At 45.7% G+C, this 144,179-nt stretch overlaps 1 long non-coding RNA gene across 1 annotated transcript; it reads left to right on the top strand.

The window, feature by feature from the left end:
* Positions 1–34,530: 34,530 nt before the first annotated feature.
* Positions 34,531–139,858, top strand: LOC142006877 (uncharacterized). The gene is made up of 3 exons (XR_012643840.1): positions 34,531–34,678; positions 135,641–135,831; positions 139,338–139,858. It is a non-coding gene; the product is annotated as an uncharacterized LOC142006877 (long non-coding RNA).
* Positions 139,859–144,179: the final 4,321 nt, after the last annotated feature.

The raw sequence follows: 144,179 nt of genomic DNA, 5'->3' as shown, positions 1-144,179 counted from the left end.
GTCAAGGCTTTTGTGGTGACAAGCTCTTGATGCATGTTTAAATGGGTAACCCTCCACAATGTTTAGTCAGCAGGTACATGCAGGCTAATTTTCTGCCTTTGTAAGAGAAGCATTAGCCATGACAAGCTGAAAACCCACCTTGACATTATTTCACTTAGGCAAAATTTAGAAATAATGCTTCCCTTGCAATCTGCTAGTGCTGACTGCCTGAGAAAATCCACAGAGAAGCCAGGGACTCTCTTAAACAGAATGGGTAAAGGGATAATAGGGTAAATGAGTCTCAGTCCCAAAATCTTTCCCTTCCTTCAGGGAGTCAGTCGGAAAAGAATCTCAGTCTGATTTCTGCTTACCTGATGGGAACACGGGTACTGCTTTTGCTCCCAACAAGGGACAGCTGTCCTATAAATCAGTCTCTCGTGTGATGTGCCATCATTTGGAATCCTGTTTTTAATCTGGCATCCATGTTAGGCTGCAATCCTCTGTGAAGCAGGCTCTGTGCTTCTCTGCCTTGAGTAATGGTTGTGAGAGAAGTCATGGACTGAGCCTGTAAAAGGACCAGAACTGCTGCTCTCTGTGTAATCTTTTTTAGTATCTGTATCAAACCAATGGTAATCCCCCTTGGAGTAGTGCTAATTTTCTTTCATTGCTTTTGGAGAAAACGCTGCTTAAACAGTTTGATGATTTCAGGGTTAAATGTAACCGTAGGCAACACTAAAAATTTTTTCATTGTTCTGTAACAGAAGGGCAATGCCTAATGTATCATGAACATGATCACAATAGATCATATTCTACAAGAAATTGCAATCTGCTTTTTGAACTGCTTAAGGGAACTACCAAATGTTAACCTTGGCTTTCTGTAATTTCTCTCAGTTTGTATGTTTTGTGCAGTGACCTTTTAAATATGTAGTTTTTTGGTCTGAGAAGCTTGCAGAAAGGACTAGGACACCCTACCACATCCAACAACTCAGTGATTGTTTTCTGTTGTGCTTTTGCTCAACTGCTCTCCATAACTATTTAATTGTTATCATTATAGATGTGGTCGTTTGGATGCAGAGCAAAGTAGGATAAATCTAGTGAGTAATGAATCTGACCCAGTGAATATTTTGTGTGTGTTTGCCTTAGGAAGGTATAAAACTGCAAGTTTCACTTCACCTATACTCCTTTGCTAGAGGGAAAGGCTTTAGGAATATGCAACAGGAGAGGCATGGTCTGAGGAGTGCAGAGTTTGCAAGAACTGCTTTCCCCTCTGTGGATCCTTGGACTTCAGCTTCTCCAGCTCCAGTGTCCACATGACTTCAGTGTGGTAGCAGTGCTCCTTCAGAAGCATTGGCTGCTATGTAGCTATGGAGGTGACTCAGTGGAGGCAAATGCTTCAGTCTTGAATCATCATTACTGATACCTATCTGAAGTATCCCTGTGATCTGTGGAGAGCACTCCAGGGTAAGTAGCTATGGCACACACCAGCTGAAAAAATCCTGTGGAGACTAAACACAATGGGACTCATACTAAGGTGTTTGATATGGATTTAGCACTACGACACTTCCATAGCTCCTGGCCTCTTTTGCCATATCCCCTCAATCAGTGGAGGTGTTGTGGAGCATAGGGACCTACCTAAGCATGAAAACCACATGTGAAACACATTCACATGTGTAGGATGGAAACTGGCAGCCATCAGATTTTGGCAGAGCATCTGGTAAGTGAGATGTATTTTGTTGCACACCATTGTATAATGGATCTTGTGGTGGTCCATGACACATAGCAGGGCAGGATAGGGAGAACAACAGCTGGTCAGGAATGAGGACCTGATAAACACCACTGACCTGTAGTATGCCCTCTGGTTGGCTACACCACCTGATTGCGTAGGACCATCAGGCTGGCTCATTAGCCAGAAGCAGCTGCTCGCTGGGGTACTCTGTGGTCAGAATTCACCCAGTGGCTACTCTTGTTGCCATCTGCCTCTGCTTTGCAGTAGTCATACCTCAGCTGGGTGCCTGACTGACATCTCAGCTGTTACCCTGATGCTCCAGGTGATCCCTGCACTGACCTTTGGCTCTGGTACCCAGTTTCTGACCTCCAGCTTGACCCTTGACTCTGCTTTCTGACAACTGCCTCCTGCTCTGACCCTAGTTCCTGGTTTCTGACACTGAATTTCCAACAGCTACATGACCACAAGACCATATCCCAGTCACCTGACAGCTGTGAGGCTGTATATCTTAGTTCATAATATCGTAATGAACATCGCAGTTTGTGGAGCAATGGTCACCTGGAGAAATGTGGGCGTGAGAACAAGGCCAGTGGGTCCCACCTGCTTTAGTCCTCAACTTGGACAGGGATTCAGGAACTAGAAGTGCTGAGGATGTGGCAGCACTCCCTGGCTTGAAGTGGTTTCCTTTATAGACATAATTTAGTTTTGTTCAAGGACTTTTAGAACCCCCTGTACAAATTTTTCCAATGACTCTGACTTGGGGTTAGAACTACAGTACGCTATGGTGCCATGGCCTAGGCAGGTGATTTCTTTCCCTTTCTTAACTGGGCTCGTTTTGTGCATATTACAGCCTACATGGAAATCTCCCAACTTGGGATGAATGAAGGGTCACAAGATTCATAGATTCCACTGCCAGAAAGAATCCTTGTGATCATGAAGTGAGACCTCCTGTGTAACGCAGACCATAGACCTTCCCTAAAATACTTCCCAGAGCACATTGTTTAGAAAAACATCTAACCTGGATTTTGAAAATTGTTACAGATGGAGAACCACAACACTGGGTAGATTGTACCAATGGTTAATTACCTTCAATGTTGAAAATGTGTGCCTTTTTTTCCATCAGATTTTGTCTAGCTTCAACTTACAGGGCCATGCATCAAGTTACATCCTTCTCTGCTAGCCTAAAGAGCTTATTAAGGGGGGGAAGTGTGGGGAGCAGTAGGCCAGGAGCTTTTGGTGACCAGTAGGGGTGAGTGTGGGGAGTGGGCTGGGCTGGACTGGGCTGGGCTGGGCTGGAGGGTACATGCAGCTGCAGACCACGGCTGGAGGTGCTTGACCGCATGGCTGCAGGTGCCCTGCTGCGTGGCTGCAGCTGCCCTGCTAAAACAGCAGTAGCCACTTTGCTGTGCACAGCTAGAGGTACTGGCGGCTTTGGTGGAGGGGGTGGTGGTTCTTCCAGGTTTCACCAGCGGTGAGTCCTTAACTTACCTGGGATGGGTTTAGGGGACTGGACCGTGGGGTGTTGAGAGTGGGCTGGGGCATGGGGTGTAGGGGTGGCTGCGGACACGGGGGTGTTGGGAGATGTGTGGGCTGAGCCAGGGGGTGAGGGGTGGGGCTGAAACTGGGGGGAGATGGGAGCAAGCCAGGCTGGACTGGTCCAGAAGGTGTGTGGGGGGAGGGGCTGCAGGCAGGGGGGAAAGCTCAGGGACAGGAGAGCAGGTGTTGGTGTCTGCCATTTGCCATGTGTTATTTCTTCTTGGTTACATGGTCCTCCGTGAGCCCCTAGCAGCAGCAGCAGCAGCAGCAGCAGTCCATCGGCACTGGGCGGGCAGTTCAGACCCCTGAGTGTGACAGCGGGTGGAGGGCGGAGTGGCTTCTGTCACCTCATTCTGCATGAAATGAGGGTCTGGGATACTTGGGTCCCTGGATTATTTTGGATAATCCAAATGGAGTATGAACCATGGTTTGGCACTGGCATCCAAGGGAACATGACTCCTTACGTCACCCCAGGGAAGAAAACCCTGTCAGAAAATTCCCCAGTGCCTTGTGGGGAGGTTCGGGAGATCCAAAGGCTATGGGAGTAAACCCAGACAGAAAATCTGGAGTGGAGACTCTGAGGCAGTAGCAGGGAGGATTTGTTAAGCTTGCCTTCTGGCATCTCCTTGCAGTCACCTCAATTCCAAATGTACTGACTTATGTCTTTCCTTTGGATTCAAGTGGGGTGACCGAGAGGAGGACAGTGCTGCTTGGGCAACGCACTTGCTCCAAACACTAGCACAGACAATGCAGCATGTAAGAGGGTGCCAAATGGAGAGGACACTCCATCCTTGCTGATAGCATGGAAACAACATGGGAAGTGGCTGTTATGGGTTATAAGCCCTCCTCAACTGGCAAAGAGGAGGACGCCGTGGGTTACTTTCATCCGTGACAGGAGTGATCGTGCTCCACTGGTCAGCTACCTCACACCTCAAGCTGGGCAGCCCCTGGTCAATAAGGTGCTGACCCACCACATCTGTCTTCCTCATTAGGTTCCTAGGGATAAACCAAAACCCAAAAAGCACGTGTAAATGAGAGACTCACCAAAAAACAAAATAATAGAGCAGCTTGCTTCCGGCCCAGCAATGTGTGAACCATGTGTCCGGGACTTGAATCTGCCCATGACCTTATGAACATGGACTCAATACGCAAAACATCATAGATCAACAGCTACACAAATGGAATGTTGACATCACTGCTCTCCAGGAAACCAGGCTGGCAGACACTGAGTCAGTGAAAGAAACCAACTATACTTTTTTTCTGGAAGGGCTTGAGTTCAGAGGTGCACCTCCTCTATGGAGTTCGATTTGCTGTCCAGAACAATCTGCTGAAATCTATCAATATGCCCACAGCTGAATCAGAACACATTATATCCCTGAGGCTCTGCACCAGGTCAGGATACGTCAATATGATCAGTGCTCATGCACCCACGTTGGCGTCATGTACCAAAGACATGGATCACTTTTATTATAATCTTCAGAAAGTTATCAACTCCTTTTCAACTGGCAAACAACTGTGCATCCTGGGCCACTTCAATGCTAGCGTTGGACACGACCATCAGTCCTGGCCCATCTGCCTCGGTCATCACAGTATTGGGAAAATGAACAAAAATGGTCAAAAACTTATCAAATTCAGCTCTCAGAATCAGCTCTGCACCACTAATACTTTTTTTTAACTTGAAAGAGTGTCACAAGTTTTCATGGCGCCACCCCAGATCCAGTCACTGGTATCAACTTGACCTTGTACTGGTATGCAGGAAACATCTCAGTGCTGTCAAAATTACATGCACATATCACAGCGCAGATTATGACACTGATCACTCCTTGATCATCAGCAGAGTGAAAATTGTCCCAAAGAAACTCTATGGCCATGTCTACACTAGCCCCAAACTTCGAAATGGCCATGCAAATGGCCATTTCGAAGTTTACTAATGAAGCGCTGAAGTACATATTCAGCACCTCATTAGCATGCGGGCAGCCACGGCACTTCGAAATTGATGCAGCTCGCTGCCGAGCGGCTCGTCCTGATGGGGCTCCTTTTCAAAAGGACCCCGCCTACTTCGAAGTCCCCTTATTCCCATCTGCTCATATGAATAAGGGGACTTCGAAGTAGGCGGGGTCCTTTCGAAAAGGAGCCCCGTCTGAAGGAGCCGTGCGGCGGCGAGCCGTGTCAATTTTGAAGTGCCACGGCCACCCGCATGCTAATGAGGCACTGAATATGTATTTCAGCGCTTCATTAGTAAACTTCAAAATGTTTATTTGCATGGCCATTTCGAAGTTTTTGGCTAGTGTAGACATAGCCTATATGACAAAGGAAGGAACTAAGCCAAAAATCAATGCCCTCAATACCAGAGATGCACTGAAATGCTCTGTCTTCGCAGATGATCTCACTCGCAAAATGGAACACAAACCTGACCAACAAACTGGTCCATGCTGAGACATGCAATATATGAATGTTCCAGATCTGCCTTTGGAACATGTAAATTCTCTAGCAGACTGGATCGATGAAAATGCTAACAATCTTAGGCCCCTTCTTGAAGAAAAACACAAGGCACATCTGAATTACGTACAGAACCCATCTCAAAGTACAAGAGATCAACTTCCACACACGAGATCTGTTCTTCAGAGAGAATCCAGGTAGTATGCAAACAAGTATCGGGCTGACCTATGTTCTAATATTCAAAAGGCATCTGATTTGGGTTACCTGAAAACTGTGTATGATGGATTGAAGAAAGCACTTGGACCAAACATTACCAAAGTCACCCCACTGAAGCATTTAAATGGACGGGTGATCACAGACAAAAAGCTGCAGATGTCCAGATGGGTGGAACACTGTTCAAGTCTTTATTCCCATAAGTGTACAATACAACCTGAACTTGACAACCTCATCCCAACTCTTCCAGAAATGTCTGAGCTAGATTCAGAGCCTATGAAGGAGGAACTTTCTCAAGCTCTTGGTGCTCTTTCTCCAATGGAAAAGCACCAGGAAATGACAGAATTCCAGCTGAAGTCCTGGAGGAAAGCAAGGCTGTGCTCTTCTCCTTCCTCTATGATTTACTCCTAAAATGTTGGAGAGCAGGTGATGTCCCACATGACATGAGGGATGCAAACATCATCATTCTCTATAAAAACAAAGGTGACATGGGTGACTGCAAGAACTACAGAGGCATCTTGTCACTGAGCATCAAAGGAAAGCATTTGCCCATGTCATTCTCAAATGCCTGCGAAAACTCGCAGGTTGAGTCTGTCCAGAACCACAATGTGGCTTCAGAGCTGGCAGGTCAACAATGGACATGATTTTCTCACTTCGACAACTACACTCATCCCTCACTATACAAGCACAATTGGTTTCCAACTTTCTGCTCATAGGCAAAAACTCATAAGAGGAACACTAAATTACCATTAAAATACATGTAAAAGTCTCTGATTGCTTCCTAGTGCTCCTAACTTGGGGAAGGAGTGGCAGCAGGTGGTGCTGCTTTTGAAAGGTAAGTGAACCTTGGGTTGGGGGCGGGTTGTGGAGGATTAAAGGCTGGGGATAGTTTGGGGCCATGAATGGGAGGGAGTGTTAAAATCTGGTGGCGGGTTGGGCCTGGGGTGGGGTGTTCAGGCTCTTGTGGTTTGGGGCCACGGGGCCAGTGGGAGAGTCAAGCTGCAGGGCCACGGGGTGTTTAGGCTGCCCCAGTTTGGAGCCATGGGGCTGGCAAGGGGGTCTGACTGCAGCAGGTTGGGGCTGTGGGGCTGGCAGAGGGGGTGAGGCTGCATCAGGTTGGGGCTGCGGGGCTGGCAGTGGGGGATCAGGCTACAGTTGTTTGGAGTGTGCGGGGTCAACAGGGAGGGATCAGACCACAGGGGTTGGAGCTGCAGGGAGGGGGTTAGGCTCGTATTAGTGGGGGGGGGGAGTTCACTCGTTGAGTGAACTAAGGGAGGTATATGTGTCCTTCATTTAAGTGAGTACTCATAAATAAAGTACTCATTTAACAAGGGATGAGTGTACAAGAAAAATGCAGACAACAGGGAAAGCCGTTATTCATAGCATTTGTGGATTTAACAAAGGTGTTTGACACAGCTGGTAGATCAGGACTAGACAGAGTATTAACCAAGATAGGAGCTTGAGTAGGGTCAGTGAGCAGCCAAACATCCTTTCAAGAAAACAAGAAAGCAACAGTGCAATACAATGGATCCACATTGGAACCATTTGCGATGAACGGTGGAGACAAACAAAGGTGTGTTCTTTGGCATATTCTTCTCAGTTCTACTAAATTGCACATTTCAAAACTCATGGGCTACGTCTACACGTGCACCCAACTTCGAAATAGCTTATTTCGATGTTGCGATATCGAAATAGTCTATTTCGATGAATAACGTCTACACGTCCTCCAGGGCTGGCAACGTCGATGTTCAACTTCGACGTTGCTCAGCCCAACATCGAAATAGGCACAGCGAGGGAACGTCTACACGCCAAAGTAGCACACATCGAAATAAGGGAGCCAGGCACAGCTGCAGACAGGGTCACGGGGCGGACTCAACAGCAAGTCGCTCCCTTAAAGGGCCCCTCCCAGACACACTTTCATTAAACAGTGCAAGATACACAGAGCCAACAACTAGTTGCAGACCCTGTATATGCAGCACGGACCCCCAGCTGCAGCAGCAGCAGCCAGAAGCCCTGGGCTAAGGGCTGCTGCCCACGGTGACCACAGAGCCCCGCAAGGGCTGGAGAGAGAGTATCTCTCAACCCCCCAGCTGATGGCCGCCATGGAGGACCCCGCTATTTTGATGTTGCGGGACGCGGATCGTCTACACGTCCCTACTTCGATGTTGAACGTCGAAGTAGGGCGCTATTCCCATCCCCTCATGGGGTTAGCGACTTCGACGTCTCGCCGCCTAACGTCGATTTCAACTTCGAAATAGCGCCCGACGCGTGTAGACGTGACGGGTGCTATTTCGAAGTTAGTGCCGCTACTTCGAAGTAGCGTGCACGTGTAGACGCAGCTATGGAGTGATATATTTCTCCACACAAGATGAGATGGCTGTCTCTACAACCTGGTGAGACTCAAGGCCAAAACTAACGTCAAGGAAGTCCTCATCATGGAACCCCTCCTGGCAGATGATGCAGCTCTTGTCACTCATAATGAAGACACTCTACAGTCACTGATGGACTCTCTATCCAAAGCCTGCAAGTTGTTTTCCCTTGACATAAGCATGAAGAAAACTGTTTTACTCACTCCAGGTTATATCTCAGCAACACAATGTCATTCTAGATAATAGCCCATTAGATGTGGTTCAGCAATTCTGTTACCTTGGATCCACAGTCACCACAAACCTATCCATGGACAAAGAACTGAACATCGGAACTGGGAAGGCAGCTACTATTTTTGGCAGACTTACAAAACAAGCATAGAACAATCCTCAGATGACAGTGAAAAAAAAGATATTAATCTACCAGGCATGTGTATTGAGTATCCTGCTATATGGTTCTGATGCAGGGACCACCTACTCAAACCAGGATAAAAAAATTGAACAGCTTCCATCTTTGCTGCCTCCGCAGAATTATGAATATCAATTGGCAAGATAAAGTTTCAAATGCAGATGTCCTGTCAAGTTCTGGCATACCCAGCCTCATAGTGATCCTCAACAGCTGAAGGTTTGGTCATGTAAGAAGAATGGGTGAAGAACATCTTCCCAAAGCAATTCTCTTTGGTGAATTGTCATGTGGGTTGAGAACAAGAGGAAGACCAAAGCTAAGATTCAAGGATATGTGCAAAAACACCATGAAAAAATTCAGCATTGATCCAAAATTCTGAGAATCTACATAATCAGATTGAAATACGTGGTGACAATTGCTACAATAGGGCACATCATCCTTCAATAGTATACATGCAAGCCATGCAAAAGGACTTTGTCTTAGAAGGAAAAACTCTCAGACCCAAGAATTTGGAAATAGACTGACATGTGGTTACTGCAATTGACCATGAAAATGCAATATTGGATGGATAAGCCACGAGAGCAGCTGCAGACTCAAACACTGCCCATACAGCCTCATCACCGCTGCTAACCACTGTCTCTTGAAATGCAAAGGGGCCATATAATAACCATATAGATACTTTATGGAGTACAACCAAGTCACGGCTTAACCATATCTTTATTAATATAAATAGACTGAGCACTTTGAGTCTAGCACTTTAAGACATGTTTTCTAGTCTTTTAATCATTCTTGTGGCTTTCCTCTGACCCCTCACCAATTTTTCATATTCCTTCTTGAATGGTGGGTGCAAGAACTGACCTTGTTTCTGCATCTCAGGATTGCATTAAAATGTTTGTACACACCACCACAACTTGAAAATCTTTTTCAGAATCAAAATAATCACATCCTCACTGGGTATGTTTAAATGTGTGGTTCCAAGAAGTCTAGGCATGGCAAAACTGAAACCAAGAGCCATATGCTGTAGCTGTTTTTCCTGACCAGTCAATAAATGTGACAGTCACTTGCAGCTGTGGCACCAGAAGAGTCTTCCTTGGTGACAGGGGGGTGCTTTGAAATGCAGGCTAGGAGAGATCAGACTGTAAACAAGATGATATCCTGTGATGCTCAGAAGAAGCTAACATGCTGTTATAATAACACAGGGGCTGGGTCTACACGTGCCCCTTCCTTTCAAAAGGGGCATGTTAATGAGCAGGTTTGAAAGGTGCTAATGAGGCGCCGCAATGAATATGCAGTGCCTTATTAGCATAATGGCGGCTGTGGCGATTTGAAAGTGCGGCTTTTCAAACTGCGCGCTGCCCATGGAGACGAGACCTTCCAACAGGATCCCCCCCAGTTTTTGAAAGCCCTTCTTCTGATCACAGATAGAAAGAAGGGCTTTCAAAAACTGGGGGGTCCTTTCGGAAGGTCCCGTCTCCACGGGCAGCACGCGATTCAAAAAGCTGCTCTTTCGAATCACTGCGGCCACCATTCAGCTAACAAGGCACTGCATATTCATTGCAATGCCTCATTAGCATCTTTCAAACCTGCTCATTAACATGCCCCTTTTGAAAGGAAGGGGCACGTGTAGACCCAGCCAGGGACAATTGTGGGAAGGGAAGGTAGCTGCTTGGCCAATGTGTAATGAAGCCTTATTCATAAGCAGAAACATGAAAAAATATCATATAGGTGATTAATTGAGTAGCTTGGTGCTCGTGCTGACACAAACTTATGATGCTTGTAGCCTGTGTATTACTATCTTTTGAGAGTCCATGAAACAACACAGAACTTGTCTGCCAAGGAAGCAGCACATTTATTTCTCCCAGTTTCATTTTCTCCAGAAAGAAAGGTATTCAGGAGAGAAAGGTATGCTTATTAATAGTACAATAGAGAAAGCCAGTGGAAATTGCATTGAATGTCAACATTTTATGTCTTCAGTAGCAGCAGAAGCTCTCTAGGCCATGTGATAATTCCCAACCATGCAATTTAGGCTTCTTGCTGGGATTATGGGTGAAGTGTTCTTGAACTCATTATTTTCACAGAGATGCTGCTTCCCGAATGGGTCTTTAAAACTATATTTTCTCTACTTTTTGCCACCCCCACTTGTTACAGTTATATGTACAAAATGCAATTACTCATCAGCCAGCAAGCGTAGTTGAAGGCATTTGAATTCACACAGTTTCTTTCATGGCTCCTGTGAAGTTGGCTGCTCTTGCTGCCGAGTCTATATCTAAACATACATTATAATTCAATTTTGCTCCAATTTAATCAACATTTTTCATAAAGATTCTCCCTTTGTACAAGAACCTACATAGACCCTCCAGCCATTTGCTCACTGTAACTAAATAGATTAAATATATTAGTCATGGGATTTTGATTCTGGTGATAAATAGAAAAAAAATCATATCTACCAGCAGCAACAAGCTGTCCTGTTTGAGATTGTGATTTGAAGAAATTACCTTTTTTGTTTTGTTCTTTCACACCGATTATAATGTGTCTGCTTGTGTTTCCATGTCTTCCTATAGATCCTTTCTACTAGTCCCTATTCTCTTATTAATTTTCTGGAAATAATTTTATTTGGCCTCTCTCTAAAACACGAAGGTGACTGAATGAGGAGTTCTCCCTGTGGACATATCCCCTAAATACCATAAATACTTGCCATTGCTTTTCACCTTTTCCTGCCTGTGCCAGGATGGGTGTGAGGTCTCAGATAAGTCAAGTACCTCATATTTTAAAAATCCATTTTAAACCAATTACTAGTTCCATGAAGTTGCCTGGCTTCTTTTTTCCTCACAATATATTGCTACATTATTCATTCAGTTTGTTCGTAGAAGACAACATACTTTCTCAATTTTATTCAGGCTATTTACTTTTCTAGCTGTGTTGAGGGAAAAGTATCTAATTAATATGGATTCTTTTTATTTTAATATGGTGTAAATGCCTCTCACAATGGAAATAGTGACTCTGTATGCTTGCTTTTTCAGTATAGAACACCCTGATTTGAAAGGAACTCTGGGGATGCACACAATTTGAATATGAAAGCAGGCTGGTGTTTATACCCAGTTTCAGTAGGTACAGGAGTGAAAACTTTTTACATCAAGCCCCACTTTTTGTCTCTGAAATCAGCAGGACCCCTGCACCCCCAACCTGTCTAATGTCATCCAAACTGACAAATTTCAGTTATGTTCATATGAAAAAAAATCCCTTTTGGCACTATAAGACAATAAGTCTGTAGAATGGAAGAACTTGATTAATCAGTATGTAAATGTGAATACACAGACATAAAAAGTAACATATTCCAACGTTTTCAATGAGATTGGTAAGCTTGAGACCCAGCAGTTGATTGTGCTGTGCCCCCACTTTGCACCCCCACCCCCACAATCTATGCTTTCCATTATAGTAAAGGTACCCTGTATATACAATACGTTAATGTTTCATTCCTGTTTAGGTTGAAAATTAACACTTATTATCTTCTCTTTTAGTATGAAGCTGAGTGAAAATTAGACTTTGTCCCAATGCGGTTTGCTTGCCACAACTAAATAAAAGCAAATGTAAAATGTAATTGTCTCCACTCTTTCATCAACTTAACTGGAAGTACTTATATAGTTATTTTTAATTTAATTAGGTTTTAAAATATTTATGTAAAATATTCACTGTGAAGCAACACTTCATTCAAAGGGTAGTAGGCAGCGAGGGCTAAGTTACACATTAAAAATGCATTAGAATACAGAACTCATTATACACATGCTAAAAAAATGAAATACCTGGTCACCTCCTACTTAGCACATCATTTTCCAAAAAAGCACATCTGCAACAAGTTCTAGTGGCACATACAGGGAAAATTTGTTATTTTTGTACTACTATTTTTCTGTGACATGCCATGCCATTTCCCATGGGTAGGAGCAGTAAGATGCTAATTCCCATGTATCTTCATTGACAATCATAACCTTCCATGTATGGTTTCCTTTCATTTTATTGTACCCCTCCAGTTGGAGCTGGTCTTTTTGCGTGACTCATACCATTATTTATTTATTTATATCAGCATGTAGCCAGAAAACCTTAAAGATTGGAATCCCTTGTGTGGAGCACTGTACAGACGAGTATTAAAAACACAGTCCCTGACTCAGAGTTTACAGTTACACAGTTCTTATCCAGCAAAGATTTACTCACATGCTTAACTTCATAGTTTGTGAGTCATCCTTGATCCTGCAAAAATTTAGGTACAAGCTTGACTTTCCGTATGTGAGTACTCCCACAGTTGGTGCACAGAGGTGCTTAAAAGTAAACAGGGGCCTGTATACTGGGATGTGACAGTTAGACAAAGCAGATAAAAGGGGTATGAAAAGCAGATACCATAGCTTGCTGCTTAGCTAGGCTGATCATCCTTGCCCTCCAAGGGATGCCTCTTTGATACTGGGTCTAACTCAACAGCCTGTTCATAATGTGAAGGCTTTTAATAGATTAGGTAACAGCCTTGGGTAACCAGATTCCAGAGCACTAAGTCAGCTATGTTATTCCCAAAACCTAATATACATGATTTGTGGAGCTGGAGATTCAGGATTTAGCTGTCAGAGAATTCTGAGGCATGGACAACCCTGAGAGAAGAGCTTAAGATGAGTCCTAACCACACTTATTTTCAGAACATGATGAGGACCTTGGAGAATTGGTCTGAAATCAGGAAGATAAAATTCACTAAAGTGAAGTATAAAATACTATAGTTTTGCCAATTGTAAAGTAAGAAATAGCTGAATAGATGGAGGTATTGCTGAGGAAGATCGGGTGGTTTTAGCAGATCACATGTTTGGATCACATGTTAAACACTTGCAAAAAGAAAAGCTAATATTGCCCTGTGGAGTATTAACACAAATGTCTCATCTAAGACAAGGTAGGTAACTGTCCCATTCTGCTCGACAAAGCCTCCACTGGAGTACTATGTCAAATTTTGGGCACCACTTTAAGAAAGATGTGAAGAATTGGAAAAAGTGTGGAGGAGAACAACAGAAATGATAGGATTTTGAAACCCAAAACTATGAAGAATAGTTTAAAAAACTGATGAGAAAAGAAGACTGATGAGGGATTCTATAACAGTCTTCAACAACAGTAAAGTGTGTTATAAAATGGATGGTGCTTGATTATGCTCCATATCTGCACAAGGTAGGACAAGAAGTAATGAGCTTAATCTGCAGCAAGGGAGATTAGGTTAGGTATTAGCACAATAGTAGCAGCAGAATCAGGGGCTGTGAGCATCTCCTTTCATGCTCTTTCTGTTTTCCCTGGGTTCTAACGACCTAGGATTTTGCTGCTTTCTCAGATGTCTGGGTATAGCCCACTTGCTGGGCTCTGGGGACCCACTGCGAGTGATCAACACTCATTTTACTATACTATTACCTTCTATACCATTGAACTGCATGCGTAGAGAGGCTTGGCCGTAGCTCCTGCCATGATGCATCCCATAATTCATCTTCGCATTTTTGGACTATTTAGTTTTCTTTTGCGATTGATTTTGTGTCCCAGGATGTGTCATAGCGGTTCCGGGTGGGATGGGAGAGGACAGGTATATGTGCAAGTGTGTGGGTGACTATTCTAATCCAAACAGGCTCTTTACATCCAAAATTGAGCATAAGACTGTGCATTTTTGATGTTAGATTGACGAGATAAGGCTTTCCATAACAAAAGGCAGACTATTTCAGACATGTTTGATACCTGGGGCTTATTAGAGGCCTAGAATAATAATCATGCTTTTTCATATCCTTTGTCCTGTATTAAATTTTTTATACTTTTCCAAAAGCTTATTGCTTAAGGGAAATTGGAAAACAGATAAGGTAGACGGTGATGTTCCACATTATTGTTAAGGTGGAAGTTATTTATTTACCAAACAAAGGGGTGGTTTGGGTATTGTGAGGCCTTGCCTTATTTGCATTCAGTCCTGTATGCACTGCTGTTTTTAGTCTGTATCCTGAGCCAACGCTAGTCATTTTAGTCATAGTTTGCTTTCCTGTACCATAGAACTGTATCAGGAAAATGAAACACTTAGTACCATCATCACTTTGGGCCACTTCTTGCCCTCTCTCCTGTGGTCAAGTTAGATGCAATAAAGGGAGAACAGGCTTTGGGTAGTGCATGAAGAGCACAGAGTGAGTTCTGGAACACTAAACCCCACGCATTCCCTCAAAATGAAGTAAGAAAGAGCCTGTGGAAACCAGAAGATCTTCTGCTATGTGGGTGGTTAGTCATTCCCTGTGCTCTGCATGATGCAGTCTCAAAGCTGCAGTAGAAGCTATGAAGCTCTGAGTAGGGCAAACTATTCCTACTTGCACACACAGACTTGGGACATTCAGAGGAAAATTTCTTATTTGAAAAATAAAACAAAAACCAAAACAATAGAGGTGGTTTGTGGTAACAAGTTCAATCTGAATTTCATTGCATGTGTTTGTTTATGAAACCTTACAGGTCATTGTGAAAGATCGTGAACGCAGTTGGGTTCAAGTACTGGAATAAAAAAAAATAAATAAATAAAAATACTCCTCTCTGTTGTGCACCAGCAACACGACTATCATCTGATGATCAAGCTCCATCTCCAGTGATTGATTCTGTCCTTCTTCCGCTAAAACTCTTGTTCTAAAATGCTAGAATGCTAAAAGTTGATCTTGCCTAGTAACATTGCTATACTAGGCTTTTACTCATTGATTAAGTCCAGGTCTACACTAGAAACTGACACTGGTATAATGAAAATGCTCAGAGGTGTGAAAAACCCACAACCCTGAGCTACAAAGATACACGAAATTAACCTCTGGTGTTGATAATCCTATGTCAGTTGGAAACCTTTCTCCTGCCAATACAGCTATGTGTCTCATGGAAGTAGGCTGAGTATGCTGATGGAAGAAGCTCTCCTATTGGTGTGGCAGTGTCCTCATTGAAGGGCTACAATGGTGCAGCTTCACCGTACATGTAGACAAGCCCTAGAACATATTGCAATGTGGAGGAACCAGCCACATAGTCCATGTCTACACTTACGAAAAACTTCAAAATGGCCATGCTAATGGCCAAATCGAAGAATACTAATGAGGCGCTAAAATGAATACGCAGCACCTCATTAGCATGCCATCGGCCACGGCACTTCAAAAGTGCCATGTTTCGCTCGCACACAGTTCGTCTACATGGGGATTCTTTATGAAAGGACCCTGCAAACATTGAAGCCACAATAGGAATAAGGGGATTTCGATGTTTGCAGGGCCCTTTTGAAAAGGACCCTGGTGTAGACGAACCGTGGGTGAGCAAAATACTGCATTTTCAAAGTGCCACAACTGGCAGCATGCTAATGAGGCGCTGAGTATTCATTTAAGTGCCTCATTAGTATTCTTCAATTTGGCCATTAGCATGACCATTTCAAAGTTTTTTGTAAGTGTAGATGTAGCCATGATGTGGAAGCCATTTGAAAATGCAGCTTAAGAAAGCAGAATTTAGATTTGCATCCAGTTTGCTACTAAAGCACAGGGGAAGAAGGACTTGGGTTGGGCCTGTCTCTAGTATGTAAATAATGAAGCATTAATAACTATTTATAAATGTACTGTGCTTAATATAAAACTGCTCCCCTTGTCTTGAGGAATGAGGTATCTCCATTGTGGTTTCAACAGACATTCCCGCTTTGACAGATGAGCTTTCTGTTGCTAAACAAAATCTAAAAATGTAGCTCCTATCCTCAGCCTACAGCAGTACATTGGAAATTGAACGCCTGACTAACAAGCTTGGTAGCTGAACTTGGGGTTATCAATCTCTAAATATTCGTAACTCAGGCTCATTCCTATTTGTAATCTGTTTATTTGGAAAAGCCTTTTAACATAAATAACATCATCTCATGTCACTCTGTTATCTTCTTTCAGAATTATATTCTAAAATATTGTTTGTCTGAAAAGGGGATCTAGGTCCTGCAAGTAGATCTACATTGGAAGATCCCTATGCCCGGGAGATTGACATTAAAATCAATGGGGCTGCATGCAGAGAGGGGCTCCACATCAGTGCTGCTGAGCCACGGAGCACTTTGTGGCCATGACTAATATTAAGCCCAGCTCAGATGTTTGTGGAAAAGACATGGATGAGGAAGCTTGGTGGTGGGAGGGGAGATAAGAAAACCCTAGACCTGCAAAAGGCAGACAGGTCAGGGCATCTCGACCGTACCCATTTGCTGTGCAAATTTTACCCCATCTCAAGAGAACAATGGATTATGTATTTGTTTTATTTTGTTTTTTCTAGAGAGAAGATTCCATTTGGCATCTGGTGACATATTCCTCTTATAGCTATTCAAAGGGAAGAGGCTGGAGGTGGGTGGAAGGGGGAAGTGGGGGAGAGAGACACTGTCACATCAGAAAAAGTTTGCCTACAGTATCCAATAAATTAAACAAGAAAACAGAGGCCAAAATTTTGAATGCATCTACCCTTTCAAAGCTACCATTGTTGTCTCTGGTGTAAGATCTGGCGTACCAAGTGACAGAGGTAAGTGACTGGGTTCTTGGAATGGGGAATAACCTGATATAGTGTGATTTTTGGGTTTAAATGACTATTATTATGAAGTCCACTCTTTCTGGGTGGCCCGATAAGTTGGAGAGCCTAAGGGAGCTGTCTGCAAGTTCATGGTAAGAAAGATACAATGATCAGGAGTTCGCATTAGCTACTGGCTTGGTGCAAATCTATTTATGGAACATACCACTAGTGTGGGGCATGTGGCCCATTTCTGACAGTCTGCACTGAGGAAGGCACTTGCAGCCATGAGCCACTCCAGCCAGTGTGACAATCTCCAACAAAGCTGAATTCTTGGAAGAGTTCTCTATTGTCCACAGCTGCCCCACCTGTAGGACAGGGATGGGTTGCCATCCCAGGCCCTACACTTATGAAGGCCCTGTAGCACTCCCCCAACCATTCTGTGGATGGGAGGTGGGAGGATTGTGTGGGGGTGGGGCTGAGTCATGTGGGCGGAGGAAGCTGCAGTCTGCTGCCCATGTGATGAGTGTGGCAGGGGAAAGTAACCCCTGTTGCTACTACTGCCACTGCACACCTGGGCCTCAGGTAATCCCCTGGCTCCACTGATGAGGGAGGGTGCAGTGGAGAAAGGCAGGGCAGGTGCGGGGCCTGGAGCTGTTGAGGGTGACCCTGCTGTTGTCATACCTGATGGTCTAACAATACTGGAAAGTTAGCTTACAAGAAGCTTTGCTATAGAGTGGCTCTTCAAACTGGCCTGTGCAATTCTTGCTGAAGATGGGTGTTAAAAAATGGGTTTTACTCTATTTACCTATTCAGCAAGGCATGAAGATGGGCACAAAGCAGCTCTGATCACCAGATCAGCACAAACATCATCAATGCAAGCCGTGTCTCTCAAGTGTGACCAAGTGAGACTACATCCTCCTCATCTTTTTATTGTTGAGCAGAATAAAAGGCTGCGCTGCCTCTGCTCCTATCCTTCTGACAAAGAAGACGAAGAGGAATCTGCTGTATTTGCTGGTGTGCCTGCACTACAGAGGCCTACGCCCTGGCTGTGTTTGAAGTGTTGCCTGCTCTCCCACCCTCCTGGGGGGCTCTACTATCATTACATTTACACCATCAAATCCTACCGCTGCTGCTAGGGCTGGTGCTACCACTGTCAGATCATTCCACCATCTTATTTTTCTTATTACTTTCTCCTCACATGTCCTTCTAACCTTGCGGCCTCAGCAACACATGCTGAAGCAGCCAGGAGTGGTGTATTTCCCATCTCATACTTTCCCTCTAAGGCTCTCCCCACCTTGCCTTTTTTTCCCTATTTTCCACTCTGTCATTGTTTTCAAATTCATACAGCCCCTAGGCTCCCTCCCACTGCTTCCTTTGGCTCACCACGAGAAGAATGAAACCAAAGGCAGATATTCATGTTTATCAAATATGCTTTTATCTCACCAGAACTTTTGAAAAGACAAAGCCCTTTTCATATAAATCCGGTGACACTTAGAATTTAGGTTGAATATTCTCTCTTGGGATCAGCAAAAGTGAGTGTGCTACAATAGAGGGAAAGAGATGATGTAATTCAGAAACCACAGTACTGCAGAGGAGGAAACAATCTTCAAGGGCAGCATTTCAGTGAGTGGGGCAACTGCCTTCTCTGTGGTTCTATAAATAGTGGATTTTTTTCTCAGTTCAGATTAATCTTTTTCTCATTGAGACATATATTATTGAGGACAGTTCATTTCAGCTCTAACTACTCCCAATACGTGGCGCTGTTGTCCTCTAGCTATATGAACATCCTCATTCAGGGGTCTGTCTTCAAGGCTTCCATTAACTCCCATTAGCTCAATGACAGGCCCATAGATTTCAGAGCACAATTTGTTTTGTTTCTTATGCTTTTTTCTGAACACATTTTCAACAGTGTTAACAAGGGAGAGACAAATTGGCTTGGACAAAATGGAAATCCAGACAAACCTTGAACTGAACCTAAACTTAAACTGAACTTTGAACTGTGTGTGTGAGTTTTGAATAATGCTGGGAAACTGTAATATATGCATTTCATCTGATGTGTGGAAGATACCTGTATGACAGCCCTTAAAGGTGACATCCTCTATCGACTTCCAGAATAGGTCAGACAAGATTGAAACAGCAGTGGTGTGCTCTCATACAAATGTGCTGTAAGTTTAATATAGAGAGAGACAGACAGAGAGAGAGCATTAATGGGAGTAATAGGCTTAAGTTTGTTACGCTAAGGCTTAAAGACCAATAGAGAATTTGCTAAGTGCTGTACAGACACTGCATTATAGGTAGTCCCCTCCCAAAAAGCATACATTCTAAATAAAGACTATTGAAACTGACTGCTATAGAATGCTGTGGTGCTTTTAGTGCATGGTGAGTATTGCATAAGGGTCAGGAGCTTAGGTCCTGTGATCTGCGCAGCGGGTTTTGGCAAGGAGACTGAGCCTTCTGCTCCACCAGGCTCCAGCCCAAGGCCCGTGACAGGGAAAAACGTGTCTGGCACCCAGAAGTGCTTTAAGGCTTCCCTCTCTTGGCCACTTTCTTCTACCTCTCCACAGTCTTCAGTCTGTACAGGAAAGCATGAAGGGGCTCAGCTTCTTTGTGTCCAGGTGTGGCACAATAACTCTGCCTGTCGGACTGCAACTGCTTCCTCTCATGCCTTCCAAACCCATTAGTTCCAGGTGTCTCTCCAAGGATGACCAAGTGATGGAAAGTTTTTTTTATGCTATTACCCACCCCCATAGTTACAACTATAACTCCAATGGAGATCCTAATGTTCCAAAAGTTAACAATCCAACAGAAGAAACAAACTTTTCCAACTACGGGAGGAAGTTGAAGCAGCCATTAAATCACTAAAGACAGGCAAATCACCTGGCATAGATCACATCCCATCTGAGCTTGTAAAAAACGGAGGCAGCGGTATGGTTGACATACTCATGATGATTTGCAACAAAATATGGCAGAGTGGAGAATGGCCAACAACTTGGAGTAAATCACTATGTATAATGCTTCCTAAAAAAGGAAACCTATAGTTATGTGAAAATCACAGGGCCATCAGCTTAATTAGCCACCCTAGTAAGTTGATGCTGAAAATCATAGTGAACAGACTAACACCCCAGGCCGAGAAGATTATTTCTGAAGAACAAACTGGTTTTCGATCAGGCAGGAGTACCACTGAACAGATTTTCAACCTATCTGTACTCCGTCAGAAGTACAATTCACATCAGCAAGACCTGTACCTTGTTTTTATTGATTTTAAAAAGGCCTTCGACGGAGTTTGGCACGCAGCACTGTGAGCAACAATGAAGCAATTTAACATCAACAGTAAACTCGTTGACATAATTAAAAATTTATATGAAAAGGCCAGTAATACAGTATTATTGAATAGTGCCATTGGTGCCTGGTTCCGTACCACTGTAGGAGTACGACAGGGCTGCATACTCTCTCCTACACTTTTTAACATCTTTCTGGAACGTATCATGATAGATGCTCTAGATAACCACTGTGAACCGTAAGTATTGGCGGTCAATCTATAATTAAATTACGTTTCGCAGATGACATTGTTGGACTGGCAGGGAGTGGAAAAGAACTAGATAACCTTGTTAAATGCCTAGATAAAACTTCAACAAAATATGGCATCGAAATAAATGCAGAAAAGACAAAACTCATGACCAACAATCCTACAGGTATATCCACACAAATATCCATAAAACAACAGAAATTGGAAAAAGTAAAACAATTTAAATACTTAGGGTCGATCATCTCTGATGCCAGTACAAAACCAGAACTACTCGCCAGAACAGCAATAACAACCGTAGCAATGGCAAAATTAAAACCAATCTGGAAAGACAAAAACATATCCCTAAAGTCAAAAGTAAGGCTCATGCAAGCTCTTGTACACTCCATCTTTTTATATGCTTGTGAGACCTGGACTCTGACAGCAGAACTAGAGCGCAAGATCAAGGTACTCAAAATGAGGCTATACCGCAAGCTTCTTAACTTCCCCTACATGGCACGTATAAGTAATGAAGAGGTCAGAAACATCATCAACTCAGCAATAGGACCTCATCACGACCTACTATCCAGAGTGAAAAAGAGCAAACTAAGATGGTATGGACACACAATGAGATCATCAGGCCTGTCCAAGACCATACTGCAAGGCACAGTCAATGGTAAAAGGAGATGTGGCAGACAGAAAAAGCAATGGATAGACAACATTAAAGAATGGACAGGGATGAGCTTTGCCGCAACTCAAGAAATGGCATGACTGCCAAAAATGGAGAGACACTATAAAGAACGTTGTCGTGAAGGCGCCCCAGTGACCTTGGTCAAGGGACTGATGATGACCCACCCCCATGAGCATGTGGTAGGTGATGTCTACACTACATGATAATGTCGATTTTAGAATTTAAAAGGTTGGATTAATGCTAGTGTGGAAATAGCATTTATTTAAACCAACTTTATTGGCCTCCAGTGGTGTCCTGTATGTGTTTCACCATGCCCCACACTTGTCTGCTCTGGCCACTTCCATTTCCACTGCTGTCCAGGGAGACAGGAAGTAGGTAACAGGAAGCCCATGAATTTGAATTGGGCACCAGGACGCCTAGGAGATTGAAGTGGGCACCTGGGCCCATTTTCAATTTATTTTGTTATGATCAGTGCTGAAATTGCATCTAGCCAGGAAAAAATAGCCCCAGAGTAGGGTGGTGGCTTCTTTCCTCCACAGGATATAGCAGGAGAGCTGAGATTTTTTTTTCAGTGCTAGCGCCAGACCTCACCCTACCACACCACGTGGTGGCTAGGCTGAGGGGTTCATGCTTGTATGAGAGGTTGAGAAATTTCTTTTCTGTGGTTCACATTTGTACAGGGCACCACTCCACTCCTCCACAGGCGCCACGCAGTCGGGGTCTATTCCCTGGCCAAACACATCACACGGCTAGTCCCTGACCCAATGAAAGCATGTACCTGCAATGCAGTGCAGACCCTGCTGCCGGACAGCACCATGTCCTGGCTTGTGCACAGTGAAGGCTCCAAAGGTGGGAAGGATTTTTGGGGGTTGGCTGTGGCTGGGAGAGGGAGTCTCTCTCCCCCACAGTAAAGATTATTGGGGGTTGGCTGTTGCTGGGAGTAAGTCTTCCCCTCCCCCCCACAGCAAAGTTTTATTTTCAGGGGCTGACTGCACTGGTGGAAGTCTCCCCCCAGCAGCAAAGAATTTCAGGAGCTGGCTGTCACCAGGGAGAAATCTCCCCCATCCTCCCTGTTGCAAAGATGTGATTTTCAGAGGCTGGCTGTCACTGGGGGGAAGGCAGGCAGGCTGGATGGCCCCTCATAGGCAACATGAGCCAGGTAGCTTGGTCTTTGCAATGTTTTCAGTGGGGCAGCACGCACCGGTGGGCTGGCAGAAAGCCCCTGAAGGGACCATCTCAACTGGCCTTTCATCTACTTCCCCTACCTCTCAACGTATGTGAGGGGCGGGGCTGGCCCCGACAGTCATTGATATTTGGAGCTGGCCCCTCTGCTGAAGAAATTCCCTAAAGAGACCATCTCAACTGGCCCTTCATCTACATCCCCCAACCCCTCAACGTATGTCAGGGGTGTGTTGGTATCACGAGCTGTAATCTGTTCCCAGAATATTAACAGAGATAATGTTTCAGCTGCTTTTTGTAAAATCTTCGATAATTTAGATATAAAATCGAGATATTTCAGTTAATTTGGCAATCTGTGGTTTCATGGCAGGGGGAGGGGAAGTAGCTGAAGGACCACTTGAGATGACACAATCACCTGGGTGCTTTGAAGATTCCCCTGCCTGGCATGCTAGTTGGCTTATTAGGTATAAGTTGTACCACTCTGGTCATGTAGGTGTGATTTGAAGGAGAGGGGTGGGAAGTAGCTGAGGTATCTGGGTGATCCCAGGGCACAGAATCATTCTGGCATGTCGGTATGACAGTCTCCTGCCTGGTGCAGTAGTTGGCTGATCAGGCAAAAGTCATTTCTAAAGTGAATAACACGAAGGTGTTCTTTTAACAGGGGAACAACCAGTTTACATGGTTCAGTCACCTTCTGAAGCCAGCCTATTTGGTTTTCTTTCGCTTGGATTTCCTACTTTTCCTTCTGAGAAAACATCTATTTGCTTTGCACCGGCGGGGAGGTGTAATGAGGGCAATACAATGTGGGAATATGTCATCACATAGCCACAACTACTTCCGGGGCATTTTTTTTTCCCATACGGCACAAGCAAAAAAACCTGAGGGAACAGTGTGATAGGTTCCCACAATGCACTGCTGCAACAGCTGATGTTTGCTGATTTAGCGTGACAGCACTAATTTAACTTTGTGGGAAATTTGTGGAGAGGTGAGGATACTGAAATTTGAATTCATAAAACCCAGAGATGCAAAATTGAACTTAATAAAATCGAATTTATATCATAGTGTATACATAGCCATACACAGGCAATCTCATGTTAAGTAAGTCTGGTTAATTATCTAAACAAGGCAATCAAAGGCCAGGGAAAGAAGCATGATAATCTAAGGTCAATTGAATGGAATCTAGTAGATAGTATTGAAGTAAATCTAAACACAATTCTATTATACAAACTATTTTCTTATTAAGGGTCTCTCTCATCCAGAACAAGAAGCTGCTTCTGATATTGTGTGATGTCTGTGTGCTTGTTGAACTGCCTGTAGCTATAAAGTCTAGCAATGACAAAATGTAGAGTGAGATAGGTTTCTGGGAGGATGAACCAGGATAGAGAAAAAGATCACAGCACAGCTGAATTTTTTCCCCCACTGCATTTCTTTTATCTTTTCTCCTCCTGTTTGTGTTTCATTTTTCTTCTCTATGCTGTCAGTGGCAATAGCAATGAATGCTGATGAGACTGTACTAGATACAACTGAAAACTTTCATACTTTGGTGAATTTCTGGGATTGTACTAAGCATCAGAGCCACAGAGATTAGCACTGGGCTTTCCAGCTGTGAGTAGTAGTTGGTAGGCTGCTCCGCTGTTCTTACTTCAGGTGGTTTTGGTATCCAGCAGCCCCTGCTTGTACTCCTCTCTCACCTATCCTCCCCGAACAGACAGTCTGACTTGGGAGCTGTTCATTTTGTGGCTATGATGAATGATGGCCCAAAATAAAGGACGGGGAAGGAGGGGGACACTGTCTCAATTGTCAGATATGCATGATGTCCTCTTCTCTGCTCTTTCAGGTACCCAACTATGTCTCTGCATTGTGGTGCCAGTCCTATCAAAAGCTAAGTAACTCTGATGGAGCTGGTGGCTGCCTTATAGGAATCCAGGTCTTCTCCAGTATCTCAGAGTAGGAGTTTGATTGCAGGTAGTTGAGCAAGACTGGAGTTGGTGTTGCTTCTGCTATCCTTGCTGTTGCAGTGGCTACATTTCAAGTTCTTCAGAAAAACAACATGGATGGCATTTCTTTGAAAAGGAATAATACTGCAAGAGGAATAAACCAGCATTTGACTGCTATAGATCTTTGTGTACCTAAGTTCCCCATTACCAACACTCTCTAGGTTAATGACAAGCTGACCAGCTCTCCTTGGCTATGGCTGCCTTGATTTTTCAGAGATATTTAAGGAATGTGGCTGTCTTTGGATACTTGTGAAAAAAAGCATAGCTCATTCTTAGGCAAGTATTATCCCATGGAGGACATTTGCCAGTTACTGAAGCTACATCTACACTGCCACTGGGGTGAATGCTCTGAGATTAATCCACCAGTGATCGATTTAGCAGGTCTAGTAAAGACCTGCCAAATCGAGGTCAGATTGCTCCCAAGTCGATCATGTTACATTACCCCAGATGTAGGGTGACTGTATCTCCCTGTCCCAAATACGGGACAGGGTGTTATCGGGGGAAGGGCAGCTCCTCCAAGCCCTGGGGAGCCAGGAAGGAGGTGGCAGCTGACGGCACTCCCAGGAGCTCCGGGGAAGCCAACCAGCACTCCCTGGGTGCCCTGGGGAAGCCGCAGCTACCGGTGATCCCCAGGAGTCTGGGAAAGCCACAGACACCAGCCTCCCTGGGAGCCCTTCAGAAGCCACAGCTCTCCACGCTCCCTCTGCTTCCCCGACGCTGGCGGGAGAGGGGCAAGTACAGGATGAGTCCCTTTTTAAAAAAAAGTTGTGATGCCTTTTTGGCTTCCCAAGTACAGGAGCATCCCACCCAATATGGGATGGATGGTCACCCTACCCAGACGAGCCGAATAAGGGAAGTTGACAGGAGAGGTTCTTACATTGACAATCTGTGGTGTAGACACGGCACTAATTTGACCTAAGAAATGTTGACTCAAGCTATGCTATTTATTACATAGTTGGAGTTGCAGCCCTTAGGCTGACTTTCTGCAGTAGTATAGATGTAGCTTTAGAGAAGACATTTGCTTGTTGAAATGTTATTAGAGCACTCCTTCTTCTCAGCTTTTCCCTGCACTCACATCATACTTTTGACCTCCACTTTTCCTTTTTCCTAGGTTCCTATCATTCACGCTGTCAACTCGCACTGACATTTTTTGCAGTTTTTTAAAGATCAAAATATTTTTATATCATTGTCCACATTTTGTGTTTGCTCAAACAATGTTGTCTGTTGAAAATCAGGTTTTCAGTAAATGAAACATGTTCACTAATGCTTTTGACAGGCATTCTAATAAGTGCCTAGTAAAAGTGTCACATACTTTTGTGAAAACACCCCCACCCCCCCAAAAAAAATAAATTAGATAAAGTCCATAATTTTCTTGAAAAGGTCCATTTAAAAGAGAGAGATCTGTTTGGATGAAAAATTTGACCTATTTTAGTAATGAAGCAGCTCCACTAATTGATGCCCACCCTTGTGCCTTAATTACATAGCTGTAACCTAATGCCATGTCAATATACTTTTGTGTTGAGAATAGAACCTTATTATGTCAGGAGCCTTATGTCACCAGTATTGTGGAGATGTATTGCTTTAAAGGCTCTGGTGTGCTCTCTGGGTCCAGAATCTGGTCTGAAGGAGTTCCTGAGCTGTAAAATAGGAGAGACCTTTTATTTCTTGAATCTGATATTAAAATTTATGTAAGATTCAGCTCTGGCTCTTCTCTCCCCTCTCTTCTCTTCTTCACGCTGTGATGAATGTAGGCATTTTTGTCATATTCGTATGGCTCCTGTGCTTTAGCGCCTCTCTGTGCTTTGTACTGTTTTGCTCTGAATGTAAAAAGAAGGGACAAGGTATCAGACTCAAGTAGGAGCCACGTTGGTGGAGACCAGGGTCATTAACTAAACAGAAGTTACACATGTGAATGTAGGAACTGGAGGAGAAAGCAGAGATTCTCAATGCCTGGAAAATTCACACTTTGATGATCACCCAAGAGTAGCGTTTTCCCCACCCTCTCTACAGGGAAGAGGAACAAAGACTCAGCAGACAAAAGGGGAAAGATGATACGTGGCTGGGTTTCCAAACTGGGCCCAGAGAGGTCTCACCTGGGTCTAATACAACGGAACAGGCACAAATTAAAAGGAAGTGCGCATGGTTCCTACATGATGGGTTAAGATGAGCATTAGCCAGCATGGACTAGCTGTGGCCACACTGGAGAGTGATTTTGAAGTGGCTTATCCCAGTCTGTTATTTTGCAATAAGCCTTTTTGAAATAAGTGGCATGGAAGTGACTACACATGAAATGCAGATCATTGTTGTGATCTGCAACATCGAAATGAATCATTTCGAAATGGAGCGGCTACACTGCCATAGCTTCATTTCAAAATAACAAGGCAGGAAATGGTGAGGGCAGGGTCAAATGGCCAACAAGCCCTTCCTGGAGCACGGGCAAGCCAACCCCTTAAAGGGCTCCTCCCAAACACATCCTCCGTGCACACGCTGAGGACCCTGGATGCTTGCAGCACGTGACCTCCAGCACAGCACTCGGCAGAGCCTTGTTTAGCCACCACACCACTGCCTGCCATGGACCCGCAGCATTTCACTGACGGGGACACCTTGGACATCGTGGCCAGCCTGATGGCCATCCTGACAGGATGCCATGTGAGGCTACGTGCTGCCCAACACATGGCCAACTTCCTGCAGGCTCACCCCACGCTGCAGCCAGAGCACCCCCTGTTCCAGCCCCGCTGTCGCCTCTGGCGGTACCCCACCAGTGGGGAATGGTGGGATGACATCGTCCTATGAGAGTGGGATGACGACCAGTGGGTCCGCAACTTCCAGATGACTCGGGCCACCTTCATGGAGCTGTGCCATTGGCTGGCACCAGCACTTCGCCACCAGGACACCCGCATGCGCCCTGTGCTCCCCCTGGAGAAACGAGTGGCCATAGCTCTGTGGAAGCTGGTCACCCTGGACAGCAACCGCTCCGTCGGCCACCAATTCGGGGTGGGGAAGGCCACTGTCAGGGTCGTCCTCCTTGAGGTAAGGCACCTGGAGCCACCCACTCATGGTGGGTTCCTGGGGAGGGGCGTCCCCAGGTGTGGGGCCCCTGGGAGTGGGCTCCCTGGGAGGGGAGTCCCACAGAGGGGGCTGCCAGGGAGCGGGGTCCCAGGGACTGGGGCCCCCATATGCTACAACACACTCACAGGTGCCTGTGCCCTCTACCCCTACAACTTGTTGCCGCCATCAACAGGATCCACCTGCACTGCCTGATCTGCCTTGGGGACGTGGACGCTGCCATGGCCGGCTTCCAACAGCTGGGATTCCCCAGCTGCATCGGTGCATTGGACAGCACCCACATCTCCATATGGGCCCCACCAGACAGCCAGGGATGGTACATCAACCGAAAGGGCTACCACTCCATCATCCTCCAGGCCCTTATGGATGCCTGAGGACGTTTCACTGACGTCTGTGTGGGCTGGCTGGGCAGGGCCCCTGATGCCCGCATCCTGTGGAACTCATTGCTCGGCCGCAGGATGGCAGAGGGCTCCTACATCCCCCACGGGAGCTGCCGGTGGGGGACATGACCATGCCCCTGTGCATTGTCACCAATGCTGCCTACCCACTCCAGGCCTGGCTAATGCGCCCCTACACAGGACACACCAATGAGAGCCAGGACCTCTTCAGTGCCCACCTCAGCCAGGCCAGGAACACCATGGAGCAGCCATTCGGCCATCTGAAGGTGTGTTTCAGGTGCCTCCTGATGCGCCTGGAGGTAGGCCTGCCCAGCGTGCCCGCGGTCGTGGGCACCTGCTGTGCACTGCACAACCTTGTGGAAAGCAAGCAGGAGCTCTTCGTGGCACACAGGGCAGCCAAGGCCGTGCTGCACTATAAGCAGCCAGATGCGGTCCCATGTCGCCAGGTGCACCGGGATGGGATGCGCGTGTGGGAGGGCCTCCGGGGGCCCCCATGACCTGGCCTGGCTCACTCCACGCAACTCCCCCACCCTGTTCTCACCCCTGCCTCACCAGCACCCCCCTCGCCATCCCCACCAGAGGCAGGACACAAAGCACCATTAAATAAATTCACCTGCTATTTTTGGAACACAAAGAACCCATTTGGACGAGCCACACAGGAGCAAAAAGTGGCAATTTCAAAGTGCCATGGACAGCGGCATGCTAATGAGGCACTGCATATGCATTTCAGCTCCTCATTAGTATTCTTCAAAATGGCCATTAGCATGGCTGTTTTGAAGTTTTCTCTAAGTGTAGGCACAGCCAAGGTGTACAAACCCTGAGATGAACAGGAAGGGTTTAAAGATGTGCTCTTGGGTTGAGTTTTCTCTCCCGTCTGCACTTATTACAAGGCATGGAAGAAGAGGTCGAAAGAGGAGTAGTCTAGCACTGAGTGGAATATACATTTAGTCCTTTCAGCTGCTGGGGACTGGCCTGACAGATGGCACAGCCTGATTCCATGCCTGTAGGCCATTGGAGTACCCTAAGAGAAAAGGAGGTCTGACCATGAACAATTATTAAAACATGTTCTGGGGACTGACCAGAGATACTAAGCTGTATTGATGCATACCCACGCCTCCCCTAATGAAGAGAAGCTGGCAGCTAGTTTGGGACTGATTGTTTATTCATTTTTCTTTTCCTTCTCATTGTCATCCTTTTTTGTTTCCCTGGAAGATTGAAAGGGGCAAACTCCAGAGTAACACAGCCAGAGGGCTTGGTTTCCATACTCCAGCTGCTGATGCTAACCACTGCCACCCTAAGCAGCCAGAGCCTGAGTGAGTACAGGATGCCATCGCATTCCAATGGAGCACTGAAGAGGCACTAGCCTTTGAGAATACCCATTTAAATATTTTTGGGGGCAAAAAGGATGCTGAAGAATCTTAGCATGGAGTAATATTTGAAGTCCATGTTGAGAACTGAAATGTTGAGCCCAAATAGCATAAGCGCTGCTTGCTAGTAGTTAAAAGGAAAAATGGCAGGTTATTGTTTTGTTTTAGAGGTCAGACAAGATCAGAACTGCCCTTTGGCCAAACAGTCGACTGTGAAATGTCAGTTAAACAAAAATCATTGTTTAAATTGCATATCATGGCCCACTGCATCTTTGCAAGAGGCATGGAACAGATGCATTATGACATATTTGAAAACAGTACAGAACCTTAAAGACGTGGTGTCTAACAGTGCTGAATAAAAGCACCAACTAGTTTCACATGTGACTAAATGAAACATTTTGGACAATCTCCTTTAAAGAACTAGGGATGAGAGAATCCGAATAGTTCTCTTGGGGCTTCCTTAATAGGTCATCAAAAATCCGGCATGTTGTTGAAGTGTGTTTCTCTAGTTCCTAACTGCTATTCTCTGTGCAGGTGGATTGTATTTAACTTGTTTTTTTTTATCATTTCAGCTACCTCACTGGGGTTTACCAATCACCCAACTGAGAGGCAGGATTGTCTCTCACCCTAGCTTCTCCCTGAGGAAATGTCACCTGAATTAGTATCTCCAAGAACTAGTTTAAAAGGTTCTTGCAATCCTAAAGTCTATTTCCCCTGCTACCACTTTCCCTCAAGAAAGAAAAAGGACCAGAAAAAAAAAAGCAGTATAAAAAATTTACTTTCCAACAGGGGGTTTTACATGCAGAATCAGAGAAGCAGAGGTGGGTATGCTTGTAGGTAGTACGTTATGAGCATGCTGTGGAAACATTTTGCTAATGGATAAGAGGAAGGAATCTACCTTTTCCAGCCAGTGTCAGGTCATTGTACAGAAAGCAACACAGAAATATCTGTACTCACCGGCAAGCAGTGCTTTCTCTGAGAACATTAATTCAATATATAAAGTCAAAGGCAGAAAATTCTGTCATTGTTTCAGTTTTGTGAAAGACAGAGCCATATTTAAATATGGGCTTAGGACAAACTTGCAGATAGTTGTTTGTGAAATTGAAAGTGGGGCCAGCAGCCTACTTGGGCACAAGGACAAGGTGCGAGGGGGCCCAGCAGGGGTAGGGCCTAGGCCAGTCAGCCCTTAGTGGGGCTCAGATCGTGGCACTGCCCCTCCCACCCCACAGCAGCACAGAATGGTGCTGCTGTGGCAGTTCAGAGGGGCCCAAGGTAGCAGTGGCAGCTGGAGCTCTAGGCCCCTTTAAAATGTCAGGCCCTTGTGCAGCTGCCCCCTTTTTCACCTGCCTCCCTGTCAGCCGACCTGGAAATTCACACGCATGGCAGCACGTGGAAGAGCTCTGAGTTCGGGTTAGCAGGCTACACTACTTAATACCAGTGTGATTTCTACCCATCTGACCAGGTGTCACACACTGTTACACAGCCTGGAGAACTAAATAGTCACATCTCTGGATGAAAGAAGTTGTGGTACAATTAACAGCACTGGGAAGGGACTGATTTTGTGCAGAGAGAAATCATCCTTTAGCGACTTCTCCTTTAACTGGATTCAAATGCACTCTTCCACCATTACGCTTTTTTTTAAAGTAACTTAAAGTGGAAGAAAACTTACATTTGAACATCATCTTGACAAATATACTAGGCTATGAGTCTCAGAAAACCCAGCAAAAGAAACAGAGAATCTGAAAGTCAACTAAGAACACATATCAGCAACAAAGAAAATATTAAATGAGTGGCTCGCCGGCTCAGAAAGGTAAAGTAGATTGACATCAGCTATTACTGGTGCAAGGTGTGGGCGGTACAAGCCTAGAATAGGGAATATCTAGTGTGGATCACAATGAGATAGCTCTGAACATTGTGCCAAAAGGATTCATGTTTTAACTGCGGCTCCAGGGCACTTGCATACCGTTGGCATGGACAGAGTATCAGAACCTCAAAGGACAAAGCAGAAAGTACAGTCTTGAAGGGTATGTCTATACTGCAGTGGGGAGCATGCTAGGACAGGCACACACATGAGCACTGCATGAGCTATTGTGTTACAGATAACAGAGTTGGGGGGGAGCACATCGCAGCTGGGACTAGTCTCTTGAAAACAAAGCTCACTCAACTGCCTGGGTATGTGCCTGGGCAGCTAGCTTGAGCTGATGTCTCTGCTACCTCAGGCTACACTGCCATTCATAGAATCATAGGGCTGGAAGGGACCTCAGGAGGTAATCTAGTCCGGCCCCCTGCTTCAAGCAGGATCAACCCCAACTAAGTCATCCCAGCCAGGACCTTGTCAAGCTGGGACTTAAAAAAATTGTGAGTACACAAGCTTAAGCGGCAATAGCCTGTCTCTCTTCCTAAATTAGGAGGTATGCGTCCAGCTGCAATGTAGACACAGCTGAAGAGGAGAGCAAATACAGGTTGATTTTTTTTTGGTCTTAACAGTTCTAGCAAGACTGGTATCATGAGCTAACTTGTTATGGATTGCATTAAAACTCCTTTGACAGATGTGGTATCACCCTTCAATTAATATAACTGCAACCATAACCCCCCGCTCTAAAACAAAAGGTGGGTCTGAACCTGTACAGGAACTAGTGCAGCCCTTGAAAAAGCTACACTGCTTCTGGGCCTAAACACCCTGAGGCTCTAAACTAGAAACTGTCCTTTTCATCTTGGCTCCTTCAGAATCCAAAGACATAGAACTGAGTGCATTCCTTGTAAATAAACAAAATTGCTTCAAAGGATAAACCAGAGTCCATCTATTAGCTGTTTCCAACTTGAACATTCCCGGGGCCTTGAAATTTTACGAGCTGCTTGGATTGAAAAGGGACAACAGTACTGATAATATCCCTACTTGCCTAGTGTCAGTTACGCTACACTAGCATACACAGGATATTTTAGTTTTCCTTCTTGATTTTGATAGCTCTGGAGGAACCATTTCAAGCTGAGTAAATACTGGAGATGACAGAATAGTTTGTAGTTCATGTGTAGGGCGTTTATCTCTCTGTGACTGATCTGCAAGCAATATACAGTTTTTTCAAATTGATTTGCTAATCAAATGTTTTCTGGGCTGTAGTTTTGTTCAAAAGCAATTCATGGCAGATATTCAAATCTGAGCAAAGTGGTTTAGTTTTGATTGGGCACATCCATCACATGGTATAGTTTTTGTCCCCAAGTAAATGGGTGTAATTCTTAGCATCAGATTTCTGATGTGAATATTTGCATTACAGTTTAAAATTTGTTTTTCATCAATATGGCTGACTATTCACATAAACTTCCCATTGCTGCCAGTAAACTTATCACTAGAATGTTCACAGAGAGTGAACATAAAACAGATGTGAACACAGCAGAAGTGATGCCAGCCTTTGATTTCAGAGCCATACTGAGGGATATGGTAGCACTGATTGGAAGTTGGGGGAAGGGTATGTGGAAAAAATAATTTGCCTCAGAAACTGAATGCCTCATTTTGTGACTTGAAGTTTTCTGTCAATATTTCCCCCAAAACCACTTTTCATGAAAATGCTTTTCTAAATCAAAGCCTAATTTTCTGTGAAAATATTTGACCAAACCAAGTGTTCACCCAGGCTTAGCAGATACTTACCCAGAGCAAAAAAGACAAAACAAAACCCACCACATGCTGAAAATGTGGTTTGAAGATTAGCAGGGCAGAAATCCAGTAGAGGTGGACGCTATAGTGACCAAATTTCTCAATAATGTTTATATGTTATTTCAGAATAACTTTCCATTCAACAAGAGGACAATGGAGAAACATGGAAGGAGATTGCAACTGTCTGGCCAATTTGGTAGACTACTGCTACTGCCCTCTGCTAATGAGGCATGAATGTAAATTTCTGGTGCCTCATTAGCATACAGTCAATGATTCAGACTCCAAAACAGCGTGTAGAGGCGTGGCTCCTGGGGGATCTCCTGGAAGGAAATCCTCCTTCCAGAAGCCCCTACTTCCTGAAAGAGATCCCCCAGGGGCCACGCCTCTACACACTGTTTTGGAGCCTGGAAGAGCTTCTTCCAGACTCCAAATCATGTGACCGTATGCTAATGAGGCATTGAAAATTTACATATGTGTCTCATTAGTAATTTTAGGGCCATTAATTATCATGCCACTTTCGGAAAAAGTGGCATGTATAGAAACGGCCTATGTGTTGTACTGTCAGAATATGACAGCTGTGCTTTATACTGTAATCGCTCAGCACAGCAATCTTAGGACTTTAAAATATAAAGTGTTATTTTTAAAAACTTCTGAGAGAACTGCCTGTTGAGTTTCTCTGCAGTTCTGAATTAAAATCATTTTCAAGTTTTGTAAACAGATGTGGAAAATACTATGAAACTTTTTAATGTGTTGTACTCCTACCATTGAGGTTCATCGTCTTCATTATAATTATTTTTTGAATGAGGAAATATAGAAACTACAATAATGATCTTTGTATGAGAGTCTGTGTATCAGATTTAGCTTGGGGCTCCCTTTCACAGCCAAGATATAAACCTCTGCACTGAGAGCCAGAGGTTTAAGCATGGAAATATTGGCACATTGTTAACTATCGCTGTTAAAATGAGTTGCAAAAATCATTTCCATTTGAACTCATTTGCTTTATGTTCCCTTCATGCACCAGCCCCCACTGGATGGCTGTTACTCCCATTTTATTCTTGCCATTTATTCATTTACTGGATCCTGCTGCCCTTCAGGTTGGTTGACTTAAATATGTAAAAATGAAACTTAAATTCATCTCCCATCTCACGCTGTATCATTCTTGTGCTACAATTTAAGGTCTAGAGGGCTTATTATATTCTCTAAGTAATCATCAGACAGTGATTTTTATCCCAAGCCTGTTCCAAGTCTGACCCTTTTGTCTCCATCTCTCTTCAGCTCCACGTCGCCTAAATTATAGATTGTCAGATGTGCTTCTGAACTTAGTGGCAGCCTGTCTTCAGTCTTTCTGTCCCCTGACAATCCCTCACCAGCCAAACCTGTCTATCTTGCACAGTCTTTCTCAGCTATTTTTGGTCTTGTTCTGAGATTACTTTACCCGTGAGCTAACACCCTGCCAAGAATGAGAGAAACTGGCAGCCACAAACCTGAATTAATTCTGGTGCAGCAGCAGCATATGGGGACTCACAATGCTCATGGTAACCTGGTGTCACGTTTGATATGAGGGTAGGAGAAAGTAGAAGTACGCTTCCCGAATCCACTCTTAAACCAAGCTCCACCTCTATGAGATGCTGACAGTAGAGGCCATTTGCAGTAAGTACTTTAGGGCTACGTCTACACGTGCATCCAACTTCGAAATAGCTTATTTCGATGTTGCGACATCGAAATAGTCTATTTCGATGAATAACGTCTACACGTCCTCCAGGGCTGGCAACGTCGATGTTCAACTTCGACGTTGCTCAGCCCAACATCGAAATAGGCACAGCGAGGGAATGTCTACACGCCAAAGTAGCACACATCGAAATAAGGGAGCCAGGCACAGCAGCAGACAGGGTCACGGGGCGGACTCAACAGCAAGTCGCTCCCTTAAAGGGCCCCTCCCAGACACACTTTCATTAAACAGTGCAAGATACACAGAGCCAACAACTAGTTGCAGACCCTGTATATGCAGCACGGACCCCCAGCTGCAGCAGCAGCAGCCAGAAGCCCTGGGCTAAGGGCTGCTGCCCACGGTGACCACAGAGCCCCGCAAGGGCTGGAGAGAGAGTATCTCTCAACCCCCCAGCTGATGGCCGCCATGGAGGACCCCGCTATTTCGATGTTGCGGGACGCGGATCGTCTACACGTCCCTACTTCGATGTTGAACGTCGAAGTAGGGCGCTATTCCCATCCCCTCATGGGGTTAGCGACTTCGACGTCTCGCCGCCTAACGTCGATTTCAACTTCGAAATAGCGCCCAACACGTGTAGACGTGATGGGAGCTATTTCGAAGTTACTGCCGCTACTTCGAAGTCGCGTGCACGTGTAGACGCAGCTTAGATGTTCAAAATTATGAGCCGAATGCTGTGTGGGATTAGTTTCTCTTGGTGAGGCTCAGATATGCTCTTGGTTGTGGTGTGCCCCTTCTGCTGTGGGGGTAATGATGAATGGTGTATAATGAGGTATACAAACTCTGTTCAGGTTTATTAACGGAACTTTCTCCTGTGATACCACCTTTCATACTTGTTTGTAAAAACAGCTGTGGGGAAGCAGTCTGGAGCACAGAGAGAAGTTCATGCTGTTATCAATAGATTAATGGGGAGAGTCCCATAAATAGCTTGAGATGGGATTCTCATCTGTGTGGTGAAAGATAAAGCTGGCTCTTGAGGGAGAAACAAATTGCTCCTTCAGAAGGAGGAGTGCAGTGCAAGGTGGGAATGTAGTTCATCATAGGAGTCATGTTAGAACTCCCAGTTTAGAGCAATTCAAGAGGGAAACTAAGTCAATGGTACACAAGTTCTACTAGAAAGGAAACAAGAAATCATGGTATCTCATGAACTTTACAGGCAAATAAGCCTTTCTTCCTGTCTTTCTGTAATAAGAGTTTTGAAGCAGGCATCTTAAACCATATTATGAAAGTATGGATACATCCTACAGCTTTATAAATTTCAATTTTGTCCCTTCACAGTAACCCCACTAGTGAATCACTTTTTCTCCTATTTACAAATTTTAGATTTGTATTTTCTTGTTGGGCCTTCCGCAAAGGTGCAGGTAGTCTTCCAAATTCCACTCATGAGCCAAATTCCTCTCATATGTGAGGTCACTCATCGTATGTAGTGCAGATATTTTTAATATAATCATTCTCTCTCTTTTGGTACATCTTAATTAGTTAAATGATTAATTGCTGGCATTTAAATCAGCACCACTAATATTCTGACAACACCCCATTGAGACGAATGGAAACAATTTGCACCTCTCTCAGAATGATTGTTTCAGGCTGTCCATAGACTGGCATGCACATAACTGCATCTGTTAACCTTCAAAATGTGAATCAAGCGCTTCTTCACAACTTCATAAGGGCTTATATTGTGCTTTTAATGTTAATAAGGTTTTTATTTTGTTTTTAATGTTACACACTATTGTAGAACCATGAAGAGGTAATAATGCCTGGAGCCATTGGAAACCAGTCCAACATGTGATGCCAAAAAGATATGGCCACTACAGATGTTAACCAAGCCTGTGACTACATAATGGTGTGAGAGGGCAGGTGGTGTTTGGGTCTGTGTCTATACTTGGTTTGTGTCTTCATACAACATTGTTAAAACTTGGTTTCTCTCTCTTGGTGGTCACTCAAGAATGAGTTAGACATCTTCATGCCATCCTCCTATTTGTGAGCCCATTGGTGGCTGGCTAGCCTGTTTCTGGAGCTTCAGAAGCTAGCTGGTATCTGTTGCAGGGACATGGGGCATTTTTGCTGCTTTTTTCTTCTCCACCTCTCTTCACTGATACTGTGGTGGGACTGGTCAAATTACACCACTCCTTCACAGATTATCACTTTCCACTGGGGATGGTCCTGGGCAAGGTTCTCCAACATGTAGACACTGATGCTGCACTTTTTCAGATGTGACTTCAGCATGTCCTTGTGGTGTCACTTACGCTGGCCCCCAACACTCCTCCGTCCTTCCTTCCACTCAGAAAACAGAATGTGCTTCAGGAGGCATTGATAAGACATTTGAACCACATGATGAGTCCAATTAAGTTGTCGGTGAATGAAAATGCCTTCAATGCTGGTCATGTTTGACTATTTCAGGATGCTAGTGTTCATGTACCTATCCTCCCAAGAGATATTTAAGAGTCTCCTGAGGCAGTATTGGTGATGTTGTTCAACTATGTTGTTCAGGTTTCATATGTATACAGTAGTATTGGAACAACCACTGCCTGGTATACAAGGAGCTTTCTCTTGGGATAGCTGTCTCAGTTCCTGAAGATGCTTTGTCTCAAGTGGGCCAAAGCAGAGCTTGCACAGCTCCGATGATGCAGGATTTCTGCATCAATGGTGAATTTAGTGGAAAGATGACTCCCAACGTATGGGAAGTACTCCATATTTTCCAGCAGTTCTCTTTTGACTTCAGTCGAAGGTACATGAGATTGTCCCATTGCTGAGGGTTGGTGGAGCACCTTGGTCTTTTTGATGTTCAGTGTGAGGCTGAGATTCTGTATGCTTTGGTGAAGGTGCTTAAGATGGTCTGAAGGGTTATGGGTGAAAGAGCTGCGACTATGTTGCCATCCACGTACTGGAGCTCAACGACATCTTACCATGCGTTACTCTTGTCAGGGACCAGCCTTGAGCATGATTGTCTTTGTGTAACTAAGTCAGCATACAGCTTTTCCCAGTACAGAGAGATACCAGGGTAGTTTAAATTGCACATTTTGCCCCTTCTTCAAAATTTTCAGTATGTTAGGCCATCCCATCTGTGACCAAACCATAGTTTCTCTTAAAATAGTTGTCTACTGTTCTGCTAAAGGTGTAGCTCCCCTGTGGTTAGGTTGCCAGCACCCATCAATGTATAAGCCACCAGGTCTGCAAGTTTTACTTTGAACAAGGTGTGGCAAAATGGTTCTTACATATACCAGCAACTGGCCTACAAGAGTCAGTGCACTCACATCCTTCCCAGAATATGCAAACAGGAACATAAGGCATGCGGCAGCATTGCACTCCTACCACTGCACAAAGCAGATCCAGATGACAAGATGCCATACCAATGGCAGACCACTTACATGAGTGCTTTCTACCATGGATGCAGTGGCTCTGCGGCAACAGTGGGTGTTTTCCCTATGAGGAGGGCCCTACCAAATTCACCATTTATTTTGGTCCGTTTCATGGTCATAGGATTTTAAAAGCCATAAATTTCTTTATTTCAGTTACTTAAGCCTGAAGTTTCATGATGTTGCAATTTGCAGGGGTCGTGACCCAAAAAAAGTTGTTGTGGGGGGAAGCATCCTTTTACCACAGAAGTCCAGTTTGTCCTGATGATAACATAGGCTGAAGAACCTAACAGGACTACTCTGGCTTCCCAGCTAATGCAGGCTTGGTTAAATCAAATTATACCATATACCCCCAGTTTGGGAGTATCTGCCCAGTTTGGACAGTCTGACTTGAGATTGGCTCCCTCAGCCATGCCCCATTCTGGCCAGCACGACAAAGATTAAGTTAGACAAAGCCATGCTGAATTAAGCTATTGGTAATGGTTTAGGTGACCAGTCTCAAACCAACTACTAGAAAGTAGTTAAAAAAAGCGTAGAGTTTTCCAGAAAGCAGCATGAGAATTGAAAAACAAAACAGCAATGATCCAAATGCCAAAACAAATCAACCCCCTCCCCAAAGGGTGAGTAGGGGGCTAGGTTAGTTGCTTCAGTAAGTAATTAAATCTATCTGGGTGCCTCATTAGTGGATTCAGAAATACCTCTTATGGTGCTTTCGGTGTGATTACTGCACACTGTGCACCTTCACTAATAATCCTCTCCTTGTGCATTGTGATTTGTTAATCTTCAGAGAATGTCCAACAGGACTTAACCATTTTCTAATATTTCCACATCTGTGGAGGACGGTGGTATTATAAACTGTTGTACAGATGGGTTTGAGCAATCACTACCTCACTGAAGCTGATGGGCCCAGTGGTTGACTTTGAATCAGATTAGATGAGGGAAGATTTAAATGCCACTTTGTTAAGTGAGAACTGAAGCAAGGGAAAACTACTGCTTGGACAGGATTAGGAAAGGGACTTTAGGAGTTGCAGTCCAGGGTCCTAGGCTAAGGTGGTCTCACAGAAAGATCTCTGGGCCTCCAAAAGTTCAGATCTTTTTGCAAGGCCCCTTCTTTCAGGGCCCCTCAGCTGAAGCCACTAAAGCCCCTATACCAGTTCATGTTATCCGGTCGTGACTGGTGGAAGCGGGTAGCTGGTTGCTTCAGATGCTAGAGGTCAGGGCAGGGGGGAGCACTGGCCCCATGCTGCCATTGCCTGCGGGCTTCAGCCTTGCAGCTCCAACTGGGTGGGAATTCAGGCCAATGAGGGATGTGAGGAGGTGGTGCCTGCAGAGGAGCACAACTGGTATTGAGTCACCTGCTTCTCCTGACCAAAGGGAAGCTTCTCCGGGTAAGTGCTCTGCTTCTGAACTCCCTGCCCTGAGCCTCTTCCTGCACCCTAACTTCCACTCAGACCTGATTTCCCACACCCTAACCTGAGACCTCTCCTGCACCCTAAATCCTTAACTCCCTCCTAGACCCCACACCTCAACCCTGAGGCCCAGCCCCACCACCCCAACCTTCTATCCTGAGCATCCTCCTCCACCTAACTCCCTCCTCAGGCTGCAAACCCTTACCTCATGTCCTGCCCTGACGCTCCTCTCATACCCCACCCCAGAATCAACACCCCTGACTGCCTCAGCCCACAGCCTGCTTCTCCATGCTGAACCTCTCATTTTCAGCCTCACCCTGAAGATCGAGCCCCAAATCTAATAGCCCTGAAAAATTAATCAGGCCGTGTGCACCACTCAAGGACTAGGGCCCATCAAGGATGGCATTTTTGGAGGGTGGGCTGGAGGGCAGCAGCTGTGCATATTGGGACACTGTTTGCTCTTCTTCATGTTCCCCTGACAAGGAGCAAGGAGAAAGTACACACTTGTGTTCATGCCTCTCATTCCCAGGTGGTGAGGGCAGAGACGGGAGTATTTCACACAGTCCCCTTGCTCCTTGATGGTCATGGAAGCAGGAAGAAGAGCAAGTGATGGCCTGGTATACACAACTGCTGCCCCCCTGCCCTCCTGAAATTGTGCCCTTGGGACCCATGCAAGTTGATGCAGTTGCTGGGCTATGCGGCTCAAGGGGTTCCCCAGGGTCTGACAGCAAACTCAGGCTGGGGAATTACTTTGATTGGAGCTGGTATCTGTATGTGTGCCTGTAGGAGAGAGGTTGCAGAAACATCAGAGAATGGGACCGCAAAGGCTATAAGGAAGCCAGTCAACCCATATGCAGGGATGTGCTGGTAGTAAGACCCTTAGAAAAGGTGACCAAGAGAGATCTTTTGGGGAAAGTTCTGTACAGAAAGAGGCCTGGAACTGTGAGCAAAGAAACTGTCTCCTGTTCTGCTCAAGAAAAGAGGACTTTGCACATTCTTTGGAAAGAAACAGGATTGCATCAGAGAAATGCGTGACTCCATCAGCAGGTTTTTCCTAGTAGAAACAACCTCCAAGACTCCCAAACTGGCCCACCACTCAGGTCAAAAAGGAGCACAACTCCTGAAGACAATTCAATACTGATAGTCACCACTGAGTCAGTCATCACTATATTAATAATCAGCTTTTGAACAGATTGACATTCCTAGATTTTCTTCCTAACATCTGTCATTTCTGGCATAAATTAATCCCTTCAATTCTGTTCAGCAGGAGCAATCTGTGGCTTTCTGCTGCACATAAAGATGTGAAAGATTGCCATGGTGGATCTGGGCCCTGAATTTAGCACAAAGCTCACTGGGTAGAGAAGTTTGCATCTTTAACAGTGCTCCTTACAAGGACAGAGCCACAGTCGTCTTGGGAAGTTCAGATTAATTAAACTCAAATTTGGGTCTGCAAGTGGAGCTCTTGACCAGCTTTAAGTCATGTGGCTTGATATGTTATGGTGTGTCTGGATGTGGAATATTGGCTTCTGGAAGAGGAGCCTGAAAATTGGGCAGCTTGTAATCACAAACACCCTGAGCTCAATTTATGTCCCTTGTATATCCCCTATGCCCCTGTTGTAGTGCTTCAGTTCTGTACTGTAAAAGGTTAAAGGATGTAAATGACTTTGCACTGGGTGTGTGTTAGAGTTTGAAGATTTATGTTAAGAGAGAATAACAGCTAAAAATACTGCTTTTATACAAGTCAATAATTTGTGTAAAGATGCAGTAAACTAGCCACATCCCTTATGTCTGTTACTGGGTGTGACATGATGGACTTTAATGGCTGCAAAGCAGAAAATTGATTATGTAAACATGCCTTAGTTCACAGATCTCGACGCTCAGAATTGTCACTGTCATTGTGACCATGACTGCTTCTTACAGTCACCTTTTTTTTATCTTGCAAAAATCGCTATGAAAAGTTTAGTGAAACAGAGTTCTGTATGGTAAATTATTTTCAGCCCTCAGTCTGTCAGTTATTTGAGCATGCATGTGTGTTTCTGCTGGCAGTATGAACCAACCAACCATGACAACACATTGCAGACCAGATGTCACTTTACTCATTTTTTGCACTTATCCTGAGCAAGTGTTAAAACATTTGACCTGTTTGGGCCAATATTAATATTACTTGAATACTGGCAGATAATTAGATCTCTCACTGTGCAGAGAATAAAAATCAGAGGACAAATACTTTAATGATACTAAACACTTGACGTCTGCAAAAGGAAGCGTATAGATTACTGTGATTAACAGTGATTTGTTCATGTGGCTTGAGTACTATTTTTATTTGACTGAATGCTGGTGTTATACCAGATGACTTGTGGAAATCACCTGCTGTCATAGACTGACGATGCATATGGCCAATGTTAACCAAAAACAAAAGACCTAAGCTTTCTTGCATATTTCTTAGAGTAATGGATAAACTACAAAATGTTCACAATCTGTGTGTGCTTTAGCTAAAAGGCCAGAAGCTTAGATGCTTTTCTGAAACTTGTCCAAGTCATTTGAGTGAGAAGAAAAGGGCTGAGAATCTTGCAATAACAGACTTTCTCATGAGATTTATGGTACTACTGGTTCCACTCTCAGGCAGAAATGCCACAACAACACTCTCATAAATCTAAAGCAGTTGTACTGCAGGTCCTCGTCAGAATGCAGAAGTTGAGGAAAAAATACAATTTTATTAGAATCTCAGATAATCTGAACAGATTTGCACATCTCTTTTTAGGGGAGGAGAAGTAAGTGAAGTCACACTTTGTGAGTCTGGTTTCGAGTGTGGGGTCTGGAGCAGTTAATTCAGTAGACACAGCAATGAGTTAATCATTAGGATTAGGAAACCCTTCTGTTTCACAAGCTCACTGCTCAAGCCACATACACATCTCTCTGCCCTGAAAGGCTCCCATGAAAGATCACTGACAGAATTTGGGAAGTGTGTTATTGTGCTGTACAATATTTTCTAACTGCCTTAATTCCAGTAAGAACTTGTTTATGGCAACAGACTCTTATGTTCTTCTGTGGCATGGATGGGCCACAATCAAGCTTTAGAGCCAGACTCCAATTGCTGTAGAGTCATTATAGAGGTGCAGGGCCTGATTCTGCTCTCACATCACTTTTACCCACAAATTATGTCGTTGACATCACTGGTGTCAGGATAGGCTGCAAGTATAATGGATGGGGCAACTGGAGACTGGGATTCTATTTCTGATTCTGTCATGACCCTGCATTCTAGGTAAATCATTTCACCTCTCTGTTTCCTTTCTGACCATTTCTTTTTCTGGTCTGTATTGTAAGCTTTTCCAGACCATTACTGTTTCTAATGTTGTGTTTGTACTGTACATAGCAGAATCGGGCCCTCGTCCCAACTGGGACATCTTGATATAACTATAATACGAATAATTAATGTTAATCAATATCATGGAGTAAGCCCTGTTTTAATGCAGTGTAAAGAGCAAAAGTGGGACCTGCACCTCTGTAAAGGGCCATACCAAACAACAGATCTGACCACTCATGATTGTGAGGATTTGAATATTTTGGTGAGAAACTGTGATCTATTTTTGAAAAAGAGAGAAATCAACCCTGCTGAGCTTTGATTCATTGGCTAAAGGGTGTCTAGCTATCTCAAACCTGATGATTAGACTGAGAATTGAGCCTTTTTTATTCAGGCTGGCCAACTGCAGGATTGCGAAGCATGAGAATGGTGCTCATAGGGGAAAGAAAAAAAGGATATTCGATTATTACAAACATTAATAGAAATAATTTTGGCCCTGCAGTATAATCAAGTGTTATTTATGTACAGAATTGTCCTCTCAGCTGCAAATGACAGATCTCAATATTCATTTTTTGCCCTACCTAAATGTTCAGAATTTCTCTTCATGTTAGTGGTTGCTCTTTGTATATAGGCGGACCATAATATCTGAGAAGAGATTTGCTATGCACTGCTGAAAGAGGAATTTTGCATATAAATAGCACCTGAGTGTATCACAGACCTAACACAATTTCAAAGGCCATCCTGTCTCATCCTTTCAAGATATCCAGAAGGATTACTAACACTTCCGTTTCATTTATTTATTTACATTTCTCTTTCCCCTGAGGCACCAGGAGTGATTTTTCATTCAACTTTTCCTTTATCTGTATCTCTGGATAAAGATTCCGAGTTTTAAATTGCAGCCATTCATAATATGGGTAGGTTGCATTGTTCACCTGTAGGATGTGCTTTGGCAAGTTTTTAAACTCTCATTATCCCTACAAAAGTTCTTCCCGGGTTTTAACAGAATACTCCCTCACCACATACCCACTAAAGGCGCAGGCAGTACTTCAGGGAAGTGCACGCTGGAGCACAAGCTCCACCCTATAGAATTCATTTAAAAAAAAAATCTGCTTTTGAACATTTGCAACGTACACTCTTTTCACCATTACAAACCCAGAACCCTTAACTCTGCTGGCTGGTGCAGAGAAATGTAGAAACATGGTCTCACACTTGCCCCTTGGGAAATTTCTCCTTTTTGGAGAGTTTAGTGTCATCAGCGCCTGTATTAGAGTGATGCAAGATGTGTGCTTTATGATGCTGTATTAGTCTGTGGCTGGGTCAAGTCTCCTGTTCCCTTTTTCTCATCTCTTGCATATTTGTCTAACTGCAATACTCTGTGAACCCTTCCAAAGAGACGGTAGCTCTCCTATGTTGACGTAATTCTGCAGCTGCTCCATTATCAGATATCCTAGCTGCTACTGTTTTATTTTTAACTGTACTGTCAGAGAAAAACTACTAGAAATGTATATATTAGTTACATATTTTTTAGAGACACACATACAAAATGTCCTTTCTCTAGTCTTTAAGTGAATTCTCATGGTAAGAGAATCAGAAATGTATAAAAGAGAGGAAAAACACTGAAGAAAAGAAGCAGGAGTGTAACTGAAGTGTACTCTGTACAGATCTTGGCTGACACATGCTAATATCTAGTTATTGCATTTTATTCATATATGTGCAGGAAGGCTTACCATGTGCCTTCAAGGGAAGAGAATAGTCATTTACCAACCATAGCTGTCTTTCTGAAGAATTGGTAAACTAAAAGACTTGGTTATGTTCTACTGCAGGGTTTCTCAAGCTGTGTTCTGCAGAACACTGGTGTTCTGTGAAAAAATTTGATGCTAGCAATATTTTTCCTTCTGAAATATTAAATATGAAATTGTGTGTATATGGTTCTACATTTGGCGGTGAGATGGCTATCATGAGGCAAAGCGTTTGTAAGACTTTTTAAGCTTTGTGGAGAACTATTGGTTTTGTTGGATTCCAAGTTTTGACTGACTGACAAGCTTCTTGTGTCTCTCTTGTGGATATTTTTACAGAATTAAATTAAACAAATCTCTTGCCACAAGGAAAGAATCTGACCCTTCTCACTGTAATGGAGAAAATTTCATTGTTGTCAAGAAAACTGGAATGTTGGACCTCATCCATAGAAGAAAAGAACTTTGACTGCTTTCCTACACATAGGCCATGTCCACGCTAGAAAATTTATTTAAAAAATAACTTTGAAATAAGGTCGCCTTTCATAAAGCCCCACGGAAGGTCTATACACATGATGTGCTACTTCGAAATTGGGATCGAAATAGCAGGACCTCATTATGAAGTCATTCTTCCATTCCCGTATTGGGAATAGTGGCTCATTTCAAAGTGTAACTTCAGAATAGGATGTGAGTATCTACGTTCTGGTCTTTTGAAATAGCAGGTCCACCATGGTGGCAGCCTGCAGGAGCATGGAGACTCTCCAGACACCCCAGGCTGGCCTCTGTGGCTGCTGCCAGCCACATTTAAGGAAATATGCCCTCAGCAGCCTATGGCAGGAAGCTGAGAGCATGCTAGCACCAGGGAGAGTACACTCTCTCAGCTGTATGCCCTCCCCCACTGACAAGGCAGAGACCAACCAACCCCCTGTGCCAATGGCAAGTATCCAGGAGCTCCATGTCCCCCAGGGGTCCCCTAGTGAATCCTCCCAGGAGCCAAGCCAGCACAGAGCCAGAAAGGGTCCTTCTGGTCTGAGAAGGAGCTCAAGGACCTCATCAGCCTCTAGTGGGGAAGAGGAGGTCCTCCTCCAGACCAGGATGTCTCGCTGCAATGCAGATACGTTCAACTCGCTCTCCAGGGGCTTCAGTGCCAGGGGACACCTCAACTGAATGGAAAGTGAAAGAGCTGAGGCATACATACTGCCAAAGCCAAGATATCACTGGCCACTCAGGGGCACCTCCCACCCAGTGCCCACACTATAAAGAGCTGGACCGCCTCCTGGCGCAGAAGCAGGTGCCATCCCCTGAGCATGTCCTGGACATAGCTGCCCCTGCCCCCGCCCCACAACCAAGACTGAGACTGAGGTGGCCACAGAGAAGGAGGAGGAGGAGCTGGGACCCCCAGGTGCGACCACCCTCCGTCCAGGAGACCAGGACCAAGCAGCTGGCAGCGATGATGAGGGTTCCAGCAATGGGACCCTCATCATCATGATCCCTTCTGGATCATCCAGCTGGGACTCCTCCAGACAAACATCTCCAGACTTAATTGAGGGAGCAGCAGGTAGGTACTGGGTGTTTGGGATACCTTGGTGTCTGGGGAGAGGTGTCCTATTCCTGCCACAGCTAGCAAGCAGCAGTTCATCCACATGACATTCAGCACCCGTCCCCCTGCAAAGCCCTACATTCTGCATGACTAGGGAGGGAAGGGATGGGCAGCCAACCCCAGGGTGATCCCCACCATGCAAAGCCCCATGTGCATCCAGTATATCCCATGGGGCCCTTCAGGCCATAAGGGAGTTGGGCAGGGGAAGTTGGGGGGGTCTTTGAAGCAGGAGCCCCAGCTCCTGGGGTCAGGACACAGGGCTGATGGGCCATCCCTCTGTCCCCTTCTGTCGCCACAGGTCTGCTGCCCCAAGCAGCTGAGGGTCAGGAAGCCAGCGCCTCACCCCATCCCTAGGCTGTTCAGAGTCACCACCAGGCTGGATGCTGTCACTGACGGAGGGATGAGGAGGCAGCAGTGAACCAGGCCATCATGCTCCAGGACTGGCTAGTGATGGAGCGGGATGTGCCGGTGGCCGCTTGCTTGGAAATCCTCACACAGGCTGTGGTAACTGCCTCAATAAACCTCCCCCCTGCCCCCCACCCCCCACCCCACCAGCCCACCCTGCAGCACCCCCACCTACCAATCCTGCAGCCCCCTTTGGCACTGCACTGATCACACTGGACCTTTCCCCAGCTCACTGGCTGGAACTGGCGTGGAGGCTGGTGGCTAGTGTAAGCAGCCAACACCAGCCCCTGAGGCCCCCCAGACTCTTCTGCAGCTCCTGGTGAGGCCAAGGCCAAGGCTGCAGCACTCCCCACCTCGTCCCAGCCCCGCAGAGGACCCTGTATCCAGGGTGGTAAAGGCAACCGGGGCTGTTGTGGCTCCCAGCCCCCCATCCCGATGGAAGACTGAATTTCACCCCCACTCTGGTGCCCTCCCCCCCAGTTTGGACACTTCCCCAATGCCACCCCAGGCCTCTCTTGTATATAGTTCCCCCCTTGTATATAGCTGACAGCACAGGTTTGGAAGTTTATAATTAACATTTATTTTTTGATGCAGTTTAGTTCTCTATAGTAAGAATTCCACCCATATCCCTATCGTGTGTTGGGAGACTGGTGGGGGGTGCGGGCGGGTGCGTGTGGTGTAGGAGCAATGAGGGTGGAGAGGAACAAGAGGGTGTGTGTGTTGGGGGAGGGTGACTGGAGGTAGGGTCCTTGTGGGCCCCAGGAGAAGCCTTCACATGGGGCCTCCCTGACTCTCACCCCATCCCCTTTTGCCTGGTGACATGGGGCAGCAGGTGCCTTCTGATATCCAGCATCAGTTTCTGCAGCCCAGCCCTGGATGAAGGGCTCCTGTTTGCTCTCCACAATATTGGCAAATTAGGGAGGCTGACCTTCAACCTCATCAGGAGGCAGCCAAAGCTACCTTTGAGATGCTTGAAAGCCTGCTTGACCGTGTTTCTGGCCTGGTTCAGGCATGAGCTGAACTTGTCCTGGGATGGGTCAGTGTATCCCACGTAGGACCTTGTGAGCCGGGGACATGTGACATCAGCCACCATGCAGGGAAGCATGGTGACGTCTCCCACTGGGACCTGCCATTGGGGGAGGTAGGTGCCCTCCTGCACCTGGTGCCCCAGCCATGAGTTCCTAAACACCCGGGTGTCATGGGCCCTGCCCAACCACCCCATGCACACATCCACGAATGGGCCCCAGGCATCGACAAGGGCCTGGAGGACCATGGAGTGGTATCCCTTTCTGTTTATAAAAGTGCCATCACTGTGGTCTGGGGGATGAATGGCTACGTACGTCCTGTCCAGTGCACTGAAACAGTTTGGGAAACCCAGCTCTGCAAAGCTGGTGAGGGTGATGTCCAGGTCCCTGACGGCGATGACCAGGTGAAGGAGGAGGGTGTTTATCACTCGGATGAACTGAATGGAGTGCAAGACAGACACATGCATCAGTGTGTGCCCATGTGCTCCCCAGATCCTTGCCTGGTAGCCCCTTCCCCATGGTGGGTGTGTGGCCTGAACCGGGCTTACCTCAAGTAGGACTGCACCGACAGTGGCCTTGCCTACCCCAAACTGATGGCCAACAGACCAGTGGCTGTGTGGGGTGGCCGACTCCCATACTGCGATCGCTACTCTCTTCTGCAAAGGGAGTGCAGGCCGCTTCCTGGTGTCGTGGTGCTGGAGGGCTGGAGCAAGCCAGTGGCACAGCACCTCGAAGGTCTGCCTGGTCGTTCTGAAGTTTTTCAGCCACTGGTTGTTGCCCCATTCTCCCAGCACAAAGTGGTCCCGCCACTCGGTGCTGGTGGGGTACACCAAGTGTTGCTGAATTGGCATGGTCAGAGGGTTCTAAAGTAGCCCCTGACAGATGGCCCGCAGGAAGGTGCCCATGCGACTGGCCCTCTGGTGCTGCTGGAGGAGAGCTACAAGCAGCATGGCCAGTAGGCTGGTCATGGCCTGGATGAATTCCCCCGCAGGGAGCTGCTGGGGAGGCATGGTGTCCCTGGTGCAGCTCAGGTACCGGAACAGGGTCCACAGTGCTGTGGGAAGCCTTGCAGCCTGGAGCACATTCAGGGCTGGGGTGTTGGTAGGGGCCTTTTAAAAGAGTGGCTGGCTGCAGGCCCTGGAAGAGTCATGTGACCCCATCCATGGTGTTTTCTGGCCTGTTATTTCAAAATAGCGGCCGTGGCTGTGTAGACGCTCCCTTTTGAAATGCTGGGCTGCCCTTTTGGAATAGGGGATTGTGGCTTTGTGTATATGAAGGCACCATTTCAAGGCTGTTCTTTCAAAAAGTGCATTTTGAAAGAGGTCCTTTGGAAATTGAGGGGTAGTGTAGACATAGCCTTAGTGACCTTCTGATTGAAATGAATTCTAAAAGGGTCAGTTAGCATATTTGCAGTGTTTCAAATTTTTCTCTCCAACAAACAACAGTAATGTTTGGGTTCAAAATCAGTTTGCAATGACAGTCAAGCCAATCAGCTTAGTTAAGAACAAGATTGAGAGTCTGACTTGATTTCAGACTCTCATCTGAAATAAAAGTTTAACTAACTTCCTCTAAGTAATTTTTGGATCAGTCTAATCGCAGAGTACCCCAGTTTGGTGAAAACATGCAATTTGCATGCTCCTTCCCTTTACTACAACCTCCCTGTGAGAAACTGCATTTTCATATTATGCTGCAATGAAAACAAAATACAGAAATAGACTTCATGCTGTGCCTGGTAGGGGGATCCACGTATCCAGAATCATTCCTAATATTAAGCAGATTTGTGATCAAAAGATGCAAAAACACTCTTTCCATTTAAAAAGCTGTCAAATGTTACTCATGTTTATTGTCCAGTACTTTTCTGTAAAAATAACAAATTTATAAACTCTCAAATTTTAAAAATATTTTCCCATACCTAATATTTTTGCATTTCTTTTTCATAATGTTTTTAAAGCTTTAAGGAAGGGTAGCCCTTTTCTGAACAATATTGTCCTTTCTACTTTTATTCAAAAGAAAGACACTCATCATCCTTCTTTTGGCTGTTTGTTTTGCTTTGGGTTTGTAGTTAATTTTTAATTTTTATACTAAAGAGGATAGGTAGCTACCCTATAATTATCAAAAGGACATTAATTGTTCATTCAGAATATTTTCTCTTGTTTTTTATTCTTTGTAAAATAAGACATCTAAAAAATCGTTTAAATCAACTTTTGAGCAATATGTGTGACAATTTTTCAGTATGAAACGCAATTCACCTCTCTTCCCACCAACCAGGCTGTATGTGTTATGTCAATATATTCCCAGCCCAGTGGTGTTCCTTGGCCAGATTTGTTTGGGAGTCACTGTTCTACTGGATACTGGGAGCGACTTCAACTTTTTCATACCTTCTACTTTTGCATCATGAGGGCTTTTTGTGATTAATGATGCTCTAAAAGTACAGTGTAAGCGATCCATTTGTTCACCATCATAATCAGAAGATAAATTACAAAGAATTGGAAAGCAAATCAAAGGCAAAAACTAATTATATTGTACAATACACATTTTAATGACTCTGAAGTTTAGATAAATAGAGTAAGAATGCAGACTGTCTCATTCAGGACCCATACAGTAAGGGAGGAAATCAGCCATGTTCTGTGACACCAAATAACTACATTTCACAGAAACCCTATCTATAAATATCTCTGTACAATCTGACTTCTTGGAGACAAGTTTCAGACAAACTTCAGATTCCAATTTTATTACTCTTTTTTTCTTATATAACCTTTGAAGCAAGAGACACAAGCAAAAATGTGTACCAATATTCCAGTTAGTCAGTCACACATTTTATTTATCTTCATTTTATAAGTTGCTTTCCTGTTAGCAGTACAGCAGAAAAGGACCTGGGGATTACAGTGAATGAGAACTAGGATATGAGTCAGCAGTGTGCCCTTGTAGACAAGAAGGCTAATGGCATATTGGGCTGCATTCGCTGGAGAATTTCCAGCAGATTTAGATAAGTTACTCCCCTTTATTTGGCACTGGTGAGGCCACATCTGCAGTATTGCATCCAGTTCTGGGCCTTGCAGTATAGAAAGGATGGAAATTGGAGAGGGTCCAGCCAAGGGCAACACGAATGATTAGGGGGTTGGAGTACACAACCTACGAGGAGAGGCATTTGGTCTTATGTAGTTTCCAGAAGGGAAGAGTGAGGACTGATTTGATAGCAGCCTTAAACTTCCTGAAGAGGGGATCTAAAGAGGATGGAGAGAGGCTGTTCAGTGATGGATGGTGGAATGAGGAGCACTGGTCTCAAGTTACAGTTGGGAAGGTGTAGGTTAGATGTTAAGAAAAATTATTTGACTAGGAGGGTGGTGAAACTCTGGAATGTGTTACCTAGAGAGGTGGTAGAATCTCCATTCCTAGAGGTTTTTAAGTCCCAGCTCGGATGATTTAGTTAAGGTTAATCCTGCTTTGGGCAGGTGGCTGGACTTGATGACCTCCTGAGGTCTCTCCCAGCCCTAAGATTCCATGATTCTGTTATTTAAATTTGTTATCTTCAGCTTTGTCTTTAATATGAGGCCTTGTCTGAAATCTTAGCCCTACAGAGGTCAATAGGAGCAGGATTTTACCCCTTGTTTCTCTACTAAAAGGGCTTAGGAAAAGAGTATTTGTAGATTGTCAGCTATATTCAAATCTCTCAGAATTTTTTTTTTATTTTTTTTTCTCATGGGTAGCCAAGCACTTTGTTAATTCTCAGACCCATGGTTTAAAATGTTAAAAATTGCATACTGTTAAAATGACATCTTAAAACTCAGGAAGTACAAATCTTTCTTGTAGAAGAGCTGCAAGTTTCAAAATGACCAAGATAATTCAGAGAGTCTGATTCTACTCTCCAGGAAAGTGGTTTGGCATTAGTGTAATACCATTTATTTCACTCAGATCACTCCTGATTTGTGCCATATGTGAGATCAGGGGTGGAACTATGAGAGAAGAAGAAATTTCCAGCTCCTATGTTGAAATGTAGGTGGTATTAAAAAAGCCTGTGTAAAAAGAAAAAATAAATAAAATTGTCTGAAATGTATGAAACCACAATGTCTGGAGAAGTTTACAGCTGAGAACACCAAGCTCAGGGCAGAGTGTCAAAAACCAGGGCAGACACCACAAACTTCTTTTATGTTCTATAATTAGAGTTTATCAACCCAGTGACAGATGTGGACTCCTAGGCTAGTGCTACACTCACCCCTAGTGCTGGCAGCTTGATGCAAATAAGCAGTCTCGAAAATGCAAAATGCATGCTTATTTGCATATTTGAGCAGCTCATTTACATATTCATGACCAAAAAGAAGCAGTGAAGATGTGGTTTTGCCAGCAAGAAAACCCTTTGTCAGCAGCCCCTTATCCCTGATATTTCCCAGGCATAAGGGGCTGGTGACAGATGGGATTTTTGCTGGCAGAACCACATTTTCACCGCTTGTTTTCTGCTGTGACTATGCAAATAATCTGCTAGAATATGCAAATGAATGATAATTTTGTATTTTCAAGGCTGCTCATTTGCATCAAGCTGCCAGCACTAGGGGTGAGTGTAGCATTAGCCCTGGAGTATTACAGCAGTTTTATAAAAGGCACACATAATCCCCTTAGAAATTCCAGTCTATCGTGCCACCTCATCAAGCTGAACTACATGATAAGCAGTCACACAATAGATCGCAAAATGCTCAGTATGCTCCCTGTCCCCAAGCGGTCAGGTCAATTTGCATTAGGGTTATTAATTAACATGAGTTAATGCCTTCAATTAACGTAGGGCAGAGAATGTATTAAAAAAATTCACACACATTAATTGCAGGATTACTCCCAGCTAGGGTCCTGTGGCTGTGGGGCTGCCCCTGGCTGGGGGAACCCCAGCGGCCCTACAGCTGTGAGGATCTGGGGCATGTAGCGCAACTAGCAGTCCTGAAGCCACTGGGGCTTGACACCCTAATTTGTACTTTTGATCTCACCATGTGCAGTGTCAGTCCACCCCCCCCAAAACCCACAACACTAGGAGAATGCTAGGAACTGTTAGGTAAGTGATGAGAAAATAGAAAATATGCCAGTATATCATAATGTCAGTGTAGTATTCTATGATATGCCCACACTTGGCATGCTGTATGCAGTTCTGGTCATGCCATTTCATAAAAGATATATTAAAACTGGAAAAGGTGCAGAGAAGGCAACACATATTATTAAGGATATGAACAGCTTCCATACGAGGAGTGATTAAAAAGCCTGGGATATTTCATCTCAGAAAAGAGAGAACTAAGGGGATATGATAAAGATCGGTAAGATTATCAATGTTGTGGAGAAAGTGAAGAAAAATGTTATTTTCTCATTCATATAAAATAGGAACCAAGGGTCATCCAATTAAATTAATAGACAGCAGATGAAAACAAACAGCAGGAAGCACCATTTCACACAAAGCAGATTCAACCTGCAGACATTATTACCAGGCAATGTTGTGAAGGCCAACATTATAATGTAGCCCAATAAAAAAAAACTAGATAAGTTCAGGGAGGATAAGCCCATTAATAGCTATTAGCCAAAAAGATCAGAGGGGCAACAGGGGCACCATTTAAGATTCTAGTAGTGTGGGGGAGGGAAACAATGCACTTCATGATAGTGGAGGAGCAGTAGGAGAGAGGTAGCCATGTTAGTCTGTACTCCAACAAAACAAAGCAGCAGAAATGTAGCACTTTAAAGACTAACAAAATGATTTATTCAGTGATGAGATTTGTGGGACAGGCCCACTTCATCAGATCAATTTCACTTCCAGTACAGACTGACTTATATAAGTTCAGAGGACCCAAAAGAATCCTATTTGATTTGACAGCTGTTTTTGCATTTTTTTTTCTTTTGGGTCCTCTGTACTTATATAAATCAGTCTGTACTGGAAATGAAATTTATTTGAAGAAGTGGGTCTGTCCCACGAAAGCTCATCACTGAATAAATCATTTTGTTAGTCTTTAAAGTGCTATATTTCTAGTGAAGGAGTAATGAGGGAAGCAGCTTCAGCAGTTTTATGGAGCATGCTCAGTACAAGCTAATAATCAAATCAGAGTATAGGATGACACTGACCACCCCCCCCCCATGTCCACATGTCACCTCTTTCCAGGGACAACACATAATATAGCAATTAGCTGACAGGAGCACCGTATCTAATTCCCATATAAAAGACAATTACATAAATATTAGACTCACTCAGCTCTAATACTAACATGTTCTGACATCTTGTGGTAAGTCACTTCAGAGAAATTGGTTAGCCTTAATATTTTAATGTATATTCTTTGTTACTAACTCTGCAGAGAGAGACTCTGTCAGGACTCTTGGGCTATGGCTACACTAGAGAGTTTTGTCAACAAAATTGGCATTTTGTTGATAAAAACCCATGGAATGTCCACAATCCGAAGGCATTCTGTCAGCGATAAATTGATAGAACACCATATTTTTTGTCAACAGCATTCTGCAGCTCCCCCATGAGATCTGTCAACAGAAGGCTAGTGTGGTTGTTTCAGGGGCCCTTCTGTTGACAGACAGGGCTTCTGGGACACCAGGCAGCCCTGTTTGCTATTCTTCTGGTTGGTCCTTTTGTCAAGAGAGTGACCAGGCAGTCCGGCTGCTCTCTGTCAACAGAGTAGATTGCTGTTTCAATCCGCTTTGCAGTCTGGCTGCAATCTGTTGACAGAAGACTTGTCAGAAGATATCTTCTGGCAATAACTTCTGTCAACAGATCACTCTAGTGTATTCATAGCCTTGCAGCCTATCTCAGTTCTGGAGGGAAGTGGGATCTAGTGAGTTATAGAAGAGGCAGATACAGATGGGGTCTGTACAAGAACATCAGAATGGACACACTGGTTCAGACCAATGGTCCATCTAACCTAGTAATACTCTTCCAAGAGTGCTGCAAAGACAGGATGTTAGGCAAGATGGACCAAAACTTTCTTTTGATTGTTCTTAAATCTGTTATTTATAAATGTCACTGGGTGACTTTCTTGTGTTTATATGAAGGCATCAATAGCATTTCTTATTAAATTTTTCCACGCCAGTCATGATTTTATAAACCACTAATTATTCCATCGTTTAGCCATCTCTTCTCCAAGCTGAAAAGTCACAGTCTTTTTAATCTCATATGGAAGCTGTTCCTTACCCCCTACATATTTTCTATTGGCCATCTCTGTACCTTTTACAAATCCAATTTAGCTTTAATTAAAAAAAAAAAAGAAAGGAAAAACAGGGTGACCGGATCTGCATTCAGTTTTTAGCATGTGGACAGAGCATGGATTTGTATAGGCAATGTAATATTTTCTGTCTTGTTATCTATTCCTTTCCTAATGATTCCCAATATTTTGTTAGCTATTTGATTACCACTGCACATTGAGCAGATGTTTTCAGTGAACTATCTACAATGATTCCCAGATCCCTTTCTTGCATGGTAACAGCTAATTTATACTCCATAATTTTGTATGTATAGAGATTGTATTTTGCCATGTGCATTATTTTGCATTTATCAACACTGAATTTCCACCTGTCATTGTGTTGCCTAATCACCCAGTTTTGTGAGATATTTTTGTAACTCTGCAGTCAGCTTTGGATTTAACTATTTTGAGTAATTTTGTGTCATCACCAAATTTTGCTACCTCAATGTTTGCTCTCTTTTCCTGATTATTCATGAATATTTTGTACAGCACTGGTCCCTGTACAGACCATGAGGGCACACCTCTATTTACCTCTTTCAATTTTTGCCATTTATTCCTATCTTTGTTTCCCATCTTTTAACTGGATTACCTGGCAATATTTCCATGAGTGTCTAGTGAGCCTTCAATTACTAGAATGATAAGCCTTTTTATACCTTAATCATCCTTCCTCTCTCTCTCTGGCCGGGTCTACATGAGCCCAAAACTTCGAAATGGCCATTTGCATGGCCATTTCAAAGTTTTGGGCTCTTGTAGACATGGCCTCTCTGTTTATAAACGAACTCCCTGCCCCAAAGACAAAGCTGGGAGCTGCCATCACATTCCACACTTAAGCTTTTTTGCCGTTAGGAGCTCCATCTGGGGCTACAACATTGGCTTTGAGCAGATCTCATGTATAAAATTCAGTAGAAGGCTAGAGTTCCCCTCTGTCCCCCAGATGCTGCTCTATTTAAATGGTGCCCATGGGTAACCCTAGGCTCTGCGAGTTCCTAGCCTCTGACTGCCAGAAGCTGAGAGTGGATGGCTGAGGATGGATCACTCAGTGATTGCCTTTTCTATTTACTCTCTATGATGCAGCTGGCACTGGCCATCTGCTGGGGTAGGTGGACCAGGTTTGTCTGACCCTATATGACTATTCGTCTGTACTCACCAAAAATAGCAGCAAGAATATAACAAAGTGGGCTTCAAAGCTGTCTAACCCTCTGGACACATACTACCTCATCCAGACTACACTGAAGCCCACACTGCCATGTTCTCATTGCTGTATTTAGCAAGATAGCTGGATTAAAGCTAGCTCACATACATCAACACAAGCCACAAATCACAACTCTGATGATGGTGTTAGCATACCCACAGTGAATTTTACTGGAGCTTTGGTTCAGATGGCAGTCAGTGTTTCTTTACAAGGCCTATATGCTCTCCCCTTGAGCAATGGACAAGAGAAATATTTTTGTCATGACTCTCAGGGTTCACGAGATTCTTTTAAAAAGAGAAGGCAAGCGATCAATTCAAAGTATGAGCGCTTGAAATGGTAGTTCAGGAATTTTAAACTGGTCTCGCTATCTGCAGTCCTTTTAATTGGAAAATATCTTGACTGGATAACTTCAATCTTTTTGTACTGTTATCTTTAAGTATGATTTAAAGTTTTTAAAAAAATTAGTTACAAAAATAATTCATTTTATGCATGTCCTGTGCTTTATACCATCTGGACAAGGCAAAGGAAGTGTTGGAGCAATGGGAAGCCTGTGGTAATCTGTTAAGGACAAATCCTCAAGGCTATGTAATCCAGAGACGCCAAATTGTATTCACCACGCTGCTTAACTGGAAAAACTGTAGGCCAGTTGTTGGGAATATCTAACAATGTACATTCCTAGTTTTTGTCCAGAGGGAGTAAGAAATTGGAAACAAAAGCTTTATTAAAAGTCACTTCAGAATCATAGAATACTAACACTGGAAAGGACCTGGAGAAGTCATCAAGTCCAATCCTCTGCACTTGTTGCAGGCCCGAGCACCATCTAGATCATCCCTGGTAGATATTTGTCTTACTTGTGCTTAAATATCTCTAACAATGGATGTTCCACAACCTCCCTAGGCAATTTATTCCATTGTTTAACCACCCGGACAGTGAGAAAGCTTTTCCAAAAGTCTAACCTAAACCTCCCTTACTGTGATTTGTATTTAAGATCATTGCTTCTTGTCCTATCATCAGAGGTTAGGAAAATAATTTTTCTCCCTTTTCCTTGTAACACCCTTTTAGGTATTTCTTACATACTGCTGAGGTTTTTAATTCTTCTCTGTTTTGATGGTGTGGAGTTTAGATTAAATAGACTCCAGGAATAACTTAATACACTTACATTATATTTATTTTTTCAATTACAGGTTGAATCTCTCTAGTCCAGCACACTCTGATCTGGCAATATCCATAGTCAACCATGATTTTAGTTCGCTGGTTGTCCTCTTATCAGGGATGTGGCCAAGTTTCCTATGGTCCAATAAAGTTTGTTTACAGAACCAGTACTGGCTTTCAGTGTTCTGTGCCGTTATTTAGCTTTAATTTACTCCTAAATGTCATCTAAAAGCCCAGTAAGAAGTGAAAGTGTTGGTTATGCTGCTAGACAATATTGACCTCCTATGGTCCAGCAAATTCTCTTGTTTGTCACTGGTCAGGTCCTAAGGGTACCAGATTAGAGAGGTTCAGCCTGTATTGAGTTTAACTGGAGTTGTGCTATGCAGCCAGGGTAGAGGAGAAAAGTCACTGAAAGTTGAGACATGCCCACGTATCATAGGTGTGGCAATGTTTCCCACAGCTGCATAAAGTTAATTTACAGCCGCCAGTCCTGGCTCTCCGTGTTCAGAGCTGTTATTTAGCTGTAATTTACCACTAAATGTCTTCCAAAAGCACAGTAAGCAGTGAAAGTGTTGATAATGCTGCTGGACAATATCGGCCTCCAGTATTTCAAAAAATTCTCTCATTCAGCATCTGTCAGGATCCCAGAGTCTAGACTGCTGGACTAGAGAGGTTCAATCTGCCTTATGTTTTACATTAAAGGGACAACAAGTGAGTACTCACTAGAGAGGAGATTAGCTTTGCGATTTTATTCAATAAGGGACAATGGAAATGTATACTAGATAGAATGTAGCCATTATACTGTTTAAATAAGGCTATAGTTGAAAGTATAATGTCATCTCCTTTGGAAATGAAGCCTCTTTTACTTGGGTTGCTAAATACAGATTTAGGTCCTTAACTTGAGTCACCTAATTTGAAAATGTTCCTATTCACCATCCAGTGTTCCCATGCTCAGTACTGAAGCCTCCAACATGAAACTGAGCAAAAATTCCAAAGGTCAACAACTTTTTGCTTGCTACCACATGAGTGAGTGAAAGATGCTAACATTTGGTGTGTCACAGAGCAGGTGGTTGCCAGTCTCTCTCTAGCTGCTCCTCCAAGCAGCTGTCACAACTCATCAGCATTCTGCTTCTTATTTATTCCTCAGGTTTCCTTGGGATTTTTAACTAATTGATCTCAGTGTCATTCACTCTCCACTACCATTTTAAAAACAAAGAGAATATATAGATAGACTCATGAGCTTGTGGCTTATTAAGCAGCACTTATTGCCTTTTGGTGTTCAGTTAATTACCCTGTTGGTTATACCTGGTTCACATTCCCTCCCTTCCTTTTTTTGTTTTTTTTTGTTTCCAGGCATAATTTTGGCCTCATATGAAGGTATAGGTGCATTTATGAGTCTCTGGTTGCCAGATTTCTGAATTTTTATATGTCTGTCTTCAGACATGTCCCCTACCCACGTTAGTGGAATTTGATGCTGGGCGGTGTCATATTCTAGAGTCCTTAACCGCAGGGTGTCTAACTGCTGAAAATATACACATGCTTCATAGAGCTGGAAGGGACCTTGGGAGGTCATAGAGTCCAGTCCCCTACCCCCCACTTGGGCACATAACATCCCTCCCCCTCCATTTCTTTTTTAAATTAATTTGCTCCAGATTCCTAAATGGCCCTCTCAAGAATTAAATTCACAACGCTGGTTTTAGAAGGCCAATGCTCAAACCACTGTGCTATCCCTCCCCACTCCAGTTGTTAGTTCACAATGGAACTGCTTTCCCATGTTTCCGCTGATTTTTGCCATCAATGGGTGGAATATATTTTTTTTCATGTGCACCAATTGAAACACATGCTGCCCACTGTGTGTGGCTGTGGGTGCTCTGTTAATCAGCTGGGCAGCACCTGAATCTGTACTGAGTGCGAACACTCTGCTTACTCTCAGGATGTTTTGAGTTGTGGGGAATTACATCAGCCTCTAGAAGCAGGATGGAAGCTAGTATTATTTGAGGTCCCTTCTTCAGTCTTGAATCTCTTGTTGTGCTCCATCTTATTTCAATGCATTCAGGCTGAAGGGTGAGCTACTTGAGTCAGCTCTGTTGGCCTATCTGTGGGCTTCATCATGGGCTTCAATATCGTGGCACAGAACTTTACAACACAGAGCTGCCTCAGGGAAGCCTTCATTGCATCAAGTCCCCACAGTAACCAAGTAACCTTGAGGTCTCGGCACTTGTATGTCTGTGACCTTGACAGCATCAGACTGAAGAGGGCCAAATGGTTCAACTGACTCACTCAGATTATCCCAAATCACGAACATCATAACATATATCTAAAAGGAGTCCTGCAAAATATTGATAGAACATTAATAACATATTGTTCATTAATTTTATTGTGTGATGAATGCATGGCAGATAAATTCAAAATTACAAATGTATTGTGAATTATATAAATGAAGTGTGTCTGCCAAGCAGGGCTAATGTTACCCTGTTGTAGACAAAGGAATGTTGTTCTGCCTCATTGGAAATATTTCCAAGGTACTTTAAGGGTCAATGGGAGTGCAGTTTACATGGGAAATAATACAGGACCATCAAGTCAAGAAGGGGATGGGGGGAGATTGAAGGAAACAGATCAACTTGCATTTTAGCCAAGAGCGCCTAAGGAAGAAATTGGCATAAAATGTCTTTCACCAAGAGAATCCATGTTGCCTTCCTCACGGCTTGAATGAACTTGACTTTTGTGGGGAGGGGTTACCTTCAGAAAAATCTATTTCAATTTTTCACTGGACTATAAAGAGAAGGACAGAGAAAACAAAGTGCTCTTTCAATTATAAGGACAGAGGAAGTGAGCCCCTTTGACTTTGTGAGAGGTCCTGACCAGAGGGATGGTCTGCCATCTTGCTCATAAACAAAGGTTCCAACTTGTTTTGTTATGTTTTAGCCACTAGAAATCATTTGTCACTCTTATTTGCTTGCCCTCATTTCTAGTTCTGCTCTTTATAGTTGACCTAACTATAGGGATATAGTTGAACTAAGTAACTAACTTTTTTAACTTGTCTGTTGCATATGCTGGGGTCATCTTGCCAGCTGGTGAAGTCAGAGCATGGTCAGTGTGTGACCAGCACGCTGCTGGAATCAGAGTTGAGTCAAACTTCTTAATACACATTCAGTGCATGCTTGAATGCAGCCCTGGAACATCCAGGCAAGGGAGCTACAGATGCAGAGTATTTTGAGGCATTCAGGGTTGGCTACAGGAAAAGTGAAGACATTCTGCATCCCAGAAGATGAAATTGGCTCATTGTTATTTGGTGCCTCAGCACATTGGACACATTGCCTTGATGTATTAGTGAGACACGTCAATGCACAGGTGTCCATTATTACATAGTAGATTGTATTATTTGAGAAATAACATGTAAATATATAATTTAAGGAAGATATTGTCATGGCTCAGCACAGAAGGGCAGAGTTAAGGCACCATGTTCAATCTTTATATTGTCATATCCTGACTTTGGAGGGTTTATGCAATCATAGTATTCTTTTGAAGCTAGATGTGTGTTGAAATTTATCAAAGTTTATTTTAAAATTGTTTCCATACACAAGATGATACCTGAATAATACCCTACCTCTTCAACTGATGGGGTCTAAAGCAAGACATCCTTTTCTGGTACATGTTCCCTTCATAGTTGTGTAGGGTTTGACCTCACCAGATACACAGAAACATCCATGTGGCTCAGTTGTGCAGTAGGTAAACAAAAATGTATGTGGAGTCATGCTCTGATGCGTTCCACACATCATGTATCATGAATGAGGCATATTCAATAAGCCCTCCATTTTTCTCTTTAAATCTTAAGTCCACTTGTGTGGCGCAGTTTCCAAGCATGCACAATAAACCTTCATGTAGTGGGCTACAACCTTGTAAACATATACTGCAATCACTGTAAAGTGTTTACTGCCCCTGCACAAATTATGTTTTCCCCGCCTCCCCAAAGGCCCACAAATGGGCAAAATCAAAGAAAGTAATTTTCGTGCACATTGGCACTTGTTACAACTTTCAGATTCCTTGGTAAAGGTTCAATCATGCCATTGCTCCAGGGAGGGTGCAACTGGGGCTGGGCAATCAAGAATATTGGGCGGGAAACAGGAGTGGCCTTTCTTTACCTCTGTGGGCCACAGCAATCCATCGCCCACTGGGGTTCCACCTATGGACCCGTGACCAGCCCTACCCATGTAGCCTCTTTCCCCCATACCTCTTGCACACCAGAGCCCCACATTTACCTGCTCCTCTCCTTCCCTCACAGCACTTCCTGAGAGTGCAAATTTACTTGATTCATGCACCATCCCTGCTACTGGTTTGCAGCATTCCAACTCTAGGTGGGAGGCAGGGAGTGGGGGGCAGACCATAAATCAGATGATTCAAAAGTGGTGGGTGGGAGTGGGGAGGCTTAGGAAGTGAGTGGCTACTGTGACCTAGTGTGCAAGAGGTGCCTGGGGGACAGAAACAGCCAGGAATCTGCAGACCACAGGTGGAGTACAAGTTGGTTGCAGACAGACTGTGGTTGGCAAGATGACCACCACTGGTATAAGCCATGTCAGGTCTATGTATTTCATACACTATGATCTTTAGTGCACTGATACCATTATGTTGGTTAGTTCTCAAGGGGACAGAGCCAAAACACCACTGAGTCCCTACAACATTTTACCCCCTGCCACTGACCTGGAGTAATGGTCTATGTAGTAGCTGGTGGAGCCTCCTCCCTACCTTGTGCTGTTCTTCATGATGTAAATAGCCAGTGAAAGTGCAAGGGGTTGGTTTGTGCTGCCTTGTGCCCCTTGTGTTGCCCTGCTGCCTAAGCATAGCCTGGCCGTACATTTCCACTTTCAACCATTACCTGTTATAGCACTAGGGCTGATCAAAATTGGTATCAAATTAATAATGATAAAAAAAGGAAATAAAATATAAGCTTTGTTAATTGACATGCATGGGGAATGGGGATTGCTGGTTAATCAAATGTGCCTGTTACTCAAGCTCTTTCACCAGATGCAAAAATAGTTAAGAAATAAAATAACCTTACTTGACCCCTTACCTTTTGATACACAGTACTGTTATTTAGCACTCCTCTACTGCCTCAAGGCCATCAAACAAATGTGACTTCTGCAAATGCTGGAAAGTGATGCCAGAAAGCTATCAGTATTTTTCTGTTTAACTGAAGAGGGAATTGTACAGCTATCTACGGCAAATGCTGGCTAACTGAGTTTTCTAGATATTAAAATGATGGATCACGAAACTTTTATTGTATTAACTTTTCCTCCCATTCAAACAGCTGAGCCATTTTACCTCCAATTAAAAGTGCACACACACACACAAAAAATCCTTTTCCATTTCAGGCAGGGAGCAGGCCTTGACATGGTCAGTCTGCTAGGTAAAAAGTTTGGAAAGTTTTAAGCCTCTGAAAATGGAGGCCATGAATGAAGCATTTTTTTAATTATTATTATTTTATTATTTACTTAACTAAAAGGATGTCATCAGGTCTGTACCAGAGACAGGCCCCATACTCACTGGAGGGTCCTTCAAGAAATATATTCAGTACATGGAGGAGTCCATGAGAGATGAAAGAGGTGGTATACTATAGATGATTGCCAGCTCAAAGTAGCCGAATAACTCACCACTCAGCAAGCAGTAAGGTGGTAGAAATAGGCCTTTAATAGCTGGAGTGAAGAGATATCTCAATGGCTTGAGTATGGGCCTGCTAAACCCATCATTGTGAACTCAATCCATGATGGGGGCTATTTAGGGATCTGGGGCAAAGAGATTTAAAAACAGAAAAATCTAACCGGAATGGTGATAGGTTCTTCCAAGAGTACAGGGGACTGGACTTGATGATGTCTGAAGCTCCCTTCCAGCTCTATGAAACTGGTATATCTCCATACATTCACCTGAAAAATCTTGGGTTTATACTAGGAAATAACTTTGAAGTTAGGCACTACATTGAAGTAGTCAGCAGAGAGTCTATACACATTTTTCCCTTACTTCAAAGTTAACTTCAAAGCAGGGAGCCCAACTTCGAAGTCCTTACTCCATTCCCAGGCATGGAATAATGCCCCACTTCAAAGTAGGGAGTGTGTAGATGTTCTACTTCAAAGTTGCTTACTTTGAAGTTGTACTTTGAAGGAAGCAACTTTGAAGATATTTTTGTAGTGTAGACACAGCCTCTGTGATGGTTTTATTTGGTAAAAATATGCCTACACAGCAGGCTTACTTGGAAATAAACTATTCCAGAAGAGCTATTCTGGAATAGCTTATTTCGAAATAGTGCAGCTACACAAAATGTATTTCAAAAGAGCACTTAGCTACTGCAAAACAGAGCATCTACACACATAGAATCTATTTCAGAATAAAGCCATTGGATGCACTCTGGCTTATTTCAAAATAGATTGTATTCCATCTTAACAATACCTATTTTGAAATAGGCGCTATTCCTTGTGGAATGAGATTAATCAATTTCAAAATAAGTCAACTGTTATTTAGAAATTATTTCAAAATAGCAGTTGCATTGTGTAGATGCTAGGAGAGTTATTTCAAAATACCTTTGCTGTGTAGACCTACCCTAAGAGATGACTCAGTATCTCCTTCTCTACTGTACTACCATGACATTACAACTAGACCATAAAAAGGAGACACAAATTATTTCCATGCTCATACTATAGCATATCTTCTAGTGAGACATGATGTTATCACTCATGTATTTCTCCTCATCTTGTACATAAGCAGCATCAGCTATGAGTATTAGCTCTCCTTCAGTGGAATTTTTTTCACCAGTGATGTTCCTTATTGTCTTTGGCTACGTCTACACGTGAAGCCTACATCGAAATAGCTTATTTCGATGTAGCAACATCGAAATAGGCTATTTCGATGAGTAACGTCTACACGTCCTCCAGGGCTGGCAACGTCGATGTTCAACTTCGACGTTGTGCAGCACCACATCGAAATCGGCGCTGCGAGGGAACGTCTACACGCCCAAGTAGCACACATCGAAATAAGGGTGCCAGGCACAGCTGCAGACAGCATCACAAGGCGGACTCAACAGCAAGCCGCTCCCTTAAAGGGCCCCTCCCAGACACACTTGCACTAAACAACACAAGATCCACAGAGCCGACAACTGGTTGCAGACCCTGTGCCTGCAGCATGGACCCCCAGCTGCAGCAGCAGCAGCCAGAAGCCCTGGGCTAAGGGCTGCTGCCCACGGTGACCATAGATCCCCGCAGGGGCTGGAGAGAGAGCGTCTCTCAACCCCTCAGCTGATGGCCGCCATGGAGGACCCCGCTATTTCGAAGTTGCGGGACGCGCAACGACTACACGGTCCCTACTTCGACGTTGAACGTCGAAGTAGGGCACTATCCCCATCCCCTCATGGGGTTAGCGGCTTCGACGTCTCGCCGCCTAACGTTGATGTTAACATCGAAATAGCGCCCAACACATGTAGCCGTGACGGGCGCTATTTCGAAGTTAGCGCCGCTACTTCGAAGTAGCGTGAACGTGTAGACACGGCTTTTGTTTTTCTTCTCCAGAAGGTTATTGGGTTTGGACAAAATCAAAATAAAATGTTTTAAACTGCTCTCATCATAGAATCATAGAATTCTAGGGCTGGAAGGGATCTCAGGAGGTCATCTAGTCCAGGCACCTGCCCAAAGCAGAATCAACCCCAACTAAATCATCCCAGCCAGGACCATGTCACACCAGGACTTAAAATCCTCTAGGGATGGAGATTCCACCACCTCTCTCAGTAATGCATTCCAGTGCTTCATCACTTTCCTGGTGAAATAGTTTTTCCTAATAACTAACCTACATCTCTCCCTCTGTAACTTCAGACCTTTGCTTCCTGTTCTGCCGTCTGTCACCACTGTGAACAGTCTCTCTCCATCCTCTTCAGAGTCCCGTTTCAGGAAGTTGAAAACTGCTATCAAATTGCCCCTCAGTCTTCTCTTCTGCAAATTAGATAAGCCCAAATCCCTCAGCCTCTGCTCATAGGTCATGTGCTCTGGTCCCTTAATCATTTTCGCCACCCTCTGCTGAACCCACTCCAATGCATCCACATTCTTTCTGTTCTGGGGGCCCCAGAACTGGACACAATACTCTAGATGTGGCTTCACCGGTGCCGAGTAGAGAGGAGTAACAACTTCTTTAGATCTGCTGGAAATGCTTCTCCTAATACACCCCACTATGTCATTAGTCTTCTTGGCTACATATCCATCCACTCATATCCAGCCTCTCATCTACTGTAATTCTCAGGCCTTATTCTGATGCACTGCTACTTAGCCAGTCAGTACCCAGCCTGTAACAATGCTTGGGATCCTTCCACCCCAAGTTCAGGACTCTGCACTTCTCATTATTGAACTGCATCAGGTTTCTTTTGGCCCAATCCTCCAATTTATCCAGGTCCCTCTGGATCCCATCTCTACCCTCCACAGTAACTGCCTTTCCCCCTAGCTTAGTGTTGTCTTCAAACTTGCTGAAGGTGCAATCCAGTCGCTAATCCAGGTCATTAATAAAGATGTTGAACAACACCGGCCCCAGAACCGAGCCTTGTGGCACTCCACTTGAAACCACCTGCCACTCAGATATTGAGCCATTGACCACTACGTGTTGAGCCTAACCATCAAGCCAGCTTTCTATCCATCTTATAGTCCATGGATCCAAACCATACTTCCTCAATTTATGGGCAAGAATGTTGTGGGAACCTGTGTCAAAAACTTTGCTGAAGTCAAGGTATATCACATTCACTGGCTTCCCCATGTCCACAGAGCATGTGACCTCATCATAGAATCTAATCTGATTGGTCAGGCACGACTTGCCCCATGTTGACTACTCTTGATCAGTTTCTCCTTTTCCATGTGCTCCAAAATGGATTTCTTGAGTATCCCCTCCATGATTTTTCCAGAGACTGGGGTAAGGCTGACCAGCCTACAGTTCCCTGGATTGTTCTTCTTTCCTTTTTCAAAGATGGGCACTACATTTGCCTTTTTCCAATCATCTGGGATCTCTCCTGATCTCCACGAGTTTTCAAAGATACTACTCATCTGCAGTTTCTCCAGTAATCTTTGACACATGTAGAGCAAATGAAGGGGGCAGCCCCAGACCCTAGCCATTTGCCTCTCATCTTCCTAATTTTAGAACACCTGCAAATGGTACTAAAACAGATCTGACTGGGACACTTCTCTGGCAAACACTCATGCTTGATTTATGCAAGAACATAATTTAACTGAAATTGGTGTATTCAAAACTGGGGCCTAAAATATAGCTTTTGAATTCTTAGATTATTTGGATATTATTTGCATAGCACTATCAAACAGCCACATTGCTTCAGTTTTAAAAAAGAAGCCCTTATCATACTCAGTTTTTTTTGTTTTATTTTTATTTTTAGAGTTTAGGCCTGATTTGCATTTATACAAGTACCCATTTATACTGCCAGAGCGGTGTAAAGGGATGTAGAACAGAATCAGGCCTTTTGATGTTCCATAGAAGGTCCCTGTAAAGTCTGTTTCTCTTTTTATTAAGAATATGGTGCATGTTTTCCCCTGATAAAAATAGTTATTCGGTTTTTCATTGGTTTTTAAGGCCTAATTCTGCCAGGGACGGAACATTTCCTTTAAGATGCTTAGCACCCCCAAATTGTATATTTATGTTAACAGGACTAGCATGTGCTCAGCACCCCAAAAGATAAGACCTTAAGTTAGTAGGACCACATTTCACTTTCAAAAACTGGTCTCTGACATTTCTTCCCTTCAATCACTTCTCAATCACTTGCAATGACCAAGAAAATCGTATCTTTCCTTGATGTATGCTTAGGGATCCAGATGCATGCTAATTACATCCATAGTCATCTAGCAGGACATTTAAAGGACAATAGGGCCTGGGCTCCATGTCTTGTACCATGTGTCATCATTTGCACTTCTGTTGGGGTGCTGCTACACAGGGGTAAAAAATCCAGAGCAAAATGAATATTTACATTCTGTTGGTACAGGTGTACATGACTACAACACATGCGAGGCAATGAAGACTGGGTCCCAGAATTTATTCCATTCTTACCAACCAGAGGCCAGCTAGTACAGTGTTATATGTGCATCAATCCAGAATATTTCCATTTAACGCTGTTAATACATGACCTACATTGAACACGTAGACTCAGTTCAGCAAAGGAAAGATAATGCTTAAATTACAGTGATGTAAAAAATACTTGAAGTTAAGCATGTGCTTTGGCCGAATCAGGCCTTATTTATGTAGTTTGATTTATAAAAAGAAAACTCAGTGGTGGTACTCCAGATTCCCACTTGTGTAAGTGGGAGCAGAGTTTGGTTCTTCTTTTCTCTATTGTTTTTAAATGCAATTTCATACTGTAGTAGAGCCTAAAAGTTCATTTTTGGGAACCTGAGATAGATTCAAACTGCTGAGTCTTAGCTTTGCTAATAAGTTGAAACCAATTGGCTGGTATTATATAGCTCCAGAGATGCATTTTCAAGTCCAATGCCATAATTTTTAATTCTGCACATGTTTAGGGAGAACTTTGGGCAGCAGAGGGGTGGTGTCATGGGTTGCCTGCCTCATACAAGTCCTGCCAAGGTGAAATGGCTCATTTAACCTCATGACAGACTGCACTTGGAGAAGAGTCAAAGATGGTAAAGCCTAATGGCTGATGAAGATCAGCTGAAAAATAGTGAGACCTTGATATTCTGGAAGGGAAAACTATATGGGGACCTGCTAGGAGGGCCAATCCATGAAGAGGGAATGCCCAAATCTGGAAGAAGGAGCAATTGTATCCAGAGAGAGACCCCGGGGTGAGCAACTAATGGAGGGGGTGTGCTACTGGTTGAGAACTAGTCTTTAGATAAGCCACCAGGAGGTACCCCAATGATGAGGAGCATGCTGTATGACAGACAGGTAGCAGTTATTCTCTGTCTGGTTCATTTACATAAAGTCATTAAACTTTCAAATCAAGCCGTGGGATAAACGCCTGCAAGCCCTGTTGCCCTTAGTTTCCTCTTAGTCCATTTTGGCTCTTCAAATATTGACTCATTGAAATGAGAGATTAATGGTGGCACTAAATGAGGTACTAAATGTAATCTTTACTCAGTGTAGCAAAATTTCTCCTTCCAAATCTGCTTTCTTTAATTTTTGCTTCAGGATTGTCCTCTGTCTGATTTTATTCATGCCAGAACAGGCCAGTGACCTAAAACTGCCAATTTTGAACAGAAATGCTAATTACATTTTTTCCGTTGAAAGCATCAGTGTAAAAGCTTCCCATGCCTTATTTACATTAATTATTTTTCTGTCTTAGGAATTCTACTTCTCCAACATAAGCCAAATAAAATCTGTCTTAATGTTTTGATGCTGCTTCTTAAAAAGTCCTGAATGTTAACTAAGCCAATCTGAAAATTTGAAAATATTTCAGAAGCCTTATTAGAGTGGTTTTTAGGCATCAGAAGACCACCTCTGTGTCTGGTGCAGTAAGGTGACAGACTTATGAGTTATTTAAGAGCTTTCTGCCAAGCAATTTTATAATTTCTCCTTTGCTTAGTGTGAATTAATGGGGTGTAGTGTGTATTTTTTTAGGAAGGAAGATTATTAACAGTTTCAGTTTTGCCTATGCAGTGATGGTGCTGCTAAATTATGACTTCCTACATGAAAAATGAGTCAGTAGCAAAGACTCATTAATAATATGTCTAATGCCCTAGGCTACATGACTTGTTTCCCCATTAGTTACTTTACATTCTGCTTTCCTACTTAGTTTTTAGTATAATGAGTGGGTTTTCCTAAATTACTAGCAGCCCTTTTAATACAGGCTTCTAAAAACCATATCTAGAAGACAGAACCTATAAGCCAGTGGTGAGAATATCCAATTCATGTGAAATGTTCAAAGATCCATGCTACTGCTGGAACACTTTGGAAAGTGCCATTTTCTTGAAACACAAATGTTCTGTGGAAACATGTTTCAATGAATATTTTGTCTGGAAGGCTCCTTGAGTCCAAGTTAGACTTTCCAGAGGTGGAAAAAGAAAGAACCAAGCATACTGAAGAGCATAATGATTAGGACACTAACTTGGGATGTGGGAGACTCAAAAGTCCCTGCTCTGAATCACACAGAAAAAGGACTTAAATCTGGTTTTCAAAAAGCCTCGGTTGAGTGCCCTCAGCTGCAGGCTACTCAACTGCTGATGTTCTGGGAGTTTTGTTTGTTTTTTGGGTTTTTTGTTGTTTTTTTCTTTGCAAAAATTTTCATGAAGCCTCTGTTTCTTTATGATGACCAAAAACCTCAAAGCACTAACATTTTTTATGAACTGTTTTCAGGCCAGCCATAGCTAGACTATATTTTAACTACAAGCGTGATAAACCTCTGAACAAATGAGTGCTACCTTAAAAGTATTTTCTGCTACTTCTTATCCTGAACATGCTTTGGGGCACGGAGTATGACAATGATCTTCACCCCTACTCTAATTTCCCTTATACTAAATAAAAGATCTGGGCTGTGTCCACACTAGCAAGTACTTTCAAAAGAAGGGGGCTCTTTTGAAAGATTCCATGGAGCATCTACACACAAAAATTGTTTCGAAAGTAAATCGACAAAATGTGGCACTCCTTTTGAAATCACTCTTCCTTTCCCTTTTCAGGAAGAGCGCCCCCTTTTGAAAGATTCTGCCAAAAGAAAAAGTGTGTGGACATTCCGCAGGCCCCCTTTTTTTTGAAAGAGCAGTCCTTATGGCCTGTTCTTTCGAAAGAACAGGGGCTGTGTGGAAATGGTCATTTGAAAGAGCAGATCACTCTTTTGATCTGCTTTTTTGTGTGTGGATGCTCTCTTTCGAAAGACGTTCTTTCAGCAGAGATCTTCCAGAAGGGCTTCTTTTGAAAGATCTCTGTAGTGTAGAGGCAGCCCTACCTTGGAGGGGTGCAAAAGAGCTCTGAAAACCCTTGGATCCTGCCAGTAAAAGTCCCCCTTGGTGCAGGAATTCAGGAAGACACCTGCAGGCTGCCTTGACAGGCAGCCAAGGGAAGTCATCTAAATTGTATCTCACAGTCTAAATTATGTCAGAGGTAGCTCCAGCTCCTGGAGCAAACTGGGATCAAGAAGGCACACCGCTTAAAAATGTCACACTTTTCCCAATACCTATTTCTCAGGCCTTTTGCAGAACCTCAGCTGTTTCTTCATATTTTTTTAGAGTATTTGCATAACCTATTAAGGCTCCATCATGAATGGGACTCTTGGTGCTACCTTATTATAACTACTGTATAATGCATTACCCTTGCAACTTGAACAGGCTGTTGGGTGTATCTATGCTATGATAACAGACATGCAGTATAGCTGCTGCTGGGCAGAGTCAGCTAGCTCAGGCTTAGTCTATAGGGCTATAAAACTGCATCACGGACATTTGGGCTCAGGTTGGAGCCCAGGTTCTGGGACGGTCTTGTTTGGAGTATCTTTTATCAGTCATTTATTTCAGAGTTGAGGTTTCTGCTGGTTACTGAGCATGGTTCATTCCCATTGACATAAATAGCTGTTCAGGATGGTCACAATGTCACAAGCAGTCCTAAGCCAGCCCTTGAGAACCATGTCTAGATTTTATTGGTTACCTTTACTTTGTCCTGTCTGTAGTATTAACGATACTATGGGCCCTAAAAATTCTGTGTGGTTGAATTCTAACTCATATTTTTCAGACTTTGCATTACCCCATTGTAGCTCAAGAACACTACAATTCTGAATTAATACTTATGACTTTTGGAATATTTTTAATGCATCATAAACAAGATGTTTTGTTTTTGACTGTGATACTAGCTTTTAGTCATCTCATGTAATTTTATGCACATCATTGTGTCAGAGCATTCTTTATGTCACTATGGGATTTATTATAAATGAATTCTATTTTAATACTTTACATTCATTTGATGAATCTCCAGTGGCAGGTGTATATGTGTAGCTTGTGAAATAAAATAAGTCCAGGAATTGAGTTAAGAAAACATGTTTTAGAAAGGATACTAAAAACAGTTCGAGGGAACATCAGTCACTCAGTGCTCTCAACAGGAATATTTTCTGAATTTATGAGGGCACTCTTTATTCGCTCTACTCACTGGGTGGCGGGTATGTCACGCTCTATAGTTTCAAATTATAGTGGGTAAATTCCAGGATGGAGCTGTTTGAGTAATTGATTTTTCAGATCTGTAGCAGTCAGAAAAAGAAGTTCTGGGTCATCCAGAAACCATTTTTTCAGACTTTTTGACCAATTGAGACCCTGGAAAAATATTGGTGCCAAGTCAGATGAAATTCTTCAGTTCACCTGAAACATGATAATCTCTTTCGGACATTTAAAACCATTATTTTAATAAAACAAAGGAATTTGTGAAAAAAAAGAACTAAATGTGCAAGGGAACTTGGGTGCTATTTACAAGATGACATGGCTGGTGGCATTCCATACCTAAGGATTTGTGTGAGCTAGCTTCAGCTTACTCCTGTGAACAAAGGATTCAGACACTTAGATCCCCGTGATCATAGTCAAAGGTTCTAATGATCAGGCTACAGGCTACTGTGGAGTGGGGAGCATGAGTGTCTCCTCTGACTCCTGTAGTCAAATATTCTTTGAGCCTGAGTATGAGGCTGTATAGGCCAGTAGCTAGGGCAGTCAACGTGGGGAGGGGACACTTGGGTTTCAGTCCCTATGCTAACAGGTATTTATTAATACAAGGTGGAACAGCTTCAAAAGGAGAGATTGAGTGAATAAATGATTAGTCTGCAGATTAGGGTCATGAAGGGAGGGGAGGGGACCGGGATTTAAGTCTTTACACTAGAATGTAAACTTGAAGCTTGCTCTTGTACACTGTTGGTGAGTGTCCCTGCTACTGAGATGTAAGAGACAGTTACCCCTCATCTCAGTTTTGTAATTGGCACCTAAGTCCCATGGTCAATCTAGTTCAAAACTCAGAAATGTTTAGAAAACATTAAAATTAATAGGTTAACATGGTGATATTTTAACATGGCTGATATTTTAACGAATCTCTTGTTTAGATTGACCCAAGTTTGCAAAAAAAATTTCAGCCAACCCCCAAACTGTATTTGTCAGTGAATAAATGTTTTGACTGAAACCTTTTGCCTAAATCTACTCCATGGTACCTGCAAAACATAAAGTGGTAGGAGAACAGGACAAAGAAAAGCAACTGAGTTCCATAAAAACAGCGCAAAGAAATGAACTGTGGGTTGCTCAGCCCCTCTGCCCCAGAAGATATGACATTAAATATATGAATATATATCTGTCTCATAGAACAGTAGGGGACCTTCAGAGGTCATCAAGTTCAGTCCCCTACCCTTACAGCAGACCTATCACCATCCCTGACTGACTCTTTTTTTTTAAATCTATTTGCTTCAGAGCCCAAAAAAGCACCCACCTTCAACAATTGAGCTCATAACCATGCGTGTAGCTAGCCAATGCTCGAAGCACTGAGCTATCCCTCCTGGTCAGAAGGGAAGAGCAAGTTACCAGGCCAAACTTGGTCTGAAATAATGGTTGATCTGAAGAGTGAGCTGGCCATTCACTTTTGGCAAACAATCAGGTGCTGTTGGAGAGAGTGAATGACTTAATCTCTTCTCAGAAAAAAAAATCAGAGTAGGGAAGCAGGTGGATAGGCCTCGCTCTCAGTTCCCCAAGAAGACAAATGCAATGGATAGCAATAAGGGGGGTACAGAGACATCAACACTGTGCACCGGAAGTGTTGCAGGGAGAAAAAACTTGTCAGATTAGAGGAAGGAACCTACAAGTTTCAGATAAGAAGCCAAACTTCTCTGAATGACCAAATCCTTGGAAAAGCTGCAGAAATGTTGTACTTTGAAGACTAACAAAATGATTTATTTGGTGATGAGCTTTCATGGGACAGACCCACTTCTTCAGATCAATTTCGTTTCCAATACAGACTGACATTTATAAGTACAGAGGACCAAAATAAATAAATAAATAAAAATAAAAACTGTCAAATCAAATAGGATTGAAGGAAGGGATGACAGGTGGGGGGATGTTAATTGTCCTCTCTGAGATAATGACGAGCCACAAAGGACAGGAAGCAGTTCTTGTAATATGTGAGGTAGTTGATGTCTCTGTTCATACCACGTGTTAATGTGTCCAATGTGAATATGTACACATGTGGTATGAACAGACATATCAACTACCTCACACATTACAAGGACTGCTACCCTTCCTTTGATGCTTGTCATTATCTGCGACAGGACAATTAACATCCCCCACCTCTCACGCCCTTCCTTCAATCCTATTTGATGTCAGTTTTTATTGAATTTTTTTTGTCCTCTGTACTCATAAATCAAAGCAGCAGAAATTTAGCACTTTAAAGACTAAAAAAATGATTTATTTGGTGATGAGCTTTCATGGGAATCTCATCAATAATCACTTCCACACAAGACCCCACAGAGTGAGACTTTTCCTACACTAGACAAGAAAACATCCCATGAAAGCTCATCACCGTATAAATCATTTTGTTAGTCTTTAAAGTGCTACATTTCTACTGCTTTGTTTTGTTGGAGTACAAACTAACATGTCTACCTCTCTGTTACAAATCCTTGGAGTTTAACCTTAACTGTCTCCTGTGGCCTCTTCTATTATCGCTAGTTGTTTGACCCTATTTCCAGTCTCTGAGTGTCACACAATATTCAATGATACATTTAGTTCCAAAATATCTTTGTGAGACAGGGAAGTGCTATTGGCCCCATTTTGGGGAGCTGAGGCTCAGAGACTAGCCAACTTGCACAAAGGCACAGAGACAGTCAGTGGCAAAATGGAAAATTTAACCTCGCTATATCCAATTCTAACTAAAGAATCAAACCACTGGACAATCCAGTCTCTCACCAAAGTACTTTTCAAGCGAATCTGTTAGATGATCCTTTGCAAAACAAAAGCTACTTTTGAATTTTCAGAATTAATAATGTTCAGAAGTAGATGAGAAATGACACAGGATGGCTTTCTGTTTCTGCCAGCTTGATCTTTGTTCCACTAACACCACGCCTTGGTGGGTTACCTTTCTGTTTATGTCGCGTTCATGTGGAGAACTCAGTTCACTCACACAAAAGATATCCTACCACTAGGGTATATATTTGGAAAGCAAGTTTAGATAGCTGGTCTGCAGAGCACTGCAAGCATATCATTTCATTCCAAAAGTATCTCCTCTGTACACATTGGTCACAAATTCATCACTTCCAGGACCAACATGGCACTCCTGGAGCTAATCATGCTGGCCCAACATGGCAACACATGGGCCTACAAAGCATAGTGCCCAAAGCAGTCGTCCTGATTCATCATATCGTAGGAATGGCTCTGCCTATGTAACAGTGCAAAATCATTGACAAAAGACCCCTTTCACTTAATCATCTTTTATGAAGTATGCAAGTAAAGGTTTTTGCAGTTTTTCTCTCTCTAGCATACCTCAAAACACAAATAGAACCATAATATCCCAATTATAGAAAAACCAGGATTACAAAACCATGATCCATCCCCCAGAGGAATATGTGCAAGTAGACAATTCCTTGTGTGTATGTACATACACATACTCACCCATCAACACTTAGTGAGGTTAATACTGTTAAGAACCTTAGCAGCTTCATAAACCAAGTCTATGTTTACACTTCCAGGAAGATCAACCCGGTCAGCATCAGTCTTCCAGAGTTTGATTTTGCACAACTGGTAGAGATGCACCGAAATCAAACGGTCTGGGGTTGGCAGCAAACCCCTGTGCCCCTCGCTGTTCTGAGGTGTAAGGGAGGGAGGGCCTGTTGACCTCCTTCTGTGTGGACAGTCAGGTACGTGGATCGCAGATAAGTCAATTCTAGCTATGCAATTGCCTTAGCTAGAATTGCATATCTGCAGTCAATGTATCACCCTAGTGTAGACTAACCCCAAGGGTTTGCTAAAAGGGAAATTTCTGCTTAGGGAAAGAATGCTGATAGGCTCTTCATGAATAGAGCTATCTGGGTACTTGATCTTTTCTAATACTCTTCTTCCTCATCCATACAAAATTTTCCTTGTTGGAGTTTGGTATTATAGTACTCTTAATCCAGAGACTTCAGAACTTGTGTTCCCAAGCAAACTCTCAGAACTTACACTTAGGGTGTGTCTACACTAGCCAGTTACTTTGAAGTAGCCAGCACAACGTTGAAATAGTACCCATCGTGTCTACATGCGCCATGTGCTATTTCAACGTTGAAATCAATGTTAGGTGGTGAGACGTCAAAATCGCTATTCTCATCCGAAGATGGGAATAGCGCCCTACTTCGATGTTGAACGTCGAAGCAGGGTGTGTGTAGACGATCGCATCCTGCTGCTTTGAAATAGCGGGGTCCTCCATCATGGCCATCAGCTGAGGGGTTGAGACACTCTGTCCAGCCCCTGCGGGGCTCTGTGGTCCCCGCCCGCAGCAGCCTTTAAAGCACCACGGACCCAGATTTCCTGTGGCAGGAAGCTGAGAGCGTGCAGGGAGCAACACATGCACATGCTAGCTCTGCACGCCTTCTACAGGCCCTGACTAATCCACCCACCAACCATAGCATCGAGCCAGCCCCCCGAGCGCCCCCAGGGCTCCCCTCCTGAGGGGACTCAGAGTGTCCCCAGCAGCCAAGCGGAGGGCCAAAAAGAGGCGGGGCCCCTCCTGGTCAGAGGCTGAGCTCCTCGGGACAGTGGCGGAGAGGTCCAGCAGCAAGGAGGGGCAGCTCCTCATAGACCTCCCCTCCCAGAGCACCAGCCAGGCATACGCCCGCTGGGCTTCCCCCGACTGTGTCAATGGATGGTCAGGTAGGTAGCCCACAGGGTACACACCCACAGGCCACGGGGTGGGGTCACCAGACATGACCAGGAGCCTCACACACAACACCCAGCGGACCCCAACCTGCAACCGCCAAGCCACAGCATGGTCCCAGGACAGCAGCATGGCCATCAGAGCCTGTGAGCACCTGCTCCCATGGACAGCACTCAGCCTTAGCCCCAGGGGCAGGGGGACAATGCTACAGGGACAGCCAACAGGGACATCACACCCACTGTCTAAAAGGAATCATCAACTCTAACCATACAAGACAAACCTCTCCTCAGGGCTAAAAATCTTTGTAGGGAAAGATTGTGGGAAAATCTTCCAGATCTTTTTCTGATAAACCTTAGTTACAGTCCCTGTTACAATAAGAGCCTTTGGAATTTTGCTAATAATCAATCAGCAAGTTAAGATATATGCATGCAAATATTATGCGGCAAAATGGAGTCACTGAATGTTCTGCACTCTATAATTCTGTTAAGCTGAAACAGACAGGCTCACTGGAGTTTCTTCCATATACAAGGAGCTAGGCATGAATTTGCTCCTTAATTTTTAATACTTCACTGGGATATACTAAAGTGTCACTGAAAGAGGAATTTGACCTGGAAAGAGAGAGAGAGGGAGAGAGAGAGAGAGAGTGTGTGTGCGCTCACTGGGGAAAGGCTAGTGAAAGACAGTGGACTTCATGGATATACTGCTGCGTACTATCATTGCATGCCTCAGTGAAAGATATCATTTTAATACTGATTGCAGAATGGCCACTTCAGTCCGCTCAGACACTCAGCTATCCATAGCTAATCAGTTTCTTGGTAAAGCATTTTGGATGCCCCTGAGTGTGAATGACGATTTTTTTTTCTTGAACCACTTGATTGTAACTTTAAAAACAATAAAATGGAGAAATTGTTTCCAACTCAAGAAAATAATTGCTTTGCAGTGGAATTCCTCATGCTAATTTCTGGAGGTACTTATGATGTAAGGAGAGAGTGTCTTGATTGTGTTTTGGTCAGGGAGAGAACCACTATGTTTTTCTCTTTGTTTTGATTTGAATGTTGATAAATCAGCTTGCAGAAGGAGTACAGCTGCATATTCTACAGATTTCATAGCACACTGCTCAGGATGCAAGGAACTTCTGTTGGTAGAACATACAGTTAAGGTTATTTAAGTTAGATAAACTGTAGAAAAAGGCACTTGCGTGCAATTCCTGCTATCAGTAACTCATAATATATAGCACAGTGTTTCTCAATCCATGGTATGTGTACTCCAGGGTATGCTTAGGGGTAAGTGTCTACGGCTACACGTGCACGCTACGTCGAAGTAGCTTATTTTGATGTAGCGACATCGAAATAAGCTATTTCGATGAATAACGTCTACATGTCCTCCAGGGCTGGCAACGTCGACGTTCAACTTCGACGTTGGGCAGCACCACATCGAAATAGGCGCTGTGAGGGAACGTCTACACGCCACAGTAGCACACATCGAAATAAGGGTGCCAGGCACAGCTGCAGACAGGGTCACAGGGCGGACTCAACAGCAAGCCGCTCCCTTAAAGGGCCCCTCCCAGACACAGTTGCACTAAACAACACGAGATCCACAGAGCCGACAACTGGTTGCAGACCCTGTGCATGCTGCATGGATCCCCAGCTGCAGCAGCAGCAGCCAGAAGCCCTGGGCTAAGGGCTGCTGCACACGGTGAGCATAGAGCCCCGCAGGGGCTGGAGAGAGAGCGTCTCTCAACCCCTCAGCTGATGGCCGCCATGGCGGACCCCGCTATTTCGATGTTGCGGGACGCAGATCAGCTACACGTGCCCTACCTCGACGTTCAACTTCGAAGTAGGGCGCTATTCCCATCCCGTCATGGGGTTAGCGACTTTGACGTCTCGCTGCTTAACGTCGATTTCAACTTCGAAATAGCGCCCAACACGTGTAGCTGTAACGGGCGCTATTTCGAAGTTGGCGCCGCTACTTCGAAGTAGCGTGCACGTGTAGACGTGGCCAGTGAGAGAAGTCAGTGGAGGGTATGAGGCTTTTGAGCAGCATGTGACTCTTTGAGCAATGAAATGCAGCCCCTGCTCAGAGCTGCACACCTGCAGTGCTTACCACCACTCTGTGCATGTGTCCTAGTGCTTGTCGGGAGCACTGCATGCCAGCAGTGGTGGTGGTGGTTCCAGTGAGCCCCAGGCATTGGGTTAGAGCCGAGGGTGGGGACTGGGGGGCATGGCTCTGGAAAAGGGGTGGGGGATTGGATTAGAGCGAGGGTCTGGGGGTGTCTGGCTCCAGAGGAGGGGGAGGGCATTTAGCTATGTATTATAGATCTCTCTCTCTCTCTGTCTCCTAATTGTGCGTGTGTGTGTGTGTGTGTAACAATTTATAAATTATATATGTATATATGTCTGAAAATTGTGGGTACTGGGGGTATTTTGGGTTGGCCCACTAGGGGCAGGGTAGCCTAGTGGCTAGGTCTCTGCGGTACCTCGGGGCCCGAGGTGTAGGACTTCAGCCCATTCACTAGAGACTGTAGATTCAGTTTGGAGCATGGCCCTGAGAGTCTAGTTTTCCCCTCTTTAGTGGGGGAAGGTTTCCCCCCGGGCACTCCCCCTTTGCGGGGGGGGGAGGATTTGGAGGCTGCGTCCTCCAGCAGCCAACCCAGGGGCACCTCTGGCTCAGGCCCTGTGGGTGTCCGAGTCAGTTCCTGCCTCTTGGCTGGTCAGTCAGCCCTGAAGTGGGCTAGCTTCCCTCCTTTTATCCTCTTTCCAGGCCTGACACTGGCTGCAGGTGAAATGGGGCATGGCTAATAGGGGAAACAGGTTCTGTTTAGCCCCTGCCCTGTCAGGCCTTCCTCTTACTCCCTTACAGAACAATTTTATGTATATAAAAAAGGGTACTTTACAGAAAAAGGATGAGAAACACTGGTATAGTGTCAGGGGATGAAAGGATAGCAAGACGTGAAATAGGGTGCCCAGTCATGCAGAATTTATATGCATGTAATTCCCACTGAAGTCAAGACAAGACTTGCTGGGTGCAAGAACTAAACAAAAGTATGTAACTGAAAATTACCTCTCATTGGTGCCTTATGAAATGGCAGAGCTCACCATGACAATGACAGACCAAAGCCTGGGATTAATACAAGCCAGTGCTGGGCTGTAAGGTGATCTGTGATTGAGCAGGTGCAGAGAAAAATGAGTCATTTGTCTCTTAGCCATAGTTGCTTCTTAGAAAAGAGTTATATGTCTGTCTGTTATGATTCAGAGCTTGTAAATGCTAATTACACTGCCTCAAGCAGACTTGTTGTTTTTTTTTTCCTTTAAGAGAAAGAAGCCTCCACTCAAAGTTATTTTAAGTTGAAGAATCTTCTTTAATGAGAGTATGAATTCTTGTTTCTTGGAACTTATACACGTGAGCCACCTACATCTTCATGTGTGCACATTTACTCTCTCTTTTTCTCTCTGTATAGACATTACAGTCAACTCCCACTTTATGTGAAGTCAACATACTTGTTAATCGTATTAACGTGAATATGAAAATCTAGGGCTCCAGCCACCTGCTTCCCCCAGCTGGGAGAAGTGGGAGGGTGGAGCCTGGGGGAGGCATGGCTCTGCTGGGAGGAGGGGGGAAGCCCCTCAGCCCCAGGGAGCTGAGAGGTGGGTGCAGCAATGCCTGGTCAGTTTTCCAGCTCCCACAAGCAGCAGAGCTGGGAAACTGAGCAGGCACTGCTGTGCCTGGCTCCCAGCTCCCCAGGGCTGGGGGGCTTCCCTGCAGCCTCCCTCCTCTTCCAAGCCCCCAAGGAGCCAGGAGCCAGGAGCCAGGCGCAGGAGCATCTAGTCAGTTTCCTGGCTCCTGAGCAGGGAGCTGGGAAACTGACCAGGTACTGCTTCATTTGTCTCCTAGGGGCTCAGAGAAGGAGGGAGGGGTCCCCTTCCCCCGAATTACAAGAAATTCGCATTATGTTGGGGTTGCAAGGAATGCAACCCTTGTGTAACTCGGGGTTTTACTGTACACTCATCCCTTATTAAATGAGTACTTTACTTATGAGTACTCGCTTAAACAAGGGACACATTTACCTACCTTAGCTCACTCTACGAGTGAACTCCCTCTCGCTAATATGAGCCTGAACCCGCACCTGCGGCTCCAAGCTGCTGCAGCCTGACCACCCCCTGCCAGCCCTGAGGCCCCCAACATGTCTCAGCCTGACTCCCACCCCCACCCCACAACCCCCACCCGTGGCAGCCTGCCCCCCAGGCCCTGCATCAACCTGACTCCCTGCCCTCCGCTGGCCCCGCAGCAGCCTGACCCTGTACCTCCGTTGACCCCGCAGCAGCCTGATCCCACACCTCCACCAGCCCCCACAGCCTGACTTCCCACCTCCCCTCCCTGCCAGCCTGGTAGACCGAACCCGCCGCAGCCTGACCCCCACCGACCACACACCCAACCTTCAGCAGCCTGAGCCCGCCCCCCCACCCCTTCCAGCCCACTGACCCAAACAGCCACCAGGTTGTAACCCTCCCTCCCACTTATGGCCCCAGACTGCCTCCAGCCTTTAACCTTTTCCAGCCCCTCAACTCAAGGTTCACTTACCTTTCAAAAGCAGCACCACCTGCTGCCACTCCTTCGCCGAGCTCTAGGAACCAATCAGAAACTTTTACGTGTATTTTAATGAGAATTTAGTGTCTCTCTAATGAGTTTCCACCTACAAGCACAAAGCTGGGAACCACTTGTGCTCGTAGAGCAAGGGATGAGTGTACTGAGAAAGAAGATGGGTAACGCACACGCTCTTATTTACCTGTAAGCTAGCGAATTCATTCAGTATTGCCTGCGTATTTAAGTGAGGTAAAGTTTCTGTTTGTTTGTTTTTTCTATTTGGAAAATAAAAGGAATGTATATATGGCTTATGAAAATGATTGTATTTTTGGAAAATGAAAGAAAAAAAGAGGTTTGTATTAATACAAGTCTGAGAGTGATTCGACGATTACATAGAGCTTGTTGGGAGACAACATTTGCTGTTTTCTGTTTTCTGCTAGAAAAACTAGAGGGGTAGGCAGATGTTCGGCTGTGGGAGGGCTAACAGTAGGGGTGGGTGATGGATGAGTGAGAGCAGGGGGCTGGGGGAATTTGTGGGGTCAGGGTCAGGGGTGGAGGGTTCTGCAGTGAGGGCAGGGGGTGGGAAGTAGGGGCTGAGGGCTTGTTGTGTGGTGTGGCTGAGATTGTGGGTGGAGAAGTGAGGGCAGGGTTTTGGGTGTGGGGGCTCAGGGCAGAGACTGGGGGTGGAGTGAGGGCCGGGTGGTGGGGATGTAGAGCACAGTGTTTGGTGTGAGTGAGGGGGTCTGGTTGGGATGTCACTGCAGGAGTTTTGATGGGGAGTCGGCTTAGCACAGGAGTGTGGTATAGCCGGGGGCAGTGGCTGGGGAAGGCTGGGAGCAGAGGATTTGGTGGTGGGGGGCTCAGAAGCACTGTTGGTGTGGGGGTGGGCTGTGGCTAGTGGGTGGGGGTGGAGGAATGCAGGGGCTGGGCAGGTGGGGAGGCTCAGTGGAAATGATGTGGTTGGCTTGGTGAGGGTAGGGGCTGGTTGAGGGTCAAGGGCGTGGTGTGTGTGGGAGGGTCAGGACATAGGGGCTGCGTCTACACGTGCACGCTACTTCGAAGTAGAGGCAGTAACTTCGAAATAGCGCCCGTCACGTCTACACGTGTTGGGCGCTATTTCGAAGTTGAAATCGACGTTAGGCGGCGAGACGTCGAAGTCGCTAACCCCATGAGGGGATGGGAATAGCGCCCTACTTCGACGTTCAACATCGAAGTAGGGGCGTGTAGACGATCCGCGTCCCGCAACATCGAAATAGCGGGGTCCTCCATGGCGGCCATCAGCTGGGGGGTTAGAGATACTCTCTCTCCAGCCCTTGCGGGGCTCTGTGGTCACCGTGGGCAGCAGCCCTTAGCCCAGGGCTTCTGGCTGCTGCTGCTGCAGCTGGGGGTCCGTGCTGCATATACAGGGTCTGCAACTAGTTGTTGGCTCTGTGTATCTTGCACTGTTTAATGAAAGTGTGTCTGGGAGGGGCCCTTTAAGGGAGCGACTTGCTGTTGAGTCCGCCCCGTGACCCTGTCTGCAGCTGTGCCTGGCTCCCTTATTTCGATGTGTGCTACTTTGCCGTGTAGACGTTCCCTCGCTGTGCCTATTTCGATGTTGGGCTGAGCAACGTCGAAGTTGAACATCGACGTTGCCAGCCCTGGAGGACGTGTAGACGTTATTCATCGAAATAGCCTATTTCGATGTCGCAACATCGAAATAAGCTATTTCGAAGTTGGGTGCACGTGTAGACGTAGCCAGGGTGTGGGTTCAGACATTCAAGTAAAGAGGGGTTTTGTTGGGGAAGTTCGGGGCAGGGGTGGAGGGTAGTGGAGTGAGGGCAGGTGGCAAGGGGCTGAGCACAGAGGGTGGGTGTGGGAGTCAAGGCATACATTGGGGAGGTCACAGAGCAGGGGGCTTACAGAAGGGGGTTGGGAGGTCTCAGGGGGCTTACTGGGGCAACCACAGCAGTGACTGTGGAGCTGGTCCATGTGGGAGGTACCCTGGAATCTCCTCCCTGGCATCTGGGCCATGGCTCTTGGCCCCTGCATCTTTGTGTGGGAGAGCTGGGTTGAGACCGGCTGGTTCCTGCAACTCCAGCTGTAGCAACTGGCAGCAGTGGTCACCTTCCTACATTTTGGGGGAAACTGAGGTTGGGATCCTTGCTGGGGAAGGCCCCATCTCTCACCCACTGTGAACTGGGGGCAGGCAGTGGAGGACGGGCAGAGCTAAAGCTGGGAAAAGCCCAGCCCTTGCACAGCAGCAGCCGGCAAGCTGGAGACAGGGCTGCAGCTTCCTCCCCTCCCCGGCCACCCAGCAGGAACTGGGGAGAAGGGGCCACAGGTTTCTGCCCAGCTCTGACGCAGCAGCTGTGGGGGTACTGGGGCCAGCACTGTAGCTTTTTCACAGCTCTTCTCCGCTGCAGGGGACTCTGTAGCCTTGGCTTTTTTCCCAGCCCTAACCCAGCAGGAGTGGGAGTGGGTAGGAGTGGGGGCTGGAGCTGTGGGCGGGGCTAAGGGCCACTTCTGTTTTCCCCAGCCCCAGTCCCAGGCTAGCGGCAGCAGGGGGGCTGGTTTTGGGGCGAGGGACACAGCTGTTTTCCATGGCCTCTGACCCACCAGTAATGGAGGTGGGGGCTGGAATTGGGGCCCATCTTTCTTCCACATCCCAAGCCCAGCAAAAGCAGAGGGGAGGTCAGAGCTGGGGCCAAAGTTTCACACACACCCCGTCCAGCCTGGGCTGTGGGCCCAGCACAGCAACAGTGCAGGAGCTGGGGCTGTTTTCCTGGCTCCAGCATGAGCTGGCAGTAGCAGGGGCAGAGTCAGGGTTTGTGACCACAGATTCTTGGGGGAGGGCAGCTAATTGTGTGAGAGAATTGTGGGGGTGCAGCAGGGCTTCCCCCTCAAGAGGCTGTGGCTAAGTCAGACTGCTGGGGGGTGGGCATTGGGGTAAAGGGCAACTACCTCACTCAGCAAAGTGGAGAGCCCCATTTCCCCAAGGCCACTGTTTGCCTGCTGCAGCTGCCCACAGTAGTCACTCTGCAGTATGGCTGTTCCCTGCGCGCGCTGCCTTTAGTGGTGAATGTGAAGTACATCGTCCCTCCTGTTGGTGCCCCTCCCTTTCCATGTTCTGGAAAATCCTGTGATTTCAGGCTCTTCCCACTTTCCAGGCACAATGAAACCTTGTACTCGCTTAAAGTTAAGGTAAGAGGAAGCTGTGTACTAAATTTCATGGTTATGGTTCGTATGGTTTAAGAGGAGTTGAACAAAGGTAGCACCGACAGACAGACAGACACACTCTAAAATATGTGGTAGATCTAGATTAGAGGTAAGATCTGATGCCCAGGCCCACCGACATGGGGGCGGGGACAAAAGGGGCAGGTGCCCTGGAGCTTGGCATTTCAAAGGGGCCTGGTGCTCGGTCTGCCACTGCTGCTATTTTAGCAGCGGCAATGTCGAGAACCTCAGGCCCCTTTGAAGGGCCACAGCAGTGCTACTCCACAACCCTGTGCAGCCTGGTGGGGGAGGGCAGCATTGCAGCCTGGGCAATGCCAAGAGCCGACTGCCCTAAGCCCTGCCCCTTTGCCCTTGGCGCCGACCCTTCTGGGAGCACAGAGCCGGACCATCTCCCACTTTGCCCCAGGCCTGCAGTTACTGCCAGCCCCTTTGCTGATGTCTTTCTCTTCCCTGCATAGAAATGGGTTAAAATTGCATCAAGGGAGTAGGAAGCAAAATGTTGCTTTTTGACGCACCTTGAGCAACTGGATCGTGGAAGAACTCCTCAAACAAAAAAGGAAGTTGAATTCCAGCTTTTGTCTTGATTGAGTCCCTTAATTAAACTTCTCACAGTGTTGGCTTGTAAAGGTGTTGCAGTTTTGTTCAAACAGAGGGACTGGAACCAATGAATGTTTGCTAGCAAACTGAAGGATGGAAAATATTTGGTGGATAGATTATGATTTTTACAGAGTAGACCTGAACTACATGGGACACAGGAAGGTTCATAGAAGGAATCTATAGTAATACTTCTGCTCAATTGGCCAGAATCCTTTCTGTGGCTTTTGAGAACACACAGAGTTGGAGCTTTGCTGTCTTTTGCAAAGGCCCCTGTCACACTGTGTGGAGTGGCTCAAAAGCATTGAGTACCAACTGCAGGACACAGTGTGAAGAAGCAATACATTGTGAGTTCTATAAATAGTTTTCACTAATTAAGTATCAAGTGGGAACTGCTCAAAAACTATAACAGCTTCAACATGAAGTCATAGGTAGTTCTTTGAATATTCTAATCTCACTTCCCATGCAGGTAAACTTGCCTTTGTGACAGATGGTCCAGCCTTCCGAAAATCCCAACATTGTTTAGGTTATTCCCCGTCCCAAAGGATTAGTCACTTATCCCAAGAAAAAATGCATCTTTAATCCTACAACTAAAAGAATGCTTATAGCAAAGCCTAAAATAAATTAGTTAATGATTCATTAAAGAAAAGGACAGAGTTATTTTCAAGGTTGAATCAGGTAAGTCTAGTCGTGGGTTAGAGCTAGTCTTGAGCTCAAAAGGGTCACACAAACAAACTGCTGAGATATGTAAGTTCTATGTGTACTTTAGGGCATATGTTTACAAATCATTGCCCATCAGAGTCCTAGCAGCACAAAAAATGACAGTCCCTTCTCTTATGGGATTTTTATTCCCTTTCTCCAGAGTTCAAGTTGATAGCATGAGCCCTCGTGTATGTCTCCTTTTCCTGGATGTAGTGGAAACAATCAACTGTGTCTTTCATCCTCTGATGTTCCATAATGGGCTTGTGTGGTGTCCGTGGGCCTTCCGTTGTTGGGTAGGAGATGACACCTCTTTTTCAAAACCAGTATTGAGTACTTGGTAATGCTTCTCTCCTGACTGATGAGTGGTGGTGGGGAATTTATAGGTTCAGAGCAAACTCTTAAATATTACCTGGTTACTTGAGATATAGACATTATAAGCGAGATTAATGAATGCAATAATTCACAAGCATTTCATAAAGTCCAAAAACTAAACCCATTTTATAAATCCATTACTTGTTTTAACAATACTAACACAGAAATGTATCAGACTGGCTTCTAGTTATGTGTGAAATGTTGGAAGTGTTTAGTGAGGCCTACAGGCATTGCTTTCAGCTGACATGTGGTCTGCTAGCATCTCTGCCCCCAGCCCACCATGTAACTTTTGGCGAGGTTATGGCTAATTAAATTGTCACATATTACCTGCCTCCTCCAGCTACACTGTACCTGCAAAGGCTTCAGTAGGAGACAGAGGACGCTTCCTGTGCCCACTTTCCACCTTGTCCACCCAAGAAAGGTCTGTTTCCATTCAGCTTTTACTATTACTAACAGCAGTTTAATCAAAATACCTATAAACATTTCTGTTCTCAAACAGAGCTACATGCATGTTTGAGTGTCATGGATATTGGCTCTAGCACGTTCATCATCACATATTACCTGTGAGGAAAATCTGCTTGTTCTTGTAAAAAACATTTGCCATATCGTGATGGTGTATGTGACTTATTATGTGTGTTTGCCTATGACAGTTCAAAAAAAAGCAAGATACTTATGATAAACAGAAGCTTCTTTGCTATACTTATTAGGGAAAGAATTGAAAGTTTAGTGCTTCCAAGTCAACTCTACTGCCTATAGCCTGTGAACTCATGTGTCATAATTACCTTGAGTCACATTCATGCTAATCATTAACAAGGAATATTTAGCACAACAGATCTCTAGCGTGAAAGATCACATTACTGATACTATGGCTCATTCCTGGAAAGACTTCTGAAACACTACTGTTAGCTTTAGAGAGAAAGGGGTATGTAATAAGACCATTCCCAGTCACCTCTGCAAAATCTGTCAGTTTACAGTTTAAGCTTGCTTCTTAATTCCACAAAACATCTACCTTTTCCTGCAACTCGCTCAATCCAGTTGCTGCTGCCTTTCTCCCTGACTGGCAATACAAAAGTCATGGGTACTTATTCATACATTTTGTTCAGCCGAGGTGTATGGCTTCCTGATGAGTTGAGCCAGATATCAAGAACTAGTGTCAAATGTTGATTTGGTGTTATTGTAGAGAGATATAAAAGAACTGCAAATTTGAAATGGGAAGATAATGTACTCACATCTACTGACCTGCTAGGCTGAGCAGCATTATGAGCATTTCTTTTACAGATTGCTTAGAGAAGGAGCTGAAAAGTGGAATGGAGGATAACACCATTAGCGCTTCTCTCTTCCTTTGGATACTGAACAGATAGAAGAGTTGATAAACTGTAATTAGGAACTCTTCTTGCAGCTACACAGCATATCATAGAGGGCTGCAGATTAAGAGGCTACTAAATAATTCTTCAAAACAAGAACCTAATTAAATTGCAAGATAAAGGACCCAAGGGATAGAATCAGAATAATAACTTAAGGGGTCAAGGAATGGGGTGGCAGAAATGCTCTCCTTTTGGGAGAGGAAGGTTTTTTTTTGTCTTGAGCTTTACATAAGAAACGCCTTAATTAGTAAAGAGTAATGACTTTTCTTATATATTATTAGAGAACCTATTACTGCTGGTTTTATATTACCTTATCACCAGTAGTCACCCCTCACCCAGCTTGCTGCCTGAGTAACTAGAAAAAAGCAGTTGTAATCCTAGATGGAAACAGTATTGCACAGTAAGCCTGATACAAACTAGGGGCATGCAAGCAGTTTTGGAGCCCAAATCTTTTCTAAAAACTCCAAATTACACACTTAAAATGGTTTATGTGATGTTTCTGTGCAGCCAGGAAACAAACAAAACAAGGGCAACATACTGTTTTTCACAAAAAGAAGATGGTGAAGAGAGTAACAGAAATCACCAGCTTGCAAAAGCTGTGGTGCCCCTGAGGATTGCTTTCCTGACTCCAAGACCACCATGAAAGGAAGGCAGGAATAGAGACACGCTCAGTATATTTCAAAATAGAAAGAAGGCTTAATAAACCTACATGGCAAAAGTGTGCAAGACATGCTAATGCCAGAAATAAGTGAGTCAAATCCAAACTTCCTGGAAAGGAATCTTAGCACTCTATAAGAACATGCTCTAGCAGGTTTAGGCAAGCATATGAATCCAAATTAAAATTCACTCACTGACCTCTGCACAGATGTGAGCCCACTGCATTAGCAATGACTGTCAGCTGATCAGAGCGCAGGAATAGTTTATTCAACCAGACCCTTATTTTTCAGCACTGCAAATGTACAGGAAAATTTGTGGGAGGGGAAAGAAGAGACAAAAATTGAGCATTTTCATCTTTTTATTCTCTCGAAGAGCAGTGGGCTAGATGCTTGAGTATGTGGCTTGGCCTCTGGAGCAACTTCAACTCTGGAGTCAGCTTGGCAATCTAGGTAGCATCTAGGCAGCTTGGCAATCTTGGTGATCTAGGCAGCACGTTTTGTGAGTGCCATGCCTGCTTCTTTCTGCTGATGTCCTTACGGGTGCTACAAGCTGGGTCTGAAATCTGAGGTTCCTTTTCCTCTTCCTTAAGCTGTTCGTTTTCCTTAAGCTGCTCTGAGAAACCAAATGTTTGACACGTAATAGAAACACCTTTTCTGATGGAATTTTTAATAGCATTGGGAGTCATTTTTATTTCAAAGAGAGTCCTAACATAAAAAGACACACAGACCCATCTTTTGAAATATACAGCAGAGATGGGCTTTAAATTGGGTGCCTACTGTTATACGGGCTATATGTAAACTCAGGTTAACACCTCTGGTAAATCTGAAGTGAGGTAACTGTGACTTCAGAGAACTCAATCTATCACCACTCTACTGTTACATCTAATATTTCAAGGGTTGCAAAGACTCCTGGCTTGTCTATGCTACCTCTTGAGTCAGTGTAACATACCTCACTCCAATTTATGTAAAAGCCACTCCCTGAGCAATGTAAGTTACATGAATTTCAAGCACTGCCTACACCCTGCTACAGCACTTGGAGACACTCCTTAATCAACACAGCTTTCACCTCTTGTTGAGGAGGCATAAATATGTTGGAGAGTGCTCTCCTGCCAACATAGTCCATCTGCACCAGACACACTACATCGATACAGCTGGATCAGTGTGGGTGGACTGAAGCAGTGGGGTAGGGGAGACAAGCTGTCAGAGGTGTGAATGTAACTGGGTGTATGTCAAGATTTCTTACTGGCACCTTACTTACTCTAGCTTTCAATGCTTTTTGAAAGGTTCATGGCTGCATTTGCCTTTGGGCATCATCACTTGACAGGCCCCTCATGGAATTGGTATTTCGGCAATGTGAGGAAATGCTGCCAGGGCAACTGAAACAGGAGCAGAGAAAATTGCATGAAGTATACAAGTGTGGGGACTCATGTACTGGGCTCTCCCTTCCACCTCCCAATTCACATAGCGTACAGCTCGCTAGCAAAGACCTCTAAAGCAACAGTGCAATACAAATTGAGGACCAGAGTCACTAGCACACAACAGCACAAAACAGATGAACTGTCAATGCAAAGCAGCTACAAACCCAATTTAACTGGCTGGTGCACTCTGTCTACTTGCCAAGCTTTAGGCATATGGTTAACCTACCCTTTAAATGAAAAAAAGATCAATATTCAAAGCAGATAAGATATCGCTTCTTGGGTGGGGCTGGTGGGCTGGGCACACCCTGCACAGCTTCATGGGTATCTATGTCCCCTCCCTGCAGGTGGTCTGTGCACTCAGTGCCATGCTCCTCCAGAAGGCTGTCTGCACTGAGGACCTGGATGTGGCCATTGCAGGCTTTGGCACACTGTGGTTCCTGAACTGCTTCGGGGACCTCAAGGGGACCCACATACTCATCCACGCCCCGGAGCACAGCAGAGGACAAATTATAAACAGGAAGGGCTACCATTTGTTGGTCCTGCAGGACAGGGTGGACAGCTGGGGTCAGTTTCAGGACATCTTCATAGGTTGGCCCAGCTGATCTGTGACACATGGGTCTTCCGGAACTCGGGTCTGTGGTGCCAGCTGGAGGTGGGGATCTACACCCCCCAGAAGGAGCTCCTGCTGAGGGACTCCACCATGCCTCTCTACCTGGTGGTCTACTCCACTTACCCACTCCAGCCCTGGCTCATGCGGCCCTATATGGGTCCCCTCACCCTCAGCTAAAGGCACATCAACAGCCAGGTCAACCACTCCTGCTAGGTGGTTGAGTACACTTTCAGCCACTTGAAGTGGTGGTGGCACTGTGTCAGTACTTTGATCAGGGGCCTCAGGGAGCCCCACCCTTGTCACCCCCATCAAGCCTCCTGCACGCCCCCCCACCTCCCACACACTCCCCTCCCACTGAGCACATGGCACACAGGTTTGGGAAAAATAACACAGTGTATTACAACCTACTAAAACTGTGACTAGAACGTATTTGTCAACAGAACAGCGGGGATAACTATTTACAGAGGGAGGGAAACCTAGGTGGTCCGGGCATTGAGCCATCACTCCAGGGCAAGAGTGGAGGGCTGCTGGCTCAGGGTCCCATGCCCTCCCCTTGTCCAGGGTCCCCAGAGGGGCTGAGTTGGGACAGGGAGTACAGGGAGGTGCAGCTGGGGATCGGCCTCAGTCCAGCGGTCTGGTTGTGAGGCTCCTCTCCTGAGGGGCTGGCAGGTGGCACCATGGCAGGAGGTGCAGCAGGGGGGCAGCAGAGGGCACAGCAGGAGGGGCAACATGGGGAGTAGCAGGAGGGGGGCAGCCAGGCCAGAAGCTCCTGATACAAGCCTGCAATGTCTTTGAAGGTGGCCATAAAGACCGCCCCCCAGCTGCCTGGAGCCAGGCAGCCTCCCCCTCCTTGAAATGGAGGCACCGTTCCATCAGTTCCACCTGACACTGGATGGAGGCAGTGATGTGGGGTTCCTCAGCCAGCCACCTCTGGCTCCACTAACAGCGGGCCCCTCCAGGTGCTGGTGGTGCCTCCAGGCAGTCGCTGTCCTTTGTCTCAAGGAGTTGTCTGGGATCATGGACATGGCTAAACTCTCCTGGGCCTCGGATGGTGTGGCTGTGGAAACAGGGTGAAAGGGAGAAAAGGGCCATGAGTACCAACCCCTGCCCCGCGGCCCACACCCTCCCATCCTCCCATGGCCACGGGATCCCTGTCCCCTGTCCCCCATCCATGGCTGCAGTGGCCCTGTGGGTATCCCCTTTGTGTGGTTCGCCTCTCCCCCTCCTCCCCTGCCCGGGCAGGGTGCAGCACTGTCTGTGAGAGTGGGTGCTGACAGGCCATGGTCCAGCTGGGCCCAGGCATGCTGGGGTCTGCCAGCAGTGTGGGGGGGCCCCAATCATGTATGGGGCCCCCTCCAGATGGCCTGGGGATTTGTGCCCTATGGGGTATGTACCTGAGGGTTGACTGCCAAGGTCAGGGGACACCTGTTGGGTGGATGCCCAGCTGGAGGTGTGGGTGGGGAGGTCCATGAACAGCTCCCCCTCCTAGCTGGACCACCTCCACATCCTGGTGGTGTGGGGCTGGGCAACAGTCCCAGCTCCTGCTCTTCAACCTGCTGGGGCGCATTGCCCAGGGTGTTGAGGAAGGCCATCGGGGAGGAGATGTCTGGGGGGCCCAGAATGGCTCTGAGATCCCAGTAATAGGGACAAATGGTGGGGGTGGCCCCCGAAGAGCTGGCCAAGTCCCAGGCCTGGGCGTAACCCTGCCACAGCTCCTTAACCTTACTCGTGACATGGTCAGGAGTGCGAGCAGGGTGACCCAGGGCAGTCAGTCTCTCAGCCAGCCAGGCAAAGGCAGCTGCATTCCACCACTTGTTCCTCATCACCTGGAGTGCTTCCTCCTCACTGCAAAGCCCCAGCGGGTTATGGAGCTTGGACTCGGTACAGGAGGGGCCACTTTTCTTTCCTCCAGCTGGACCCTCGGGAGCCCTGGAGTCAGTAGGCAGTGGAAGCCCTGGGACCACTCAGGTGTCTGGCTGGTCACCATCCCTCTCCATGGGCTTCTGGGAGTCACTCTGAGGCTTGCGGGGGAACCATGTGCAATGGCTGCTGCCTGCACACTCTCAGCTTCCTGCCACGGGGTTTCCTAGTCTGTACAGCTTTAAGACCCCCTGTATACAGAGAACATAGAGCCCCACAGGGACTGGGCAGCACGTCTCCATGTCCCAGCTGATTGTTACCATGGCAGACCCTGCTCTTTTGAAGTAGTGGGACGTGGAGAATCTACATGCATCAATTTTTGAAGGTAGACATCAAAATAGCTCCCTATACCTATTTTCTGGTTGGAATAGCGGTTTCAACGTCTGCGGCACCTAATGTCAATTTCAACTTTGAAGTAGCTCATGGCATGTGTAGACACAACAGCTATGTCTACACTAGCCCCAAACTTTGAAATGGCCATTTCGAAGTTTACTAATGAAGCGCTGAAATGCATATTCAGCACTTCATTAGCATGCGGGCGGCCACGGCACTTCGAAATTAACGCACCTCACCGCCGCACGGCTCGTCCTGATGGGGCTCCTTTTCGAAAGGACCCTGCCTACTTTGAAGTCTCCTTATTCCCATGAGATGATGGGAATAAGGGGACTTCGAAGTAGGCGGGGTTCTTTCGAAAAGGAGCCCCATTGGGACGAGCCGCGCGGCAGCAAGGCACGTCAATTTCGAAGCGCCGCGGCCACCCGCATGCTAATGAAGTGCTGAATATGCATTTCAGCGCTTCATTAGTAAACTTTGAAATGGCCATTTGCGTAGCCATTTCGAAGTTTGGGGCTAGTGTAGACATGGCCAATGTGAGCTATTTTAAAGTGGTGCCTGCTCTTTCGAAGTGATAGGCTAGTGTAGACGTGGCTAATATGTGGCTTATAATGAGGGAAAGAAATTACTGTGTTACACCAGAACAACACGCATAGCCTTATAAAGTGCCCTACTCGAAATGAGAGGCTATACACTTTTACAGTCTAAATACCAGAATCAAAAATCAATTAAAAGCAGTACTCTACCCCTTGTCCCCTCAGTCTTATCAAATACAGATACTGACTGGGAATTTCCTATGTATTTGCATGGCACAAGTATATGCAGCAACTGACAAAAAGCACCTTCAATGTGCTTTTGAAGACTAATCTCATTGAGCTGGTCTCTCTCACTTATCCTCTTCTTTTCATTGAGATTCCACCTCAAACACCATCTCTTATTTATTTTTTATAGCAAGAATAGGTTTTGTTATGGTGTGGTACATGAAAAGATGCGCAGTAAAATATTCATGCAAGCATTGCCTTGCTCCTTTGTATGAAGTTAAAATTGATAGTGGCAGCTTGGGTAAAAAAATACCTATTCCTCTAAATAAAACAGCAACTGGTCAACTGACATCAAAACCAGTGTAAACTAATAATAATGTGGAGGGAAATTCATGGATACCAAGGCCAAAAGGGACCATTGTGATCATCTAGTTGGACCTCCCGTATAACAAAGGCTTCACCTTTCTGCAGCTTATTCTTGAGGCAAACAGGTTCTCTCCCCAGCTTCCTAAATTATTCAACTTTCCAAAAGTAGCAAATCTCATCAGCGCAGACTCAGGTTCATACTTGAATAAACCAGGAGAGCATTTGCCTGTGTAGGGGCTTAAAGGTGAACTGAAATACATTTTCTTATAGAAACAAATATATTATTTACAAGAAATGCTTTCTAAGATTCTAAATCAACTGTGTAAAAAACTGACATAAGCAGCTTTAACTGCCATGCCTCCCAAAGAGTAGGATGTTGACTCTAGACCACACACTACTTCATGTGAGCAAAGGTGGAACAACTTTATTTTTATGTAGGCCCACTGAACTCAATGTCAGTAAAGAGGTAACTACCTAAGCATATGCTCAGAATTTAACACTCTCTGGCTACGTCAACACGTGCCCCAAACTTCGAAATGGTCACGCAATTGGCCATTTCAAAGTTTACTAATGAAGTGTGGAAATGCATATTCAGCGCTTCATTAGCATGCGGGCGGCCGCGGCACTTCAAAATTGACGCACCTCGCCGCCGCGCGGCGCATCCAGACGGGGCTCCTTTTCGAAAGGACACAGCCTACTTCGAAGTCCCCTTATTCCCATCAGCTCATGGGAATAAGGGGACTTCGAAGTAGGCGGGGTGCTTTTGAAAAGGAGCCCCGTCTGGACGAGCTGCGCGGCGGCGAGAAGCGTCAATTTCGAAGCGCCGCTGCTGCCCGCATGCTAATGAAGCGCTGAATATGCATTTCCGCACTTCATTAGTAAACTTCGAAATGGCCATTTGCGTGGCCATTTCGAAGTCTGGAGCACGTGTAGACACGGCCTCTATTTCTTGTGACCACTCTATCTAATTGTTGACAAAACTCAGATATCAGAAAGTCCAGAGTTAAAGCTTGCCTACATGGTGGTGATGGTAACTGTGAAGTTACTATGAACTAACTAACTAGATGTGTGCCTGTGTATGTGAATGAGAGAAAGAATGGACATGAAAAGACTTTCATTACCCAGAGGATCAGAGGTGAAGAGGTGGACTCAGGGCAAACAAAACAAGACAGATTGACTGCCCCAAAGGTGGAGGCAGGCACCCCTTTTGATGAAGAATGGATGAGAACTTTCCCAAGACTAACACCTTTGGGCAATCGGCATGCAAGGCAACACTCAGATGTGGTTCCACCAAGAAGGACTGCTGGAAATGCGGAACTGTTCCACATTGTCATTGATATCCTTCAACAACCGCATCAGTCTGCTATCCACTCCATAGCCGTGTCTACACGTGCACGCTACTTCGAAGTAGCGGCACTAACTTTGAAATAGCGCCCGTCACGGCTACACGTGTTGGGTGCTATTTCGATGTTAACATCGCCGTTAGGCGGCGAGACGTCGAAGCCGCTAACCCCATGAGGGGATGGGAATAGCACCCTACTTCGAAGTTGAACGTCGAAGTAGGGCACGTGTAGACGACTCGCGTCCTGTAACATCGAAATAGCGGGGTCCGCCATGGCGGCCATCAGCTGAGGGGTTGAGAGACGCTCTCTCTCCAGCCCCTGCAGGGCTCTATGGTCATCGTGTGCAGCAGCCCTTAGCCCAGGGCTTCTGGCTGCTGCTGCCGCAGCTGGGGATCCATGCTGCATGCACAGGGTCTGCAACCAGTTGTCGGCTCTGTGGATCTTGTGTTGTTTAGTGCAACTGTGTCTGGGAGGGGACCCTTTAAGGGAGCGGCTTGCTGTTGAGTCTGCCCTGTGACCCTGTCTGCAGCTGTTCCTGGCACCGTTACTTCGATGTGTGCTCCTTTGGCGTGTAGACGTTCCCTCACAGCGCCTATTTCGATGTGGTGCTGCCCAACGTCGAAGTTGAACGTCGACGTTGCCAGCCCTGGAGGACGTGTAGACGTTATTCATCGAAATAGACTTGCTACATCGAAATAAGCTATTTCGATGTAGCGTGCACATACAGACGTAGCCCATATGATTCCAACACCACTCAAGTCACTTTTTGATCTATCCTGTCAAATGCCTCGTGTAAATCACTGAAGCAAGTGTAGATGTTCTTGTTCTTTCATCAAGCTTTTCCGCTATCGATCTTAGTGTCAATATCTGCTGTATAGTACTTCTATCTTTCCTGAACCCCATTTGTTCATCCACTCGATGTTCTTCTATCTGTGATCTTAGTCTCTCCATCAGCACCTTGCCTACATGACTCATTAGGGCAATCGTTTGTAGTTCTTGCACTCCAATGTACTTCCTTTCTTGTGTATTGTCACTAGCATGGATTTTTTCCATTCTTTAGGTGCCTCCCCTTCTTTCCATGTTATATTATGTAGTCGTATTTCCTGAATCATATTTTATCCACCATATTTGATCATCTCTCCTGTGATCTTATCATTTCCAGGGCTCTTGTTGTTCTTTAGTCATTTCACTGCTCTTTCTACTTCATCCTTTGAAATATCGGTCTCGCTCTTGATGCTCAGTGGAGATATCTCTTTCAGTTCTTCAGTCAGTCTCTCCGAGACACTCAGGTCCAACTGTGCTTTGTTTAGATCAGTTCAATATCTCATCCATCAGTGCACAATCTTCTTGTTCTTGAGCACCTCTTTGTTCTAATCTTTGATGGCCATCTGCTTCAGCTGCTACTCCCTATTAATATCCCTAATCATTTTATATACCTCCCCAGTTTGCAATTCACCATAATAGCTCTCTATATCTTCACAATGCTCCTCTAACCATTTCGCCTTATCCTTTCTGTCTGCTTTCCTTACCTCATTGCATTTCACCCCTTTCAGAAATATCCCTTCTGATCTTCAGTGCTCTCTTCTCTTGGACCATCTTCAGTGTTTTCTGTGAAATCCACTTCTTATTGATCTTCTCTTCTTCTGGAATGGTATGCTCAATTGCCTCTCCTATCGCTGTGGCTATTCCTTTGACTCTCTTATCTAGGTCTTTCTCTGTGCCCTCATTCTTAATCTTCTCTTTGAGCATTGCTCTGTACGCATTCCCTATTTCTTCCTCTCCTAACCTCACCACAGCCGCATCTACACGTGCTGGCTACTTCAAAGTAGCCGCACCAACTTTGAAATAGCGCCTGCCACGTCTACACGTGCAGGGTGCTATTTCAAAGTTGACATCGACGTAAGGTGGCGAGACGTCGAAGTTGCTATCCCCATCAGGAGATGGGAATAGCTCCCTACTTCGATGTTGAACATCGAAGTAGGACACATGTAGCCGATCCATGTCCTGCAACATCGAAATACGGGCGTCCGCCATGGCGGCCATCAGCTGAGGGGTTGAGAGATGCTCTCTCCAGCCCCTGAGCTCTATGGTCACCATGTGCAGCAGCCCCTTAAAGCTCCCCGCCCCCTGCCTTCCTGTGCAGGAAGCTGAGAGAGCGTGCAGGTGGCAGCAGTAACACGTGGCCAGCCTGCACGCCTCCCTGCAGCCCAAAGACACCACCCCCGCTGTGATGGCCGCCCGCCAGCGCCCCCAGGGCACCCACCACAAGGGGAGCGAGGGCTCCCATCCTGGCAGCCAGCCCTGGAAGAGGCAGCGGGGCCCCTCCTGGACAGAGGGCGAGATCCAGGACCTGCTGGGGCTCTGGAGCGAGGAGGAGGTGCTCCAGGTAATGGGGAGCAAGAGGCAGAACGCGGATGCATTCGCTCGGCTGGCCGAGGGCCTGGCCGCCCGGGGTCACCCTGCCCTCACTCCTGACCACATCAGGAGTGAGGTCAAGGAGCTGCAGCAGGGTTACGCCCAGGCCCAGGATGCGGCCAGCCGATCTGGGGCCACCCCCACCACTTGCCCCTTTTACAGGGAGCTCAGGGAAATCCTGGGCCCCCGGCACACCTCCTCCCCGCCGGCCACTCTTGACACCTCGGCCGACGAGCCCCAGCAGGCCCCAGAGGCGGAGTCCGCCCCGGAGGCAAGCCCCGCATCCCAGGCCCCCCCCCAGAAGCCCACCCCTGGGATGCCGGAGGAGCAGGAGGGGGAATCATCATCCTGGCTTCCTGGAGCTCCAGCAGCACGTCTGCCCACAGGGTGTCCCCCGACTGTGGGAGCGGACCATCAGGTATGTACCCCCCCCGGTGCACACCCCCAGGGTTGAGGGGCGGGGACAAGAGACATGACCAGGGCCCTCCACATGCGCAGATGACCATGGCCCCAAGGACAGCAGTGGCACGTCCCTCAGAAGAGTTCATCAGCCCCTGCCCCCCCAGCAGGACAGTGCCATGCCCTATCCCTGGGGATGGGGGGAGTGGAACCTAGGGTCCCCCAGGGGGAGGAGGTGGGACACCCAGCAGCAGCAGCAGCATCTCCGGAGGAGGGGGATGGGGATGGGGAACCAGCAGCAGAGGGGTGGGGGGACAAGGGCCACGGCTCGGGGCCCACACTAGCGGCTGTCTCCACTCTTCTTCTCCACCTGTGTTCCACAGCTGCACCATCAGAGGGCCCAGAGAGCACCAGCAAGGTGTCAGTGGTCCTGGAGAGCCCACCAGGGCCATCGATGCAGGCCAGCCCCTCGGCGGAGCACTGACCAGCCCCAGGGTGGGGCCGACAGTGGAGCCAGCACCACCACTGGACGGCGACGGACCCCCAGCTGCTGGCCACCCTCCGGCAACAGCTGGAGGTATTGGAGCAGCACCTGTGGGTGGACGAGCGGCACCTGCAACTGCAGGAGCGGTCGCTGGCCTGGCTCCAGGAGGCATGGGGTGCCTTTATGCACACTTTTGAGCACACAGCAGACTACCTGGCCCCCCATGCCACGCCGCCCGCTGCTCTGCCCGCCCTGCCCGCTCCACCCGCCGCTCCACTCACTGCTGCACCCACCGTCCCACCGCCGTCCGCTGCCAAGGGGCCTTCCACCAAGGGGGACCTGGGGCCTGCTGACACCTGGCGGCCGTATCTGCTGGTTCACCCGGCCCCCAGCCAGCCTCGGCCAGGGCTGAGGCCGAGCTGAGGGTCATGCCCGCCAACCCCAAGCGCTGGACATTAGGGGGTGCAGGACTCAGGACGTGCCCCTTCTTTGTACATATCCCCATTATTTTGTATATAGTTTGTATTAGACCCCTGTTATTTTGTGATACCTGCCCCCCATGTAAATAGTTCTCCCCTTCCTTGTGTTCCACTATTTATCATATAATATACATATATTTGTAGTAATAATAAGAGAATTCACCGTTTTGTGGTTTCAAGAACAACAGGTCTATTTTTATTTGCAAGAAAATTGGGGGGGGTGCTCTTGGGTGCTCTGTGGTGTGGGCGTAGGGGCAGGGAGTGTTGTGGAGGATGGGGGGGTGCAGTGGGGGGCCTGCCAGTGTTCACCCTGTGGCCTGGTCAAAATGGGCCCGCAGGGCCTCCTGGACCCGGGTCCCCTCGGGGTCCACCTGGCGACTGGGGGCAGCGGGTGGCTGCACGTCAGCCCTGACAGCCTCCACAGCCCAGCCCTGAAAGAATGCCTCCCCCTTGCTCTCCACCAGGTTGTGGAGTGTGCTGCACGCGCCCACAATCTGGGGGATGTTGGTGGGGCCCTCATCAAGGCGGGTGAGGAGACACCTCCAGCGCCCTTTGAGATGGCCAAAAGTGGGCACCTGGCATGCATGGTTCAGGCGCGTGTTGAAGCCTTCCTGGCTGGCTGTGAGATGGCCCATGTAAGGGTGCATGAGCCAGGGCCGGAGGCGGTATGCCGCGTCCGCGAAGATGCAGAGGGGCATGGTGGCATCCCTCACAGGGATCTCCCTCTGGGGGATGTAGGTCCCTGCCTCCAGCCGGTGGCACAGGCCCGAATTCCTGAATACCCGGGCGTCGTGGGTGCTGCCAGGCCAGCCAACATAAATGTCCAGGAAGCGGCCCCGGCCGTCCACCAAGGCCTGGAGGACCACCAAATGGTAGCCCTTCCTGTTCAGGAAGCGTCCTCTGCTGTGCTCCGGAGATAGGATGGGGATATGGGTCCCATCCAGAGCCCCAAAGCAATTTGGGAAGCCCAGGGTGGCAAACCCCACGATGGCAGCATCCGGGTCCCCAAGCTGCACGAGCCTGTGGAGGAGCAGGACGTTGATGGCATGGACGACCTGCAGGGGAAGGACATGGGACAGCACCAATGAGGGGTGTGCAGGGTGTGTCTGGCTCTCCACCCCCAGGGCTCCCCTCCACCCCCAGGGCTGCCTCCTCTCCCCGTGGGTCCTCTTACCTCCATGAGGACAGCCCCAACGGTGGCCTTGCCGACGCCAAACTTCTGCTCCATGGATTGGTAGCTGTCTGGAGTGGCCAGATTCCAGACAGCGATGCCGACCCGTTTCTCCACGCTGAGGGCACGCCGCATGGTAGTGTCCTGGTGCCTCAGTGTGGGGGTGAGCCACTAGCAGAGCTCCAGGAATGTCTGCCAGCTCATACAAAAGTTCTGGAGCCAGCAGTCGTCGTCCCACTTGCCAAGCACCAGCCGCTCCCACCAGTCGGTGCTCGTGGGGTAGCTCCCCAGCCGGTGGCGTATGCGGTGCGGGGGGGCAGGGCGGAGGACAGCAGGGTCTGGGGTTGCTTCCTCCTCCCCTGGGGGCAGCTCCTCTTCCATGAATAAAAGGTGATCAGCTGCCTCCTGCATGGCATTGAGCAGGGTGAGCACTGCTCCTGCAGGGGCAGCTGGGTGGACCTCTGGCTGCTGCAGCTGCTGTTGCTGCTGCTGGGGGTCCATAACTGCTTTGCCGAGGTGTGCGTGCCTATGGCTGTGCAGACCGCATGCTGTGCAGGCTGAGTGTGTCTGGGAGGGGCCCTTTAAGGGACCTGCTAGCTGTTGCCCCGGAAGTGCTAGTCCACCCTGTGACCCTGTTTGCAGCTGTTCCTGGAACCCTTATTTCGATGTGTGCCGCTTTGGCATGTAGACACTCCCCTGCAGCGCCTACTTCGATGTGGTGCTGCCCAACATCGGTGTTGAACGTCAACGGCACCAGCCCTGGAGGACGTGTAGACGCTATTCATCGAAATAGTTTGCTATTTCGATGGAGCATACACGTGTAGACGTAGCTCACATCTCTTCTCTTCTTAAACTGTGTCTTACACTTTTTCATAAGTTTTATCTTGATATTTGGGATCACTAGACTGTGGTCTTAGTCTATATCCACTCCTTGAAAATTTTGGCACTGCTGTACTGATGTTACCCATCTTCTTCTTATCAAAATCATATCTATCATGTTCTTGGACTTCCAGTCATTTGATCACCATCTCCACTTCTTACAGTCCTTTTGTTGGAATCTTATGTTGCAGATCACCATCTCATGATCCTTAGCAAGCTCTAATAATTTCTCACCTCATTTGTTTAGTTCTCTATATCCAAACCTTTCCATGACTCTCTCTCAACCTTCGTTATCTGTTCCAATATTCATGTTCCAATCTCCTCTGATGATCAACACATCTCTCTTTGGTATCTCCTCCAGCATCTTTGTCAAGTCTTAATATAATTGCTCAATCTCTTTCTCCATACTATTTGACGTGAGTGCATACACCTCAATGACTGAGATGTTGAACAGTTTTGCTTCGAGTCTCGCTACCATCATTCTTGCATTCACCAGTTTGTATCCTAATAATGCTTCTCTAGCTGTTTTGCTGAAAAGGAATCCAACTCCTGCCTAGTGTTTTGTTTCGTTCCCTGACCAAATGACTTTGCAACCTCATATTTCTCCCGATGCCATCTAACACTTCTCTGCCAGTCCAAGTGTACTGCATCGGTATCTCTCCATCTCTTTCCGAAGCATCTCTATTTTTGCAGTCTCCCACAGTGTTTGAACATTCCATGTTCTAATCGATAGTATATGTGTTGGTTGTAATTTTCTTTCAGTAGCCAGCTTATTGACCCAATGTGTGTCATGTGCTCTTTAAGGGTGCAGTATGTGGGTGGCAGTGGCAGTGTGTGGGTGGTAGGGGGGCAGTGTGCAGGTGGTGGGGGCATTGTGAGAGAGGCCCACCAGGGATGGTCGCAATGGCGCTTACCCCACAGCCTGGTCAAAATGGGCCCCAGGGCCTCCTGTACCCAGATCCCCTCATGGGGGGCCTGGAAGCTCGGGCTGGCAGCTGGCTGGGGGTAGGCTGTGCTGGCCTCCACAGCTGACCCCTTCACGAAGGCCTCCCCCTTGCTCTCCACCAGGTTGTGGAGCATGCAGTATGCACCCACAACTTCGGGGATGTTGGGGAGGCCCAAGTGCAGGCGAGCAAGGAGACAGTGCCAGTGGCCTTTGAGGCAGCTGAAAGCCCACTCGACCACCTGGCATGCATGGTTCAGGTGGGTGTTGAACCCCTCCTGGCTGGCATCAAGGTGGCCTGTGTATGGCCACATAAGCCAGAGCTGGAGGGGGTAGGCCGCATCTGCCATGAGGCAGAGGGGCATGGTGGTGTTCCTCAGGGGGATCTCCCCCTGGGGGTTGTACTTCCCTGCCTCCAGCTGGTGGCACAGGCCTGAGTTCCTGAAAACGCGGGCACTGTGGGTGCTGCCGGGCCAGCCAATGTATATGTCCTGGAAGCAGCCCCCGCTGTCCACCATGGCCTGGAAGACCACCAAGTGGTAGCCCTTCCTGTTTATGAAGCATCCTCCACTGTTGTCTGGGGTGTGGATGGGGATGTGGGTCCCATCCAGTGCCCCAAAGCAGTTGGGGAACCCCATGCCAGCAAACCCCGTATCCAGGTCCCTGAGCTGCACTAGCCTGTGGAGCAGCAGGGCATTCAGCGCACAGACCACCTGCGGGGGGAGGACATGGGCACCCGTGAGGGTGTGCAGGGTATGCCTGCCCCTCCACCCCCCATGTTCCCTCTCCGGTGACCCCTCCCCCAGCCCCCTCTCTGGGCTGCCCCCTGGGCTCCCCACTCCCCCGTCCCTCTTCCCCCCCCACCCCCTGTTGGGTCCCCTCCTGGGCCTCCCTACCTCCATGATGATGGCCTGAACAGTGGCCTTGCCCACACCAAACTGGTGTCATGTGGATGGGTAGCTGTCTAGAGTGCCCAGCTTCTAGACAGTGATGCTGACCTGTTTCTCGACAGTGAGGGCATGCCACATATGGGTGTCCTGGTGCCTCAGGGCAGGGGTGAGACACTGGCAGGGCTTGAGGAACATCTGCCAGTTCATCTGGAAATTCTGGAGCCAGTCGTCATCATCCCACTCCTCCAGGACCAGGCGCTCCCAGTGCTCCGTGCTGGTGGGGTACCTCCATAGCCGGTGGAGCACCTGGCATGGGGCAACCAGGAGTGCTCCATGGTCTGGGGCAGCCCCTTCATTCCCCCCAAGGAGGGCTGCCTTCCAGGAGGTGCTGGGTGGTCTCCTGTGCAGCACCAAGCAGGACGGCCCCTGCCTCAGTGACAGCTCTGAGGGCTTCTGGCTGCTGCTTCTGGGAGTCCATAGCTGAGTGCACAGGGTCTGCAACTCTGCTGTCAGCTCTGAAGACCTTGTGCTCTGTAGGCCAAGTGCATTTGGGAGGGGCCCTTTAAGGGAGCGGCTTGCTGTTGCCCCGGAAGGGCTAGTCCGCCCTGTGACCCTGTCTGCAGGCTTTGCTGGCCCCTTATTTTGCCAGGAGCTGCTTTTGTGTGTAGATGCTCCCCTGAGGGGCCCCTTTGGATATTGTGCATCGCTACGTTGACATTGAACATTGACAGTGCCAGCCCCAGAGGATGTGTGGATGATACATATTGGCTGTGTTTACACTAGCTCCAAACTTCAAAATGGCCATTCAAATGGCCATTTCGAAGTTCACTAATGAAGTGCTGAAATGCATATTCAGCCCATCATTAGCATGCGGGCAGCCACGGCGCTTCGAAATTGACATGCCTCGCCGCCGCATGGCTCATCCCGAAGGGGCTCCTTTTCGAAAGGACCCCACCTACCTCGAAGTCCCCTTTTTCCTATCTGCTCATGGGAATAAGGGGACTTCAAAGTAGGCGGGGTCCTTTCGAAAAGGATCCGTGTTGGGATGAGCCGCGCGGCGGTGAGCTGCGTCTATTTCAAAGCACCGCGGCCGCCCACATGCTAATGACGGGCTGAATATGCATTGCAGCACTTCATTAGTAAACTTCAAAATGGCCATTTGAATGGCCATTTCGAAGTTTGGGTCTAGTGTAGACGTAGCCATTGAAGTAGCTTATTTCGATGTCACTACTTCAAAATAAACTACTTTGATGTAGCATTCTAGCATAGACATAGCCTTTGTTGTGTTTATAAAACTATTACAAACACTCAAGGCTTTTTCTCTTGTGTGTGCGTGTGTGTGTAGCAACTCTGCACATCAGTGTTCCCGGATGAGCAGTAATTTCCATCAAACTGGACCTGATCTTGGGGCAAGAAGTTACCGAATTTCAGAATGCTGTCTAGCAGTTCTTAATACACAAATGCCCCAGTACAACTCAGGAATCCCATCCATGTGAAGCCATCCATAACCTCACGAATACTGCTAAGGTTTATGACCCTATTGTATCAGTACTTTCTGCACATTACCAGATACCAGCATCAGTGGTCTCAATGGTAGAGCTATCCAGGCCAAATGAATTAGCTACTGTATGATGCTAGCAGCCAGAGTGGCCAAACTTGCAGATGGCCATTGTGGCACGTGTCTCATCTCTGTGAGAAGCTCACATGTTGGTGTGCTGCTACTACAGTCCTATGTCATGCTCAGGGCAGATGTCTAGGAAAATTGCTTTGCCATGTGAAAATTCTGGCACCACTGCTGGTGATCTGGATCTGCAGACTGAACCTTTCCTAGCATTCAAGGGCAGATTCCCAAGGCCAGAGTGATGCAGAATTCATGCAGCAGCAGTTCTTGTACACTTTTCCTCCTCCAGCTGCTGCTGGCACAGTTTCAAGCTTTTGCAGAGATGCTGAGCAGTACCGAAGCTGAAGTCCAAAGCTACCCAGTGCCAACGCCACACAGTGTGTTTGCAGATATTGGCATCACAGAGTGCAGCACACTGTTCTTGACAGAGATTTGAAAATAGTGTTTTCTCTCCAAAGAGCACAAACCCATCCAGAAGGAGAATTACAGAAGCTTTTGAGTTTTTTTTCAAGTCCCAGAATTCCACTTGCTCCCAGTTAGATTCAGCTGTGTATCCCATAACGCAGCAGAAGATCCTAAAGGAGTCCAGCAGTGATACAAAGGATCATAGAATGCATGATCAGAATGCCGTTCACTTACTCCTCACAAGGCCCTTAAGGGGAATGTCTACACAGCTGCATTATTCTGAAAGAAGTTATTTCAGAAGAACTATTCAAGGGTTATCAGGCAGTTTGAAATAAGTGCTTATTTTGACTCTGGTGCAATGTCGCCTGCACCGGGTCTTAAATAAGGTGCCTCAAAATAAGTTTTGCAATTTGCACAACACAAATTGTGTAACTTGTTTTGTGCTAAGGCTACAGTGTAGCCCTAGCCTCAGAGTTATTATGTCATGTGGTTTGCAGGCTCAGGCAGGCACCTGTTAACCTTGTGTAACCCAATGCAGTGGCACCAAGGCTGCTTGAAAGAATGAGTTTCCTCTACAGCCGCAGCTGACTGCCAGCTGCCTTTTGCTCAAACTGGAGAGGCTCATAGACTAAGGTCCCAGATTCAAGTCTGCCTGTGGGTGGTTACACTTGGATAGCTCCCCAGCAGGGTGGAGTGAAGGGAGTGGCAATTTCATAAGGTTCCAGTGTTTGAAAGTGGCAGCAGTGCAAGCTCTGACCCCTTTTGAAGCACTGCAGAAGTGTTACTTCACTGCTGCAAGCAGCTTCTGAGAGCAGGGGATGAGGAAGGTGGCAGTGGCTCTGGGCGGCCTAAGGGCTAACTGCTTTGGCTTCGCCCCTTTCCACCCAAGGCTCTGCCCCTGCTGGGGGCATGGAGTCAGCCCTTTCCACACCTTGCCCCCTGTGCACATGGTGGCTGTCAGTCCCATCAGTCCCATTGTCCTTGGGTCTCTTTTAAAGCCTTTTTTTCAACCGAGTCATAGCAATTTGTTTTCTTTTTTGTAAATTACAGTTTTGATTCTGCTGTTAAGATGTGACTCCAGCAGCAGGGACTCTCATCACAGACTCTTGTCTCTCTGCCTTAAGCCAGCTTTGTCACATGTATTCATACATCTTTCAGGCTTTGTCTACATGACACGCGCTAATGTGGCACAGCAGCAGTGCTGCAACTATGTGCTGGAGCGTAAAAGCAATAGAGAGAGAAGAGGTGTTTGTGACACCCTGGTAAATCCATCCCCTTGGGAAGCAGTAGCTAGTGTAGTAAAATAATTCTTCTGTTGAGCTACTAGTGTCTATGCTGGGGCATAGGCTGGCTTTCTTAGGCCTTCTGGGGTATTGCTTTTTCATACCCCAAGTGACAAACATAAACTGACCTAAGTTTTAGGTGTAGACTAGATCTTGGTATCCGGGTCCTTCCTTTATGCTTTTTTATCACTTGGTCTGGATCCAGCATGTCTTGATATCACACTAATACGAACTGAATTTATCTCTGAGGTGTGTGAAGTAGCCCATTTTTATTTATCCAGATAAACAATGCAGTGTACAACTTTTATTTTTGGCCAGAAATGTGACTTTACTTCCGAGCTAAGGAAGAAAAAATACTGTCGAGATACCAAGGCCGCACAATACATTTAATGAACACAGGAAAAACATTCCTGGTATATATTATAACTTTAAATTGAATAAATCAATTTAAGATTTTATACATGAGTTTTGAACTTAAAATACACAGCTAATAGACACAACTTTGGTTTCTGGAGTCCATGTTTTCACGGTCACAGAAATCCCCTCCTCCCCTTCATGTATGGAATAGTATGGTGTTTTGAATCATGAATAAAGCATAGGGAATAATTCCTGGTTGCTTCAGTTTTTGAATGCACAAGTTAAAACCATTATACACAATAAATTAATTTTTAATTCTTATTATAAATAGGGTAGTTAAATATTGCACTTTATAATGATTTAGAATACACAGTTTTATCTGCTATAGTGAATTGTAACTCCATAATTAAAACTTACCACTGGGCAGGTCACGGTTTTCCACCATTAATGTTTACGAGGCTATTAAATTATCAGTAACCTTCTAATTAGAGTATATAAAAGTAATTACAAAGATGTCTTTTTAGCCTTTCCTATTATTTCAGTGACATTACAGCTTGTAAGTGATATTATACCAATTTATTAGTTGATAAATGGACATTTTTGGATGGTCAGCTCAGCATACTAAATTCAGTTTGGGTGTTATTAGTTCGACAGTCATTTGAACAGTTGTGCATAGAATGAGCTCATTCAGGGAAAGAAAAATAGTCTGTTCTTTTTCCCATAAGGCAGGAAATAAACGTGTAATGCGTATGTTGAATCCACCACTTGCAAAATCCTCACATTAGGTTTCCAAGGAAAATGCTGTGTTAATAAGTACTGGCTTGCACTGCCTATCTTAAGTGTAGTTACGAAGCAAGGTGGTGGTTGATGGGGAGCAGGAGCTTGTCAGAAACACTTTTAGTCATGTAAAGGTTTTTTACGAGATGTATTTCAGAATTGAAAATAGACAACCCACAGTCAACGACTGTTTAGTACTTACTGGTCCACTGACCATTAGATGAATTAGGATCCATTTTTTCTTTCAGTGCACCATATAATAGCTTATTAGGAACACCCTCTGCAAACTCTAAGTGCAGCTTATCTTGTGTTCTTTGAATTGAGCTACTTTTGTAGTAGCCAAAGTGGGACACTCTTCAAAGGATTTTGTTTCTTGTTATCTCTAAAGTATGGCTTCAGTCAGAAAATATTGTAGGAGGTTTATGTCAGGATTAGGAGAACTGGAAAACTCACCTTCTGTGCAAGTCTTTTTAAAGCAAAAGTATACTCTAGAGAGATCATTCAATGGAGGAAAACATTAAGTGATTTATTACCTCAGCATCTCTTTTTTCCCTTCTTTTGTACTATGTGACACCACAGAATTGTAGAACTGGAAGAGACCTTGAGAGGTCAGCAAGTAGTCCGCAGAATCACACACCTGCTACGCTGCATGTGTGAGAAGGAAATATTACAAACTCTTTAGGGAAGAGAGTGTCTTTCCCTCTATGTTTACAGTGTTTAACACCATGGAACCTGTCTCTCTGCACAGTCATCCTAGGGATATTGAATAATAATAATAATACTGAAGAAACTGGCCTATGTTCACCCTCTCTCTAACTCTTATCCTAATTTTTCCCATGAATTCCATTCACAAAATAGGTCAGTGATCTTTAGTGGAAACAAAATTGTTAGATATTTGATGCAAAATGGCGATCATTGTGTATGTAACTGAAGGATTGGCGTAAATAGTGTGTTGCAAGTATATGTGATCTCTAGGCCTTAGGGCATGTCTACACTGCCCTACAGTTCAGCTTGCTGGGGGGTGAAATGCAGTGCATACAGATACACTGCACTGTCCCTTCTCAGAGAGTGAGGGATGGCCAATAAATAAACTCCCCAGAGTGGGTATGGCAGACACCAACATATACGTCCCAAGTAGATAGCATGTCCTTTTAAAAATGCTGTGTGATAGTATAATGAAACATTTTAAAGTGAAATATCAGAATGATTCATACTGAATATGTTGAAATGGGACAAACTCACATTGTCAAAATAGTTTTTTTTTTTCTGTTTTTCTTCCAAAACAAATTTCTGACAAAATCAACCTGATTTCTCACAGCATCTTGATTTCTATGGAGCCATACATTCCTACAGCAGTGTGGTTCCATATACATTCCTCTGGTTAGCTCTACTGCTGAGTGTTTTTCATTTGTTCACAGACAAGGGTAGAAGCTGAAGAGTGAAGTTCTTTGGCTCCAGACAGTTAGTAAACTTGATCTTTCAGTGAGCCAGCTACTGTTGCTGATCTGAAAAAGCTCTTATGCATGGACTTAACTTTCAGCACATGAATAGTCCAATGAGACTTATTCAAGCTTTCACAGTTGTTTAAACTGACAGGGGCACGTTTTTTGTGAACAGTACACAACCTAAAAGTCTTGAGTCAGGAATCTGAGGGAGGCTGGATGACTACTATCTCTCCAGGGATCAGCTCTCAGCCATTCAGCATTCAGTTTACCCATTAGTGTCGCCAAGATCTGTTCTGATTATACAGCCTGTGTTTTGCTCTCATATGCTGTGTGCTTCTTTATAAATATGTGAAACATAGTTAAGCTTTGTTTGTGTCTGTCTGAGGATTGGCTTCTACCCTTCAGGGTGCTTTTGCTAATTACCCCATGGAAACCCTGCTGGTGCACTCGACAAGGTACCAGCTTGTGTAAACACAGTTCTTTTTCAACCTGAAACCGTACAGTCAGCCACAGACCCTCTCAATCAATACAGCTCACCAAGCATTGCTTACTTATGGTATGTGATGGGTTTCTTGATAGATGCAGAAAGCAGCTGTCACACTCTCACACTTTGCCATTATTCTTTGTACTTGTGAATTTTTTGTAGTGTGCACTGTATTGTGTTCTCTGGAGGAAAAATACCTCAACCACAGATAACTAGCTACATTAAGAAAATCTGAAAAGATGTCTGGGACTTAATAATTGCATAACAGCTGTAAATACCCAAACTTCTCCTTGGCTCCAAAGTCTGGTTCTATCATACATCCCATTACATTCCCAATTCTGATGTTGGAATTGACTGACATTTTAGTAGAGTTCCCAAATTCAACACAGAAGTTTCCAGTTTGAGAAAATACCTTAACTATTGTTTCATGGATACCACTTTGGCCTCTTCTAATATATATTTTAAGGCTTCAGTATTGTGTTTTGTAGACATTTTATTTGTTTGTGTGGGGAAGTAACACAGTGTTAGCTTCTGGGATCCTACATGAGTCTGCTCTCCATTTTGCAGCCAGATCAGCTGGGTTTTATTAGTTCCAACACAGAAGAATAAAGCTAGGGTATCTCTAGTGCTTGAGATCTTGGGGAAAAGAGTGGAATGTTGGAGCCATAAGCATGTTCTGAAGGACAATCAAGATAAAATTTCTTTGCTAAGAATAAATAAAAACCCCACTGAGTGGTGAGTTTTGAGCAGTAAACTAATGTGAGTTGAATCCTCGGTAGGATTTGTCTCATTTTCATGGTATTACTGTCCTGTCATAATATAGTATTATTAAGCTAGACTTTTACTGTGGCCAATACTGTTGTCAGTATTTAGAAAATGTTTTGGATATGCATGAGATTCAGTTGCTGTCCTAAGCCCTACCAAAAAAGAAAAAAAAAGCTGTCAGAAGGTTTTATACATTTTCTAGAACCACTGACGCGTTCTAGCAAGGATTCTCAAACCTTTCTGGGCTACTTCAGGAGGCTGATTTGTCTTGTGTGTCCCAAGTTCCTCCTCATTTAAAAGCTACTTGCTTACAAAATCAGATGCAAAAATGCAAAAGTGTCAAAACACATGGTTACTGAAATATTGCTTCCTTTCTCATTTTGCCATGGAGTTATAAAAAAGAATCACAACACCCCAGATGGAGAAACACTGTCCTGGGATAGTAGAGTTCACATTTCAGCTTGACCCTGGCTCCCTCCAAGCAGGGCAAAGGAGGTTGGGGTGGCTCAGGCTTTGGCTCCCTCTCCTGGGGTCATGTAGTAATTTTTTGTTGTTGGAAGGGGGCAGAAGTTTATGGTACGATGAAGTTTAAGAACCCTGATCTCAATGAAGTGACATATATTTTGGAAGACTTATGCATACCCCTCAGGGGTACATGTACCCCTGGTTGATAGCCACACTTCTATAGCTTTTACACAGATATGTTCCAGGAAGAACGCTGGGGTTGTCAGAAGAATATGAAACAGAAAAAAGAAGCACTCCTGTTTGGAGATAAGGTTGAAATTCTACCCTCTTCTGTTTATACTTTGAGAAAGGTATGGTGATCCAAACCCTAACTGTTCGGCTTAGCAGGCACAGGTGTCAAGTAAATAACTGGGGTGACAGCTGTCAGAGTCAGGACTCTGGAGTCAAATGTGAAGTGATGAGAGCCCTCAAAAGGAGAGGTACTTTATAAGCCATCTCAGTGTTTCAGGAGGCCATAAAAAGAAAATAGACACACTTAGTTCCAGTTCATCAGATCATAACCTCAGTTTGATCTGCTATGGATTTAAAAAAAATATAAAGCAATACGGAAAAATATTCAGTTGTATGTTGCACTCTGATGCGCAGGCTGCTGCTACTTGGTGTGTGCTCACATTGCAGTTATAAGGAATTCACCCAGCTCAGGTCAAACTCTACAGCCCTGGCATCTGAAGTCATGAATTCACCTAGATAGAATGAGGGAAGAATTTGGACATGGGCCTACCTTTTGAAAAAGACATGGACGTTTGTCCCCTGGCCTAATTCCAGTATTTATCATTGTCATACTGATTCCTAAATCAAGTTTGTGAGGTTTGATTCGTACCTCCGGATGCTGGGAGATCAAATTGTATTTTCCTATGGTGGGAAGGATCCTGTGCCCAGGAGGGGTACTCAGCATTTTCTCCACTTACCACCCACAGGATTTTCACTGAAAGGTGGAATTTTTGCCCTGCACTTGGGACTCCCTGCATTTCCCACAGTCTCAATCAGTGAATTCCCTTAGCTGATCTAGTGGTGACCCCTCCTTTGCCACAAGCCATGTAGCCCAAGCAGGGAGCCTGGCACCCAGAAAGTCATGGAGCACATAGCACCCGAACAACAGCTCCCATGAAGCATGGCAATGGCAGCTCAGAATCAACACATTTTAGTTTTTGGCAGTGATACTTTGGGTACTGATTTTATTTCAATTGCTAAAAGTGAAAACTTTTCTGTGGGAACCTCCCCGGACTTTACTATACCATTCCTTTGTCTTCCTCCAGCGCAAAAACAGTTTGTTCTTCTTTAAGTGATTTCTCTATGCCTCTGGGACTCATGCCTCTTGGCACTGAACGGTACAACCTTCTTATGAATCATACCTTCTCACCTCTACCTGTCCTACCTATAATGGAGGATGCTGTGGGTAGAAGTAGGAATGGCCCCAACTGTCCATCAGTTCTGTCTTAATCATCAAAGGTTCAGCGAATTCATCAGCATTTCCCTCCTTGCTATTTCTTCTGCTGCTGGGGGACAACTTTTGTTTTACTTAAGATGGTCTGTTAGCTTTTGTCATTTAAAAGAAGCCTACATTGGTGAAGAGCAATCCAGGTGCCTCACGACCATTGACGTGCAAATCCTCTTCAGACAGAACTACATGGATGAGATCTAGGAACTTTTACTTTGCACCTGTAGCATACATGCAGAGGAGCTACAGCACAGCACAGCACAGCATAGCACATTGGTACAATTATTCAGAACTCCATAGTCTGAACTGCAGGGAAGTGTAAATGAAGCTTAAATCTGGCCATCTGTATGTCCACTCAGCTGTGGCAAAGCACTCAACTAATTTGCTGTGCCTGGTTTCAATAGTGTCCAACAAAATGCAGAAGTCCAGGGATCTATACAGGATCTCCTGAACACTGTTCTGAACTCACTCAATCTGTCCAGGTTACCCTACTACATGCTGAGGATCCAACAGTATTGAGCGTAGCAATATGAAAATGGTTTGTAAATGCCATTAATGTTCCTGGATCCATTTGGACCAGCAGATTTTATTTCTGAGGATCCAGCGGTACAGATTCTGCAGTGGCCTGATATTCATTATTTGTGCAACTAAGATTCTTGGAACTGTCTAGGTCATGCAGATCTGGGGCTAAGGATGCACTTTATTAGCTCTCCTGAGCTTAACTTGAAATGGTGAAATAATGAATATTTGAGTGGACATACAGATGGTCAGAAATGGGACTTGAAATGGTACTGAACTCAGGAACTGCACTATATGTTGCCTTCTAACCCACTGATCGAGGAGCTTTATCTGGAGGACACTCAAGATTAACTACTCCTGAGATGAGAATACAGTCTTTTCTCAATAATTTCAGTGTGACAGTCACCCCAAATGCTTTATGAAAATTGGCTTGTGAATATATAACTCATAATGCACAGCTCAGAGGTGCTTTGGACAAAATACCTCCTGTAACTTATCAGTTTTAATTTTATGATCTGCTCAATCTGTATATTCTACTCTGGTGAACATATTCTTCTGTGTGAAGTTAGAAATATGAAATGGAAGTCTTTTTAAAGTTTTAAATGTGCTGGTGAAAGTCATTATTTCTGCCTCTAAGCCTTAATCAGTGGATGATCAACTTAACAATTTGTAAACAGCCTTTTGTACTTTAAGTCTAGAAGGTGTTTGGTGCTAGAAAGACATGTGGCCATACATTCTGGTACTGAAAGCCACTCAATCCAGCATTTTTCTGTGGAAAAGAGTAAGTTATAGAGCAAAAGTTTCCACACTCTGGGAAAGTCTATTTAAGCAATGAGAAACTACCAATTTTTGTATTCAGTCTCCCATAGAATCTGCCTAACATGCCATAAGAGGAAGCAATGGATTACGAAAGGCTGTTGACTCAAATCTGAGGAAAAGAACAGCTCTGGTCTGATTTTTTTTTATCTGACCTGAGAACAGCTATTTAGGGCAAGAATCTACATGTAATAACTTTCTTAGGTCTTATCTACACTACCACCTTCATTCAAAGGAAGGATGGTAATTAGAGTGTTGGGAGGTTACTAATGAAGTACTGCCGCGCATAGGTAGCACTTCATTAAGCAAATTCCCCAGGGAAGTTGCCAGGGCAACTTCGAAGTCCCCTTACTCCTCAAAATTTTGTTTAAAACTTCGAAGTTGCTGCGGGGTGGGGGGCATTTGCTTAATGAAGTGCTGCCTATGCACGGCAGCACTTCATTAGTAAACTCCCAACACCCTAATTACCAACCTTCCTTTGAAGGAATGTGGTAGTGTAGACAAGCCCTTAGTGAAATTAAAACTAACTATGCATTTTCTTTTTCATTTTAATTTAGCAGCTTACTTTGATCTGTTTATCTTCACTTATAACTATTTAAATCCTACTGTTTGTACTTAGTAAAACATTTTTGTTTATTATCAGGGCTAGTGTAAATAATTGTTACCTGGAAGGAACATCCCTGCATATGTCCTCCTTTAATTGATAAAGGAGGCTTACCTGATGAGGCCTCTTTATATATAACTTTTGCACAGAGAGAGAGATGGATGTATTTGGGGTTTTGATCCCTTCTGAGAGTTGGTGTCATAGGTGCTATGTCCTAGAACTAATTGCTCTGCAGAGGGGTTGTAACCCCAAATTTGTGCCTTGACTGGCGACACCAGATCTGGCCCAACATCACAGGATGGTGGGGAGCTCCAGGGAGCAAGAAGGTGAATGACAGTGACATGATCAGCACAATCCCAAGGGATCTTCTGTGATCACACTCCATCACACTTAGTACCTCCAGTCTGACATGACTATGACTCTCATATATAGCATCTGTAGCATATTCTGTAAAAAGCCCTAACCATGCCCAAGGAGTTCCCAGACATAGGTGAAATTTTTTATTCTCCATTGGCTGTGGTCAATATGGAGACTGTTGTGCTGCCCAGCAAAATCTCAGCACACAATTGGGCAGTATATACACCAGCATCATTGAGAATATGTACTTTTTAGAAAGATCTTAGTAGTTCTAATAGAATTGCCCCTCAGGCAGGGAATAAAATTAGAAATATTAGAATCTTTCACTGGGGAAATCTACATCATGAACACAGTGTGAGCTCACAGAGCTGCCCCAGTCCTCTAGTATCACAGAGGAAAACATCTTACAGAATATCTGCCATACGGCTTTGTATTCTAAGTCAAAGGAAATCAAACCGAGAAGCACATAATATTCTAATCACAGTCCAGCTTCCATACTCTCTTTCCTATTGCTCAGATGTCCCAGCATAGCCTTTATAATGTCTAAGATTACAGGTTGGGGCTAAGGGACATGGTTCCGATGATCTGCCCTAGGAAGACAGTGGAACGAGAGGCTCTCCAGAGGTCTCAAAGGGAGCAGTGTGTATTGTCAGCCCTTCGCCTTTAGAAAGTGGCAGCAATTTACAATAACTCTTTTTTTTTTTTTTAACCAGCCTGGGTATCTGTTGGGTGCTTTTCCACAGTTCACTGTTAAAAATCACCAAGGTTTTATTGAGCCCCCCATCAAGAGATGAAGCATGAGAGAAGCTGGTTATGGTGTCAGTGATGGGTGTGTTGCGCAAAACCTCAGCACCTGTGCTATAGAAGTCCGTTTTGGCTTCTTATACCTGGATTGTGAAGAATGCAGAAAATAGTTTCTTTGCTCCTGCAATAACATTTGCTATGTGTTGATCCATGAATTTGTTTAAAGCAGCGTGTAGCCTGGTTAATGCAGGCTTACTTTGCCTTGTTGCTACTGAAAGTTCCTACCATTATGTGGAAATAACAGGTTATTCTGCAGGTGCAATCCACCAGATTAGATTTGAACTATTTGCATCACTGGAGACCGATATTAAGAGGCTAAAATGTGTCATCTAATCGTGTGGGTTTATATACAAGCCAATCACCAAGTTCTGTGAAACAGCTGCAGTTTTGCATTCATTTTAAAAAGTATACTTGAAGTTGACTTCTATGCTTTTAATGTTTTTGGTACCATTACTGAGACATCAGAGTTCACATTGCTGCTGATCACTGAAACGTCAAGACTCCTGACCCATCAGCCGGTCAGACATTGTACTCTCATCCGTACTTTGGTCTTTACATTTGAAGCAAATGGAAGTTCTCTGATGAAGAGGAACTGTCAGAACGAAGAGTCATTCATAGATTCAAAGGTTTTAAAGCCTGAGGGACCACTGTGATCAAATAGTACCTAACCTTTCATGCGAGTCTTAAATAAGTCTATATTAGAATGGAGTCCTAATTCTCAGTTTCAGGTTACAGCCTCACAGTTTTCACTGGAGCTGAGCTAGTGTAACAGAAGGTAGCTGATCTCACAGTAGTGAGAAAAGGTCTCTCTTTACTTGAAGCTGAAATTGAACTATTTTTTTTAAATAACTACTACTATTAACCTATGTTCCCAAATCATCTTTTTGGAAAATCCCCATAGAATTGTGCAAATACTCCTGCCGTAGGGTTTTTTAGGCTAGTGCAATTGTTCCACATGTAGGCTGCAGAGCTGCAGGGAACGTCACTTAAGTAATATTAGTAGATTAGGACAAGCTTTATTATACTTCTGAGAAGACACAAAAAGCTAATAAGACTGTGAATAAGGGAAGCTTGATGGTCTTAATGTACAAGAAAAGACTATAGATACACTGGCAAGTGGTAAAAGTAATCACTCAGTATACATTCATCCCCATATGGAAATAGAGTAAATAAAGAGTGAGAGGCTGTATCCTTAACGCTATCATTTCTAAGTGAAGTACCCCAATCAATCAGTCTATCCCTAAACATGCATACTTCAGGTCCCAGATTCTTCACTGCCTAGCATTATATGCAACCCATTAACTGACAGCAAGACAGGGAAGAGTTTGGATCCAGTGCTATAATTCACCAAGTGCAAACACTGCCTGTGAACTGGGTTGTTTGTTTTTAAACCAGTCCAAGCCATTAATACCTTTCAATAACTCACAGAATCAGAACTTTTGCAAGAAACATATATATTTTCTGCAAACGTAAAAGAACACCAAGTTGCAGTCAGAGGAAACACAATACCGCTCTTGTCCATTGTCAATTTTTGGAGTAGTAGGTAGTCTGTCGTGTCCAACGATGACGTCTTCAGCTTGCACAGGCTCATTGGTTGTGGACTCGCATGTGGCTGAGGAGTCCAAGCTTTGAACAGCATGGGCATTCACACTGGGGGCAAGGAAATTGTCCTGGCTCTGTTGGTGCAGCTGCTGCTGTTTCTTTCTTCCTGTCACAAGCATCAATGAGGCATATGTGTTGCTGCTCTTCAAAGTTGTCATACGTGTGTCGTATGAGAGCACGCCAGCCTGTTTGGGCTTTTGCATGCTGCTCTAGCTGATCTGTTTTTAAACCAGCATGAGCAATGTTGGCCTTCACACAGTCTTTATACCTCTTGCAAGGCCTACCTTGATTCCTTTTGCCCTGGGAGAGTTCACCATAGAGGAGCTGCTCAGGGATTCTTGACTCCTCCATTTGCATGACGTGCCCTGTCCAGTGAAGCTGGGCTTTCAGAATCGTGTCTTTGATGCTCGTGGTTCCTGCTCTGTCCAGAACTTCCAGGTTCATAACTCTGTCCTGCCACTGAATGTGCAGTATTGACCTCAGGCTGTGTGCGTGGAAGCGCTCCAGCAGTTTTATATGTTTTCTGTACAAGGTGGTCCAGGTTTCACAGCCATACCAGAGCCTGGTCAGGACTACAGCCTTGTACACTTTCAGTTTAGTGGACTGTTGGATATTGTGCTGATTCAACACTTGCGCTCTCAGATGTCCTAGTACCCGGCTGGCCTGGCAGATTCTGGCATTGATTTCTTTGTCAAGGGAGCCATCATGGGCTATCACACTGCCAACGTACTTGAACTCCTCTACTGTTTTTAACTCCGTTCCTTCAATAAAGATTGAAGTGGGGAGAGCAGCAGATCCTGGAGCAGGCTGAAACAGTCCCTCCGTCTCTCCTAGGCTGATGGTAAAACCAAAGTGGTGAGTGGCATCAGCAAACTTGTTAACGATGAGCTGGAGATCAGATTCCTTGTGTGCCATAAGTGCAGAGATGTCAGCAAAAAGGGCTTCAACGATGAGCCTCTCAAGTGTCTTGGTTTTAGCATTCAGATGACAAAGGTTGAAAAGCGACCCATCAAGTCTGTATTTTATGTGGACTCCATGGTCCAGGTCCCTAACTGAGTTGCTGAGGACACACGTGAAAAAGAGGCTGAATAACACTGGGGCCAGCACGCACCCTTGCTTCACACCATTAGATATCTCAAATGGGTCTGAGGACTCGCCATTGGAAAGAACAAAGCCAGTCATGTCATCGTGGAACAGGCGTATGAGGTTAACGAATCTTCTTGGGCAGCCAAGTTTTGACAGGATACTCCACGGGGCTTCTCTGTTGACAGTGTCAAATGCCTTGGTCAGGTCTATAAAGACAGTTTACAGATCCAAGTTCTGCTCTGTGCACTTTACCTGGACATGACAAGCAGCAAACATCATGTCAATGATGCTGCGAACTGGGTGAAAATTACACTGTGCCTCTGGTAGGTTCTCCTCTGAGATGCTGGTGATCAGACGGTTGAGGATGACTCAAGCCAAGATCTTCCCAGCAGTACAGAGAAGGCAGTCAGAGGAAACACAATACTGCTTTTGTCCATGGTCAATTTTTGGAGTAGAGATCCTGTTAAATGGTATGGATATGTGTTAGCAACATTGTTAGCTTCAGTTCAACAAACTGCGCATTTATGCTCATCTAAACCAGTTATTTTGGTCTGTCCAATAGCATCCAAACAATATTAACCTGCCAGTAGTGCACCTGCTATGGGATTATGCATGCAGACCATCCTGAAGAGCTATCCAAGAATTTTTGCGCAACCTATGTCCCCAGTGTAACTGCATGACAGTCAGTGATTGTTGATTAAAAATACTGAAAAGATTCAGCAAACTTCAAAAGGTACAGAAACTTATTCAAACTCTTTATGGCTATTTCCTCCCTTCTTGCAACCCTCTTCCAGCAAACTGTCTCCTTCGCCAGTGGTCCCATGACACTGCGATAGATCCTTTACCGTGTCCTTGAGAATCTCTGTCTTCTGCCCTGCTTTTGATATTCTTATCTTAGAGCCCAACAGCTCTGGCAAGTAATCCCATGCTTGAATCAGGTAAATTATTATTTTTGCTTCAGAGGCTTTAGAGTATAGAAAGCATTTGTTTAATTGATAATCAGAGGCTTCCAAGTCCCACAGTAAGGTCTTCAAAGATAGGGAGGATCAGAGGAAAGAAGACCACTGAATAACACTTATGGGCGCTGGGATTGGAAGAGGAGCAGAACAGATCCTTATTGTCGGGCCACAAAGTAGGATGGTAGAGGTATGCTGAGAGGCCTTAAGGTCCTCAGCAGTGTGATTGTGGGTGAAATTCTCTGCATGCAGACGGCTGCACAAGGCCTATGTCCCACTTATGTCCTACTTATACTGATGGCTTGAGTTGGCCAAGGGTACCGAAGTGAATGTCAGCTTCTGTGAATGGTGAAGGCCCTTGCTTTCCTTTGCCTCTGAAATGGCAACACTACCAGGGAAGAATAAATGCAAAAATGTCATCTGTAATAGGAGTGCACTTGTAGAACTGCACAGGAGAATGATCTTCTCTCATCCTATCAAATGGTGTTAAACCTGTCATCTCAAAACAAGTACAGGATCACAGAGGAAAAAATGAGCAGAGATTGAGGCTGGAGAACTGAAGTCCCCAAAAAAAAAAAACTGATGAAAGAAAACCCTGAGCATTAGCCAAAATATAGTTTAAATGAGTTTTCCCATGTTATTTTATAGCAGAACTGGAAAAAGGTAATGCCACAAGCAAAATGTGCCATACATCTTTCATTTATTATAGTTTCCTCCTACCTGTTCATTTTTAAAGTGCTAAGTCTTCTCAAGCCATGCAGCTCCCTCATGTGTTCATTACAGAACCTTAAACGTCAAGCTGTACATTATATTCAGCTTCACCTCTGCAGGTTCAGTAGCCTCGAGCTATTCTGCGCACAATTAAGTTGTCAAACTGAAATTAAATGGCAATTTTTAAAAATAAGCCTTAAAGTGAGCCATATGATACAGGTGAGAGCTGTGACAAAGAGGTCTGAGGAACGGAAGTTGAAAAGGTCTTTTTATTGGAATGGGCAGACATAATTGTAAGAGGAAGAATTTTCCACTGGTTAGGGTGCTAGCCTGGGGCTTTGGAAACCTGCTTCAACTCACTGCTCCACCATGAGATTCCTGTGTGACCTGTGTACCTCTATTATTTAGCTGTGCTATAGAGAGAACGGCCCTTCCCTACCTCATAGGGGTATTGAGAATAAATTCATTAAAGACTGTGCAGCATTTAGATACTAAAGTAAGGGGGGGGCATATAAGGACATAAGATAGAAAGAACATGACACAAAACTATAACATCCATTATTCCTAATTTTAAATCTGTCTACTGGGAGTCCATATTAACCTCCTGAATAGTCACAGAGATAGTTTATGGCTTCTGAATGGGCACCTTGGGTCATGTAGAAATGTTGTACAGCCTCTCATCCTACCTCTGTGCTATAAACATAAACACTAAATTACCAGCCATTTTTTAAAGGGTATGACAAAGTGAACAAATGTCTTTCTGCATCATTTTTTGTGGGATTAGATAGCTGTCTTTCAGTTTTTCTGTCTAAAAGATTCCAAATCTATAGAACTCAGTTTTATTTTTAGGTTTGGGTAAATCAGGGAGGGAGACAGGTGCGTTTCTGGGACTGAACGTCTACTGTGGGTTGAGAGCACCATCCAGCTGTAAAGCAGAACTTTAACAGCAAGAATATGTATTAATAATACAAAAGACTTCAGGCCATTTTAACAAAGAAAATTCAGGAGAGAAAACAGCTACACAAACCTATAACAGGTTGAACTTCTCTAGTCCGGTACCCTCAGGACATGACTGGCACCAAACAAGAGAATGTGCCAGATCACAGGAGGTCATTATTGTCTAGCAGCATTACCAGTGCTTCTGCTGATACTGGGCTCTTCAAAGATATTTAGGAGCAAATTACAGCTATATAACAGGACAGAACACTAAAAGCCAGGGGTTGTGGCTGGAAACAAATTTTATGGGACCATGAGAAACCTGCCAACACTCATGATAAGTGGACATCCAGCTAACTAAAATCATGCCAAAGTCCGGATGTTGCTGTACACAAGATGTTCAACCTGTAGTCACATCATCCTGGGATATATTAACAGGAGTGTTGTAAGCAAGGCACACAAGAAGTGTCTACTCTACTCCACTCTACTTGGCTTTGATTACGCCTCACCTGGAGTACTGTGTCCAGTTCTGGGTGCCACATTTAAGGACAGTGGTGGACAAATTGGAGAAAGTCCAGAGAAGAGCAGCAAAAATGACAAAAGGTCTAGAAAAGAAACCTGGAAGGGAAGCTTGAAAGAATAGGGTTTCTTTAGTCTGGAAAAGAGAAACCTGAGAGGGGACATGATAACACCTTTCAAGTATCTAAAAGGTTGTCACAAGGAGGGAGAAAAATATTCTTCTTATCCTCTGATAATAGGACAAGGAGCAGAAGGCTTGAATTGCAGCAAGGTAGGCTTAGCTTGGATATTAGGAAAAAAATCCTGTCAGTGTGGTGAAGCACTGGAATAAGTTGCCTAGGGAGGTTTTGGAATCTCCATCACTGGAGATTTTTAAGAGCAGGTTAGCCAGACGCCTGCCAGGGATGATTTAGATAGTGCTTGATCTGCCATGAGTGCAGAGGACTGGCCTTGATACCTTCTCAAGGTCCCTTCCAGGTATATGATTCTCTGATTCCAATTTTAAACCTACCAAAAGCAAAAATAAATATTAAAAAATTCAGAATTAGGCCTGTACGTTGTTGTTAGAAATAGAGTGTACCCAAACTTTGCCTGTACAACAGTATGAATGTTTGTGTATGACTTGCACTCTTCACAATGTATAGATTGAAAAGGTATATATTTCTTATCACTAAGACTTCTGATAGCAGTAGTAATTTCGCCATAGAATGCCACTTGTGAAAGCATAAGTGTTATTAAATCCATTTTCATACAAGTTAAATTCCAGTTTGAAGGGCTCTAACTTTTAGATACTTAAACATAATAACATGATAGATAGATAGATAGATAGATGACTGAAAGCTCAACTCTCCACATTTACAGAATAAATTGATTAAATAATTCTGTTAAGTATCACAATACAAAAAAATATGTGCAATTTCCAACACAAGAAGGTTTTCTATGCCACTGATTTAAAATGTCACCTCACAGCAAGATGTTGAATTACAGCTCTATTCTTTAAGCTAGCTAGTGTCAATGATTAATTCTGATGAAGGATGGCCAGCCAAAGCACTTGTGCTGGAACATGTATAGAAAGTGATAGCATTTTGAATTGTCTAATTCAATGAGAATAGAGCATCAAGATACTCTAGATGGCTTTGAAAACCTCAGCCTAAAGCTTTATAATCACTATCTAATTGATGTCATGACTCTCAGTGAGCAGCATTTCACAGAGGTGAGGGGAAAAAAGGCACGATATTAAATGACTTGTCTGAAGCCACAGAGGAAGTCAAGTTGCAGAGCTGGTATTTGCCACTTTTGGAGCTGTTCTCAGAAGGAACTTTGTACACGTTGAGAATCACAAAGCCAGATTTTCTAAAGGGAGACTGACAACTCAGTATGGCGCTCTTGGTTATCTGCATCCTCATATTATACATTGCATTATGGTGAGATATTGTCAAGTCTTCACACAGGGACACTAGATCATCACAGTGTGACTTCCAAATGTTCTGAAGCCTTCTTATAAAACATACAGCTCTTCAAAGACATGAACGAAGTTGCAAGAACTGGGAGTGGTCCATGTATTTTGGCAAGCGGGACACTGGCAAATCTACCAACTTCCTAGTGAATTCATGTGAACAAAATTAAATAGTAACAAAAGAAAAAGGGTTTAGAAGTTGCATCACTGGACTGGGCAACTGACAATAGGAGTTCATATGCCAGCTCTGCCATTTTAGTCAAGCTACTCAGGGTCTGAGTAGTAAACCCATTGAGTGGAGCTGGTCCAAAAATTTCTGAACAAATAGTTTTCTATCAGAAAATGTTGCTTCTACAAAATTGGAAATTTTCATGGAAATGTATCAATTCTTTACCCAGAATTATCAATTAGATCAAAGTACTTTGCTTCACTTTTGATATATTATAAAACTAAAAGTCGAAATGGAGTATTTTGACCTTGACAAAAAAAAAGTGGTCTAATATTTCTGAAACGAAGATTTGTTTGGCATGGAAAGTCGGAAGGTTGACCTTTCCTTCCAGTTCAGGGCTATCGGAAACTTCAAAATGGTGGAATTTTCCTGGAAACTTAAAAACAAACAAACAAACAAACAAACAAAAAAAGAACCTGACTTTTGATCATTGATTGGTAGAATCCTAGGGAGGAAGAGACCTCAGGAAGTCATCAAGTTCAGCCCTCTTCCCAAAGCAGGATCAACTCTATAGTTCAGGCACCTGATAATGCACCTTAGCAGGACATTTAGGCATATGAAATAGTTTCATAAGTGGGGGTGGACCATGGGTAGCACCCTATTTCCTTCTATTGCCACATTTTATTCCTTCTGGCTATGTCTACAAAGGCAGCCTCGGTTGATAAAACTGGGCTTTTGTCTACAAAACTCACTGAACATCTACACAGTTAAAGCACTCTATCGAGAGTTTGTTGACTGCTGTTCAGCTGGAATTGTTAAACCTCTCCCCAGTCAGGTATAACGCCTCTGTCAACAGTGTTTTGTTGACAGAGTGCCCATGTAGACAGTTCTGTCGACAGAGAGTTCCTGTTTGCAGAGCTTCTGGTCAGCCATTCTGTCAAGAGAGGTCAGGGCAGTCTGGCTTCTCTCTGTTGACAGAGTGGCTTGCTCTTTCCAGCCACTTTTATGTGTAGACATGGGCTACATCTACTCTGGGACGCTACATTGAAAAAGCTTATTCCAACGTAGCAAAATTGAAATAAGCTATTTTGATGCGTAGAGTCCATGCATCCTCCAGGGCTGGTGCCGTCGAAGTTCAACTTCAACGTAGGACAGCACTAAATCGAAATAGGCCCCACAGGGGAGCGTCTACACACAAAAGCAGCCCCAATCAGAATAAGGGGGCTAGAAAAGCCTGCGGACAGGGTCACAGGGTGGACTAGCCCTTCCGGGGCAACAGCAAGCCATTCCCTTAAAGGGTTCCTCCCAGGCAGACTCGGCCTGCACAGCACGAGGTCTGCAGAACCCACAACCACGGACCCCCAGCAGCAGAAGCAGCAGCAGACAGAAGCCCACACAGCCACCCCTGGAGCGGTGGCCGCCCTGCTCGGTGCCATGGAGGAGACCGCCCAGAATCTCCTAGAAGAAGATGAGCTGTCCTCCTTGGGGGATGAAGAAGCTGCCCTGGACCATTTAGCCCTCCTGGCCTCTCCCCGCTGGACACGCCACCAGCTATGGAGGTACCCCACCAGCTCAGAGTGGTGGGACTGGCTGGTGCTTGGGGAGTGGAACAACGACTGCTGGGTCCGGAATTTCTGGATGAGCCAGCAAATGTTCCTCGAGCTCTGCCAGTGGCTCACCCCTGCCTTACGGCACCAGGACACCCACATGCGATGTGCCCTCACCGTCGAGAAATGGGTTGGCATCGCTGTCTGGAAGCTGGCCACTCCAGACAGCTACCAATCCATAGGACAGCAGTTCAGTGTGGACAAGGCCACCATCGGGGCTGTCATCATGGAGGTAAGGGGACCCCAGGGGGAGAGGTAGAGACCGGGGGGGCATCTGGGGGGAGAGGGGGGATGTGGGGGGAGCCTGGGGGGACCTCGGGGGAGGGGGTACCTGGGGGGAGCCCAGGGGGAGCTGGGGAGGAGGCTGGGGGGAGGGAGGACCTGGTGGGAGCCTGGGGGAGCCAGGGGGAGGGCCAGGCACACCCTGCACACTCCTCATGGGTGCTCATGTCCTTCACCTGCAGGTGGTCCACGCATTGAATGCCCTGCTGCTTCACAGGCTCATGCAGCTTGGGGACCCAGATGCAGCCATCTCGGGGTTTGCCAGTATGGGGTTCCCTAATTGCTTTGGGGCACTGGATGGGACCCACATCCCCTTCCATGCCCCGGAGCACAGTGGAGGACGCTTCCTGAATAGGAAGGGCTACCATTCCGTGGTCCTCCAGGCCATGGTGGACAGCTGGGGCAGCTTCTTGGACATATATGTTGGCTGGCCTGGCAGCACCCATGATACCTGGGTGTTTAGGAACTCGGGCCTATGCTGCTGGCTGGAGGCAGGGACCTACATCCCCCAGAGGGAGACCCCCTGGGGGCACCACCGTGCCCCTCTGCCTCATCGCATGTGCAGCCTACCCCCTCTGGCCCTGGCTCATGTGCCCCTACATGGGCCACCTCAGTGCCAGCCAGGAGCGGTTCAACACCCACCTAAACCAGGCACGCCAGGTGGACAAGAGGACTTTTGGCTGCCTCAGAGGCTGCTGGAGGTGCCTCCTCACCCGCCTGGATGCAGGGCTCCCCAGCATCCCCCAGGTTGTGGGTGCATGCTGCGCACTCCACAACCTGGTGGAGAGATAGGAGGAGGCATTCATGCAGGGCTGGGCTGTGGAGGCTGGCATGGCCTGCCCCCAGCCACCTGCTGCCCCGAGTCACCAAGCTGACCATGAGGGGATCCGGGTCAGGGGTCGGCCCTGCGGGCCCGTTTTGACCAGGCTGTGGGGTGAACGCTGGCAGGGCCAGCTGGTGAGCCACCCACCACCACCCCACACACCCCACAACACTACCTGCCCCCAAGCCCACACCACACACCACCACACATTTGTTTTGTTTTAAATAAACCAAACCTTCTTGAAACAAAGCAATGAACTTTTACATTAATGGGGAACTATGTACATTGGGGCAGGGACAGCTACTAAAGGGGGGGTGGGACAAGGCAACTATGTACAATTAATGGGGGGGAATATGTACACAGGGGGGCCTGGTTCATGGCCACCATTGTCCACCCTTGCACTTCTTTCAGACGATGGCATAACTTTGTTTTTAAACCCACCAGAACAGTCACCAAGAGTCTTGACCTCCTAAAGATGTATAGGAGGTATCCTTGTCCATCTGGTGATATATCACAATATAACACTGGGGGGGGGGAGGGCGGGATAAGAGGGAGGTGGAACAATTTTTACAGTGGGGATTGTGAGAACCATTGAACCAAACTGTAAACCATTTCACGCCCATGGGTACAAGACCTCACCTACCACTCCTAGTTGCAGCTCCTATGACACTACAGCCATAAAAAGGTTAATAGGATAATTTTGGAATGCTGTGTTTTTGGTAACATAGCCATACAATATGGAATACCTCCCCCAATGGACAAGACAAGATGGAGGAAGAGGAGGCAGGTTGTGATAACTCTGTGCCCCATCCTTCCATTTGCCAGGAGGAGGTGGCCTGAGCAAATCAACTCCACTTGGCAGGAGCATCAGGGGATATATTGTATGAAACAGGGAATGGGAAGGAGAATTTGAAATAAGCATCTCGTCAACAGAAGACATGAGTTAAATGAACGTAACTAGGTATGGCAGAATTCCATGATACTTTTTTATAATTTCAATAGATACCAATTTTATTTTAAAACTTTTCTATTTTTGTCATCTTTAATTTTCATAATTTCGCAAAAGTATGGGTTTAAAGCATTTACTTTTATGAGTTTTATTTCTCATAATTGTGGAATTTAGGGGGGGAAGGTAGTCAACAATTATTTAATGATTGTACAGGTTGAGATTCAAAAATTGAAACCTTTATAAATGTTAAAACAGAGACTGGCAACATCACATGTCAAAACACACAAATCAAACTCCAACTAATTTGCCTTGCCTATCAGGCAACGAATGAAACTATTTTTGTTGCTGTGTGGCAATGTGTACCAACATTTACCAATAAAAATCCAATCTCTTCAACTCTAAACATTTACCAGACCCAGGACTACACATGTGCTCTTTATGTAGTGTTAAGAAATGTAGAGGAAGTGTAGAGGAAAAAAGTGTAGAGAAAAAAAATGAGGAAAGGGGACCTTTAATTAGTGACTGGGAAATACTCAGGCGAGAAATGACCTGCTTTTTAAGAGGAAGGGCTGAGCCTTGCCTGAGCTGTTGTAACATGTTCCTGGTATGGTTCTCTTACACCAGAGCGACATGTGCTTTGACCAGTCACTATCTTCTGCTGCTCCTGCCTTTCACAGGCAGGGATGGTTGGTGACTCAGTTAGGAAAGAAGCTCTTAGTTATTCATTGGCCGTGTCTACACTAGCCCCAAACTTTGAAATGGCCATTCAAATGGCCATTTCGAAGTTCACTAATGAAGTGCTTAAATGCATATTCAGTGCCTCATTAGCATGCAGGCAGCCGCGGCGCTTCGAAATTGACGCGGCTCGCCCAGATGGGGCTCCTTTTCAAAAGGACCCCACCTACTTCAAAGTCTCCTTATTCCCATGAGCAGATGGGAATAAGGCGACTTCAAAGTAGGCAGGGTCCTTTCGAAAAGGAACCCCGTTTGGACGAGCCATGCGGCAGCGAGCCGCATCAATTTCAAAGCGCCATGGCCACCCGCATGCTAATGAGGCACTGAATATGCATTTCAGTGTACACACGACCATTATCAAGAGAAATGGCTGAATAAGTTCTGTATCAGCTGCAAATCTGTTGTTTGAGAATAGAGGGGCAAGTTATGAGAGAGATTGGGTGACTTTATGAGTCAAGGATTGAACGGTGTGGGAGTCAGAATACAGGACAATAAGATGGAACGTAAAAGTATATTTATTGATTGTGAAGGGTGAATGATGAATCCCAACACTGAGTGGTCCTCAGTTGCCGGTGAAACAAAAATCAAAGTGGCGCTGACATCAGGATCCAGTCTCACAGCACCATACCTCTTGGTCTGGCCCAGCCACAAAGATGTCTTTAAATTCTTTATTTATAGCCCACCCACCTGGGTTCTCGGATTAGGTCTCCTCTAGGAGCAAGCCTGAGTGTGGTTGTGTGGGGTGCATTGCCCACAATGAAAACTTCCAATAAAGTTTTAATTGCCACACAATATTTCTGGATGGATGTTCTTGGTCCTCTTAGCTGAGTTGCCATGCCATGATGTGCTCTCTGCAAGGCTGCAGGTATAGAACACTACCCATTAAAGCCAGATCCACTCCCCACTACTTCTCTGCCTTTCATTGGGCCCAAGCCAAATGATGTGGTGTAAATTGTGATGGTTATATGACCAGCCCATATCTTTTGAGTTAACAGTGAATCCCTCTATGTTAGAGGCTGCATTGTCACACTTCCCGAATTCTTCATTTCCTGTGCCAAAGTCTCCAAGACATAGTTTTCTCACAACCTCTTATAGTTTTAAAAAGAGAACACAGATCTGCAGATGCAGAAGATAATGGGAAGGTGACACATGACTTCAACACAGGTCTTTCCCAATCCCAACTGTAAAACAAACCAAGTTCCCTCTGCTGGTCCGAATGACAGGTTTAGGCTAGAATTAGGTATGGGGAAGGAAGACGAGGCTTGGGTTCCTTGGCTAGGGTTATGATTAGAGTGAGCAAAGATCTCTGGGATAGGGTTTGGGTTGAGGCCAGCAGGGGTTCCCGGAGTATGGTTAGACTAGAACTGCAGGAGGTCCCAAGCTAGGTTTATGATTAGAATAGGCAAAGATCTCTCATCATCATCATAATCATCATCAATAACGGTGGGCTGAGTACCCATTGGTGTCTGACGCCTCTCTCACTATTTCCTTCCATCTTTCCCTGTCCAGTGCAGAGTGGCTTAGTTTCTGTAGAGTAGCTCTGCACCAATCTACTATATCATCTATCCATTCTCTGTGGGGTCTGCCTCTCCTATTCAAACCATACACTATGCCAAATACCAGGGTCTTCACTTTTCGTTCGTGTTCATTCTGCAAATGTGCCCAAACAGTTGTAGCTTCCGTTTTATAACCTTCTGCAGCAGGTTCTCTTTTGGCTGTATCTTTCTATATCATTCCTCACTGGTGATCTTCTGCATCCATCCTACTCTCAGAATCTTTCTATAACAACTTCTTTCGAATGCCAATATCATTCTCTTCAAATCTTTCTTTATCACCCATGTCTCACATCTGTACAACATGATGCTGAATACACACGTTTTGAAGACGCTCTGATTCGTTCTCAAGGTAATCGCTTTTCTTTTCCAAATCTTATCACCTTCAAACTCGCTGTTGCTTTCGCTATTCTAGTTGCTATTTCCTTCTTACAGTCTAGATCATATGTTAAGTTGCTCCCCAGATATGTGAACTTCTCTACATTTTCTAGTTCAATACCATCAACACGGACCTTCTTTCCTATTTCGTTATCTCCAAATACCATTTTTTTGGTTTATCAATGTTCATAATCATTCTGTACCGCTTCCCTTCTTCATTTAACACCCGCACCATTTTCACTAGCTTCTCCTCATCTTCCTCAAAGATATCTATATCATCCACGAACCTCAAGTTGTTAATTCTTTTCCCATGCACAGATATCCCTTCCACCTCTTCCTTGATCTTGTCCATCGCTCTCTCCAGATGTGTGATGATGATACTTGGTGATATTGGATCTGCTTGCCTTGTATCTCTACTTGTTTTAAACCAACTTCCAAACTCCCCGCATGTTATCACCGCTGCCTCTGCATTACCACTGATAACTTTCAACAACCGTATTAGTCTGCTCCAAAACCACCCAAGTCACTTTCTGATCTACACTGCCAAATGCATTTTGCAAATTGACGAAGAAAGTGTATATCTTCTTGTTCTTTCATTGAGTTTTTTCCACTATCAGTCTTAGTGCCCATATCTGCTGTATGGTACTTCTATCTTTTCTGAACCATGCTTGCTCATCTGCTATATGTACTTCTGTCTGTGATCTTAGTCTCTCAGTCAGTATCATCATCAGCACGTTGCCTAGATGACTCATCAGGGCAATCGTTCTGTAGTTCTTGCACTCCAATGTACTTCCTTTCTTGGGTATTGTCACTAGCACAGATCTTGTCCACTGCTTAGGTGCCTTCCCTTCTTTCCATGCTATATTACATAGTTGGTGTATTTCCTGAATCGTACTTTCTGTGCCGTACTGATCATCTCTCCCATGATCTTATCATTTCCAGGGCTCTTGTTGTTCTTTAGTCGTTTCACTGTTTTTTCTACTTCCTCCTTCAAAATATTGGTCTCGCTGTCAATGCTCAGTGGAGATATCTCTTTCAGTTTTTCTATCAGTCCCTCTGAGACACTCTGGTCCAACTGTGCTTTATATAGATGGGTGCAATTTCTCGTCCATCGCTCACAATCTTCTCTCTGTTCATGAGCACTTCTTCGTTCTCATCTTTGATCACCATCTGCTTCGGTTGCCATTTCCTATTAATTCCTACTTCTAATTGTCTTATACACCTCCCTGGTCTTACATTCACCATAATACCTCTCTATATCTTCACATTGCTCTTCTAATCATTTCTCCTTATCCTTTCTGGCCGCTTTCCTTACCTCATTGCATTTCATCCTATATTGCTGTGCTGCCATCTCAGAAACATCTCTTCTGATCTTCAATGCTTTCTTCTCCTGAACCAGCTTCAGTGTCTCCAGTGTCCTCTTCTTATTGATCTTTTCTTCTTCTGGAATAGTCTGCTCAATTGCCTCTTCTTTCGCGATGGCTATCCCTGCGATTCTCTTATCTAGGTCTTTCGCTGTGGCAATATTTTTAATCTTCTCTTTGAGCGTTGCTCTGTATACATTCCCTGTTTCGTCCTCACATAGCCTTGCCCTGTCTCTTTTCTTAAACATCATCTTACATTTTCTTTTGAGTTTTATCTTGATGTTTGTGATCAGTAGACTGTGGTCTGAAACTATATCCGCTCCTTGGAAAGTTCGGCACTGCTGTACTGATGTTATCCATCTTCTTCTTACCAAAATCATATCTATCATACTCTTGGACTTCCCATCATTCAGTCACCACGTCCACTTCCTACAGTCCTTTTGTTGGAATCTTGTGTTACAGAACACCATCTCATGCTTTGTAGCAAACTCTAGTAGTTTCTCACCTCATTCATTTCTTCCTCCATATCCAAACCTCCCCATTACTCTCTCCCAACCTTCGTTATCTGTTCCAATCTTTGCATTCCAATCTCCTCTGATGATCAGCACATCTTTCTTCAGTATCTCCTCCACTGTCTTTGTCAAGTCTTTATAGAATAGCCCAATCCCTTCCTCCATACTGTCCGACATGGGTGCATACACTTGAGTGACTGAGATGTCGAACGTTTTTTCTTCCAATCTTGCTACCATCATTCTTGCACTCACCAGTTTGTATCCTAGTAATGCTCTTCTACCTGTTTTGCTAAGAATGAATCCAACTCCTGCTTCATGCTTCGTTTCATTTCCTGATCAAATGACTTTGCAACTGCATCTCTCTCCTGATGCTGTCCAATGCATCTCTGCCAGCTCAAGTATATCACATCAGTATCTCTCCATCTCCTTCTGAAGCAGCTCTAATTTTTCTGTTGCCCACGGTGTTCAGATGATCCATGTTCCAATGGATAGCATATGTGTTAGTTGTAATTTTCTTTCGGTAGCCAACTTATCAACCCAACCTCGATTGCTCAATTGGTATCGCAGACGTTGTTTATCCGGATGATGTCCGAACTGGCATTTTTTTTCTCATTTTGTTGTACTAGCATCAGATTTAATTTGCATTGTTGTTTGATGTTCACCACAATGACACATATCTGACTAACCTTCCTCCTTCATCCAGGCTTGGGACTGGCATGGAGCTCATAGAGGCTTCATGGAAGAGTTTAAAGATCTCTGGCCTATAGTTAATATGAGGTGGACAATGTCCCCATGCTAAGTAGCTGGAGTGGATAGGTTGCCGCAAGTAAGAGTCTGGTTGGAGGCCTAGAACTAGGAATGAGTTTGGGACCAAAGAGGACTGCCCAGGGATGCACTGAAGTTGAGCCATGGCCAAAGGATAGAGTTGAGGCTGGCAGGGGTTCCCAGGCCAGGATCATAGCTGTAACCAACAGCTTATTAGAAAAAAAGTGGTATCTTTTTGAGCTTAATTCAAGTATTTTATTGGTTGTTGCTCTTCCTTCATCCAGCCACAGAGAATAACAAATTACAGCTGGAAGAGACTCAGGAGGTTATCTAATCTAATCCTCTGTTTAAAGCAGGACCAACCCCAAATATCATTCTAGCCTGGGATTTGTCAAGCCTGGCTGATGAACTCCTAATTCTACCACCTCTCTAGGCAACCCCTTCCAGTGCTTCACCACTCTCCCCCACTGCAACATGAGACTATAGCTCCTTATTCTGTTATCTGCCACCACTGAGAACAGGACTCTGCATTTGTCCTCATTAAACCTCAACAGATTTATTTTAGCCCAATACCCCAATTTATCTAGGTCATTTTGGACCCTATCCCTACCCTCCAGTATACCAACCTCTCCCCAAGCTTAATGCCATCCATGAACTTGTTGAGGGGAACATGTCTCTCTGGGTGTGCATTAAAGCCCCTCATCTATTAAAAAAGATACTGAACAAAACCAGCCACAGGATCAACCCCAGGACACTCTGCTTGATACTGGCTGCCAGCCGGAGATCAAGCTGTTGAGTGCAACAATTTAGCCAGCTTTCTGTCATCTTGTAATCCATTAATCCAAGCCATATATTTTTAACTTGCTGGTAGAAATACTGTTGGAGTATACCCTGGCCCTTCAGTGTCTCTAGCTAAACCAGCTAGATAACTCAGGTGGTCTGGATTAATTTTTGAGGTAATCACAGTGAACTGAGAATATAAATCTTCCTTGCACAAAATTATTTTATCTCTGAGACCTCCTAATCAAGGTTGAAAACTTCTACCTCCATAGCCAAGATGGTAATAGTTTTCAAAAACAAGCTTTGGGAGTGGAAAATGGTTATTTGCTGGCGATCAATGCAAATATGGAATAAAAGCATGTTGAATTGGATGGGTTCAAAATCAATTTTGTGTGTAGATGGGGAGTGTGTTGTCTGTTGAGTGTGTGAGATGGGTGTGGGTGGATTGACAGTGCATGTGGAATGAACGATAGCATGTAAGGAACAAGGCTTAGGAGGACTGAGTATCATTAGCAGGAAACATTTGTATGCACAGTTATACAAATACAATCCATTGTTTCATTTTATAGGTTGGCAGATATATTAGCTGCTTACTTAAATAATACTTTGAATCTATGCCACTGCCCTCATTAACGTCTGTTAAACAAATTTAGCATTCGTACTTTCCTAGAAAAGCAAACAAAAAGTCTCATTTGCTACTTTCTCAGAGGGTCTGTCCTCTCTAAGTGGAGTCAGGACCCAGCATACTACCCAGCATAAGCTTTTTTAAAGACAGTCATGGAAACGGAGGGGTCATTAGTCCATTCCCATGTGCTGAGGTAGCACCAAGAATATCTAGGCCATCCCTGACAGATGTTTGCCAATTCTGACAAACAAATTAAACAGTTGTGGGGACTCCACAACCTCCCTTGGAAGTCTAGTCCAATGCTTATAGTTAAAGGTTCCCCCACCAAGATCTACTTTTCCCACCATTACTACTTGTTCTATCTTCAGTGAACACAGAGAGCTGATCCCAGCCCTCTTTAACAGTCTGAATGTGTTTGAAGACTTATAAACATGCTCAGTTTTCTTAAAACTCTTCTTGATAGTTTAGTTCTTCTAAGCATTTTACCTACCTTTGTTGTTGCTCCTCTGCTTTGGAGCGTGTCCAGTTTCTCCCTATTATTTGACACTCCTGCTAATATATCCTGGAATATTAGCTATTTTCACAGCTGCACCAAGCACTGATTCATACAACTCATGATCCACTATAACTCCCAGATCATTTTCAGCAGTACTAGCACCTGGACAGATAACCCTATTTGTAGTTGTGCCTGGGATTTTTTTTTTTTTATCTTCCTAATACAGCACTTTGTTGACTTTCATCTTTTGGATGTTCATATCAATTTCTCAGCTGAAGTATGCACCAGCAGGTGAGCAACCCTTCTACTGCTCTCCAGTGTCTAAACAACATAATGTGCCAGGAGCACACCTGCTGTAGATTACACATGAAGAGACTATCCTGAATTTTCAGGTGACCTGCAGTGCCACAGACTTTAATAGCAATAATATTTATTTGTGTAAACTGTTGAATCATAAGGATTAATGATTTAATGGTGTGCGTTTTCAAACACAGACATTTTTAACACCAGATTATAAAGAGAGACATCTGATTTAGAATTAATTTTCAAGTTTGCTACCCATCACCATGGCCTCAACAAAGACCTCAATTATCTTATACTTTGCAAGGACAATTTCCCCACCTTTGATATTTGCAATGATAGCAGGCACGCCCCTGTGAGTGGTTCACACCTGGGACTGGGTGGTCTAGTGGCTAGGCTCCCTGGCCAGAGCCTGTTGGGTGGGTCTGCAGCCCTACCTTAGAGTCAATGAGTTAAGTTTTGCATGTGGCCCCGAGACTCTAGTTCCCCCTTTGGCGGGAGAGGGGTTCCCCGGAGGGAAGGGAGGCTCCTTACTCCCCTTGGTGCCTTGGGGAGGGTTCTGGGCTGTACCCTATGGCGGACAACGGGTGGCAGCTCTGGCTTGAGGCCTGCTGCCTCAGAGCCAGCTCCTGTGTCTTAGCTGGTCAGCGCCAGACTGGGCTGGCTTCCTTCCTTTTATAGCCCTCCAGGTCTGACACTGGTAGAAGATGAAGCAGGGTGGGGCTGATTGGGCCAACAGTACTTGTTTAACCCCTGTCTTGCCTGACCTCCCTCTTACACTCTTACACATCCCCCTCTCAAGACCCCAATAGGGGTCTGCCTCTCTGCCAAGTGTGTTCCTTGTCCCCTGGGGAAATAAAAAAAGTCCACATTTGCATGATCCTTCCCTGCACGATGCTGGATCTAGAATGAGAAGGGCTGGAGGGAAGGGTACCACCTCATGATTCTGGGGTTTTCCTCTTTCACTGCTGGTAGCCAGAGCAGGGGGGCATGGTCAGTGACAAGGGTAAAGTGTCTGCCCAGGAGGTAGTATCGGAGTGAGCCTATGGCCCATTTGACTGCTAGGGCCTCTTTAATACTGAGTAGGCCTTCTCCCTTGGGAAGAGCTTCAAGCTAATATAAAGAATTGGGTGGTCCTCACCTATTACAACTTGGGAGAGGACCTCTCCTACCCTGATATTCGAGGTATCCATCTGTAGCAAGAACTCCTTTGAGAAGTTGGGGCTGTACAGGACCAGTTCTTGGCAGAGCTGGGCCTTTAGGGCCTGGAAAGCTTCCTCACAAGCTGGAGTCCCGGGGACGCGGTTGGGAACCTCTTTCCTGAGGAGGTTGGTAAGAGGGGCAGCAAAGGAGGAGAAGCCCAGGATGAGGCGATGGTAATACCCTGCTAGGCCCAGGAACTAGCACTAGTTCTTGGGGCTAGCAGGGTATTACCATCGCTTCATTCCGGGCTTCTTCTCCGTTGCTGCCCCTCTTACCAACCTCCTTTTTTGAGGATGGAGGGGTGTACTGCTGAAGGGCTTGGACCTTCTCCACTAGGGGGCATACCATGCCCTTCCCCAAGGTGTTTCCTAAGTAAGTGATCTCATCCCTTCCGAGGCGACATTTTGCTGGGTTTGCTATCAGGCCTGCTTCCTGGATGGACTGCAATATGGCCCTCGCATGTTGTAGGTGGGTCTGCCAATCGCAGCTATAGATCACTATATCGTCAAAATACCCCACAGTGTATTGGCTATGGGGACATAGAAGCTGATCCATTAGATGCTGGAATGTAGACAGGGCACCATGCAGCCTGAAGGGCATGGTCCGGAATTGGAAGAGTCCAAAGGAGTGGAGAAAGATGTCTTCTCCTTGAACTCAGGCACTAGGGGGATTTGCCAATAGCCCTTTGTTAAGTTGAGGGTAGTTATGTACTCTGTTTCCCCAAGCCAATCGAGCAACTCATCTACCCGGAGCATTGGGTAGGCATTGAATTTGGACATGGTATTCAACTTCCAGAAGTTGATACAGAACCAGGTGCTCCATCTGGTTTGGGGACTAGGATTATTGGGCTTTTCCATTCACTGAAAGATTCCTTGATTAACCCCAGTGCTAGCATCAACTGCAGTTCTTGCTTTACCTCCCTCAACTTCTGGGGAAGGTGTTGAGGTGTCTGGATATGGTGGACAGCCAGGTGAGTTAGACTGAGTTTCTCCAAAAAGACTGAGGAAAAGTCGGCAACTAACTTCTCGGCCTGAAGCCTCTGTTCTGGGATAAGATTAGGCCTAATCTGTACCTCCCCAGGGTTTGTCACCTCTGCTGCCTGGCACCCCAGTTCCAGGTCTGGTGGGTAGGGGGTGATTAGTAGCCCTTCCTGGGCCTTCCAGGGTTTTAAGAGATTTACATGGTAGATCTGTCACCCCTTACACTTATCTGGCTGGTCTACCTCATAGTTCACTGGGCCCACTTGCTGGATGATCTTGTAAGGCCCCTGCCAGCGGACGTGGAGCTTAGAGTCTGTACTTGGTAGTAGCAGTAGCACCCAATCCCCTGGCTGAAACTCACAGAGTCTTGCTTGTTTGTTATAAGTTGCCTCCTGGACCCACTGTGCTTGGAGGAGGTTCTCTTGGGCAAATGTCCTCAGAGTTTCAAGCCTCTCTCATAGGCTGAGCACATATTGCACAACACTATTGCTTTGGGAGGGCTGTTCCTCCCACATCTCCCTTACTAAGTCCAGAATCCCCTGCGACTGCCTCCCATACAGGAGTTCAAAGGGTGAAAATCCTGTGGAGGCCTGAGGCACCTCCTGAACTGCAAACATGAGGGCTGGGAGGAGCTGGTCCCAATGACATGCATCCATCGGCACAAACTTGTGGAGCCTGGCCTTCAAAGTCTGACTGAAGCACTCTACAAGTCCATCAGTCTGGGGGTGGTAGATGGACGTTCAGAGAGTTTTGATCTTTAGCAACCGGCAAAGTTGTTGCACCTTTTGGGACATAAAGTTTGTCCCTTAATCCGTTAGGAACTCCCGAGGGACCCTGACCCGAGCGAAGATGTTCATGAGCTCAGTTGCCACCCTCTTGGCACTCATGGGGCGTAGTGGCGTGGCTTCTGGGTACCGAGCTGCATGATCAACAACAACAAGGATGAATCGGTATCCAGTGGCACTCTTCTCCAGGGGGCTGACTATATCGACACCAATACGCTCGAAAGGTATACTCACGAGTGGGAGGGGAACGAATGGGGCCTTCTCCATGGACCGAGGTGCAGTGAGCTGACGCTCTGGGCAGGAGGCACAGAAGTCTGCAACAGCTCTGTGGATCCCAGGCCAAAAGAAGCAGGCCAGGATCCTGGCCAGTGTCTTGTCTCTTCCCAGGGGTCCCACCCTGGGGATGGCATAGGCAAGCCGCATGACCTCTCTCTCCGGTGTGGTCAGGGAACCAGGAGCTGATGGTGCACTTCTCCCATCTGTGGGTCCTTCTCTGCAGGGTAGAGACAGTCTCCCTGGATTTCGAAATAGGGGAACTGTTCTGCTGGATGGGCTCTGGTGGTCTCCCCATTCACTACTGCCACCTGATTGTATGCTCGGCTCAGCATCTCATCTGCCTGCTGCTCCCCCACAAAGTCCAAGGGTTGTGCGAGGACTACAGATTTAGGCAGTGGGGGTGGCTCCCTCTCCATTTGATAGGGGCCTGGGTCCACCTGGGCTGGTGCTGGTCCCTGGGAAGTCCCTTCCCCTGGGTCCGCCACTTTCCCTACTCCAGCCAGATTTGTGGTCCCTGCCTTTCCCTTGCTCAATGGCTGGGGTTGCCATTTCCTAGCTGAAGGATTCCTAAGTCCTGCTAGTGGTTTGTGAAAATGTCCACAGTCTCCTGCCCCCCACTATTACCGGACCGGCAAAGGCTGAGGCCAGGCCGACCATCACTGGCTTTTCGTGCTTTCCCACCCGTAGGGTCACCTGGGTGCAGGGATAGGCCTTCACATCCCCATGGATACACTGCAGCCTGATAGTGCACTGAGGGGGCCCTACATCAGCCATGAGTGTTTGCGGAATGAGGGTCTGGGCACACCCTAAGTCGAACAGCCCAATTGCCTCTGTCCCACTGACAAACACAGGGACGGTCAGACATGTGAGAGATTATCACCTGAGACCGGGTGGCCTACTGACTAGGCCCCCTCACCAGGGCCTGTTGGGTAGATCTTCAGCCCCACCTGAGAGCCTATGAGTTAAGTCTGGGGTATGGCCCTGAGAATCTAGGCATTCTTCAGCCACACTCTGGCGTCAAACAACCTCTCCTGGACAGCTCAGAAAACAGATTAATCGTTCTCATCAAGTGACAATATAAAACAACTTGGTTCTTTGTAAATGGAGTTACTATCCTTCCCAGTTTAAACACAACACTTAGTTCTGATTATACAATAAAACAAGTGTAACCACAAAGAGCAAGGTTTAAGTGAGTACAAGCACAGGGCATTAGATATTATGAGAGAAATACAGATCCCTTTTTAAACTTAACAAACTAGAACTAGACTTGGCTCACTGTGAAGTCCCTTATCTATGTTTTCAGTACCTTGCTGACAGAACTATCAGGCCAGCATCTGCTCCCAGAGTCCAATGGCATTTCTTTTGTCCTTTTCGGTGAAGAAAGAGATATAGACAAGAAGAGAGAAAGAGCTGTCTTTGCCCCTCACTTTCATAGTTTAACAAGAAGTCCTGCGGCACCTTACAGGCTAACAGATATTTTGGAGCATAAGCTTTTGTGGGCAAAGACCCGCTTCATCAGATGCATGGGGGGTGGGTTTCTGATGAAGCAGGTCCTTGCCCACGAAAGCTTATGATCCAAAATATGTGCTTGTCTGTAAGGTCCCACAGGACTTCTTGTTGTTCTTGAAGATACAGACTAACTCAGCTACCTCTCTGATACTTTTCATAGTTTAGTTACCCTTTGGAATACGGTTTCCTGTGAATGAGTCCCTAGATTGAGTTTTTTCCAGCCGAGAGAAAGGAGACATAAAATCAGATAGGAATGATATTTTAAGATGTTCCTTTTCTTCCCTCTCTCTGATGAGATACAGATTTTCTTGTTTTTCTTCCATCTTTTTCTGTCTACAGACTGTTTACTGTTTATATGCAAATTCAGGTAAAGCATTCCTTTGTTGACAACTGGCTTGTCTGGTGCTAGCTAATTGGGGCTATGTGAGTTTGAACTTCTGCTTTTAACATCATAAAAGGGGGTTTTGTAACTTTAAATACAGCACAGTATTATTGATCAGTGAACAATTGGCTGTGAAATGACACCCCACACAGCATATTTTGCACAAAGACAATTACAAGATTGTGTAAGATGTTTTCAGGCATGTTTTCAGTAAGAACATAAGAATGGCTATACTGAGTCAGATCAGAGGTCCCTCTAGCCCAGTATGTGTGTTCTGACACTGGCCAATGTGAGGTGCCCCAGAGGTAATCAGCATGTGATCCATCCCCTCTCACCCATCCAAAACTTCTGACAAACAGAACATTCCTGTTCACCCTGGGTAGAAGCAATTCATGAACCTATGCTCCATGAACTTATCTAGCTCTTTTGTGAATCTTGTTATAGTCTTGGCCTTCACCACATCCTTTGGCAAGGAATTATGCTGGCTGATTGTGCATTGTGTGAAGAAGTACTTCCTCTTGGCTCTTTTAAACCTGCTACCTATGAATTTCCTTTGGTGAGCCCCTAGTCCTTGTGTTAAGGGAAGGAGTCCAGAAGCAGACGTCGAGAAGGCAGTGTCTGTTGCCAGAGCATTGAGTGGGGCATGAAAAGAAAGAAGTGCACAATTCAAATTGCTTCTTATTTCTGTCACTTCTCTCCCCTTATAATCCCCAGGTGAATGCAATTTACACAGAGCCAAACTTCCATGAAGAAACACATGGGATAACACACAAAGAATGTGCATATTGCAGTATTTTAATAGGTGAAATTCATCACACAGGGAGAGTCATCATCAATGTTTCCTCTACCTTTCTTCATGCATGTGCAGGAAGAATTTTCTTATGTGCACGAATATGGGGGTGACATCTGGTGGGGGTGTGGCAGAGGGATTTGAAGTGTGTGAGTGGGCTCTGGGCTGAGGCATAGTGTTGAGATGCTGGGGTGCAGGCTGTGGCTGGGTGTGCAGGTTCTGGGATGGGGCTGGAGATGCTTGGTTTGGGTTGCTAGCTGCTCTGTGACAGTGGCAGGGAGAGACGACTCTCCCAGAAGCTGGGCTATTGGAAAGAACAACCTCTCCCTGGCCATTCAAAGACCAGGGCTGAGGGAGAGGATCCTCTAGCATAGGCATGCAGCTAAGATGGGCTTAAGGTCAGCATAAGACCAATGCATTAGTTATGTCATTTTAGGACATGAGTGGGACTTAATCATACAAGACTAAATTTCACCCTGCACAAATACCCCTGCTTTCATTCCCTTCTGAATCAGCAACGCTACAAGGAAAAAGAAATACAAAAATGTCATGGGAAATAAAGGGTAGCATTTCTAGTTCAGTGTAGAGAATAATATTTATAGGGTGTTAAGCCTGTGGTATCTGAACAAGTGAAGGGCCACTGCCAAAGAACACACAGATCAAACAGAGGCAAGGTTACTAAAGTGAAGAAAAGCATATTGATGATAAAAAACCATCATAAACCTCAGGGGAAAAGAAAAGACTAAATGATGCTCTTCCATGTTATTTCATAGGGGAACTGAACAAGCCTTAATGCTGCAAGAAAAAATATGTTCATATCCTCTACACTGTGTTTCACTGGATTAATTTTCAAACTGCATCTGCAAGCTACACAGCTCCCTCATGTGTTCATTTCAGAACCTTAAACTCCAATCCACACACCCCATCAAGTGTCACCTTTGCAGATTCAGCAGCCTGGAGAGATACTTTGTGTACACCTTTAGGTTGGCAAGCCAAGATTATATGGTGACTTTCAAAAATAAACCTTGGAGCAAGCCACATGTTACTGCTGGGAGCTGTGATTAAAAAGAGGTCTGACATGGAAAACTGAAAAGTCCATTCTATTATAGCACACAAGCACTGTTATCTATGGCTTTTCATCTCCTGCCTTCACAGATTTCTGATTAACTCCGTGATATGCAAGTATAAAGTTTATAGTTTGCAAGAGGGGCACGTTGGGCCATACAGAAATTATGTACTATTTGTCAGCCCACACCCGTGCTGCAAAAAACAATGAACATGATACTTTAAACCATTAAATAAAGTGTCTGACGAATTTTCTACTACTTGTGTTTGTTCACATAGGGATCAGGATATGCAGGTAAATAAACGACAGACCCAGGAATGAAGTTAAGCAAGAGACCCTAGTTTAACTTAGTGTCCCTCTCCATGTTTTCTTCCTCTTCTTTTTAACATGCCAAGAATTTAATTAAGCCTGTGGGGTGATGGTACCAAGGGAGACCTCAGCATGTGAAGATTTCACATCTCCTCTTCTCCTTACAGTTAGAAGACCCACAGCCATATTCCAGGTTTCATGTACTTGTGGGATGTGGGCCTTCAGCCTTCATACAAACTGGTCACTGGCTGCAAATTGCAGTGCATTATATTTTCCTATATTTCTTTTTTAAAAGAAATATGTTTTTTCTTCTTAACCACAGGTGGTGGTCTGAAAAATGTAGTGGGAACAGTTTTCTGACAGCAAACGTAGATTGATCAAAACAGAAGTTCTTTGGGGAATGTTGTATGTTGATTTTGCCAAGATCATGTTGATGAGAGGGGGAGGATGGGAGGAGAACAGATTTTCCGGAAATGTTAAAATGTTTTGCAATGAAATATTTTGACTGAAACCCTGCAGATTTGTCCATTTGGCCCAGCTGGAAAAAAATTCCCTCCTCATCCCCAAGAGGTGATTTTTCTGACTCACAGCATTCTGGAAATGCAGCTGAACGTATATCAGCTACAGAGAGACAGGACACTAAGGCTGTGTCTACATTACACACAAATCTTGAAAGGGGGAACATCGAAAACCAAAATTGAAACAAGGGGTTTCAAAGTAACACAGCCACACACACACAGTGGATCGCCATACCGGCATGTTATTTCAAAAGAGGGCCCCGGTCTTTTGAAAGGGAACATCCACACAACAACATGAGCCCTTTTGAAAGAACAAGCTAGGAAACACCACACGCAAGGTCACATGGCCTGAAAGCCCTTCTGGGTTCTACAGCCAGTGGCTCCCTTAAAAGGCCCCTCCTAAACACGCCCACCCCTCTCCACACACACAGGGCACTGCAGAGCAGCAGACAGCACTGTGGGGACCGTGCTCTGGCAAAGTTGCTGTGCATGGAACACCAGCAACTGCCTGAGGCTGCCGCTTCCAACAACACTGGGGCCCAGATGGCCATGGTCATCCTGGCCATGGTGGAAGCCCTGCAGCCCACGAATCCCTGCAATGGGGTCCTGCAGGCTGTGGCCACAAGGCAACTGCCACACCCCATTCCCCGTCCCCTACAGCACCTCTGGAGCCACCCCAGCAGCGGGGATGGTGGGAGAGGCTGGTACTGGACCAGTGGGATGATGAAAGGTGGCTCTAGAACTTCCGATTGTTGAGGCAGACATTCATGGAGCTGTGCCAGTGGCTCGCACCCACCCTGCAGCACAGGGACACATGCATGCAGCCCGCACTCCCGGTCGAGAAATGTGTGGGGATTGTGCCGTGAAAGCTGGCCACCTCGCATAACCACTGTTGGATGGGACAACAATTTGGGGTGGGTTAGGCCACCATTGGAGCCGTCCTCCTGGAGGTAAGCTAGGCTGATGCTCCACACCCACCCCAGGAAGGGGGGAATGTGCCCCTGGGTGGGGGGCCCTGCAGAGGAGTGGGGTGTGGGGCTCAGCGGGGGAGGGGGCAGGTCCTGGTGCGCCACGGAGTTCCCCACTGTGCAGGCCCACATGTCAATGCCCCCCACCCCAGACAGGTGGTCCAGGCAATCAACTGAATGATCCTGAGGAGGGCTGTCTGCCTTGGGGACCTGGATGATGCCGTGGTGAGATTCACGACCATTGGGTTTCCCAACTGCTTTGGTGCCCTCAGTGGCACCCACATAGCGATCCGCATCCCAGACCACAGTGTGGGCCACTACATAAACCATAAGGGGTACCACTTGGTGAACCTGCAAGCCCTTGTCAATGCCCAGGGCCAGTTCAGTGACATCTCTGTAGGCTGGTCTGAGCAAGCCCACAATGCCTGGGCACCACGGAACTCCCAGCTGATGCGCCGCATGGAGGAGAGCATGTATGTCCCTGCCCGGGAGCTCCCTGTGGGGGTCACCACAATGTCACCGTGCATAGTGGCTGATGGCATAGCCATTGCAGCCATGGCTGATGCGCGCCTACACAGGGCACAGCGTCGCCAACCAGCACACTTTTAATCACTGCCTCAACCACACCCACAATACCATTGAGTGGGTCTTCAGTCACCTGAAGGGGCATTTCTGATGTCTGAACACGTGGCTGCACATCAGCCTACCCAACTACCCCGATGCCTCAACGCGCAGCCAGATGTCAGCCTCCCCCGTGTTCCCTGGGTCGTCCCCGCCTGATGTGCTCTGCACAACATAGTGGAGGGTAAGCACAAGCACTTCATGCAGGGGTGGGCTGTCAGCGGAGGCCCCAGGTAGGAGCCGCTGTCTGTAGCTTCATGCCACCAGGCACGATGGGATGAGGTTAGGGTCTGGGAGGCACTCCAGGAGGCCTTTGACTGGGATCCTCACTGGCCTTCCCCCTGGCACCCTCTGGCCCACACTCACCCTGCATCACAGCCCACACATGACCAGGACACACCAGGGTGCACAACACAACAGTTTACTTAACAACACTCACCAAAAAACAACATGTAAATAAAGTGCACTTGAACAAAAAGCGGTGTAAGGTCATCAAAACTGAGACCTAGGTACGGGGGCATACTGGGGGAGAACTACGTAAAAGGGGTGAGGGCCATGGGCATGGGCAGGCCTAGTCCTCCATGGGGGCGGAGGAGCGGGACCCTCAGCAGGTGCAGGGGCCCTGTCCACCCCAGGTCCGCGGGCCCCATCGGGGCTGGGATGGGGCTGGGATGACGGGGACATAGGCTCGGGCAGGGGCTGCAAGCACAGCGCTGGCGAGTGAGCCAGGGGGCAGGAAGGGCCAGGGGGTGATAGGGGGCTGGGAGGGGTGGGGGCAGGCTCCCCCTAGCCCGCTCTGGTGATGTGCCAGCAGCCCAGTGAGATCCGGGGTGTCAGGGAGAGGGTGGCCAGGATAAAGGTGGTGAGTTCAGGGGAGGCAGGAGGACAGCGCATGGGGTGGCAGGGGAACAGGCAGGGGCAAGGCACTGAAGCTGATGGCGATGAGGGGGGCCTTTGTCCTCTGAGCCGCTCATTGGCTTCCAGTCCGGCTTGATGGTCCCGGCCAGTTGGACACCTCTGCTTCAAGGTCTATTGGCTATTGGCTCGAGGGTGTTCTTTGGGCTGAGGAGCCAGTCCAGCTCACTGTAGTTAGGGCACCTTGGGGTGACCCCTGCCCCTGATTGCCTGCAGTCACCCCTTGCCCAGCTGTAGCCTGCCTCATCTCCTTTACCTTCAAGCACACTCAGTGGGCTGTATGCTGGGGGGTGGCCCTGCTTCTGCAGCCCCGGTGACAGCCAGTCGAAGGCTGCAGCATTTTAGGACCACCGGTGCTGTGCAATAGCACCTCTCTATCTGCCCAGAGGCTGAGGAGGTCTCTCATCTCAGCCTCTGTCCAGGAGGGTCCTCTCCTCTTCTGTCCAGACTCCAGCAACCCCTCAGGCTGGGAGAAGGGGGCCTCCTGGGGGTCCCTGTACTGTGGGGGGCTTGACATTCTGCCAGTGGGCTGTGTGGCTGTGGGTTCAGGGCTGCTGGAGCATGTCCCATGCAGATCCCATGCTCTGGGAATGCACTCAGCTTCCTGCACAGGGTTTCCAGGGCCTAGCAGGTTTAAGATGCTGGCCCCTGGGACCATAGAGCCCCCGTGGGGCTTGGTAGAGCACCTCCGTGCTCCCTGTGGCCTCTGCCATGGAGGACCTGCTATTTCAAAATAGTGGCTCTAGAGCGTCTACCCATGCCCTATTTTGAAATTCAATTTTGAAAGGGGCTGCTCTTCCTGTTTTTGGATGGGAAGAGCGATTTCGAAATGTGCCCCTTGCCCCTTTTTACCAAAAGCAATTTGGAAAGAGGCTGTTATGCATGTGGATGCTCCACAGCCTCTTTCAAAATTGGGCCCCCTTTCGAAATTGACTTTGAAACATCAGGCTAGTGTAGACGCACCCCAATAGGGGCAAGCAGATGATGTCTGGGAAGGCTTTAAATAGAGAGTGAGGAAGGAATCAGTAGACCAGCCCCTCCCCACAACTGACTGATAGAAGACAGGAGTCTCTCCCCCACATACGTACTGTGATGCACAAGGTGGGGGAGTCTTCTCAGCTCCCCACATATGAGTGTGAGCTCTCACTCCCAAGAGAGCACCATCCCCCTGCTGGTCTGACCCCACTCTCATCAAGATGGGGTAGAAGTTAATTTGGC

Source organism: Carettochelys insculpta, chromosome 1 (genome assembly GCF_033958435.1).
Source record: "Carettochelys insculpta isolate YL-2023 chromosome 1, ASM3395843v1, whole genome shotgun sequence".
NCBI lineage: Eukaryota > Metazoa > Chordata > Testudines > Carettochelyidae > Carettochelys > Carettochelys insculpta.
The sequence above is the reverse complement of the archived record's forward strand: the minus strand, read 5'-3'. Positions and strand labels throughout refer to the sequence as shown.